General features: G+C 37.9%; 1 protein-coding gene and 1 pseudogene across 1 annotated transcript; both read left to right on the top strand.

Moving 5' to 3' along the window:
- Positions 1 to 15,944: 15,944 nt before the first annotated feature.
- gfra4b (GDNF family receptor alpha 4b) lies at positions 15,945 to 54,578 on the top strand. The gene is made up of 8 exons (XM_067519213.1): positions 15,945 to 16,435; positions 44,974 to 45,249; positions 45,478 to 45,558; positions 47,026 to 47,371; positions 49,725 to 49,834; positions 50,579 to 50,713; positions 52,773 to 52,933; positions 53,898 to 54,578. The coding sequence occupies exons 1-8, from the start codon at positions 16,393 to 16,395 to the stop codon at positions 54,039 to 54,041; spliced, it is 1,296 nt and encodes a 431-aa protein (XP_067375314.1). The 5' UTR covers positions 15,945 to 16,392; the 3' UTR covers positions 54,042 to 54,578.
- A 21,905-nt stretch (positions 54,579 to 76,483) lies between these two features.
- On the top strand, positions 76,484 to 88,782 carry LOC137134548 (solute carrier family 4 member 11-like; annotated as a pseudogene).
- The last annotated feature ends 48,671 nt before the right edge of the window (positions 88,783 to 137,453 follow it).

Below are 137,453 nucleotides of genomic sequence, written 5' to 3'. Positions count from 1 at the left end.
AGGTCAGAACAGAATTGGAAAAACACCATTTGCTTATGCAGCTCCTTCTACATGATACACTCTGCTACAGGAACTAAAACTTCAGGTGTTGGTTCCACACACAGGGCTGCAGAGAGAGAGATCCTGGCCAAAGTAACAAGCAGACCCCTAACCTGTCTCCGCAAATAGGGAGAGCAGAACCTCTCCTTTCCTAAACCATATCTCTTAGAAAACACTGACACTCATGTATAGGCTTAACCAGGTTTCTAATCGTTTTTCTCCAACAGCTGAGTGAAAGGCTGAATGAGAGGGGAGATCATTAACAGGGCGATGCCGCCTCATTTTTTAAACAAAGTGCCTCGTAAAGATCTAAAATAAGCAGATTTTTTGACATTTACACTGTTCCCTTTGTGGACGAGCTATGTGTGTCTCCACTTTATTGTACCTGACGGCTGCAGCCTCTCTGTGTGGAGTGGTGTCCTCCAGTTTCCCCCCACAGTTCAAAGACATGCATGTTAGGTTAATTGTTGACTGTGAATTGCCAGTAGGTGAAAATGTGGGTGTGAATGCCTGTATATGTCTCTGTGTTGGCCCTGAGACAGACTGGATGCCTGTCCAGGGTGAATGAACCCTGTCTCTTGCTCCAGCCTATGGCAACCCTGAACAGGATACATGGTTAAAGATAATCAATGGATGGAATTTTTTATTTAAACACAGTGTGCAAAAGAGGCTTAGTTTTGGTTACAGACACCATGAATCTGGTTTAAAGTGACACCAAACAAGAGCAGCCAAACCAGAACACAGAATAATGATGTGTACAGCGTTAATTCTGGATAATGTGCTTTGCAGTGAATGTACTCTGAGCATTTATCCATGTCTGTGTGTAGGATTAGCTCTCTGATTTGGTGGGGGCACGGCCTGAGCCAGGACCCCTGTAGATCCAGGCAGCTTCCCACTAAAGATCTTGTGGCTGACTTTGCACAAGATTTTGTTAAGGACTTCTCTGTCTTGCCAAAATATTGATAGGGACATGTCCCTTCCGCCCATATGCAAAAGTACGCCCTCAAATTACTTCCATGACTGTAAATAAACAAACCATGAAGCTTTACACATAAGACAATCAAAGTACAGTAGTTTCCCATGTTGGGACTGGACACAGTCCTATGATATCAGGCTGGGGATAATCTGATTATTTAAGCTACAAGTGCGTGATTGTCGATAAGATGAATACTGTGGTCAGGGGCGTCAGGCCGATGGCTGACCACTTTACATACCAAACCCCTCTCAAAAAACAGTTGACAAAATGTAATTCATAAATAAATGTGTCACAAAATAATTCTTGCTTTACTAGATTAAAATTGGGACTCTTACTTGCTTTTAATGTACCCTTTGCCACAGTGAATTGTAGTTTTTGAGCGCAACAGATGATGGCTATGTAAAATCATCAAACACCACTTAATTCAAAGTTGAACTGCCTCTGATCAGCTTTTCTGAAAGCAAAAACACATTTCAGGGTTAACCAACCCAAAAGTTCAAAGTTGGGTTTAGAGCTTGTGTAACATACGTTATGAAACAGGCTCCAGGGTAACAGCAGTCAGTCATTTATGATCCTGTTATCAAATTATGGTAACGTTCAGTCCTGTGAATCACAGTTGATCTAAAAATGCAGCTTTTCGTCAATATTGAGGAGCTTCCCTTTTAAAAGCTATTGATTTTGTCAGTTAGCAATAACAGTGATTTACTATTGTCGGTCCACTTTGAAAAATTGCACAGACATTAGCTTATACTTGTATTGAATGAATATATGAGTTCATTCAGTAATGATGAATATGTGATTTACAGTACAGGCAGATATTTATGTGAATTAATAAATGTGTATACTCTCTTTTTGTCCACAAGTACATACACACACCCTCTCTCACACACAGGAACCACTGAATTATGGATGCAGAAACAGGAAATTCCTCCCTTCACCCTCTGTCACTCAGACCCCGACCTTGCACTAAATCAATTAGCAGTGCTGCAGGCAATCAGTGGACCTCCCTGGAGACTCTATGAATGTACTCTTAATTCACGAGGGGCCTCTCTCCACAGTCCCTACATGACGGGTGGCCACCGCTCCTGTTCATAGAAACACGAGAGTCGTTTTACGCCGTGCAAATCAAAGAGTGTCAGGGTGGGACTGTTTTGTTGCCTCCACTTGTTAGCATCCTGTGTTTTCCATAAAGGATCTTCTCTTTTGTACGGTCAGGAGCGGTGTGTTCCACTCAGTGGCCACAATCCTTTTTTCTCACCTTGTCTTTTGTAATTTGTCCTCTCTGCCTTAAGGTGGCTTTTTTCTTTTATAACACTGCTTCAGGCTAAGTGTCAGTATAAAAAAGAATTAGAGTTTAGAAAATTATTAGAAATGTTTTAATTATCAATGCTGAGAAAATGACATGAGTAATTAATGAGTATTTGACAAGCAATTCATCATCTGAGTCAGTAATAAGGAAAATGCCAATGTCAGAACCTATGGATGAGCCAACATTAAACAAATAGTTAAATACCTGAAAAATGTATGAAATAAAAATAAATCTTAAAAGATTCAATAATTTTTTAAAGCAAAGTCAGTTTTATGAAATGTAATAAAATCCTGCTTTTTATGGCAGTTTATTTTTACAATGCTAAAAGTCCTGATTACCTCTTAATTCATATTAATCTTCATAAATGTTATCTTCATTGTCACAGCATGGTTAATGTGGAAGTAATCTCACAAAGATTAAATTAAAGATCAAGGATCTAGTAACTTTCTAATAGTGAAAAAGCCATTCAGGTCAAAAGTGCAACATCAAAATTTTTTCCCAAATGTTTTTAAATTTCAATAAAATAAATGAATAAACACAATTTTCAAATTGGAACACAATTAAAATTATTGCTAATAAATTCTCTGTCTATAAAATAAGTGAGACTAGTGGACTTTAGCTCTAATGGTAACTTTTAAACCTTCTTTCAAAATAGTATAGAGCTGTTTATTTTTTCAATTTTTGTCATTTTGCCATGCAAAATAATTATTATTATAATTAACTGCATTTTTCAAAAAATGCAGTCATGACACAAGACCACACACTATTTTTGGTCTGTCTCTTATTAAGATCAAGTCTCCATCAATTACATTTCGGTGGGGAAAGTATGTGAATTATTGGCTATAACCACACATTAGTTCTGCCAATGTCACATACTGCAGGCTTATCTGCAAATCTTTTGTGCGCTGCATCAAACTTCATCCCGGATTGTCTTGGTGTTTCCGGTTGGAGAACCTGACACTTACTCCAGCTTCCAGCCATTCAGTGTTTATCAGCAGGATCAATGCAGCATCTGTGTCTTTCTCGCCACAAGGCTCTGTGGGATATAATCCTCCTCCAGCCAAGCAGATTCTGAATCTTCCCATTCACTCTTGCTCCCCAGAGGACACAAGGGCACCGTTCCCATGGATCTGAATAGCTATGCATTTGTGCATGTGTTGCAGGACAGTTGTACATTAATATATGTTAATTTGCATGGTTCTGATTGCCTTGTCTCATGATAAAAAGTTGACACATTTCCTGAAATACTGTATTTTTACCAAAGTATAAAAATAGATCTAAGCTCAAATCAAACAAAATGATGTTTTCTCCAATGAACTGTGACTTTACACTGATTTATTTTTTCATAACTCTTTGCCTAAAATCAATGTGAATCTGAGATGAGACGAGCCCCAGGGGATTGCACACTTCACAAGGAAGTGCAAAAGGCCTAAATCTAGGGAAACTTGATATTTAATAAAACTTTTTTTTCAGTTTCAGTCAATCAGTTTATTACTCCAAGCAAGCTACTGACCACACAGAACTGAATAACACACTGTGGTAAAAGTCTAATTATTGATTTTTAAAGAAGTTAAATAATGTTTTGCTTTTAATTAATCTATATAAAGTAGTAGTAATTTGTCAGCTACCTAATTAAATAGTGATTACAGTTTTGTATTTTACTTGTGAACTGGCTTTTCTGCAGCATCGATTTTTTACAGGTCAAACAGCTGCAGTTTATAAGGCGACACAAGATTATGTGCTTATTTTTTAAAAATGGATTACAGTTACAACCCTCTGAAATTGTCTTTAGCTTCACTGGACATCACTATTCTTTTGATATACTTGCCCCACAGTATAATAAGGGCCTGACCTCCAGAACACCAAGACACAGCTAAAACGTTTTGTTACTCCAGAACCCCTTGTATTCATATGACCATTTAGAAGTGATGTTTTAATTCTGACTGGTTACTACTAATAATATTAACTTCCAATCAGCTCCATTGTGCAGATAAAATGGGCTAAAGTATGACTGGTTCCAGCCTGGTTCCAGTTTGTGTTGATGGATGTCAGATATATTCATATACTGTGGAGTGAACATTCTAACCTTAAGCTCAGGATGAAGATGACAGCTCATTATCAATTCTGTTAAACTCAGCTAAAAATATAGTTGAACATGACATTTTTTTGTAATAAGGTGAATTATACTGCACCAAAAATGTAATGTTTCTGCTCTTTAAAGAAGTGAAAATTCATAATGTCCTCATCCACATCTACTGTATGTGCACGAATCATAGTAAAATAAAAAGTGAAAGCTTAAATAACCTGATCTTTACACTCTAACTAAAGAATGTTGAGCAGTTAGTCCACGAGGACTCATTAAAGACAAAGGAGAAAAATACCTTTAAATGTCTCGTCTTTGCTAAAAGACAAAGTAAAGTGTGTTATATTGCAGGGATTTCCGGCTTAACTGTGAAGTGTGAACACTGTGAGATCTGGGGACATGTAGTTATTTATTAAAGCAGGAGGGGTTGACACCCTCTGCAGATTGCCTTATTATTTATAATGCTCACTGCATGTTATGTGAGAGGTTTTACAATGACAGCTTATGAGAGCACTGCTGTGCAGAAAGTTAACTTAAAATCATGGCACACTTCTCTTGTGGCATTCATTGACAGGTAATTTATTTAAAAGCTTTTTTTAGTTTTAGAGTTTTTAAGGTGGTGTAAGAAAATTATACGGCAGGTGCAGTAAATGTTATGCCTCTGGTGAATTTTACAATTAGATGATACTGCTAAAGGATTTTTTCTTAATACATAATACCTTTAAATTCCTCTAAAACCATATGGATTTCACAAAACTAATGATAAAGGTATAAATGTCTCAATACCTTTAAAACTAGGTACTGTCATTAAATATAATACAGACTAAAGAAATATTGTTTCTTAGTTATGCCCCCATAGACCGTTTGAACAAAATCATATAGAAATGTATGCTAGAAGAAAGCTGTTTTGGTGACACAAGTCAGATGACCCACAACACAATCAATGGGTAAAATGAAGCCTAAGCCCAACCAACCAGCACCCTTTTAATCCATCTTTTTCACTTTTTACAGTGAAAATTTGTGTTACACCAGCCACCATTTTGGTGCAATTGTAAGTAACAACATGTGTCATTTTGGTGCCTACAATTTCAACAGACACCTGCCTCCCAACATGGGGCACTATTGAAACAAACAGCAGTGTCACTCATATGATAGGGCAGGGACAAATAGACAGAGTTATGATATAGAGTTGACAGACTTGGTAATATTGTAGTGCAATTTTAAAACTCCGCTTTAACTGATCGCTACATCCCTTCCCCCAAAACAGATGCTCATAGCCTAACTGGCATGGCACATCTGTCAAGTTTGGGATTCCGCACATTACGACGTGCTTGGATAAAGGTCATTAGTAAAACCAATACTCAGTTTCTAAAGGCTGGTGTTTACACACACACACACACACACAAAACAGCAAAGGATTGCATGAACTACAAAGGAAATCAGTCTTACAATTTACTAAAGTTGGCATGTCTACTTCTTATCTGCAGTTGTAAGCCAACATATTATTAGCTACATTATATTGAATTACAGGTTAAGCTAGAAAAAGTAGTTCTTCTTTAAAGACTTTTCTCATGGAAAACTGAAACGTGCTGGCTGAAAATACCAGTAATAAAGCATAAATCTGACCTTTTTATTGGCTTTTCGAAGAAACACATTTGTTTTTCTAAACTAAAATCCAAATTCAAAATCCAAAGAACAATCACACTGATCTTTGTTATATATCCACACACAGTACTTATATACAAGGTCTAACCATATGTAATATGCAATACAACTCTTATACTGGAGCCAAACAAAATATTTGTGCCAAGACAATGAACCAGCATAAGAAACGACAGACAGAGGTTATGCTCATCTAAAAACTAAACATGCAGTGCAAACTTTCATTTTCTTTTTGTACTATTTAACATCCTGAAGCAACACAGCTACACCTCCTGAGAGGCTACCAGTAACTTTGAAGGTGAAATGTTGGATGTTAGATGCTACTCAGTGCATGAGTTTACAATAGGAATCAGTCAACAATCCTTAGACTTGAATACAACTTTTACCATTACACATATTTGTATTGCTTCTATTGCACAATATATACTTCACCGATGACAGAATCTTCAAGCCTATATAAACAGGACAATAAATGAATTACAACCACATTATGGATATCTTTGTCTCCAGTTGGAGGAAAGAAACAGTGCCCAAACCTGTAGCCTCTGTGCTCTGAAAGCATTATATTTGTGTCCACATCAAACTGACACCACTACAACCTACACAAGAATCATGTCATACAGTATGGGGATAATCTTTTGATGAAAGAAACAAAACTAGGACCATACATCTTGTGACATGGTTAATTGGAAATTTGCAGTGAGATTCTAAGCAGGATCATGATCAAATAAGAGTACGTAAATATAATTATATATGTATACAATTCGAATTGTTATAAGAAATCAGCCTTTCTAAGTGCTGTTCTCTTTACCGGGATATGACATTAATTAGATTGGGATATATTTTGGTCATTTTACACAGCCTTATCTTATACACGCAACATCATCAGTCAAGGTTGCTGAATTTTTCTTTTCTACATCACTTCACAGTAACATATCGTGTAATGTGTTCGGCCATAGAACACAGGTGTAAAAGGATGCTGCATGTTTCTAATTTGGCCAAAATATTAAAAACAAAACCCTTTTCAATGGGCTCAGATTTAAGATAAAATCAGTAAGAGTTTTGGTTTCAGCCAGCAAAGTCAATACTGTTAAAAAACAATAGTTTCAATTGTTTCAAAAATAAGCAGAGATATTAGACACATAGATGAAGATGCTGAGGCTTTTATACATTTAAACCTAAAAACAAGAAGGAGCAGTTGTCTGGTTGGTGCTTAGAAATACAGTGATCAGATAAATCATGAGGTATCCTTCTGTCATTACCTTGAGTTATAATTCATGAGGTACTAGGATACATGGCGCACAACATGGAGTTTATCAGACTATTCTACAATGTAATATTCAAAGAAACCTCAGGCCAGTATAAGCAATGCATGGAACTGTGAAAACCCTATAGATCTGAATACTGCATGAGTTGAAGAATCACATCGTTTTGCCTCAAGGCCAAACGAGTGGGTCACTACCTAACACGGCTAACATACATCATACATATGGTGGAAAATACAGAAAATTAACGATCATATGGAGACTATAAAACTCAGCATCTCAGTACTTTTAACACACATTAATTCCTTTCACAACTCCTCCTCAACTCCCAACAAGCACATGCTAAATTCCCTCTTAATAGGAACGAGCAAGAAGCATTATCATACTAACAGGGGAAATAAAAAAGACAAAGACAACTTGCAAACAGCTGTGTGAATTTTCACAGACACCTTCTTATACACTGCCAGCAGCTAATTTCATCAATATCTACTTGGATGGAAGTGGGGCTCATTACAAACTGCACATTCATTTTCGTGGTGAAGACAGACACCCTGACTTCAACCACTCACTCTGCAGCCTATTAAATAAAGACACAAGGTAAATTGCTACTTCAGCTTGTTTGAGGAGAAATGAAAGTGGTGCCGACTTCAAAGCGTTTGAGATGGAATACATTATGGAAATCATGTGAAATGCCCCATGAAAACAATAACATTTGTGTCTGTGTGTGTATGAGAGAGAGAGAGAAAAGAAATGTGTGCACTTTTGCATTTTAGTATATTCATCTATGTATGCTTGTGTATTGACAATCAAGAAAAAAAAAAAAAGAAAATGGAAATGCAGATGAAAACAGAACTACAAAATGAGAAAATATTTTTCTATTAGAACTAACACTGCTGCTGAGCTGTTTGCATTACAAACAGTATGGAACACAGTAGTGGTTCCCCTTTTGGCCTTTGCCCTCACCAGATTTGTCTTCTAATTTAGCTAATTGTGTGCTTTCTCAAGGGGCTCACACGACCCACATGGACAACATCAGTGGAGGGGTGTCCAGGTCAGGTCAGTGGTAAAACCCAGTTCATAACAAAAACATGCGCCTGAAATGAACCCCATCTCTCACTGTCACCAGCTATACATTATTAAAACTGCACGTTGACTGCAAATCACTTTTTGTGGAGCTGGCCTTTTCATAACAACACAGAATTATGTTACGTTCTCAAGCCGTCCATCTCCCAGAACAGAAACCCTTTTATCTTAACGTTAGTCTTGTGTTTTACCTAAAACACCCACATTTCAATCTTTTCTTACTTCATGTGTTATGTGAAAAAAAAAATGATTTACACAAAGTTTGAGAAAGTAGTAGTTCAGTTATAACATCTTAGTGCACTGTATAGGTTCATTCCTGCTGGGGTCCTGACTGTGCTGTCAGCCAAATGCTCAGCTACACTATATGACAGTAGAGGAAGTTAAACCAACATTTGGTTGGTGGTGGTCTATTTCTGAGTTCACAAAACGTCCACACAAGACGTGAGAGTGTTGGACCAACACTCTCACACAAGTTTCACTGCCCCATCTTGTTTGAGTCATGCTGCCCTCTGCTTCTGCTTTCATTCCAAGATTCGATATGCAAAAGCCTGCCATGCTGTTGCTCCTATATAACTCTGTGTTTAGTGATGAAGGTGAAAGAAAATGCAGGGCAGGTCCTGTGCATCAATATGCTGTATATAATGCACAGCTTGCCCAGAGTGGACCTGCTATCAATTTGTTGTGATGAGTCATAATTATCAGTTGAGAAAAATACTGCTCTCTTGTTGACCCTGTCTGTTCCATAAAATTTAATTTCCAATTTAACTAAACTGCAAATGCAATTACAGTTTTCTAAGGCAAAGTAACCCCTGGTCTGATTATGCTTTTATGTAGCATTTTATTTGAATGAATGAAACACTACATTTATTAACAGAAAAAGAGTGACGTATACATAGATGGACGGCAGGCAGGCGTACAAATAGAACGATGGTCACACCAGATCTCGATTAACTCTAGAGTCCTAGGTGTGGTAGATTTAAGGAACAAAAAAGGTTAAGGGTGATTAGAAAGATTGTGGTTTTGTTTAAAAATTAATAAACATGTGTCTGAAGTCACTATTAACATCAGCAAAATAAATATTTTGATAATGTGTCCACAAAAACTGGATCTTACACTAAAAAGAAATAGGGCAGTCTGTGAGCTTTGCAGTCTGTAAAGCTGATATGTTCAGGATCAATTTGCGACTTGTTATTTTTGTTAATTAACAACATTTTTCTTTTATGTCAATAGAAAACGTAATCTTGTTCCAAGTTTAGTCCATTCATCACAGAGGCACAACTACTAGTTGTACAGAAACAGACTTTTTAGGAGATTACTGGGACTGAGGGTTCTCTGTCTGTATTTGGGTTCAGCATATTTTAGATCAAGACCAATTATCTGCAGGTATAAGCAGGTAAAACGTTCCTTGCGTCCCTCATAGATATAGGACCTGATCTATAAAGACTTCTACTCATCACTTCTAGCATAAATGATCTTCAGCAACTGCACAGCAAGTAGAGATGTTAGAGGTCTGAACCCATGACCAATGACAGAACTAACTGGCTGTGTTTGTGATAATGGCCAAGCAATGCCTGCTTCAACACACAACATTAGCCAAAGCAACATGCCGATTAACCCAAGCATATTTTTAGCCACCAACCAAGTACTTCGTTGAGGCTATAATGGACTGCAGCCTGTTTGTGATGTGATATAATTTTGGAGAGGACATGAGCATCAAACCAAGATGAATCCATCTCTTTTTATTTAGAGGAGAGATGTGTACTACAAACAGCCTGACGTCTAAACATCTTTGATGAATATACTGCAGCAACCAGACTTACTAACAACTAAAGCATTGACTGGTAGGGGCAAAAAGGGAAGTCTGTGACAAGTAGATCTCAGAGAGATCTCTCACAGAGAGACACTCTAAACTTTTGCGCAGACAAAAGAAAATGAAATGGCAGAAATGGCAGTGCACAGCAGCTCACAACATAGCTGCCGAGATCCCCTCTCGTTTCTAAACACCTGGAGAATGAAGGACACGTATTGCTAGAAGTACCGCAAATATACTGAGAGCTCAAAGAGAACAAAGCAATTTCCTTAATTTATTAGCTTTAGACAAACTCTTTCACATGACAGGAGAAAATTGCATTTCAAATCCATGTTATCAAATACACAAATTAGTGTATTATAAGCTGCATATTTTGTAGTTTGCGTGTCAGACTTTGTGCTCAGTAAAAGAATTATCATAATATCAGCATTCAAAATACCAAATACTAAAAGTTGAGAATAATTTAACGTTGGGCAGAATGTGCTTCAAACTAGTCTTCAGTAGCAGTTTCACTTCCCACGAACATCTGCTCTGCGTTTCTAGAAGTGGTGAACAGCATTAATTCACATGAAAATGTCAGAGATTAAGGCCGAATAGCCATTTAAAAACACACATGCACACTTGCACTCACCCACACATATTTTGGTGTTTGCACTCGCATTGGAAAAGATCCCACAAGATGAGTTTTGGATCTTAAAACACAGAGCTGTTGACCCAGGTGCCATGTGATTATTTGTGGCTACCAGGACTGTCAGGAAATCATTGATAGATGTACTTGGATAACCTTATCACCCCTTAAACCTACCACTGAGATGGATTGCAGTTTCTGACAAAAAAAAAAGTTTACATCTGAAATTAATATCCGTCATAGGCAGCTGTAAGTTAATTGTATTGCTTTCTGATTCTCTACTAATGTTTAATTGAATGAGTTATAGTGGCTTGGAGTGAATAAAAGGAAAGATGTTTTAAAAATGTAAATAATGAAGCCAGTCGATAGGGGATGCATATGTCTTGTAATCAGCTGTTACAGAAGGGATGACTAAAAAGAAAACACATTTCCCCACTGTGCCTCACAGTTAGAAAAGTATTATGGTCATCTTTTCAGCACTTACTGTTTGATTAATTCAGCATTGCCCGGCTCTCTTCCACTTCATGTGTATGTCATTGCATACACGTATGTGTGTGTGTGTCGGTGTGTGTCTGCTTGTGTGGTCCAAATTAGGTTTAACACACATCTAAGGCGTCCACAGAAATGCAACACAACCTTCCACACAGTATGCATGAGACACACCATCTGTTGTAGTGAGAGGTAACAGAGTCGCCGTCTGTGCGAATGCTCGCCGTGCAGTCTGGCACAATTTGAGCACTGCTCTATTTGGCATGGCACTGGCTGTAAAACACCCTTCTTAGATCGCTGTGACTGCATGCACCCAAACTTTGCAACATCTTTGACAAACAACAGTCGCTCTTGGTCACACAGCGGAGACGACATGGTAAATTTTCCACAGACAATATTGGCTGGCCGGCAAGAATTAAAGCTTTATGAATCCTCTTTAAGCTTCTTCAAATATTCAAGAATGAGACAATGACACTTCTGGTTCAGAAAAGAAATTCTTGCAAGTTGTTTAAAGTCTTTTCCACACTGACCCAGTGAGCTCCTTGAGAGAAGAGAAAGAGGAAAAGGACGTGTCCCCAGGGTTTAAACAGAACAACCACCACTCTGTTCGTAATCAAGCAGAGGCATGGCGTCAGTATCCTGGGACCACAATATGTGTATAGCCTCCTTCATCATGTTTGGAAAAGTAGAATGAAGTGCTGAAACACATGTCATTAGACTCATTATTTCTCACTGTAACATGGACTCTTCTACACCTCAAACCCACCTTTCATTTGCAGTAGCAAAGCAATGTATCAACTTGTATCTGTCTGCCATCCAACATAGATGTATGAAATAAGATGAAATGGACAACAGATACAATCGGTAAGATGACATGATTTCCTGGTATTATTTCTAACTGCAGCTTCCATTTCCCTTCTCTAGATGTCAGATGATTGACAATAGCTAGTAACAAAATATACAGGATAATATATGATTTCTCAACTCAAGTAACAGCAAGGCTTTATTTATACTGTGGAGGATTATCCATTCAGGCAAAGGTCTGTCACTGTGAAGCTTGTTTACAATACAACAGAAAAAAATGATTGGCAGCCTGCGGTTTTGGAAAGAAAGACAGATAACTTATGCTACTAAGTAAATAAAACATTAAGACAAGGGCCATGTAATAAAAAATAATAAAAAAAATAAAAAGAAAAAAACTCATTTTGTGTGAAAAAACAAAACTAATGATGTTTGAATAAATGTAAGATAAATTTGATACATGAAACACGTGAATTGTTTAATTGTCTGGCACAGTAATGGACACAAATTTCTACACTGCCTGCGGACATCAACAGAGAGTCTGTCCCAGTCCTCAGAGATTTCTGATTTTATGCCATGATCACAAAAGGTTGACAAAGGTGTAGAAGGTAAGGAACTGGCCATGACTGTGACACCTGAAAAGAGGACATTCAGTGTTAAAGACAAAGGGGCACCTGTGTCTCCACTACTAAACAACTGCTGTAATAAACAAGCCTGGTGCTAACGGAACAATAAGTTTGAGCATTTTCCTTAAGAGATTAACATTAAAGAGACTGTGGCGCTTTTTTGGAATAGTTTATGCTCTTGCAAATGACATTAATAGATGTGGATGGTGCAAAAGAGCTAATATTGTTTTGCCTTTTTTTAACAATGAACTGCATAGTGTACAACCAGTGTAGTGAATTTGTGTGTTTCAGTTCAATGAAGCTGAATTTGATGAAAAATAATTGCATATACATTCATCCCGATATTTTGTGTCAAGATCTGTGTATTCGACTAAAATAAATACATTGACACAAAATATAACATTTTCAATGCTGGCGTGACTGAGCCTTTATATATCTTTAGTTTAACTAAAATAAATCAGTTATAATGCTGAAAGGCGAACTGAAATACTTTTCTGGTAACTGTTACAAGCTGTCTGTGTGTTGTCTAATCATATTCAGTTTCATTGTCATCACCATTTTTCTGATTTGCTTACCCCAGAGTGCATTAGTATACCACCTGCAGCAACAAGTCAAAATGACTGCTTTCAATAAAAAAAGGCCCGTCAGTATTGAGCTTTTGATGAACCCAAATAAATCACAGCCTGGCTCCACCCCTCTTCAACCTGACTGAAGTCTAATTAGAGAAAATAAATGAAAACACCTGTGTGGCCGTGCCAATGGCTCATAGCAGCTTTAGCAAAACCAACAACAAAACAAAAAATGTTTCTACTATGCATAAAATGGGACACTCTGCTTTGAATCTGAGGGAAATGAGGCCACTATGCTTTAGTTCATCATCCTGCTATTAGAAGCCTGCCTTAGGCAGTGATGGGAGCTGTTAAACTGTTAAACAAATATTTACAAAGCCCTTCTTCATCACCCAGTTCTGGCACTTTGAAGGAGAAATGATTATGGGTACAATAACTAATCTGTCATTAATTTTGTGTCCATGCTGCTCTGGCCCTCAAAGATAGGAAATCAATGTACTTTTGCCTAAGGGGAAAAGTGAGAGCTGCCCATCTCTCATATTTAAACAGCACCTACTCTACATATTGAAAGCTTTTCAGAGATCTAGGCACCTATTTCGAGTAACTTAGCAATTTTAAGACAGAAAAAAAACAAGTAGAGGAAAGAGGACACTGACTTTGGAGAACAAGTTAAACTTCTACTAAAGAAATTGCAGCTGAGGTGATTCAGATCACACAATGTGGCTGTTTGGTAATTCCAGGCTATGCACTGGTAGAGAGCCAAAGACTTTGGTATTTGAGAAGAAAATAGACACTTTCTCTGTCATTTTTGTTAAACCATTCACAAGGCTTTTATATAAAACTTAATGCTGAATTACAAATTCAGAGGCACATTGCAAATATGTACCTTACCAAAAGATCCCTGTGGCACTGACTCATTCTTTAAAGATTCATTAAGCAAAATCAGAGCTCCCCACATTTAGGTACTCCAGATCCCAACAGAGATAGTTAATGTATTGCTCCAAATATTCTCATTGCAAGCTTGTTAGGGAGTTAAAATTATAATCATCAAAACGTAAAGACATTTAGTCGTTCTAATGTGAGGCCTCAGGAAAAAAAGGAGTTCTATGGCTCTGAAAAGCTTGAATTGATGTTGACAGTTTGTGTAAGTCCAGTCAAAAGCTGTATAGCAGCCATGAATGGCAGTGAAGATAACAACAGCAGGCTAAAATAGCTCTTTAGAGGTCTTCATTCTGTCTTCGGTACGCAAGTGGATGATCCTTTTGGACCCTGGGTTGCTTTAAAGACACTGGCACAGATGCACAAAAACACACACACAAACACAAATACAGTAAAGCACAGACACTGAGTCTGGCTGATCCAACATGCTGACCCTTTGTTATCTGCTCCTCACCAGCTTTGTTTGCATGGATCATCTGGAAACTCCATTTGTTGTTGCCGTTTTGGAGACATACTAAAAGGGTGAGTCAACAAACTCCAAATGCACATCCTGGCCCACTGATGTCCTCTTCGAACAAAAAGAGCTTCTGAACCATAAAATGAACAGATGGTGAGAAAGTTGAATTCTTAACACTAAAGAATCAATAACTGTCTGTTTCAAAACAGTGAGCAGCTCAGAAAATTGAGCTTTGCAGCTCTGGAAGTCGGCAGTGACCAAGAACTGGATCCACCTCTCAGTGGGGGCCAAATGGTTTTTGATTTTTTTTTTTTTTTTGGAACAAAAAGGAAAGCTTTGATATAAACAAATAAATTGTACTTTTTACTCAACATGTATTTGGAAACTTTGGCCAGACTGCCCACAGTTTACTAATCCTTTTACCTCCACCTAAAACTGACTTCTTCAGAGTGTGTGTTTATTTTAATTTAGAAGGAATTGGCGCACTGTCTACACAAGTTCAGACTATGCTGAAAAGCCTTGTGTTAATGGAAATATTTGTTTAGTTTTCTTGAAGAATTGAAAGACCTCTGTCAATATAGAATCAACACTTATGGAGAGGATATAGGCTGAACATGGTTTTGACAACTCTCAGTTTTGGCCTTGTAAAACATTTGATCATGACTGACGTATGTCACAAAATGATAGTTTGAAATGGAGGCACAGAAAATGATTTATAAAACCTTGCAAGATATTTTGGGATTCAGAATCACACCTGCCTCAAAACAAGGTTTACGACACAACCATTAAGTTCAAACTGCCAACTCGCTTTTGTTTTTAAGCCCTTCCTCCCATTTTCATATGTTACTACACACTATATTATATACAGTAGGCAAACTGAATGGCCTAGGTCACACCTTGAGCTGAATAAATGGGAAAAGGCTTATCAAAATGGCTATGAATATCAGATATGGTGAGAAGTAAACGGGTATCAATTCTAAAGATAAGTTAAAATGACAGGGAAGATACAAAAAATAACGAGTATCAGAAAATGGTATAGAATACTATAAATTAGGTTTACCATCATGATGAACTACTACAGACAATGACTCCTCATAACACTACAATACCTTTTTTTTTTTGCTACAGATTGAACCTAATGTCACGCTTTATTACCGCTACAGAAGCCCAGACCATGTAACCAGGCAGTCCTCTCTTGCACAAACAGTTTTCACTCGCTCCCTCCCTCTTGGCTGTGCTTCTTCCCGGCAGCACTCAGCATCTCTCCAGCAGCGGACTCAAGGTCTTGCACGACCACCTCGACGTGCAACAGAAGGGTCTCTCTCTCACGCACACAAACACACACACACACACACAATATCGGACTATAGAGCGCACAGGACAACTTTCACTCACATTATTACGCATGGCTCCCTGTTTGCGCAAATACGCGACATTAACAACAAGAAGAAACTGATGGGATTCTAAGAACAGAATAAAAGAGCAACAAGCTAAAAAGGCGATTTGGGGATTTTTTCTTCCTCCCCAAGAGAATATTCTCCTCTTGCGGACAATGATCTCTCCATGCATAACTGGATGTCCTCTTCGCGCAGTGTAATTAAACAGCTGTAGGTGTAGGTCCGACGCGTTAATCTGATTTCTAAAAATCACACGGCGATGAATCTGTGGGGAGTTTACCTGTTCCATCTCATAACTTTGGGTAAGTAACATTATGTATTTGTCATTTCTTGATTGACTTTAGTAAATGTTGAACATATCTGTCATCAGGTGAAAAAAACCCGACTTGCTTGGGTTTTGATCAAAACAATAAGATCATTTTAATCAAACGTGAGTTTGCTGTTTCTCCTGTGCCTTTGATGACATATGTTTCAAATGATGATATAAACTTCCATTGTTGTACAATTGGATGTATTAATAACTCAATTCCATGCGTGCCCATCTCGGATCATCTTGTACAGCACCGTGTGGCGAATGATGTAAAAGAGCTTTACGCAAACGCGCACATTCTTGAATGTGTCTGAGCGTACATGTGCATCCGGGGGGTTTTGTGTGCGTGTGCATATAAAAACAAAATGTTTTCCTACACGAATAGCGTGTGTTTATTATGTGTGTGTGTGTGTGTGTGTGTGTGTGTGTGTGTGTGTGTGTGTGTGTGTGTGTGTGTGTTTAGCTTCCCATTATTCTCATGAGAGTAATGTATTTTATGAATGTGTGCATCATACAATATTTAGTAGCACAAAGTAATGTTCTTGTAACATCCACACAGAAGCACCTCACCCATTTCGCAAGTTTATGCATTTAAACTTGTATACTAGCTTTTTTGTTTATTCTAGTGAGCCCTCCAAAACTGACCCACCATAGCAGTACATTAGTCATTGTAGGTAGTGACACTCAGCTACCTGCTCTCCATGTAATTGAATGAAGCAAGTCTATTGATTTTTCTAGGAACAATCCACAGTTTTGAGGGAGGTGAGCAGTGTGCTTTTGGTTCTGTGTTTCTTTGTCACTACACATATTTGTGTCAATCTCATTGCTGCTGTCACAAACTAATAAACTCACTGATTACCATGAGCATTCTCATTTTAATTGGCACCAGCCTTCCTGCTTAACAAAGGGAGGAAGGTGCATTATATCACACTCCCTTTATTCATTATTAATGCCCTCTTAAGACATAGCTCAGGAGATGAATGAAAGGTGACACGAGTAAGGATTGCTGAATGGAAAAGATTTTGTTTTCTGAATCCGCTTATCTCTCTGTGCTGACCTTTTATGACACATTTATTTAACATAAAAAACCTGCACATTCATATGTATACTGTATTAATCAACATCAATTTCCCATTGGTTGAATTTTGTTCTAAACGTCTCTAAGTTTGATGCTGATTTGAAGTCTTTTTAGCCATCTGCCAGAATTGGGCTAATTACCCGGGACCAAATGGCAAAATGTCATAATCTCCAGGCTGTTCAGATGACTCAATCCATTTATGTGGCATTCTGGGCAGTTCCTGGGACCTTCAAGACTTATATGAACAGAAAATTGAGCACACACATTATCCTACTAACTGCTCCAGATACCTGCAAGCCAACACAGAGAAATTTAAAATAACTACAATTTTGCAGATAGAGCTCTTAAAGCAAACATAAAGAGCACTATTTCTCAGCTGGGAACAGGGGCCATTAGAGGCTGGCATTGTTGGATTACTTCCTGGCTCCTGGCTTTTCCTGGCTTCCTGGCTCTAACACCAAACCCTTAAGCAGTTTGCCACATTCAGTCCAGGCAAACAGGTCCCAAATAAGACATTGCTCTAGCAGAGGGTCAATTCACATGTTCAGAAGAGTTGTGAAATTCAAACCAAATCACTCTTTTCTCCAGTGTTATAAAAAATAAAAATGAATCTCAGGCAAGTAGTTAACTGTCCAAGCTTTGATCTTATCTGGCTGACAAATGTGCAGAGGAGCTCGCTTTGACACATTCACAAAGAGACTGGGGATGATATAGAATTAAGCACAATTGTGCAGTGCAAGTCTTTTTTTTTTAAGTTAGATAAGCACTTCCCTGCAGTATTAACTCAAAATGGCAAAAGGTGCACTGTGGTCACATCACGGCCATTTCATATCAAAGTGCAAATCCCAGCTGTAGCACAAGGTGATGGCATTTCATAGACTTTACATAAACTGAAAGTGTAAGAAGTGATCTCGAGTGGCATTCAAACTGCTAATGGGTGCAGTGAAAAACACTAGCAGCTAACAATTATATGCAAATTGGTCATGACTCTAATAAATTATTCCTGTTCATTTTATTTTTTCCCCCCTTCATAGCTTTTTCGTTAATCTTAAGACTTTTTAATGTATAAGATAAACTATAATGTCCCTCCTCCACCAGAGCTGCTTTTTAACTGCAACAGTGACCATCTTCAGCCTATGATCATGCTATATTTTTTGATATAATAGTTTTGACATTGTGGGATATGACCTGTAACTTTAATGGAGACAGATAAGTACTGCCAAGCATGCTATTACCTAGCATATTGGTTGGCCTCTTGTAAGGGGTTTGTCATGAATCTCATTTGAAGCAGTTAGTGCTCATGGTGAATGGACAACCCATCACACATTAATGCTTTCTTCAAAGATAGGTCAGTTCTTTAATCCCAGGAAAATGGTGAGAGGAGATAATGTTGGAAGTTTCACCTAGACGTTAATACCACTTTAGCACAGAAACCCAGTGTGTGACAGAATAATACATCCATGAGATTTAGATGTATTTGAAGCTTTTATATCTGGGTATTTATCCCTGTCAAACTGCAATCATAAACGTTTAGCTCCATGCATATCAGAGTAAACTACAACATTATACAGCACCTCGTATGACTAAATGGTAAATAGTCGCTTATATAGCACTTTTATCCAAGGCGCTTTACAATGTTGATTCCCATTCACCCATTCACCCACACACTCACACACCGATGGCGGTGACTGCCATGCAAGGTGCTCACCTGACCCACCAGGAGCAACTTGGGGTTCAGTGTCTTGCCCAATGACACTTCGACATGTAGCCGGAAGCAGGGATCGAACCACTGACCCTGTGGTTCAACTGAGCTACAGCCACCCACCCAGGATGACTATACAGGATGTTAAGTTTCAGTTGCAAAGGAGGTGTTGAAATGATTGTACTAAAGGTTCAACATGGTGGTACAGTATTGGTTTGCGTCCCTGGTCGGCAGCTGCCTTTCTGTGTGGAGTTTACATGATCTCTCCGTGGTTGTGTGGGTTTCCTCCCACAGTCCAAAGACATGCATGTTAGGTTAATCGGTCACTCTAAATTGCCCTTAGGTGTTTGTGTATGTCTCTCTGTTGGCCCTGAGATATTACACTGGCGACCTGTCTAGGGTGTACCGTGCCCTTTTGCTCAGTGGCAGCTGTGATACTCTCCAGACAGCTATGAGCCTAAACAGGATAAGAAGTTCAAGATAGTGGATAGATAGATGGTTCAACAAGGTTGCCATAAACTAAAAATTGTGGCAACTTTAAGGCATTTAAAAATATATATTTTGTCACGTATTATTGCATCAGCTAAATATCTACAGATACTTGTAAGTATTCTTATTACAAGAACAGTGACATTTATGTCTGAAAGAGATTGAAACCATGGTTTCATGGCCACTTTTGTATTATATGCCTATTGGTTTACAAATGCATTCTAATATAGGAATTGATCACTGTTCTTATTATTTGGTTTTAATTGTAGCTTCAAATACAACCTCGTCATTGGAGACGTGTCTGACTTGTTCTGCATTTAAATAAAAAAATCAATTAGAACTGAGTCTGATTATAAAGGTAAATTAAGTTTTTAGTGGGTAATTTCTAATAGTTCAGTTGAACACTAAAAACAAAAACAAAAAATGTAGAGCAGTGAGTGATGGAATCTAGATCAAAGATTCCAAAAGTTTTTTTTCATTCCAAAATACAGAAAGACATACGGTGGACTGAATTGCCATTATTACAGATCCATGGTGCAACAGTAGGGTGATATGACCTTACTTTGACTCATGGATGAAGGGATGAGAATAATTAACACTTGTGCCAGATGCAATAAAATTCTTTCCAGGAATTCCTGGCATATTGTGTTCAAAAGAATAGTATGGATGAACATGAAATCTGTGACCACTAAAATCCAACCAGTTCATTTTTGAGTGTAAGTGGACGGTCGTGTCAAATTTGCAGAGATTCACACGAAGCATTTCTAGAGAATGGGACGAACAGACAACCTGAAAACATAATGCCTCTGGCTATGGCTGTTGCCTGCAAGGAGGCATAACAAGATGATAGAATAATAGAATGAGATCAAATACGATAAAAACAAGATTTATAGGCACTACCAGTCAAACTGACAGATATAGAGAATGAACTTTCTAGCTACTATCAGTTGCCAGTTCACATCAGTGAAGATAAACTGTTTCAACAAAATTTAACATTATAAACTTCATGAAAGTAGAATCTATTTCAGGACTGTATTATTGTTTTTGTTGGGAACACAAAGTGATATTTGAGAGTAAAAATTCAGTTTCAATCAGTTTTTAGTTTAGATAAGGATTCTGCAGTTTGTGGTAATACTGTGCTTCTCTATTTCCTTCCATTAACTGCACTCATTTTACAAAAGTTTTGTAGAGATTCATTATTACAAAACTCAGTGATCACAGACAGTCAACTACATACAGACATGGATATTGTCACACATAATGATAACAACACATTGTATAAACAATCCTTAATATTTATTAGTAAAGATGGGACTAGGATACAGAAATTGGGCGTTTATATTGGATAGATGAAAATTGTCTTTGTAGACAAACTCAGACATCTAAATGTCCTCAAATATGTTTGTAATTTCTGTAACAACAAATTTCAACTAACATACTGTACAAGGAGATATTTATTCATCTACAGATATATTTGCCCAGCTGACTAATTACCGGGTTATTCTTGAGTTTGGGTGTCGGTGTAAAATGGGTTTAAAATGTGAGCCTCATGAATAGTTCTCACGTGAGTTTATCTAATGTGGTGAAGGCATAGGTAGGGAAACAGAATATATATACTATAAAATTTGGCATTAATAAAAGCTGCAGTCGTAACCTAATGCTTGTGTCCTAATGGTTCCTTTAGGTTTTAAAATGTCTGATTATTAGACCTCAAGACTCAGTCATGCATCACTTGAGGACCCTAGTCTATACAAAGTAAAACCCTTTAAAGGATATGAGTTTTCCATACAAACCCCATCAATACATTTGAGTAACATTCACTTGCCGGCAGAGCTGGGGGTTAAAAGCTTTACAGACAGAATGGCTGTTACACTTTTCCTGTGAGCTGCCTGTTTTCTCCAGTCACTATCAGACCCTTAAAAATGCCTTTGTATTTAATTATTGAGGTTTTAAAATCTGCTGTTGAGCTGGCACATTTCCATTTATCAGATGTCAGTCAGTCTGATCGCGTTGACCTTTAATGGTGACATTATTCAATTTCTCACATATTTATCTGCCTACAATATTAAACTATAATAACTTCAAACAGTGCATGAAGTTTGAGAGTAAAAGCTGCTCACAGCTGAAAAGTTTAGAGCAAGCAGTGATACTGACAGGGTCTGCTGGGGGAGGGTTAAAGACAAAGAAATACCATTGATACTTGTGATGTATGTGGGCGAAAAAGAAATTAGTCTGAATCTAAAGACCTAATCCATTATTGTGGTGTAGTGTGCCTCCAGTTATATCAATGCCAAGTCATTTCTGAATGTGTTTACACTTTGAGATTTATGTGGCTCTAGGCATTCTGTTAGAGGAAAATGACCAACAGCAAATAATGAGGAGAAGCAGCGTATAATTCCTGCCAATCTAACATTTACATTCATGTCACAAAAAGGCGTAAGTGGCTTAGTTTGCAAATAAAACTGGACCGACCTATAACAGATGACTGAAAGAGCAAAAATGTTTTGTTGTAATGATCAACCCAGCTACACAGGTCATCTCTTCAGTGCCTTTCTCCTCTTTCCTCTCATCGTTTGGATCTGCCAGCCCAGAACTTTATTGGTTTGGTTCACCATCACCACTCTCATCCGCATAGTTTCCATACACAGCAAAACAGTAGCTGTTTTAACCAAAGAAACACACAGAAACACAAGGAGAACAAAATGTGAATACATATCGAACTACATGATAAACCTAATGTTTTGACAGTAGGTGATGAGAGAACAAAAAAGCATTGCTTTAGGGGCAGTTATGAAGACCCTAGTTTGTCTAATTCTACAGAAACAACTACCTCCTTGTTTTTTGTTTAAATCTAGGTGACTGTGTTATGTTTGCTATAATTGCTACACTTTTCCCCATGTAGGTTTCCCCAACCTACAGGGTCGAATTTTTAAAGGAAGACAGTCTCAACGTTCTCTTTTCTTTCAGTTTTTCTGCTAGGTTTCGAAAACTGTGAAACGTATTCGCTCATTTGGGGCAAAGAGTTTTCTCTGTTATATTAAGTCAGGATCATGTATCAGTAGCCATCGACAAAGCTTTTGGCAAGAAAACCCCACTGTGGTTGAAGTTGGAAGAACAATCTAGTTCATGGTTGAATGCTGTGTGCTTTTGGAGAAAAACTTTGCGGTTGCAAATCAATCTTCCCAACAGTACATTTTGTTTCATTTGATTTAAATGTTTTCTACAAACTGCTGAGCAGGCAGTAAAGTTTCCCCTCAATCTGCTATCTTGAAATATTGGATAAAATGTTCTGAATGTAGTGCAAGAAAGCATGCTGAATACCAACAGGGAAAGAAGATGTTTCCAGATGAAATCAATTAATCATTTAGTGAGGACACATGCAACAAAATATATTCTGAGTAATGGCAGTATTTGATTTAACCCAGCCCCCTTCTATTTTCATTTGGATGTCAAAACATTATTGTCTTTGGGAGTTGTGTATGACACCTCAGCTCTATTTTTCTGCTAAATGTGGGAAGATGCCCTCTATTACTACGGTAGGCAATAGCTAAGAAGAAAGGGATTTAGCTTTCTGTACAACTGTCATTCATGTGAAAGGAAAAAAGGGATGCTGAAATATTCACAAAATGGGTTCCCTTCATTTTGCATAACATCTCTATTAAAAACTGCTGCTGAACTCCAAGTTTAGGTTTAGAAGGTGAAAAAGATACAGTACTCACATAAGTAGGGCTCCTGATCAGCAGCATCTCTCAAACTCCATTAGAAATGTTAGGAAATTCAGAAAATGGCTCAGAGGTTATAGACAGTGTGGCCTCGAAGGGCCAAACAGAGGCTCATTAACACAGAGCCTGCCGTTGGTAATGCAGAGAGAAAGACTGTTCCAGATGAGTAGGCACAGCCCCATTGTGACACAGTTTCAAATGGAGGACTTCAGTTCCTCTTTCTGACTTCTTGGTGCATTTCTGGGACACTGTTAAATCTATTTGGGGTGAGTAACGTTTCAAGAAGATAGATGGAAGCAAATCATGGGAGAGTACATGCCACAAAGGTCCAAGGACATATTTTCTTCTTCTTTCCTCCACTTAGCTGAATTTGAAATTAGTATTTTAACTTTCATAATAAGGTCAGTAAATGGGTATAAGATTAGTCAAATTTTTACATTCATAGAACACAGACTCAAACGCCAGTTGCAAAAAGGTGGAGACAACCTCAGTTTTCAAGACTTGGTGAGATTTAGAGATATTTAATTCTCCTAATGCAATTAAGAGAGGAGAAGGTTTTTTTGTGTGTGTAAATGACGGTGCTCTTTTACAGAGATAATAACATTCAGACAATTTTGAACTTCATTAGTATAGTATGTCTTCTGTTTCATCTTTGACTTGCTGGCATTAATAACAAGAGTGGAGACTGAAGTGACTTTTTGAGGGACACGGCATCCTGGGTCCTGTTATTTCCCTCTGAGTAGAAGTAAAAGCTGCTGATGTGGTGAAGATCTACCGTGTCATACTGTGGTCAGCTGTTTGGGTATCCTTGTAAAATATGCTACAACAGTGCCATTAATTGCAGCTTAAATAAAGTATGTTCAAAGTAGGTTTAAAAGTATTTGAAACCTACGAAAATATCTGCATCTTAGGATTTTGTATAGTTTCTCTAACCTAACCTTGTCGTTTATGAACCAACCTCGGAGTCCTAAAGGAAGCTTAGACAATTGTTCCTTGCAAATGATGGATGCAGCCGCTTCATATGATTGTGGACCCAAAACAGGTCTTATAACAGAAATATGCTGTGAAATATCCACTATATGCTGTGTTATTACTGTTATTTAATTAAAATAATTGCAGGCCCAAACTTAGTATAGTATTGAATTACTGTATCATTGTTTGTTTACATGCACAAGAAAGTGAATTACACTGCAGTTAAGCAGGCAAATTGAAGAGTTCCTTATCAGCATTCCCAGACTAGACCATATACCAACTGAGCTTTGGCACCAAACAGTTTTTCACTGAAATTAATTTGACATCTTTTATGCCCAGGAGGAGCTCTTCTGTTAATCAAATCAGTGAAATCAGTTTGTGGTTTTATTTTAGCTGCAATAAAAAGGAATGACTGGAAATGTCTGTTTACATGATATAAACTGGATTATGGAAATATTAAATACAGGAAATACCATAAAGGCAACAAGACCTATAAGTACTGTAAGCCTCTCATACATTTGTACTACATCCCCATTATGCTGTAATTGTTGGTGTAAAACCTTTCAGGAGAAGAACCACTATCCTATCACAGTGGAATTAATATTCCAGCCTTCTTAACTGTATCTAAACCACATGATTTGAAACAGACTCCTGAAACAAATGCATCCGAAACTGTACAACACATATTCTGTGTTGTACAGAATAAACATACCCTGCAATATCATAGTATTAAACAAAAAAAACAACAACAACAACAAAAAAGAAAATTCAGTTATAATAAAATTATACTAATTACCAAAGGGGGTCTTGGTAGAAAGAACAAATGTGTACTGAACTATGGTAAGGAAAATGTGCCAAAATGTTGCAGATTGTTTTTAGTAAAATTAAGTAAATTTTTACAGTTCATTAAAAAGTCAACCAACAATTGTGGCAGTAAATGTTTAGTGATAAAGGCATATTTTTCAAAGATCTTTCATTAATTCTGAAAGGAGCAATATTTCTCTCAGAGCTTCATCAAGCTCGTCATTGATGATTCCACCACATACACTCTTGGTTTATTGTTCCTGACAGTATGCTCATTTAGCATTTGCCAACACAGTCAGCTGTGCAGACACTGCATCATGCATTTTTGCTTCTAGTTTGTCATATACATGATCAAAAAATACATTGGGAATTTCCCCACTGTCCGACAATCCTGTTGGTACCACTAAATGGTTTTAATGTTGTGGTGGAAAGGGTCGGAATGGGGAATCCAACTGCTCTGTGGCACACTGATGTGCTGGGTGTTCTGACAGCTGTCAATCATGGCCAGCATCAAATTTCTACCATGGTTACCCATGTCCACCACATTAAAACCACCATTATGGTTGATTGGAGTGTCTCACTGTCCTTTTGTCCATTTATGTTTCTAATATGAAGCCAAACTGCACTAGGATAAAAATCCTAGTCATGTTCTTTGTGGACTTTGGATGCTCTCTTTTTACTGTACCATTTCTTTCCACAATCCAAAAACTGAACAAGTGAACTGGAAATAAAAATCCCACCCCCCAGGAGACATGTCTCTACCATAATTATCAATCCTATGATACCTAGTGATCTAGTTCATGCTGAAACATGCTCTAGCCCTCTATGATCCTACCTCAAGCTAAGGCTAAGTGCATATGACAATGCATGGGTGGATGAATGAATGAATAATTGACCAGCATGCCACAAAAGATTGACAAAAAAATTAGAGTAACTGCTGAGCAAAATTGATCTTGATTGATACATATTTAGTGAAGTTCTCCACCCTTCTAAGAACAACCTAAAAGTATTATGTGTGTGCTTTCGCTAAATCAAGTCTGAAAAGAAACAGATCAGACATCCATGTAAACATACATGGAAATACGCCAACAAGAGGCTTGCAGCAGACATACTGTATTGTAGAGCTGTACAGATCCATTGCTTAAGCTGTCTTTAGCCTGCCTTCCTCTCACCCATCCATAGAACTGGGCTAATTAGTTGACCATTTTATTTTTCAAACAACAGAACATCTTGAAAAAAATGTCTTTGTATCATATGACAGTCAAGTGAATATCTGAATTTTAGACTGGTCACCATTGCAACTACCAAAAACAATCATTAGTTGCAGCCCTAAAATTATAACCACAAACAACAACCTAAACTGTAATATCTTAATCCCAATGCCCTACCATGGAAGTCAGTATTGTTATAACTCGCACATCTGCAGATATCAAAGTTTTTATGATGGAAACCTTGATTTTTTTCAGCTGGTAATTGTGAGTGTGATGAATGCAATTTTTTAAATTTAACACCCAAATATAACAAAAATCCCTTTGTATTCACAATAATGCCTCTTGTTTTAGGCATCTTATTCATTTGATCAGTGAAAAAGATTCGGAGCATTGATTGAGCGTCAGTGTGGAAATTTATTACACATACATATTCTGTACATTTTGTTCCACCAACCATCCCGCTGAGGTAATTAGTCACCTTACGTACTGTATAACCTTGTGATGAGGAGATTACAGAGGGTGAACTACTCGATTCTTCCAGTGTTCTAGGAAAGGAAACACACTATTACCAAAGCAGTAGACAGGAACTGGCTGGAGGGCACCTATCTGTGTAAGCTGCAGTGGATTTACAACATCTGCTCCATGTAGGAGAGGATGCCACCCCATTTCACCATTACTTGATTAATTACTTCAGACAAAGAGAATGATGCAAACTGCAAATTGTATGCATAGGAGCCCCCCCTCTCACGTTGAGCTCAAGGATACATTATTAAATTTTAAGATGTGAGAATTCTTTGGTTGTGCTTGGAAATCTAAGTGAGCATGTTCTCCACTCAACTTCTTGACACAGCAGTAGATCTGGCTTGTTAATGGGTGATGAGATGTTGGCTTTTTTTCTGGAGGGCTTGACTCTGTCACTACCGTGTAGATCCAGATCCCTTCTGTCTGCATGCCTTGTTAGGCCCTAAGTAATTGGATCAAGAGGATGCCACTAAGTGTTTGACACCACTCTGTGAGTGAGAACTCTGAAACTGGAATCTCATTCCCATGGATACGTCCCTGGAGAAGAATGACTACATATTAGGTCCATTGACTCTCTGCCACTTCACTTTCTGGGGGATTCAGTATTGCTGCTGTGATAAGATGTTGGAAGTCTCTGCTGTGAGAAAGCTTGCTCTGTGGTACTGTGTCATTTTAAATATATTTCCTAAATGGTTGCTATGACAGAACAACTTGTAAACATGTAAAATACCCACTCAAATAAATAAGAACTGACATTTAAAAAGGTAGAAAGTGGACTATGATGATTGCAGATGACATTGTGTTTCTTAGCGAGAGCAGGGAGCAGGTGGAGGAAAATCTAGAGAGGTGGAGGTAGAGGAATGAAGGTTAGTCAAAGCAAGACAGAATACATGTGTGTCAATGAGAGGGACCCAGGTGGAACGGTGAGGTTACAGGGAGCAGAGGTGAAGAAGGTGCAGGACTTTAAGTATTTAGGGTCAACGGTTCAGAGCAACGGTGAGTGTGGAAAAGAGGTGAAGAGGCGAGTGCAGGCAGGTTGGAACGGGTGGAGAAAAGTGTCAGGTGTGTTGTGTGATAAAAGAATATCAGCGAGAATGAAAGGAAAGGTGTTCAAGACGGTGGTGAGACAAGTGATGTTGTTCGGCTTACAGACAGTGGCACTGAAGAAAAGACAGGAGGCAGAGCTGGAGGTAGCAGAGCTTAAGATGTTGAGGTTCTCTTTGGGAGTGACGAGGATGGACAGGATCAGGATCATTCCTGATCCTGATCTGGGCTCTCTTAACATAAGGGACAGCTCATGTTCAGAGAGCCCAGAGAGGCCAGATTGAGGTGGTTTGGACATGTTCAGAGGAGAGACTTTGAATATAATCGGTAGAAGGATGCTGAGGTTGGAGCTGTCAGGCAGGAGGTCTAGAGGAAGACCAAAGAGGAGATTTATGGATATAGTGTGAGGCATAAAGCTAGTTGGTTTGAGAAAACAGGATGCAGAAGACAGGTTTAAATGGAGGCACATAATTCGCTGTGACCACTGAAAGGGAACAGCTGAAAGGAAAAGAAGAAGATTTTAAAAGATTTACGTGAAATGGAGGCTTTTTTTTTATAAGAATCCATATTTTTGCAATAACCAGTGCCAGATGGAGCTAGTGGAACACAAAGTGTGGGAACAAGGAGCAGTTTGAGAGGTAACAAGTGTGTTTAATTCCAAGGTGTAGGGATGACTGACAAAAAGTTAATGACTTCAGCCACAGCCACATTTATCTGCATTTAATCAAAACCACAATCCTTTCTTACATTTAACAAAACCTGCTGTCTAGTGTGACAGGTCTGTACTATGTACACCCACCATCCATCAGCCACCAACTCCACTACCATTAATAAATGCTTCATTCATTAAAGAAAAAATAATAACATAGTACATGATCTTATTTTCTAAGAGGTTGATAATTCTGTTTGTCAGTGTCAACACAAAACTAATGATTAGTAAAGCTTTAAATATATATTGTTTCATTATTTATACTTATCCAATTACAAGAAGCACTTGACACTAATGATAACTTCTGTGATATAATTAGCAAAATAATAAATCCTTTTAATTTGGATGTAATCTATACAATAAATAGCATTTTTAGAGTGTGATTTAATAACAATGAGCCGTATTACAGAACATCTAAACATTCTGTCTGATGGTCTAAGAATCCAGAGGTTGAACAATTTGAGGCTCAACTGTTGAGAAAATTTTAAATTAAAGTTATTATAAAAAGTCTGAGGTTGTGATCTTATGCGAGGAGGTTTACTTTGGCCAAATGACCTTCTCATTAGTGGTGAAAAAAAAACACTAGCAGAAGGTAGAGAAGCCGAGAAGTCTCAGCTCCAAGTTTTCTGCAGCATTGTTATTGCTTTTGGGAATTTGATCCATTGCCCCACAGTTTTCATGGTCTGCATCGTGATTAGACACAGTTTGAGATCTCGTACAGCGTCACAGTCCCACAAAGGTGGAAGCTTTTGAGCCAGGTTGCAAGGTGAAGGGTGGAGGAAGAGGGCATCTGTTTTGAACAACAAGCTGCTGCCTAAGATTACCAGTCTCAGTAATTTTTGGCCCCCTGAACCTGGAAGGAACACCCTCTTGGGTTTACAGAAACAACATAGGGGGCTGTTGTGTGAAACAAAAGGTCATGTAAAAGCTGATGTTGCTTTTTTCAAGTCATTAAAAAGGCCACAACTTTTTTAAGACCAGTCTTAGAAAACAAAGGTTGTTTCAGGATGAATATCCATCGTAGGTGTCTCTTGAAAGCTGTTTGAAAGGTTATGCAGAAAGACAAGACAAGACAAGATTAAGTACTGAACTTCTTGGGCTAATTGCAATCAGAAGCATTGCCTCAGTACATATGCATGTCGTTTGGTAAAACTAATTTGGATATATTATTTTATGGTATTTGCTGTAATGAAATTATAGCAGAGTAACCTTTTGGGAAATGACACCAATGAAGTCAGCTTGACATTTGAAAGTTTGAATTTAGAAAAACTCCTAATTACCATTCTCAGGTCAGATTTTATGTGCTTCCTATGAATAATTTGTGGTCACATTGTCACGGTTTTCCGTCCTACTTATATATATTTAGTTACAGTCCAGCATCCCAATTATTTAATAATATTAATGTGGCTATAGACATTTATTTTTAAATGGAATTAACAGCGTGGAATCCTTGAACTGGCTGTTGGGAAGTGACACACATGGCATTCAGTATGAGCTAGCCTTCACAGTCTTGGTATTCAGGGACAAAGGAAAGTAAGGAAAGCAAGCTATGTGATTATCATACAAATAGTAATGTAGTACATACTAAAACTGAGCTATTCAACCTGCTGTTGCCCCACATGCTTTGGCAATAGAAATGTACAGTATTATACTGACAAAGAGTAAAACATCCATCCTGATTTCACCTTCTTTGCCACTGATTTTCTTTTTCCTTTGCCCTTTTCTTGGGGATGCATATCTCCGGCAAGTCTGAGTGCACCTAAATAAAATTCTGAGGATTACTTTCTATGCAAGTCAGCATATGAGGCATGGATTTTTAAGCTGACCGTCAGATTTAAGTCTAAGGCAGAGCAAAATCCTAAACATAACAGATGATTTGAGCATGCACCACAACTGCAATTTTCAAAGCTACTCACTTTCACTTTTGTCTGGTCCGAATCCCCAACAAGACCTTTGGTCAATTTGATCAGAAAGACACGCCGTTAGACTAAAGGTTGGGACAGCATGGTTTTAACCACAAAAAGGGCAATATTCTATGTTAGTATCATCCTAAAAATCTCACAATGTATTGACATTTAATTTGTTGGCAAATTATAAAATTTTTAAGCCATTTGATTGTCAAATAATGTTAGGTTTCTTACTGCTTCCTATTTAGCTTAAAAATACTTTTAAAAAGTAAAATTGTTAGAAAAATTACTAGAAAAACATTTATGACAGAGGCTCACTGTCACTTCTAAGCATAATGTTGCCCTGAAAAATACTAATATTCTGACGTGGCCTCGTTAGGTTTAGTCCTACTAGAATCAGATCCTACTCCACGTGGGATTTAAAAAAGTGAAGAGTTTTTAACCGTAGAAGTATCTTGGTATCTTGAAATTTCACAGAATTAATATATGTTGTAATGGTGTACTTTTTCTTGTCAGTAGGTTGGCCAAGAGTATATTTCACACAATGTCTTGCTAAAACAAGAAAATAATACAGTCTACCACTGAACCACCAGGCCCCCTACCATTGAGAAGCAGTAGGCTGTAGTGTAACAAATCTACAGTATAACCTAACTAATATTCATAAACTAAGAGTAATGTATGTTGGAGGAGAGTATGTTTTCTGTGGACTTTTACTCCGAAAACGGCAAGAACCGGACATGCAATTGTATGTGTGTTGTGTTGCAGCTTCCTAGTCAAAAGGGTGGACAAATTAGTTCTTGAGATCTTAAGTGCTCAGAAGCTGCCAAAAATCACATGCAGAAAACAGAGAAAGCAGAGTGGAAAATGAGAGCACAGATGAGTGACTGCATGCTCTTAAATGCTGACTTGCAAACTGAATAGTCCTCAAAATTTGGTCTGTGCTTTCTCAAATGTTTGGCATTGAAAAGTTTCCGTATTCTCTCAACAATTGTTGCTTACTGCCCTAAAATCAGTAGCTTTTTAACCGATTCATGTGAGACAGCTGTGACAAGCTAAACTCTGGTTATTTCTATTATCAAAGAGGGTCAGAGACTGTTCAGTCTTAACTAAGCAGAAGCCAGCTGGTTCTGAAAGTATGTTCACACTCCTTTACAACCTAGAAACACAGACTGAGCTTTGTTTTATAAGTCCTTTTTCTTCCACCAGTGTGGCATGGTAAATGGCTCTAAAGACTTCAATTCCCATGAGCCTCAGCAGCGGTTTCTATAAAGAAAAAGCCATTTGGAGCTGAGACCTAGATATGTAGTTAATTCTAAATTCTTCTTTGATGCAACTGGAAACAAAACTTTGTCACCATGATTCCAAACTGGTTACAAAAACTGACCCAGCATCTGAACCTGAAATTATTTGCACTATGTTGCACACTTTTTAGTTGTTTTAGTTTTTACTTAATGTCAGCAACACATGTGATGCACATTGTGTTTTTGTACAAAGGTGTGTGCTTTTGAAGGAACTAGCTATTTTTCTAAAACAGTAGCTTCAATCAGGAGAGTTTCATGTCCATTTGAGCTGTAAAGTGCTCCAACTGTGAGTCAGCTAACTTGTCTATGGAGAATATGAATGAGAGTTTTACTTCTGGATCCAGGGGAACTCAAAATAGCTGCTCCTGCGTCGCTCTATTCAGATAGACGCTGACGCCTGAAGCAGTCTGAAAGGGAATATAAGAAAGCAGGAGAGAAACTGCAGAAAAAAAGAACGCCACTGCAAAACACATCAGTCCGTGCTGATGTGATAATATGGTGATGAGTAGATATGTGTTACAGAGGTTTACTTCCAGTTTTCCAGTTCCAGTTTTTCCAGGTTTACTTCTGTTTCTGCAAAGCCGCTTTCTGATAATTTAATTCAGAGCAGCTTTGGCAAGCCATAAACGCATTAAGCTCTACAGTGAAATCAATCTGAAAGTGTTGGTTTTAGTCCATTATGATAACAACAATTTGAACTAAAAAAGGCCTAAGATAAAAGCAACTGGCATGATGTTGAAATTACAGCACACATCGTGTACATGTCATGGGTAGGTTTAGTGCAGGGCTTGTCATATACATTTTGACACTAGAAATGGACAGCTTGTCAGTCTGACTCTGAACAGTTTTAGATTTGTTATCATTACCTTTACAGAAACATGATGAATATGCTTAATGAAGCCAGTTATTCAATTATAATTTAGCCTCACTCATGTTACCCAGCCAGCTATAATCCAGGCAGTCTGTTTAACTCAAGTAACTATGAATTTCAGAGCTGAAATTAATTAGGACATTGTTATGGTTTAGTGCCAGTGGAAGTTAAATTGAAGTGACTGAAAAAGAAAACTGTAATCATTTTATGCACAGAATTGCTTTTGTTCTACAAATTGTGTCAGAAATGCCTAATGGGTTTTTTGGTCTGAATAATGGATAACCGTTTCTGTGAGACTCAGTGTTTCTCTCAGTGAATAAAGGATAAAGCTGTAAAAGTTATAATTAGAAAAAACAATGTTCACCTAAAAGATCTGAAGAGAAATAAACAGTGTACATATCCTTGAATTTTAAACACTAAACTAAATAAGAGTTATCAAAGAGATGATAGCAAAATTATCTGGAAAGGTGTGACCCATAGTGTGCACAAAAAATTATAAAAAACTACCAGATTGAATAGCCCTGAATCGAAGCTTCTCAACAACTATGCAAAGCCACATGTTACGTTATGAATCACTCCTGAGATATGCTAATGAAGAAAAAAAAATGTTGAGGCTTTACTCTCATTCCACGTTATGTGTATCCCTGGACTGAGTGTAAATTTCATTTATCACTAACAGTGTTGTAAGAATGACTGACAGCTCTGGAGATGACAAATAGGTGCCCAGGTTTAAGATCCTGGGGAATGACATTCATACATCCTTTAGAATCACACTCTGAGGTCCCAATATAACAAACTGCTGTGTTTCAACACAAAAAAGAACTAGTTAAAGAAGGTTTTAGAAGACATTGCATCTTTAGTGGCTTAGGTAAGAAGTTGCATGGGTCTAACATAAGCCTGTGTTGACCGAGGGCTTATGTTACTCTTGTTACTCTCTAGGCCACGCCTTTTGTTTCCCTGACCCCTTTGTCATCTTTTATTTGAGGCCTTAAAACAGTGAATCACAATGAAGAAACTGTGTAACGGAGCTACTGCAGATCACTGTTGTAGTCCCACATGTCCCCCATGATTGACAGAGTCCTCTGCTCTGCAGTCCACCATAATACATTATCTAGTAAGAATGACCCACATTTCATTGGCTCCAGATGAATTAAAATTTCCCTACACTGAGACTATTTTACTAAGTGTTTTGAGTGGGCATGTGTATAAAGACACCAATTAAAGATAATGGAAGCCTTAAAATGCGCTGTAGATTTAAAGCAGTTGTCCTTAATAAAACGCCATGCAACGTATTCATATAATGTGTAACTAAAACAGACTAGGCTGTTGTTTAACATATAGTGTGCATCTGGACACTTAAAAGTGAAATACACCGCACAAACCCGTGGATTTATTACCTTGATACACAACAGGCTATGGAAATTGCCACAATGTAACTCTTTTGCAATGGAGGCAAGTCAAAGCAATCAGCTGAACAGCCCTATCTCAAGATTCATGTGCGAGCTCAATGCGGCTGCTCCTGCTGCATTACAACACAACAGACGGGTCTCAAGGACTGGAGGCATGCTGGGAGTCTGTGCAACACAGAAGACTGCTGTTAAAGAGTCATCAGTAGAAGTGCCCATCAATCATTGTACTGGAATGTGTGGACCCTCCCCCATCATGCAATGACTCTTGAGTGACAGCCACAGCTGGCAGATATTATGGCCTTGCCACAACATCAGTCTTGACATCGGGGTTAACACTTAATCAATGCGGTGGAGGCAGTACTGACTTCTACAGGGTAATATTTGTATTTTAAAAAAGTTGGTTCTTACTGTGACTCTGAGGTTTCAAGTTTAGTATTTGATACAAATTGTCCAAAACAACTGCTAGTTAAATGTTCTCTATATCACTTCAATCTACCCAGTGACTGTCCAGCTATTTCTACATACAGCAGTAACCAAACGTCACTTCCAAAGCCAAGCAGCTTTTCCTTAAATTACCCCTTGGCTCATGGGAATATTGTTTGGTAAAACCTACAAGTGAATAAACAACATTACACTGATTTTAAAAAACATCAGCTCAGTGTTGAGAAAGGCCACATCACTACAGTCCACCAAAGGAGCTACACAGGAGCACATAAACTGAGGGGGGAAAAAAAACTCCCCTTAAGTAACACACTATAAGTAGGGGGGCAGCTATGAGTCATTTGTTTTGTTGATAGATTCTTGTATGAAGAATAAAGGAGCAGTTTAGATGCTTAAGAGTCAGGTCTAACAAGAAAATCACTCAGTTGGCAACTGTACTCTTGCAAAAGATCGACTGGAAAAACAAGGATAGTGTGTGTCTTTACCCAGTATCTAAAAAACGGCTGGTATCAGTGGTGGGGCTTTGTTCAGATCTCATTTGTCCAGCAGGTCCTTCTTCTGTTATGCTTGGGGCTGCCTCCTGTTTGTGGGGTTCCTTAGGGTTCTGTTATGTGCACTTTTTCTTTACAATTTTATAGATACAGAAAAATCGACACAACTGTTAAGCAGATTATATACAACTGTGTTGTAAAACCTGCTGCCACTGATGTGTCCTATAACGCCCTGCCTTGCTGAATTGAAAAACTGGATGTCTAATTATTTTCTGGTTTAATGACTTCAAATCAGACGTAATGATAATTAAACCTTCTGCCATTTGCTTCTGCAGCATCCAGAGTCTCTTGTCCAAGATCAGATCATTTTCACTTTCACCTGCAGATCTAGATAAGGTCATCCATGCTTTTATCCTCTTCACACTAGACTAATGCAACACCCTCTACTCTGGTTTAAGCAGGTAAAACAATCAAAGACAACAACGTTAAATAAAATGCTGCTGTCAGGCTTTTAACACGCTGGAAGGGAGGTGACCAAATCACACCAAGCACTGCTATGCTTCACTGATTACCTGTGAGCTTTACAATTGATTTTTGGATCTTACTATGTTTTTAAAGCCTTCTTTGGTCAGGCTCCTGCTTAGATCTGTGATATGCTAACTACCTGAGCCTGATCCTCTGGCACTAATGGTTACAAAGTTTGACTTGTTAGTAAAGGTGATTGGGCCTTTGCTGTTGAACTTCTCAGCTGTAGCATTCACCACCTGATAATCCTTCTTAAAACTCACTTTAATTGCATAGCCTTTCCTAGCAGATGTATTTATTGTCCGTTTAATCATTTCTTTTCTTTGCTCTTCATTTCATTATTTTTATTTACCTCAGTTACTGTCAAGCACCAACGGAGGTTTGAAGGATATAACATCACATTATTAATGTTAATATTAAACAAGTATGACTGGCAACCATCTTGCAGTGTGACAGACACTGAAAAAATAAAGATCACTTTTTGAACTGCTCTGCACTCGATATTCAACGGTAGCAGTCATAATTTCTGTGCCCCGGTTGGCCGGCTTGAGTCCTGTTTAGTGCTGCAGACAGCCAGCATTTTCACACAGAGGAAAACATAATGTGTCACGCTCTCACCCTCTGCTAGCAAAGGACGATATGCTGATAAGTTAATTGCAACCATTACATATCAATCGCCGATAGTCATAATGTCACAACTTCCAAAAGAAGATAAAGCAGGCTTTGTTGTGTGACATTGAGGATGAACTTGACAAGCCTTCACACCAAAATACAAATTGGCGCGCACACACACAGAACTTCACTATGTCTTGCCCCTTAATTCACAGGGAAAATGAATTAAATTGAACTTTTCATATTCGGTCTGATGCCAAGTGCTCTGCATATCAAAAGAAAACCTTTCAGAATTTCCTTTCTCATTAACAGTAACAAGTTACATGTCCTCTTTCCATATGAATGTTAGATGCTGTCTGGTTGGTTGTGACAGGAATAGTCTCTACAGTAAATCAGTGAGATATGTAGAAGTACTGTAACTAAAAAGTGACTTTCAGAGTAATAAATCCTTAGAAATCTCCAATAATAATAATAATAATAATAATAATAATAATATCTTTTGATAAAAACCAAAACCAACTTATTTGTAGGAGTTTTTTTTTTTAATTTCACCGGCAAATAAATCATCCTGTTGGCATGTTGATGAACTGTAGCACACCACCTGCATATTAAGCTAGCATTTTAGGTTATAATATAATAGAACAATAAAAGTGCTGCCTTTGTGCTATTTTAGTAAGGTGGTTTTGCCATTATAAAGCCGGACTTGACATATCTATTAGATATTAAATAATAAGTTCACAGAAAATTAATTATTTTTTGCAAACATTGTGGTTCCACAGTCCAAAAATGTATTTTTGATTGTTTCCTTTCTCTACTATGATATTAAATTAAATACCTTTGGGTTTCTGGACTGGAAAGAATATTTCACAATTTTCTGACATGTGAGCTAAAGAAATACATTAATTAAGGAATAATCTAAGAGACCTTTGTTTGTATGTTTGTTACCCCTTGGTTTCCATGTTTCTGCTTTGTATTCTTTGTATCCAGGTTTTATTGTGCTCTCTTCAGCTGGGAGAAACAATTGTTTGCTGTCAGTATTGAAGATCTGCTACTTGTTAGCCTTAACAAAATGAATGCGACAGTATCTCATCGCTGATCGAAGTAGCAAATTCTCTGACACTAATTAAACATCGCCAATGGAGTGAGCCTTTTCCAGAGTCCTTTTTTTGTAAGGCTCAATAGGAACAAAACAGGCTGTGGATTTATAGTTGTGTTTGTGTCAGCAGGTGGGTGGCGTTGGGCTGGATTTGAATGTTGGCACTTGGCCCAGGGCTTTAAGATTACTCCAGCCTCCCAGTATATAAGCTTCAGGTGGTTCAGAAAGCCTTTAGAAACCACATGAGGAGGAACAGTTAAGGCTTTTGCCGAACAAACACATCAGTGGACTTTGTCGCTTCTGTTTCGCTGAGTAACAATAATATAAAAGGTAAACAATAGAGTGATAGTCATGCCAACTTCAAGATTTTATCAAGTTCGGTTCAATTTCAGTACAATGTTTGTTGTTTGGGGGGGTATCTGTCAGTGAAAAAAGGTTTTTCAGGGACTCCTAGGCAGTGCAAAGAGTGGAGATGCATTAAAAATCTTTTTCTTGACAGGCTTATATAGTCGGACCTGGTACAACTTCACTGGGTCATTTTCAGGGCTCAAACAGTAAAGTTAGATTGTTCACACATGGTGTCTGTATTGTTAGCACTCTGGAAATCATAATGATGTAAAACAAACATTGATATTATATTAATAAGCTTTAATACATATCCACTCCTTTCTTTTACTAGAAGTTATTGAAGATTTTCTTTACTGTGAGACATTCAGGAACACCTTAGTCCTCCTTGGATTAATTGTAAAATGTGACACACTAAGCTGATGTTTTTTTCCCATAAGAACTGGTTTGGCATGAGCTGTCCATTTTGATGTTTCTTGATGAGTTGGGTTTGGACCATGCACATGTAAATATACAGCAGTAATCCAATGGGCAGAAAGACTGAGACAACACAATTCCATCCATATGAACAATGATTACACGTTGTTGTGGCTACTTACAGCACAGATAGTGTTGTTAATTCATCACATGCACCTGTAAGCCAGCTGACAGTCATCATTAAATATTATCATCACATATCAGAAAGATAATGATGGTATTTCAATGATGATGAGTTTACAACACTCATGTCAAAACTAATTTTTTGAAAATGCTGTTAATATCTGATTAATTAAAAACAATAAAGTTTATAAATATGCCTTTTTTAATTACATAATGAAGGTGAAACAACCTAAAAGAATAATGTTGTAGTAGATTCTGTATCAGTTTATTTTCCATTTCAACTTTTTTTAAATGGGCCTGCTCTGCAGTACTGTACATTCTTCTTTTGTTTAGCCACGTAAGCAGCATCGCTCTGTGACTAGAGATGCTGGTCAGTTAGTCTATCATTTTGGTCTGGATTCAAATATCTTAAGAACTATTGGAAAATGTTTATACCGAAGTTTATAAAACTAGTTGGTTTATGAAACTGAATGACCAGGTCAATTCACATGTTCTGCAAAATATTGCAACATGTACTTATTTGAGTGGCACTTCATTTACTACAGAGCATCATGGTTACCACATGATGCATCCTACTGACTGTACATCTAGTCCCTACAAAGATATATGGAATTCACATTACAGATAGTCAGAATTGAATTGTAGAAAATTTGTTTTCCAACTCTACCCAAGGGGACATTCTGACTAGTCACAATGTAATTACAGTTATCTTAAATTATAATTCTGACTAGTTAAAATGTAGTTGCAGATATCTTAAATTACATTTTTGACCAGTTACAAATAAATTGTAGGTATCGGAAATTTGAATTCTGTTGCTCCAGTAAATCCTAAAACAGGGCAATGACAACAGGGACGTCATTTCTGATATCCACAAAGGAATTGTGACTAGTTGAAATGTAATTGTAGACATCTTAAAAGTTCATTCTTACTCAGAATGCAGTTATACAGTAAATATCTTTATTATAAATATGACCTGTCACACTGTAATTTTGACTAGTCAAAATGCAGTTGTTGATATCTGAAATGTAAGTATTGATATTCAACCGAAAACTGTTAAACGCTTGCCATAGCTGAATACTGTAGGCATGTCCCAGTACCGATACCTGTATCAGGTCAAATACTGCCCTAGTGTATCAGATTTTGCACCTGGTACTTCTTCATGTTAACATCATGTTAGTTGAGTGGGTAGGTGGAGATGTCAGCGGTTTGAAGGTATTTCAAGCTAAGTAATGATGACAAACGTAAAATTGACTGCAAGCTGTGCTGTGCTAAAGATGTATATAGAGCAGCAATATCTATTCAAAGTCTCAGTTTAGCACTCATTGGTACTCAGTGTCGGCAAGTATTCAAATGTAAGTACATGTACTCAGTGTGGGGAAAGAGTGGTAAAGTGGACATCCCTACTGATTGCCATAAAATGACCTATCGCTCCTTTGAGTACCAAACTCCTCAGCCGACCGGCCTTATTGTACACAGATGCTTGTATACAAGGAATAAAACTGGATCTCAAAAGGATAACAACCAAAAACACAGACATCCAGACTGAAGCTGTTACAAGTCAGCTTGTACTCCAAAGAGCTAAAAAACTTCAATGCTAGACTTCTGCAACTGTGCCAGTAAAGCCTTACAGCATTCCCCCCTTGGATCAAACTGACATGGGTGCTCACTCGAAGCAGCGATTTGAGTCACGAACGACAATCACCATCTTCAGCGCATTCAGATATAATCTTTTGTTTACAATTCGCTCCCATCACACAGCAGCAGCCATTGCATTATGGGATCAATTTGTATGTGTTTTCCCCAAACTGCATAGCAGGAATGTGAAATCTAAAACTAAAAGGTGGAAAACAGTCTGAAAAAAAGAAAAAGCAGGAAAGAGCAAAATGCCCATGTTTTAAAAGAAAACACTTTTTTGTTATGCTTACGATGTAAGCATATGCACAATAATTATGAGAAGAGGCTGAGAGAGTGAAGGCCAAGACATTGGGTGCATTACTGATTAAATATACATAAGGCAGACACAGGCTACAGTTTATTTGAGGGATGGACTCTGTAGCAATACTTGGTACTGGCTCGGAGACTAGTATGTACTGTATATTTGTTATCTACTTAATTTTCCTCATACAGTGTTTGTGTCCTTGTTTGGAGATACAAAACAGCAGTGTCAGTTCAGGTTTGGCTGCTTAGACAAGACTGTCCTTTACTTGGACAGAAAGAATCAAAAGAAGATGGTGGTCATGGTTATCTACTAAAATAAGTGGTTTCTAATTGGAACGTGAAGGCGTTTTAAAGACATCCAATAGTCACTTAGAGGAGCCCAGTTTTTCAGTGATTTAACTGTCATCATGTTGCTCTCAATCAAATTTGCAGATTCATACCTATTATTAAACAAGGGCAATGTGAATATCGTATGTGTGTTTATGCAAGTTTGCGTTCTTGCAAGAATATATATAAAATAAATGCTGAAGTATCATTGTGTGTCAGCACATAAAGTGGTTAAAATCAGCTCCCCCTCCAGTGACCATTATCTTTATTAATTACTGTAAATGCTTTACCACATGATCATAATAAGTATTGTATAAAGTACATTTTTTCTTAATGGAGTACTTTTAGTTCTGTACTTCAGGTAAACTGCAGATAAACTATTTAGTACTTTTACCTAAGGAAAACACACAGGTCAACTTTTACATGAATACTAAGTCTGTGTACTTCTACCACCTCTTCACACAGTGTATAATATTTTGCTGTGTGTGGGGCCATGCAGCTGCAGACTGCTCAGACTGGCCATGCTGACCCTAGTCTTCCACGACTTTAAGACTACCATATAAACAAAAGCACAAAATCCTTGTAGATTATGTACTTTTGAAGTAGTTTGTGTGTAGTCTTAGTGTTTCTGTACAATAAATGACAGAAAAATAACCACTGTCCGATGGTTTCATGGTGCTACTTCTTTCAGTTGTACTGGTCAGCCCTTCATCAGCACAGCTCTGTTATAGTTTCTTGATATTTTCCTGACTAGTTTCATCAAAATAGTACAGTAAATACTAGATGCTGGTTTCTGACAGAAAAATAAAATATTAAAATAAATAAAATAAAGCTCTGGACTGGAGGCATAATTTTCTTAGTAATATGTAAAAAAAAAAAAAGTTGCTGTTGGAAAAGAAGCTAGAAATGCTGTACCTTACATACAGTAAGTCACCTAGTGTATTCTGCTGACCATGTGAGTGTTTCTCTTTTCCAAAATTCAGCTAAATTGCTGTGCTTTTCCATGTCTTCATTTGTTTGATGTCCAACATGAAATAAGAGTGAAGCTGACATTGCTCTATTTTGAATGTAAATGGGCATTTTGCCGTCTCTTTTGCCAAATTCAATCTACTCTGCTTTGATGTCTCAAATTGCTAGTTTTGTTCCATAAAAGCAAATAATGTATCAGACAGCAACAATTTATAACACAAAAAAAACAGGCTACATGTTTGCAAAGAGGATTCACACTTATGCCAATACCCTCAATTTTCATCTCCTACACATGACTGCTGATAAAAGAAGCTATGTAATGTATACAGGGAACATAGGGACATACATTATTTCACAATTTGACGAACCTCAAGTTTCTCTCAAAGGCGAAGGTGCTAAACTTAAAAAGCTTTATGTAACCAGCAGTAGGTCAAAAACGGACCACATTTAATATTTATTTGGATTTGATCAAAGTGTGCTACTTCTAACTCTTTACATTTTAACGACACTGCAAGATTTTCTTGATACAGACTGGTGGTCCTCAATTGGATGCTTGCAAGTTCTGAAATTAACTTGATGAGATCCTTTACAGGGAATATCTTCTGAAAATACAGAAACGTTTAGTTCACATAACATTGTGCAGTGGTGTTACAGAGTGGAGCAATTCTATGGATAAGCTTGGAGATGTGGAGCTTTCATCCATGTGAAGATGAACAACTCGTTGCCAACATGTATGCGATATCAACTTAAAAGGTGGCCAAGTGGTTTCCGTTTCCCCCAAATTGCAAATGTAACCCATTATGGCAGATCTAAAACCAAAGTCAGATACTTTTTAAATTGACTGAAGAAGTTTGAAAGAGAAAAGTTAATGCTATTTGGAAATATTTGGACGATTAAATTGGGTTTCTATGTGGAACTGGCTGCCAAGAACAACATGGACAAGAATAACTGTAAATGATGTCTAAGTGTTCAGTATGCTGAACCAGCTAACAACCTAAAATGGATTGTATTATGTTTCTTAATACCCTTTGTTATACAGCCATCAGTGGTGTTAGACAACACCACTTAAGGCTGCTCCCATCAAAGGAAAGCTGCTAGCTTTAATTCAACTATTAAAGATCATTTAAAACTCTTAAGAGCACTGAAAAAAAACGTGATACTCATTAAGTGCACCAAGACACATCTGCCTCCATAGCCTCAGTGCTTTGTAGGTATGGCAAAGTGAGGGTAAATGTTCCAGCTGACTTCATTAAGTTTCATTTTCCATTTTATCTCTCCTGAAGTGGACCATTAAGTCGGTGCACAAGGGTAACTGATCAGCTAATCTGCCTGTGATTTATGTGGCAGGGAAACTGAGGACTTAACTGAGCCTCAGAACACATTGATTACTGACATGGTTAATTGGCTAAACCCACTGGTACATTGAGACAGGCTTATTGGAAATGTCAAATCAAGAGGCTCATTTGCATTCATGATGTATGATGTCTATTCCAGCTTCTGCCCAGGCAGCACAAACTGACACACATAGCTATAGAGGAAGGCCCTGGGATCTCGGCCTTGAATTTGCAACTGACCATATGGCCTCTCAGGACACTGGCGCTGGTTGGAACTTTTCCCCCTAGCCTCCACGTGTCTACTCTTGAAACACTAAGGTGATGTGCTGAAAAGGGGATAAGAGCTTAGATAACTCATGATGTGAGTGAGACTCAATACAATGGCGGGCTTTGCTTTGAAAGCAAATGTTATTGATGGAACATTCTTGACACAGTAGAAAATATGTTGTAGTATTACATGCTTGTTTCCTTCCTAACTGTTTTGGAGATCAAAACTATGGCTCAGACTATTTAGCCCCAGAATTACTTACAGTGTAGGCCAATAAAAGCAGCGTGAAATTGAAAAATGTTGATTCAAGCAGATGTGATAAGGGACATTAAAAGAAACAACAGAGATATGAATTTACAGTGTTTGAATAATAGAATCTCCTTGGCTTAATGCCACTCATGCTTAGAAATACGTTTTTAGAATAATGAGAGAAATATGTACAAGAATCCAAAGTCTTGTTAAACATATCAAATGGTGCATAGTTTTCAAATTAAACAGATAAGGTAAAAACATTAAGTTTTATTTCTACAAGTTTTTTTTAAGTGTAATAAAAAAGGTGAACAAGCATTAAGAGAACTGTTTTAAAATAGTCATGGCCCTATTGTAATTAACCCGGGCAGGGTTCTGTGTTTAATGTGGCTTTTGAACTTTAGGCCAAAAACTTCTCCAATTAAAATGTTTTATTGCTAAATGGGGTGCCACAGTTACAGCTATGTTAAAACTCCCACCTCACAGCTCCAGGGTCATGAGTTAGGATCTGCCAGTCTGCTGTGGCTGTTCTATGTGCAGTTTGCAAGTTTTTCTGAGCCTGTGTGGGTGCAATAATCTGATATACTAAGAACTCTTACCGCTGGATATTACTGTACTGCCACTTTACCAACTGATTGTAGTAGAATTAGTTTTTATTCATATATGTAACCTCCAAAATTACTTTATGGTTTTGATCATCAAATTTTCTGTCTTTAAAATTATAAAAATAAAAAATACAAATTGCCAGACACACCACTGCAGTGGGTGGTGCCTTTCTTTGTAGTGAAAAGGGTATTTCTCCCCACCTGTGCTGTCACTTTGCTGCAACATGAAGACACAAACACACACACACAAAAAGCCAGAAAGCAGCGCTTTCTGTCACAATTTAGTTAAAATCTGTAAGCCAGGCTTCAAAAAAAACAGTCAGACGTGGAGTAGAAATCAGGTTCCTCTGCTGCGGTATGTACATATACGTGGATTTCCAGTTACAAGATTAGTTACTTGCATGTAAACACAGTCAATGCAGAAACAGTTTGCGTTTCAAGCTTGCCATGTTTACACAAACGGACGGTGGACAGGACAAATTATCGCTTTGGTTTATCTTCTTTAAAGGGTGTTTTCTTACACTAGTTTTATTGGCTTGTTAATTGCTGAGCTTATATTGCACATACAGAGAGACAGATACACGTTGTCATTCACCTCAGCTGGGCTCTGTCTCTCCTCCTCCCTGAGCCCCACCTTTGTCCACACATGGCCCTATGTACGCCTGCTGCTCCATTTCACCATATTGAAGGTACATGATGCATTGCAACTTTTGAAGCAACTGAGAAATGTGAAGCATATTAGCTACATCTATTAAATGTCAATGGCTGGAATGAAAGGAGTCTACAACAGAATCTCCCATCTGCATTTTCAATTTTCTGAATGACACAACGCATACACAGTGGATTTAACTTGATGCGCAATAAAATAAGCTTATAACTCATATGTTATAACCCATATTGTCTGCTGGCATCCTGACATGACTTTTTAGCTTGTGCCTCCTCCCATCTTAAATCCCCTTATCTTTGTGCTCCGATTTCTTCTCTAACAGCTCTGTTAGAAGTTATACTGGCAGGCAGAGACTGCTTGGTGGCTGGTGACTCGTGCTCAAGTGATGAGACTTGTAGTCCAAGACTGCGGACCTTGCGTCAGTGTGTGGCAGGCAACGGCAGCATGAAACTAGGCCCCGGTGCCAGGAGCCAGTGTGCCAACGCAGTGTCTGCCCTACTGTCCAGCCCTTTGCATGGCTGCCAGTGTAAACGAGGCATGAAGAAGGAGAAAAACTGCCTGAGCATCTACTGGAGCCTTCATCAGTCTATCATTCATGGTCAGTGGTTAACGAGGAAAACAAATTCTGTAACATCTATATACAGCTACTTTTTAACAGTGGTTTTAAATCATAGTTATCCTAGCAAATTAATGAGGCAGACAATTAAAAATGTGTACAATTATTGATTGAGTCTGGTAGTGCGCCACAGTAACAAAATGAAAATGAGAGTATCTATGTTTCATACATGTGAACGGATGTGTTACTTTATTCACTGAAATGTTTTAGGACTCAACCTGGTGGAGAGTTATCCCTATGAGACAGTGCAACGGGATTACGACTATGTCCGCTTGGCCTCTATTACAGCTGGCAAGTTTACAGACTTTTATTAACTTTCACATTGTTTCATATTCATCAAACCTACTTTGAAGAGGTTTTATACTTGCAAAAATGCATGACTTTTCTGAAATTTTCCTGTAAGAATGCAAAAGGCAAATAGAAGTCCCTTATGTTTTTGAGACACTTGCACAAGTAATGCTCTTCATCTTAACACAACTTGAGCATCTAAAATTCTATCTTTGTTTCTATGTTGGTAAATGACAACCTCATTCATATCATACTAAACTAAAATAATATAATCCATGAGCCACTAAATACTAAGGTAATTTTTCATTATCCTGACTTAAAATTAAGGGAAGCATCAAATATGGCCTTGTACTCATATAGCCCCAGTCTGCTGTAACAATGCAATGCCATTTTATTATTTGAACAAGCAGATTGCACAGCAGATTACATCTTGTGAATAGAACAATACATAGAATAATGCAAATATTGTATTAAATGGTAAGAATGTAAACTAGATTTTTTGACTGGGCCAAAATTTAGCAAGAATCAGTTACTTAAAAATGGCCTTGCTGAAGCTGATAGAGTTAGAGCCACGTGTAGGCAACCCAAAGATGAAAAGTGATGACTCATCCCAGAAGGAAACAGCTCAGAGAAACAGTAAAGAGGAGTTAAGCTCCTCTTTTTCCAGGCAACAATTGTCCAAGTACATTCGCAAGTTGCCACAAAAAGTTTTAGAGTTCACCATCACACAAAGCATATGCTTTTATTAATTTAAAACTGCTTCATTCACTGATCCAAAAAAAAAAAAGATAAAAAAATGATCAAAGACTGATAATAGAAGCCAGACCACCACATGTTTAAGTAAACTTTTATGGCCCATTCTAATCTGATATGATGAAACCAAATTGATGGTTTTAGCATCTGTACTATTTAATAGAATACATGACTGACTGATTACAGTAAACCTAAATTAACAAAATGAAAAAAATCTCTATAGGAACATGTTTTTTCTATCTGACAGCTGTCTGACAGGATATCCATAACATCAGCATACCATCAGAGTTTTAATTAATAGGATGGAAATGTGGAGCACAGGCCTGATTCTTGTGTTGATATAATAATGGAAAACATTTTTACCAATTTAAAAAGGATTAATAACAATAAGATAGGGGTGCTTAATTTGTCCAACCGTATACTTTTATTTGTGCCAATTTGTACAAAAGTACAACTGAGTAATTTCTTAATGCCCATTTTACCATTCCAGTCCCCAGGACTTGAGTCTCCACTGTTTATTTACAGACATTTCCATCTTGAAGGTGGACTTTAATTCTTTGCTGCATTCTGGAATTGTAGCAAGATGAGATTACATCTCAGCATGTTGTATAAATAAACTGAGTACATGCTCTTATTGAAATAAACAAAACCGTGTTCTTCTACTGCTGTTGTTTTTCCACTATCTATGCTCATCTGTGACCTTCCTGCCATTCACAGACTCTGATGCTGGCATGACAACTGTGAATCGCTGCCTGGATGCAGCCAAGGCCTGCAATGTTGACGATTTGTGCCAGAAGCTTCGCACAGAATATGTCTCAGCTTGTATCAAACCCACTGCCAAGTCCGGCCTGTGCAACCGGCCCAAATGCAATAAGGCTCTGCGCAGGTTCTTTGACCGCGTTCCTGCCGACTACACACACGAGTTGCTCTTCTGCCCCTGTACGGACACGGCGTGTGCAGAGCGTCGAAGGCAGACAATTGTCCCCAGCTGTTCTTACGAAAGTTTGGAAAAACCTGACTGCATCACACAGATAAGGATCTGCAGCGCTGACTATGTTTGCAGGTTAGAACAGAGCTAAATGGAAACTTTATTGGATTCTCTTTGTTTCAGTATCAGTCAAACCTCATGTCTATAAACATATTAAAGGCATTTCTCATATTGCTATAAGATGATCACATTTCCCAAGTTACTTGTATTCAAATCTTTTCTCAAGATATCCCAAACCATCAAAGCTAATCTTTCATTATCCCTCTTTTATTTAAGTATTCCTTGGAAATAGATTGCAGACTCACTGTACATATTTGGGCCAGTGCTGCTCAATATTACGGCTCTTCAAAACCAAATAAACAGCCATTCATTTAACAAAATGGCCCACTGTTTTAGCCTAAAGCTTTCCACCACCATTGGTTAGAACACCCCAGAGAGCCAGTTGGAATAACACATTAAATATTTAGCACAGATAAAGAGCCAGATGGATCAGAGTTATCGCTCATTGCTATCTCTAGTCATGGCCATTATTTTTCACAGCCCCATTACACTCAGAGGGCTTTACTAATGATCCCAGGTCTGGGGATGAAATATATTACTCTTTCTATCACTTTCACATTACAGCCCAATGCTTTCAGTCTTCACCACAGCCAACGATATTTCTTTATGTCAGGCAAACTCTTAATTAAAAGACCAGGTTATAGTAGAAAGAATGCATAAAAACCAACCAGGAAACTTTTCACATTAAACAATGCTAGGGTGGTACCGAATATTTAATTAAGATATTCATTCATTCCGATTTCAGTTTTGGTGTTCTGATATCCGTTGTTTATTTTTTATTTTTAATTAGCTTTTAGCATTTCTGAAAGACATAACCTACACTCTATACCCTCACAAACGCATTTCAAGCAGAGCATCAGCTTCCGACAGGGAGAGAAAATTGGTAAACGGTGTTGATTTACTTATGAAAAACCCGCGCACCAAGGCAGATGACACGTCCACGTACAATGAAAAATAAATATCCATCCCAACACATCCCACATCGTCATCTGTTTGATTAGCTTACCAGTGGGCATTTGTCACATAACAGTCATTGAACATTAATTGTTGATTGGAAGGTCATTCCTGTTGCCGGCTTACTTTTCCATTAGAGATAAAGCTACCCATCTATTGTTTTTTATTTTTATTTTTTTTTGGTAATACAGAAGCCTCACGTTTGCCTGTTCTTGGATAGTGACCTCCAAAAGTTTTGGATTGGTCCTGCTAATTAATTTGATTATGTTGCACACTACAACAACATTTGGGTTTAGGATGGATTTAAAGTTTTTAATTTCAGCTTTGTTTGAACTTGGACTTACATCTAGATAAATTACACAATATAGAAAATAACTTTTGTATCAGATGACCCACATTTTAAGTAAGCATAAATAATAAAAATAAACGAACGAATGAATGAACAAATCGGTATGCATCTCATGGATTCCTCTGTAAATCTGCAGACAACCTTTTTCTCTACACCTTGGAATATTTTCTGCTGTTACCATCATGAGTTGTATCATCAATAACGATTAGTAAGTCTGTTCCAGGAGCAGCCATGCAGACCCATGACACTACCTCCATTCTTTAAAGATGAACTTTTTGGTTTGGTTCATGAGCAGATCATATCTTCTTCCACTCTTTGGCCTTTTCATCACTTTGGAAGAAGTTAATCTATGTCTCAGCAGTCCATAAACCTTTGTTGCAGAACGTCTGTTGCTTTTCTCTGTCGCTAGCTACAGTTGATCTGATTCTAAATAAAGACCGGGATTTGCATCCTGTTGTATGGTCTATGGTATTTCTGTCCCTGAGACTTTCTTTAAGTGGTAGGCTGAGATACTTTCACCCCTGCTCTGTGGAGGTTATTAATGTCACTGACAGCTTTCACAGTGCTTACTTGGCTGACCCATGCGGTGCATGTTGCTCAGTATACTGGTGATTTATTTTCCGGGACGGGCTGGTATTGGCTATGCCCAATACTTTTCTAATATTCACGATAGATTGCTCCTCTTAAGTGACAGCTTTCTTCATGTTGATTTATCCTTTTTAACAAAAAATGCAATGTTTTGAAACCTAAGGCTACAACCAAGATCATTCACCTATAGCTCTTAAAGCATTTACGAAAAACAATCAATTTCACAGGACACACCTGTATAATAAGAAACACCTCAATTTACTTAAGTCGTGTTATAAAAAGGTGTTGTGTTTTTTTTTGTTTTTTTTTTAAATAAATACCATCAGTTTTTAAAAATCCTAAACTTGGGTCTCATACTCATCTTAAACCCAATGTCCTCAATGTACAGCAAAAAAATAATTCAATGTCCTTGCTATTCTAATTCTTTTAGAAGGGACATTATATGTTTATACTAACAAGTGCCCGTTGCTTCTGTAGGTCTCGTTTGGCACAATTTCAGTATGACTGTGAACCCTCTGAGGGGTCTCCCAGCGGCTGCAAACAAGGGAACTATGGAGCGTGCCTCCTCGCCTACACAGGGCTGATCGGTAGGTAGACAACTTAAACATAAAACACAAAGCAAACACAAATAAAGGAGAAAGAAAAGTGAAATTTAAAGATGCTTAAAGAAGGTAAAAATCTGTGCATTGACAAATAAGCTGGAATGAGTGAAAGGTAGCTGGAGGGAAAATTAATAAATGCATAACAGGTCGGCAGTGACTGGGAGAATAAAACGAAGACTTTTCTAAATCAAAACATGGGCTAAGTTACAAATGCATAAAAATCTCTCATTACAGCAAAACAAAACGTCTTTATACAGTGTGAGATGTATATAATTGATTTTATAACAGTAAAAAAAAAAAAAAAAAAAACATCTCTCTCTTTCTCTCAAATTGGAGAGAGGTGCTACACTTATGCATCTTAAGAGCCTCAAACACACACTTGGCATTTTCATTCCTGTCTTCTATTTATTAAAGCACTCTAAATCCCAGCTCCACTATGTGAAAAAAATAACTACTGAAAAAGAAAAAGAAAAAGAAAAAAAAAAAGCACAATGTCGGTGACCTAAAAGAGAAAATTTGTGTGTTTGGGCGTATCTGTCATGTGACTTAGTGCATAGCCACTCTAAGCAGCAATACTTGAATTATATTATCCCTAAACATCAGGTCAGGATACAGAAAATGCACTAACTATTATTGTTTTAGAAAATAAATCACTGTGTACACAGTGAAACAACTTAAAGGAAAATGAATATTTAATACTGATTAAGTCATGATGTGGTCTCTCTGCAGGAAGTACTATAACTCCCAACTATGTTGACAATTCCACGTCCAGCGTAGCCCCATGGTGCTCCTGCTCAGCCAGTGGGAACCAGAGAGAGGAGTGCAATTACTTCCTGGGATCCTTTACAGACAACATCTGTCTCAGTGAGTGTCACTTAATCCTCAATGTTCTGGAATGTAGGGACTGGTTTTTGGGCTAGAATTTGTGTTTCTATTAAAAAGGTAATTATTTATGATACAGAGGTAGAGAATTTGAATTCAGGCAAAAAGCTAATATACGTTTGTATACATCTTTTCTCCCCCATAGGTTACATTTGGTTATAACCCATTTACATTTATGACTGAGTGCCTACAAAAGAAAACCAGGCCAAGAGGAGTAAGATGAGATCATATGTTTCAAATTACTATTAAGACCATTTCTATTCAGCTTCATAGACACAAATTGCATTACCAGGGTAAAATGACGAACAGTTTGTTTATTGTACTTATTTATTAGTTGACAGTTTTCTTATTAGTTGAAAGTATGCAGCGCACTTAGTTACTCATTTACCCATTTCAACATTCAATACAAGTTGTATGTGTGTCATACACGTTTAAAGTAACAGTTCAGCATTTTGGGAAATATATTTATGTGCCGTTGAAAATTTTGCTTTACAGCATGATCCGAGTAGATGAAAAGTGTGATTACTTTGCCATAATCGCAATTAACTATGGACATTCTGTGATTGATCGCAAGTAAAAAATTGTATCGACTGAGATCCCTAATCGTTACAATCCACTGTTGGTTCAGCCAGAAAAATGTAAATTTGAAATTACAAAAACAGAGTTACCTAATGAGAGTAATTCACATTGAAAACCTGCAACACGGTACACTTAAACAGTCTTGAAGAGAAGCAAAGTACATAAGCTGTATAATAGAAGTAGGAGACAGCGCTGTCGACATTAACTGAGACAGCTGTCTCCCAGCATGCTCAGATAGCAGCAGAGCAAGGTGTATTTAAATCAGAGATCCTGTGTTCTTTGTAGAATTAACAGTACACTCTCCCAGTTCTCTCCCATTTACTCTCTCACTTTATCTCCTCTTGGTTTTAATCACCCACTTCATGCCGTTTCCTTGGTAATTCTGCCTGGGTGTTCAGACAGTCACTTCTTAGTGAATTATAAGTAAGATGGAACCGTGATTGTTAGGTAATTGTATATTTATTAAATCTCCTCCAAATTCCCAATAAACTTTTTCCTTTGATGATAGAAAAACCTTGAGAGCTTGATAACTTTTTTGTTGCTAGGGGTCAGCACCTATCAAAAGTGGCTTATGGAAAGACAACTGGTGAATTAGTAACAGGGTCAAGGTCATCAAAGGCTCATTAAGCAAAGGGTAGTGGGTGTCCAGTCTTATTCCACAGAGCTACAGTAGCACAAGTAGAAAAACTGACTGTTGGCTGTGGTCGTCAGAAAACGCAGTGCATCACAGCTTGCTGCCTGCAGGTCTTTGTATTTGCAGACAGGTCAGAGTGTCCATGCTGACCGCTCTGCATATACAATGACCCACTGCCTACAGGTCTTTGTATATGTTGACTGGTCTGAGTGCCCATGCTGACCCCTGTCAAAAAAGCTCAGTATTAGGGGGTTTAATGTTGTGGCTGATCTGTGTATACAGTAAAGGAAACAATAGCTTGAAGTCCCACATGAATGTCTTGAAAGTTATAATGTCTTCTGTTGTTCCGACATGTTTTCCCATGCTAATCTCATCCTAACATCTTTTCTCAATTTTTCTTATGAGCCCTGCTCTGGGGTGTGACAAACTAATGATCATTATTATTGACTCGTGATAAGTGTATACTTATCACTGAACATGTACAGACCATGAGAATCTTTGCTTGGTGTTTTTTGTGAGGTGAATCTTTAGGCAGTCTTTTCTCGGCCCGCTGCCTAGAAAAGATACAGAGGGAGGTCTCAGAGTTGTTTGGCCAGTGCAAATGGTCTATGAGTTAATGAGGTCGATGTGGAGAGGCAGGTGCAGTTTAGATACTTGAAGAGAATACTGATTATTTTCTATTTTCTATTTCTTCTTCTCTTCTCTGCTAACCAAGTCTAAAGTCGCTGTGGTGCAGCAGAATTTACAATTCAGAACGAAAGGTATCTGCCATCATTGATTAAGATACAAGACTAATAACACTTTTTTTGCTGTCGTCTCGCGTTTCAGGGAATGCTCTTGTGACATTTGGACGGGAATCAGGCCAGCAGCTGACTCCGAGCCAGTCCAGTACACTCAGCCCCAGCAGCAGAGAAAATAGGAGTAATACTTTTCCTCCAGAAACCATAGAAACTATGAGGAACATTCTAAATACAATCATGCCAACACAGGTGTGTACCGTTCTCAACATGACTGGTGTTTTTTTGTTCCCAGCTTCACACAGTCACATACATCCAGCAGCGAACAATTTCTAACACCACAGAAAAACACTGTTAAAAAGTAAAAAGAAACGTAGTGTTTTTTTTTTTTAAATATGAATGACACTACAATGTGTGTGGAAATTCTGTGATAAGAGGATTTTCAAATCATCTTTGTTTGTGAAAGAATGAGGCAGTGAAAATTGATGCAGCCTGTGTGACGTCTTCACCCAATTATTCTCAGTGCTGCTGGTTGAATCTATAAGGGCAGTATTGATGTCTTAAGCATTAGACTTTCAAAATCTTCAAACAGCTTTAATTTATGTAGTTTTTCGCTCCAAAATCTCAAATATTCTAGGCAACTATAAACTTTAGGGTGCATATGAGGTCACACTAAAACAATACCAGCCAGATAACCGTATGTTTGATGAGCATCACAATGGCCTAACAAAAAGACTAGATTGTCCAATTTTTCTTTTTTGCTTCAGTTACTGTTTGTGCAGTAGTTGCACAACTTCTCTGGTAATGTTGGCACAGTTGTGCACAGAGCACAGTTCCATACACATCTGCAACACAGTCAATTAAATATGAATGACATTTTCTTTCATTTCAGGAAAAGTAAGAATTTGATTGTAGTCGGCATATAAATCAGAAGCATTTTTCCAAATTAACTGCAAGTTAGTCCATAACTATGTAAAGGTCGTCTATGTCCATGTTAAAAGCTGTGAAAAATAGAAAGCATTGATTTTTTAAGATGCAGCGTTTAGTCATTCATGTTTCAATATAAAACAATATTTAATTTTTATAGAATCGGACAATGATTTTCTCAGGCAATGGAATAAACAAAAATAAATAAAATACTAATACATAATTATACATTTATATACATTTATTAAACAAAATATGGCCACAAATGGGTCTCTCCGTTTTCTCCCAGGTCCTGGGAAATGAGCTACTTGTGGACCAATCGACTATGCCATCCATCAGTGTCCCAAACTCTGCTTCACCTTCCATCACAATGCCTCAAACTGCCTTCAGCCTTCTGCTGCTGTTTCTTCATATGCTCAACAGTGGACACTAAAGACTGAAGGAGTGGGCTGAGGACCCTCCTAGTGCAGTGCAGATGGGAAGAACCAGTGCAGTTCAGAGGAAAATGGACCATGTGGAATTACTCCTCCCTCTAAATATGTACAGCGATTCTGTTTTTCTATTTTTGTGTCTAAGTGGTCCAGTTGCCCCTGCCAGCGTTCTCACTCAGAGCTTGGGACACTTCTGCAGATCAAGTGGACTCAATGCGATATGATCAAGTTGAGCCAAAAAGTACCGCTTTTGTGGACTTACCCAGCTCTCAGCTACTCAACTGTAACCATTTTCAAGAATTAATTAATTATGAATAGATAATGCAGATATGTATGATACAAAGAGAAGAAATACGGCTGTAACTGAAATTTTGCATTATCAGATTAGGCTGGTATTGGAAGTGGTGTAAAGGAAAATGGTTTTAACAGTGTAAAGGAAATAGTGTAAAGAGAAAGCCAGTGAACTTTGTGTCTGCTCTGTACTCCACAGGAGTGGGGGGTTTTAATAGCGCTTTCTTCAAGTGAAAGAAAAAGAAAAACGATTATTATCATTGTCAATATAGGAATAGTGTAGCAACAGAAAGACAACAAATCTAAACTTTGCTCAAACATCCTGGACAAAGCCCTGATTCTAAAATGTCAAGCAGTACTAAAGAGATGTGGCAAACCAGAGTAAACAAGACAGAACAGAATCTAAAATTCATTCCTCAGTCACAACTTTTGGCATTTCGTAAACCATCTCACAGTGCTATTTGTCATTGCGTAAGCTATAGAAGCTGTTCACAGGAAACACAAGTGTTTGGTCTTTTATCAATAAAGAAAAGTTCTTGGAATTAAATGCTAAGATAAAGCAATTGTGCTTTACCTGTAGCTCCATTACTACTCGTCCGTTTGCATAATACCCTTTCATTTCCTATTGTGTATGTCAACATTGCTATAGCGTTTTTGTGCAGGAGAAGTGAATAGTTTGACTCACTATAGTGAGTGTCACCAATAGCATTGAAAAGCCTGTTTGAGATTAGACCGTTATGAATGATTCAGTATTTTGTGTTCTTGGAATAAAAAGGAATTCTGCACAGGGCCACAGGTGCTGCAAATTAAAGTTTGCAGACCATTTGCAGATTAGATTTTTTTTTCCTTTTAGAAAACCGAATTACTTCTAAGGACACAGAAGCAACCAAAATGAATACTTGTTTACCTAAACTTTCACTCATACAACTTCCCAGAGTACTCAGAAATGCATTATTTGAAGATTTTAGTAAAATTTCACCAGCTGCTTAACTGTATTTTCCTGGATCTTAAATAAAGATAAACAGAAATCCTAAACAAAGGATTGTACTGTATATGTAAAATTTTTATTAATTTTATTACTTGACACCTTGCTGGCAGCTCAAACACACACAGACCTAAGAGCAGGGGACAAAGAACTGAAATGAATGAAGTTTTTATAGAAGCTGTCATAAAAAATAGGAGTTATTTGTGCAGTAACAGTGAAGTCCAAAGGCCAATTCACATAAAGCAGAATCTGTCACTTGCGGGTCTGACAGAGCAGACGGAACTGCATTTTATCAAACATATACTGTAATGCTGAACACTAACAAAGACAACCAAAGCCTTAACAATTCACACATAAAAGGCACTTCTACAAAGTACCACTGATTTCTAGTCTTTGAGTGTCTGGAAGTGACACACACCTGATGACTGAACAAAGGGGGCAACACACTTAACAACAAAGATGGACACAGCTCCAAATCCTGTAAGAGCAGAAAAATTCTCACACGCTCATGTGCCAAAACAATTTGACTTTTTACCTTAACAATTTGTGCTTAAAAGTAAAGATTAAAAAAGGTGAGGGCAGCACAGACTATAGAGGCTACAGAGGAAACTAGGGTAAAATAATTTTATAAATCGACGCTATGTTTTAGAGAAGTTGTAGGTACGGTAGGTCGCCCTCAATTGTGATGTCACTTTCTGCCCCAACCCTCCCATTTTATCCTGCTCGGGACCAGCATCAAGCTTGGCAGGGCCACACCTGGTAGGGTGGGATGTGAACCCGCAGCCTTCTGCATCCCAACCAAATTCTCTAACACTGATCCAATACTCCCCCCTTAAGCATAATCTTGAAAGATAGCGGTTTAAAAGCTGTTGCAAACATTTTAGCATTGTCTGTATTTGATCTGGCTCCGAGTGTCAGTGTGAGCTTTCTGGTCATACTTCCCTTGTCTTCCGCAGGTAACAGGTAGATGGGTAAATCAATAAATAAAGTAGATGTAAAAAATATTTTTTGCTGAACCCACATGAGAACTAGAGTTTGTCCAGTAATTTTCAATTGTCAGCCAGCAGTTGGTGCGACCACGGTCTCTGTCCTGCTGACCGACTGACACACTGACTGAGGAAGCTGATTGAGTGAAACATTGCTTCTGTAGCGCTTTCGCAATGGTCAAATCCCAATAAGTAGCTGAGCTTGCTGGCAGTCGCCCACAACCCTTCACCGTTTATGTTTAGTTTAATTTGTTGGAAAATGAACATTACATTACTAAAATTACTACAGTTCACATAATTAACCACTGATTGTGACACAGATCTTGTAAAGTTGACACAAATGGTGCTTTCAAGGAGAAAGTCTAAAAAAACCAATGAAAATTTTCAACAACTGCACTTTAAATTCTAATCTGAAATACAGCATCATGTTGAATGTTAGCTTGCTAACATTTCATACTTTAGTAAAATGTAAAGCTGAGATTGATGTCAGTGTCTGTTTTTGCATGTATTTGATTCTAATGGTATTGAACAAAAATATTACTTTGCAATGACGATGTTAGATAAGTTACAGAATGACAAGTTTTACAATCTAAACTCAAGGGTACTCAAAGGTACTACTGCTTTAATTAAAAAACAATTATGCCAGTGTTCATCAAACTGTACTTTCCTAGTGGTCGCGTTCTGTGTTAGACTAATGTTTTCCTTTGGTGATATACAGAAGGTTGTCTGTTGTCTGAAAATTTATTGATGGATTAAATATTTTTTAGTTATTAAAAAAATGCATTACTTTCCTAGTTGCCACACATACCAAACAATAATAATCAGATAAAATGTAACACATGTAACATTATTAGGGAGGATTCACTTTATTACTGCTTGATTATGTTTTAATACATAATAGCTAATTTCTAAGAAAGGTGAAGTCTTGCGTATAATTAGGATAATGGCACTAAACCAAAAATATTTTATTTGTAACAAGCAAAGGTTTGTTACTTCACCTCTAAAGCTACTATGCTGCAATATTTGCAACTGAAGTATTAAGTAAATCAATACGCTTATGTCCCTTTCATGCAATCACTGCTTTGGTCCTGAAGAGACTCCTTACTCCGCATAAAGAAAGGCTGGGAATTGGATCTACCTTTCTATAAAAAGCAAGTCAAGAATGTGACACTATGTTTGCAGTGTGCAGATAATACACAATGGGCAGTGACACTTGAAATCCACCAGAGCAGTAACTTCTAAAATACTGCAGAACAGGGAATAACTGTGCTCATTACACTACAAGTGTAGATGAGAAACTGATCGCAGTGATGAATGAGAATGCTCAGAATATGATCTGCTCAGCTGATTTATACCAGACTCATCATTCCATGAGTGATGCATTTTCATTTGCAGTGTGCAGCGTTACGGAAAAAACAAACCGAGTTTAAAATAAATTGTCTCATGGGTCATCAAAGAAAAGAGATTATCAAACTGGAGGTTTGCTCCCAAAAAACTGTGTCACTGCAATAACAACCATAATGTGCATGAAGATATAAAAATTCCTCCAAAGAAAACGTAAAGAAGCAAATGAAAATGCAAACAAGATAATTTCGATCTAATGTTTGATGAAGTAAAATTCAACTTCTATGTATGCATAGCATTTCCATTTTTCTATTACCAATGTAGTCACTACATCGTTGGAAATAATTATGGGTGATTACACCTGAATCTCCTAAATATTATATTTTACCCCAAAATCTTTTTGCCAAATACATTTTGGAGGAACTATATACTTTTTATATACTTTTCAACTGATCATTTATGCAAATATCTAATTACTTAATAACTAATCATATGGCAGGAAATCAATGGATCTGAGCATGTAGACATGGTGAAGGCTATCTGCGGGGCTTTAAACCGATTAAGCAGATTTACTGGGATTTTCACACACATACACACACAACCATCTCTAAGGTTTACAGACAATAGTCTGATAAAGACAAATATCCGAGTGGCAGTTCTCTGAGCAAACCTGGTTGATCCCAGATGTCACAGTAGAATAGCCAGACTGGTTTGAGCTGACAGAAAGACAAAAGTAAGTCAAATAACCACTAATTACAACCAATTAATTCAGACACGTATTTCTGAAAGCACAACATGTCGAACCTTAAAGCAGATGAGCTATAGCAGCAGAAGACCACACATCTATGGGCTCACCAAAATTGGGCTTTAGAAGATCAGAAAATGTTTGCCTTGTCTGATGAGCCTTGATTTGTAACATTCAGATGATAGGGTCACAATTTGGCATAAACAACAATGAAAGCATCCTCCTCCATCAATGCGTCAGATTGGTGGTGGTGGGGGATATTTTCTTGCAAATACACTTGCGCTGTAGTCAGTGTTGTGTTTTTCCCTTTTTCCAGAAAAGAAAAGACATGATCTTTCCCTAACGTTACCAAGCGTTAACAGTTTCCTTTTTACACATACTGTAATGCAATTGCTCATGACTTTATTGTCACAAGCATTTATCGCAGGGAATTGATTTTAAGTACAATAATAGCAGCCATTATAGATACTATAACTTGCAGTACAAAAAATGAATTACAAGCTCAAACCTGGAAATCAGCATATGCAAGTGATAATGAATTTACAGGCCTATTTACAAACTGTCATCTTCCAAACCAACAACTGCACATATTTATACATATAACATAAATGCATGTCCTAAACATCCATTTACTGATCAGTAGAGCACGGCTTTTTCCCGAACTCTAAATACACTGCCTTCAGAAAGTATTCAGACACCTTTATATTTTGCAAACTTTGTAATTTTATTTTAAATAAAATAAATTTACATTTCTGTCTACACACTGCAAGCCATAATTATAGCCACTATTAAATACCTGTCATACAAGAATATTACTGGCTGAAACAACTGTATACAGTATAATTAGCTGACACATCCACTATATTGTCTATGACTAAAGGATCATGCGATAGTCCATCAGGCATATACTTGTAAACCCATGTACACACAGGATTAATTCATGGTGTGACGCTAGTATAATCCCATTGCGAGGTGTAGAATATTAAAACATTTATGACAACATCCTGTGCTGGCTTTGATGGGCTTCTCTGAACTCTAGTTTCAGTTTTAATTTGATTTTGTGTGTAGATTTGTCCATGACCTAAAACTAATACAGTTCTGGAGCAAAAATGGCTCACTGGTTATTTAGGTTATCAGCATGAGATGAAGGAACTGCAGGTAAAATATCCTGAAAAACAAAAAGTAAGAAATATGATGTTATCCAGCCCTACTTTCTTTGCTTCATTGTCTCTGGATATGCCTTGTTATGGGAGTACACTTGGATTTATTCACTCCCGTCGCCCTAGGCCCTCCATCCACCACAGTTCCTACCCACTAGTGCCTCCGATTCCAACACTAATCAATAGCAACAATCAAATGTTACTCTGGGGTGCGGAAACCTCTTGCCATTTACCGCTGCATCATTTTACCTGCAATATATCAACACGCTTTCACCACCCCTATTTTAAGGCTCCATGCGGTTCCTGCGTTTTATCCATGTCTTGTGTCTGCAAGGAAGAATTGAAATTGATTCCTCCCACTAATTCTCGTAAACACTGCAACAAAATACAACCAGGGTTTCTGACATATGTCAAGTTAATTTCCCCACTGCTTTCCTCACAAACATAATAACTTGTTAGTGGCACTGACAGCATTTCACTCCCAATGATAAGTGTGATTAAAACTCACTGCAACTACAACAAAACCTAGTCAAAGCTCACTTTCAGAATACAGTATGAGCTGTAAAAAAAGTATGTTAGTTGTGTGTTAGTTTTAATTGTTTTTAAGAAGAGTTTCATGCCATACACAACTGTTAACACACGATGATTAAAAAAAAAAAAATCAGTTATGAGACACCTATCTGCTTCAAGATATGCATAAGTAATGGTTCCAATGGCAGACAAATTGCACATGGCAAACAAGAACAAATAAATATGAATAGCAGTCTTCACTATAATAACCAACAGTTGCAGCAGAAAATAAAAATTGTAAAGATTCAAAGTCCTGTCTGTATGATATGCTTCTTTCTTGGTATCTATAATCCCAAAAAGGGAGATTGTTTACTCAGTATGATTTTTAATCAGTAAGTCAGTAAAAATAATCTGTCTAAAGGGCAACATTGTGTTTTCCTTGAAAAAGTTGAATCACACTCCTGTCCAGACATTAGAGAGGCAAATCTTATACCACGTCTTTATTACAATGCAGTGTGATATATGTAATCCTTTCTTCTTCAAACAAATTACATCCTGGCTTATATGTGAAAGGAAGGAAACATGCTTTGTATGTTTTTTGTGAAGAATACTTCTCTTGAGATGTCATTGTGTTTAAATCTATTTTTAGAATCTTTGCATCAATTTTTAATTTCCTCTCTGTACATTGATGGATTGATGTATTTGTTGATGTGCTAGTAGCAAATATGTGATGAACACAACTATGTTTTTCAGTGTCTCCATAGGTTGAAAAGTCTTACAAAAAGTCTTTTTTTTATTTTTTACAGATCCACTGTTCCAGATGTACGTTTCACGATGTTCACATTTGTCTGCTCAAATCTGTTTCTACATAACCCTTGTTTCTTCATGCGTACGTGTGTGAAGCATGTAGGCGTATGACTGCAGACATCTGTTATTGTGCCTGAAATCTGTGTGTGTGTGTCTGCATATATGTGTCTTTGTGTGAGTTTGGATGAATGCACATGCACAAAGTTTACTTTTCTTGTTTCTCAACCTACCGTTTGTTTCTTGAGAGAAAAAGACACATAGGTCCATATGTTTTCAATTTACATGTGCATGGGGACATGCAAATTAAACATACACTATGTAAATTCTTTTTCACAGTTGCAAGCAGCTGCAGGAACCAGGACGGTGTCAGAGGGGGAACAGCTGAATAGTAATGATTGTCCACTATTCACCAACCCTTTACTGGCCTTTACCCCTGTGGGCCCCAACTGAGGTTTTATAGAAGGTCACTAGATTGCTTGAGTCTCTCTTTGGAGGCTATTTTCTGAGTAAATACCCTCATTGAGAGGCACTTACTGCTACATTATTTCATGGTGAGCTGGTTGACAATTTGTATAAGGGGCAATGAATCACAGTAACATGCAGAGCAAATGTACTTTCACATACTAGAATAAAAATGTGGCAATATTCCATCTCAGTGTACCTAGGACCACATCCAATCACAGGCCTAAAAATAATTATCACTTTTTTATAAAAATGTTTTGTACCACTTGGGGGCATCACACCAACCTGCAAGCTTTCAAACTGCTATACAGTACTTGACAATTTAAACAGCTGCCTACATATCCAATTGATATTGAACAGCATTAGCAATACAGCTGCAAATACCACATAAGAATTTTAATTAATCTGTTTAATTTGTGTCTGAGACCCCATTGAAAATAAGACAATCTCAAGGGCTTTATCCTGACACATAATAATTAATTCCTACATAAAATAGCAAAAAAGAAAAACATACAAATTTGTTAAATTGGTAAGCTGGTAATATTACAGTATGCTACCAACTGTTGAATATCCAAAATGTTGTCTTTATTATCATAGATGACTCTAATGTGAATTATTTATGTATTGTTAATTTTATGCACAACACATTATTGTTACAGATACAAGTCAAATATAAAGACTGGAAGTAAAAGATGTCAGTTGGAGTGAAATAAATAATTACATATCTGAAAAACAAAACAAATACACATATGACTTCATTAGTTTTGGTAAAAATAACAAAAAACAAAAATAAAAACCCACACAGAAAGAATTAAGTTAAAACAATCTTAAAGTCTTAGAGTTGAACCAAACTGAACAGTCAAGGTGAAGCCCCCTGTCGAAATGCTTGAAGTAATAAGAAAAAATTTTTAATACAAAAAATATTAATTAGAGAAGCAAGTGTAGTTGCCATGTGCATACTATTAATGGTGCAACGATTTTTCGAAATCCACAGTTTAGTTCAGACTTGATTGTGGAGCCAGGTTTTCGTTCATATCACCTAAATTTGTTTTTGTAAAAGTTTCGGGTGAAAAGAAGAAAAAACAAAGAAAAAAGTCTGTGTGATATTAAATCATGTTACAACACTGTAGAGAACACTACAGAATACCCCCCAACTCCTTGTTTTCAAGCGCTCCCTCACTTTTGATTTTCCCCTCAAAACCAGGTCATAATGCCTATTGGCTGAAATTCCTCCCAGTGTAGGGCAACAACCCTTTAAGCCCCCTATTTGTCATCAGAGGCAAATGGGGAGTCTTGACTTAAGGAGTCCTTAAGTCAGTAAAACCACACACTGTAAAAAAGCTCTGTAACACTGTTCCAATTAACACATGCCAACGTAACTGCTTACAATCACAATATCCTAACATTAGCAGCAGCAGTTAACAAGCTTACCTCCTATGCTTTATTATGCTCCTATTAGTTCTCTATGGTAACTGGCTTATTAACATTAGGTTAACTGATACTAGAAAGTTGACACTGAACATTAAAAGATGAATGTTCAACGTTAAAATTGCAATCGTCTTAAAAGTATCAAGAAAAATGAATATCCAATGTCATTTCCTGCTTTTGAAGAATGTAGAGATGTGAGAGATATGACTTCTTCATAACTGCCTAAAACTAACACGAGGTGTAAGGCAGCTTGTCTATAATATTTTGATGGAAGATTATAATACAGAAGCTGAGTACCTCTACTGCAGACTAGCTTGAGTACCTCTACTGCAGACAAGCATCTAAAAAATATCAGGTGGTAGCTGTATTCACAATGACCTCAACAGCTTCTTCTGCCATACAATGAATACAAAATATTGCCATTTTTATCTGAATGTGCAACAAAGCTTGAGTCTCTCTAATATTTTACATTGTTTCCACTAGAGGAGCAGCAGGTACCCATCCCTCTCTCGCCTTATAGCATGAAATCTATACCCCTGATTGTGTGATATTACAGTACATGGACAAACTACTGATAAGACAGCTGGCAGCTTTGCACGTCTCACCCCTTTTGACATTTCAAAAATGCCATTCCCAATCATTCCTTGGCTTAAATCATGTCCCACCACCATGAAGTCACTGCCGCCCAATAATCTTTATGGCACAACTGTTTTACATGGGGGTATTATTGTGCAAGAACTTTATTTCAAATATGTATTTAAAAATTTATTTATATATATATATATATATATATATATATATATATATATATATATATATATATACACACACACACACACACACACATACATTTGGCTCTGACAAAATAATAAAATCAATGGTCAAATAGTAGCTGATAATTTAAATAACCCAGAAGTCATCATTTTATTTAAATGAAGTATAAATTAAGATAAGGAGAATTTGGGGCATTCATTTTGCATTAAATATCATTAAATTGTTACAACTACTTTCACACACAGTGGATTATAGTAAGTGCTGCACAGTATGTGTGTGTGTGCTAGTGACCTCAAGTACAGAAATCTTCAGTCCAAAATATCAGGAACTCAGCAACCTTCTACTGAGTTGCACCATACAAAACAGCTTGTTTGATTATATACCTGTATTCACACTGACTATGCTTGTACTCACGCTTTCAATGAGTACAGCATCCTTTTTAGAATGAACCATCCTCATTTTACACTAGTAACCTTGCAGTTAGGTCCAAGAAAAACAAAACACACTGGAGCTAAGTATAGGCAAAGATAGACAATTAAAAATTTGTTGAAATGATGTATTTACATATCTAATAGGGAAAATGTAGAAAACCCATATAAATAGAAAGTTTGAAGCGCAATAATTAAATAAAACTATTCACCCATGGCTATTTCTATTCCCTGGGGATTTAATTGGTGGGTATGTTTTCAGTTTGAAAGAAATCTGAAGCAACAGAAGCCTCTGGTGCAATTAAGTGTGTGACCCGACGATAAAAAACCTGACTCTTTCCACTCAATGGCTGTTCAGTGGCAAAGTGTAGACTGCTTAGCTAATACCCATTAAAACCCATTATTCTTTATTGTGCAAAGGGAATAGTATGTAATTATTCAGCCAACTTGGACATTACACAGCTAAACTTGTTGAAACACACATTACACACCATACTGCCAGATGTTTATGCACAACATGCCACAGCTGCACATATACAGTAGAAGCATTCAAATTTGCTGAAAAATACTCCCAAGCCTTAACCTTGGATAAATTTGCTGACATTAATCTTTCAGAGCATTTCTGGTCTACTGCTAAATGAGATATTCTGAAGGCAACAGGCTGGTGGGTTGAGTGCATGGAGATGTCAGTTCACATCCACCTCTGATAGCAGCTATGCCCTCACTCAGTCACTGTAGTAAAGCCGTTCAGACTAGACCAAGCAGCAATTTGCCCTGAAGAAAAGACTTCATGGGCAAAGATAGGGTCTAGAGCTTGCCATGTTGTGTTTCTGCCTCTGCCTTTCCTGCAGACATCCACCAACTGCTGAACAACTTTTACCACCGCTTTAGTCCCAGATGTAAGTCAAGCCAACACCTGCCCATTAGAAGCATATCACCTGAGTCAGTCAGCCTTCATAAAGCCAAGTTCTTATCCTTGTGCCCAAAGCCATAATCAGCTTTAATTTCCAAACATGTTGTTCTGTTCACTGTAAAGTATTTTCCTAACAATGTTGGATTCCAAACATGGGTAAAAACACAAATATACATTAATATTAGGGCTGCAGATGATCTGCTGGTTATTAATCAGACTTATTGCAACCTCTTCTTTTGTCCAAGCAACAGTCTAAAGAACATGATTTTAAATGTTTGACATATGACAGATCCTCATATCCGAGGTGCTGCAACCACAGAACATTTTGCATTTTTACTTACAAATTACTGAATCATCTATTTGAATAGAAAACAGTTGCATGCACTATTACGATTGAATTGATTCACCAATATTTCAGCTCTAATCGAGATCATACCTTTAAGAACTGTTAATATGTTTTTAGGTGAATTCTCATCTTATTTTAATACTAAAAGCTAAAGCACACTTAGGTTAAGTGGATATGTACAGTAAGATATGAAAACCAGTGTGAAGGGAGCCATTAGTAATCAAAACACAAAGCATGGCAATCAGCAGACAACCTGAGAAAAAAAAAAACACTTTCTAGTTATTGTGTGTTTACAAAATGCTCAGTAGCACTTCAGACCACAGCCACTTCATCAGCATTACAGCAAAAACGAATTTGCATATCTCATATTTATTATTCACTTCAAACATAACTTATCCCCACTGCTTATATGAAAAATGAATATGACAAAGTACACAAGACATTTCTAGTTATTTCTAGGTAGCTATCCTCAGTAACCGGCTGTCTGAGAGACTGAGCTGAATTTATGCTGCCCCCTAATGCTTTGGATGAGCAATGCACCGCTTCCACGGAATTCATAACATAAATGATCCATCTCACTTTCCAATTACTGTTTTCAAAGCATGCTCAATAGTGTTGCTGTCATTTAAAAAAATAAACTAATGCTCTTAGCACAGTGAAAGTAATACTGTGTCTTTACCACAGACATTTTCTTTCATTTCTGCAGTAATTTAGGCTTTCTGCAGCCATGGCAACCACAGGTAACATATACTGAGCGTCTGCACAGGTGCTCAAACATACTTAGGAAGAAATGTCAAGTTTCATACAGACCAAGGAGGAATGGTGTTAGGAAATGGCAAATGCAAATGTCATAATACGTACTTTAGCATTCAGCAGACTGCTAACAATGAAAGGAAGCAGATTGCTTCTTTTTTGGGTAAAATGTGCAAGTAAGAGTTGGCTTACAATATCTTGTACCCAGAGTTCAAAGTCTGATTAGTTTATACATTTGTTGGCCAATCAAAAGACATTTTCCAAAAGTTTAATAATTTATTAAACCATTTCTCATTTAGGTCTATTTTCAAGCATAAATGACAATCATTTTCTGGTTTCAGCCTCTGAAATTCGATAACATGCACCTTATCTTAGTCTAATACTGTAACAGTATTTAAATTGGGTTCAAATTCTGATGACATTACCTTAAAGTTTTGGATTGGGACAATTAATCAAGACAAAGTAAGTTAAGGAAAAATATAATCGTAATTTAGCATTTAATTCAGGTATATAATTAGATACCACTACTCTTTGTTAAGTAAAATTGTGCCTTGCTTTCAGAAAAGTTGAAAACGGCCTCAAAATAAAGCAAAAAAAAAAAAAACGAAAAAAGAAAAAAATAGAGAAGCTGATGTGTTTTCACAGTATTTTACAAACAGAATGCGGTTTTACTATTGGTGGCAGCAACTTGTTTTTAGCTTTTAGGTGCCAATGGACAGAGTCAGCCAAACTATCTTGATCCTAGTTCGTTCAAGTGTCACCTTATTACCTTGTCACCTCAGGCCCACTCAACCAAAAAATCTGTCACCTTCTTGTATCATTATGCCAACATTTAAGTGGAGCTCATAGTTCATGTCTCAGACTAACTGGGGTCTATCGTCCAGTTTGACCACTGAAGACAGAACAGTAACATGGACGTGTGTTGTTACACCAACCAGCTAGTAGAATCCTTAACATAATTATAAAACATTCAGTAGAAAACAATTCAAGTTCACAGAAACATGCCCCAAACTTTAGACACATTCCAGGCTGCAGTTTTTAAATTCCGCTTAGCACCTTACTGAGCTTTTAAAAAGGTATTAATCTTTTCTCAGCTCCTGCATTTTAAAGACCTGTTTTGTCTATAATCTTTGTCCAATATTAGTAGAGACAGATTTACTGCATGGTGTTATAAACGGCATTAATAGCAGGACGGTTGTTTGGAGTTTGGAGTATTGTCATATTTAGTTATTTTCAGGGGAAAATATTTATTAATTTGAAACAGTGGTCTTACCTTACAAGGGCACCAACCTTTCGTGATGAAGAACTCAGTCACCAGATCTATACAGTGAAGTCAGTGGCACGATGTCTGACGTGTCCACTTAATAAATCCACCATGTTCCAATGACGAAAGCAGTAACCAAAAAAAAAAAAAAAGCCCTCTCGATTCCGGAAGTAGCAACGCAACAAGTCATTAAAATGAGAATAAGTTTGCCTCCAGAATTAACTTTGAGGTTATTGTCGGAACTGACGCTAATTAGTGGCTACTTCCTTCAAAACTCCCGCCACGTCTGCTCCAGTTGCTCCGTGGTGGCCAGCAGTTAGCCAGGCTAACTTATCCAGTGCTAATTTAATTGGCTCCGCTCTAGGTAACAAAACTTACTGCCGTCTTTAGACGCTGGCTCATCATGGGTATGGACGTCCAAGCCGGCACATCCGACATCCGTTTGTCCTCGACGAAGAGGCAAACTTAACCGCAGTATCACGAGTATTGTTTGCTCGCCAGGATAAACGCGGCTAACATATTTGGTGCTAATAAAAGTTTGCTAACTGATGAACATTTATCACAAAGCTACTGGGGGACAGGGAACTATACCAAAACAATTTGGCGATAATGCAGGTCGATAACGGATATGTTTAAAGTACAAGGAATGTGTGTTAAGAAAATGCAATTTACTTCCTTTAAATCCCATCAACACCTGTTCGAAATCCAAGATAACGCGGGATTTCTTTATTTTTTTCCCTACTAGAACTTTATTAAAACAATGAGGGACATTAAGCAAGAGGAAATTAAATACGAGAGCCGTTCAAAGCTGTAGGAAATAAACAATACAAGGTAAAAGAAATTTTAAATTAAATGCCGACAGTTGAATTGCATACAGCTGTTTACATTACATTTACATTACGTCATTAAAGGAAAGGGAATTTAAAAAGTGTCCAAATAATGATCACTTATTCCACAGTGTTTGAGTTTTAAAAAAGTATGTGTCTTTACTCCAGTTTTGTTCTGTAGGCTTACTATTAAAATGAATTTTACTTTATATGGCCATTTATAAATAGTTGAATTTTATATATATATATATATATATATATATATATATATATATATATATATATATATATATATATATATATATATATATATATTTCTAGACAAAAGAATTATATATATTATTCCAAAATATTGTGGTATACATAGAGTGACAAAAATATTTGATTATCAATTAAAATATTAATTAGTCTTTCAACGTATAGGTGCATAATTTCTTCCTTTCTTAGCCCCGGGTGGCATGACTGAATGTTCTCAGTGTTGCCACTAGTGGCTTAAAGCAATATATCAAGTACAGTAACCCAGGTCTCTGGAGGGGCTGTTTGTTTTCTAATCTTTCACTTGCTTGGTCAACCAAGATTACCACCATTATAGATGTAATAACCCCCACCCCCATCCCCTGAGATATTTTAATTAATTGGCAGTGCTTCTAGGTGAGCTCCAATGTGAATAATGGCTTCAGCTCAGAAAATCTGTCCCCTTTTCACGTAATCCCTGGAATGTTCACCAGAAAATGATCCCTAGCCAATTTTATTATTGTTGCTCCTATTGCTGTCAGACATTTGAGTAATCTGTAATGCGGACTAGGTCATGAACATCTCAAGGGCAATACAATAATATGTTGTGAAAGACTTCTCTAGCACCATTTTAATAAGTTGCCCTTTTTTAAATTAGTAAATTTAAGAAGCAGCTCAGGAGGTTAATACTAAGTGTTAGTTGACTCTGTTGGCACTCAGTGAAATCTGTTTTCCAACACAGCAAGGCGAGAAGAAGAAACACTGCTGGGGGACAAAGTGAGAATCAGGTAAAAAGAGCGATAATTGGAAGAAAAGTCACTCTAAAATAACTTCTTACACATGCTAATGTGGCACAAGAAAGATAAGCGGCTCACCTGGGTGGGAGGCCTACACGTAAAGTGACAGATTGCACACAAAGGTAGAGAGTTGTTATAATAGACAGTATATGGTAGAACCATCCATGTGAGAGGATGCAACACATCCACTGCAACTGCAAAAATAATAATAACATTTTTAATTTGAACTAACTAAATCCAATATTGGATATTTTACATTGTCATAAATAATATCTAATAGAAGTGATCCCACATCACCTACTGTGTTAATAACAAAGCTTTCTATTAGTAGATTATGCTGCATATATGAATCATCCTTTAAAATGCTTCCTACGTATGTTTTCATTTCAGTGTTATACCACATAAGTTCTTTAAAAGCTGCTCATCATTCTATTTTAACTGGAAGATGGTTCACCGTTTTTCACTTTTGTGTTCTTAGTTAGTATGAAGTTGTGTACAACTAGAATCTAAAGCTTGCACTAAAATAAAATATAGCCTTTGTTAAATGTTGTCAGATAAGCACTTGCCATGTCACTTTTGTTCAGTACTCACCCCCTTGACTCCCCAGTATTGAGTTATGACCTTCTGCTGGGCACAGATGTCGAGGGTTCCCCTAAACCAGTTAATAAAGACATAATAATATAACAAATATTATCAAACATTCAAAAATAATTCACAACTTTACACACAAATTTCAGTACTTTGTCTCTGCAGCATATAACATACTATAACTCGCTAATTATGTTAATTGTTAACATATCCTCACTATGGTATTACAAAGCATTGGTTTAAACTACATTCCCCACAGAAACATGAGTGTGTTTGCAGTTTAGTTGTATAGGAACAAATTTTTTAGGAGACATGGTTGAGTGTAAATGGAACTTAGCCCTTCATGCAAAGACTTATGCCTTTAGACACATACAATAAATAAGTTGTATGCCTGGTATATACATTATACCAGAGATCCTGATTTTATTTGCCCCTGATAAAGGCACAGGCTGAAATCTTGGGCCTTGATTTCATATTATGTTGCTCAAATAAATATTAATTATTAGTTCTAGAAGTGCCAATACCAGCACAAGTTGATGGGGTTGAGGTGCTTTTTCAATTAGAACATTAAACAAAGAAGTACAACTTGGACTGCACAGTGAGAAATGTTTCACTTTTTGTTCTCCTTCCCTAGGAGAGTCACACTTACGAAGCTGTAATAGCTGAGATACCTTTGAGGTTAAACAAGATATAAAATACAGTCTGTGATTACTAAATCCTTACACTCATGCTGCTTTTGATCCACAGACTGGGCTGCCATCTTGTGTCAGACATGGGAACCTCACCTGTACTTTCAAAATTTTTTTTTTTGCTTTAGGCCAGAAAGCATCTTAAAGCTGCAAGCTCAACCAGTGTCCCAATTATTCCATCCTTATCATCAACATTAATATTTCCTATATGGAGCGTCATTTATTTTATTTCCTTTCACCCACCCATCAAAACTAGCTGCCCTGTATGACATAAAACTTTACCGAGCACCAAGGTGATCCCTGTAACTCCCTTTCATGTTGTTTAACACAGCCTTTAAAGTTTTACAAGGCTTGTAATGAGTAGAAAAATAACAAGGAGGTATAAGGTTGGTGCTTGATAGAATAACAAATTCAATGAAAGGAACCTACAGGGAGAAAGTGAAAAGCTTACAGAAGGACTGTTTGTTTTGGATGCAAAATGATTTCCCTGCAGAAAGTCACATACTCACACAGAGGTTGCTTTCTTATTCTTCTGTATTGTTGCTTATATTAATATTCCACGCTGGCAACAAAATTTGTCTCGCAAATTGTCAGATAAAAACATTGCATTACAATTCCTCCTACATGCATGCCAGTCAAAGGAAATAAGTGGAGTTTATTGCTTCAGGCTAAACTGAGTTTTCCTCTGGAGCCAAACTCAATGAAACACATCACACTCTCTGTAAACAAGTGATAGTCGTGTCACATTGCCTCCTTCACTTAAAGTTTTATTCACTCAAATAAACTCCTACCAGAATTTTCAGGACAGCCACTCAATCTGTTGTTTGTTACTCCTATTTCCTGCAGTATATATGTGTGTGTGAGACACATTTTCATAATGCCTCCTTTACATATTTAGTTTTTTGTTTAAGTTTAGCAGTTTTATTTTTTGATTTAGTTGTTCTTATGGTACCTACCTTTTAAAAAATGATTAATAATATTATTAATATTTAGTTTTCATTTAATGTACTGAAAGAAAGATGAAGAAAGAAAATTGTAAACAATATTTTCCTTCTCAGCCATTGGAATTATTTATGTGATATTTATATTATGCTTGTAGTACCATGACGTCTTGTGGAGCAATTATTTTTCTCTATCTGTGAGCCCCCATCAGGGGCAATATATACATACCCATATGATTCCACTAACTGGGATTTGGTGACAACAATGGAAAGTTTTTACCAAGGAAGGAAGAATAAGAACAAGAAGACTAATTGTAAGCAAACTTTTAAATTCTCCGCAAAACTGTCTTCAAAGCAATATAAAAGCAATTGCTTTTATTTGGAACACAATCGTTTATTCAGAGTTTACACACACAGTGCATTGTGGTGAGAAACTGTCAATGAAGACTCCACAGTTTAGTGGTTTATGTGGTGCCAGTAAGGAAGCATTTTGTTTTTTACACAGTGCATACTGTTTAAGGTACCTTGTGCTCACTTGTGTTATTAAAAAAGTAGGTTCAGGATACCGTGGTACAGTGGTAAGTAGTCATTTTTGCACTCTTTTTGTGTTGCAGATTTAATTTGTAATGGATGAAACTAGTATCTAATCAAAATAAACAATAACAGATTGGCCTTAGCTCAAGAGAAAGAGCAGGATGTCAACCAAACACAGGGTCCAACATTTGGTTACTTTGGCCTTAATAGTAAGTTGATGTTGGTAAAAGCCTATGACAAATGATTAAATATAAGTGTTTATTAAAATTTATAAACTAAAATCTCTTAGTAACAAAATGATTCAGACCATTTGCTGTGACACTGATGTGCCACATATTGTGCCCAGGTGGACGTGTGGCAAATTGAACTGCGTGAACATGTTTTAGTAAATGTGTTCCTAAGGTCCCACAGTGCATATGAACATTGTCAGGAGAAAAGTAAACAAAAAGTTTGAGCAACTCTTTGTTGGCCTCTGGTAATAGATTGGGTCAATGGTGTAAAATAATATATCTGAGCATTGGCAGGAGTACAAAGTCCTCAACAAATATGAAATTAAGAAGGCTTGAGTTCCAGAGTTTGGCCATCTGGCGATGAGTATTTTCTGCCCTTTAACCCATTTACTCTAAGATTACATAAAAAAGAGTCAGATGTACAGATATAAAAAAATAGTAAAACATAGGAAAGCAACAGCATGCAAAATGGACACGTAACTAACTACTTATTACTGAACTATAATAAGTTAATTGCATTATGTATAGGCACAAGGACCCAGCAGAAACAAACATCCACCCCACTAGGTCCTCTTTTTCTGCCCTCCCTCTTCCTCCTTGAAATGTGTTAGTGGAAGAGGTGCAGGGAGCAAGTGTGTATATAGGTGTGTGCATGCGAGATACTGAGAGCAGACCAGTAGTAAGTGCAGGGTGTTTGGGAACAAAGAAAATGATGATGGGTTGACCTTTGGAAAGCAACCCCCCCCCACCAAAAAACATGAAGAACATGGAAGCAAAAAAGGTCCTCCATTTTGTGCCATCTGCTAAGTTTTCCCGGGGTGGACTGGGGTGAGAAGGTCTTTGATGGCTCAGCCTGAGTGTTTCAGACACTTGGAGAAATCCTATAGCTGTAGGAGTAAATGAGTCCTGATAGAATCTTGAAAATATTGTAAAAAAAAAAAGTATTATAATTTCATTTATATTTGTTATTTCACTTTTTGGGGTGATATTTAAATGATTATATCTTTAAATTAATGTTATTAATATAACAGCACAACTATCTTTATTGGCAGTAAAGCCAGAAGTTAAAAGAAAAAGAAAAAAATTAGTTCATTATTTACAATACAGCAATAAATGGTACTGTCATAGAACGTTTTTAGCATCTGTTGTAATGTTGTTGTAGTACCAATGTGATGGATTTGTTGAATTGATTTAGTATCATAAAAAGGAAAATCTTAATTGTTTGTCGACTGTTTGACTGAAGATGAAGATTTTTTTCTTACACTTTCTTCTCAAATAGTTGACAACATCACTTGCAAATCACTACAGCAATACAACACCAATGGCACTGGTTATCCAGTATTTCTTATCTCTTTAGTAATATATCTTTTTGAAGTTGATGATTTCATCCCAATTCAGTCAATACAATTAAAACATTAAATATTGGTTAGAATTTATATAAAAGCTGTACCAAACCAACAGCATCCCAGCGCTCTACAGATTAGATTTTATCAGCCTTAATGTAATAATCAAGAAACCTCTGTCTCTCAAATGATTGCAACCATATTTCGCATAAACTGCTTTAGTGTAGTAAAAGTAACACTTGTGACTGAGACCACTTTTGGTCCAGTAGTCGACTGCACAGTGGAGGATAAACAGACACCTCAAAGACTGTCATCAGTCTTTTTTGGGGGGATAAATAAATGTGTGCAAAGTTCCTTGACAGCCATGTGCATCCACCATGCTCAAATTAACTCTTGAGAAGGCAAAGCAGGAAGTGATATATCTTACAGTGTTGAAATGCAGGCAGTTTAAAAGAAAATCCACAGTGACATTATCTGTATGGATGGTTTCACCTTGGACAGATTAGCAAAGTTTTCAGCTTTGTAGAACGACACACTTGTTTCTAGAGACATAACATTAATTCTTCAGTTTGCTCTTGCTCAAGGACATTTGCTACCCTCAGATAGCAGGTTGGAAGGGATTATTAGAACATGTCGTAGGATTTAAGTCAGACTTGTTTATCTAGTGAGACAGAGGAATTACAGACATCAAACCACTTGCATGACAGTTCAGTATTTTGTTTCACAGATTTAAAGAACTAAACAAAAATAACATTTTACAGGAAGAAAAGAAAAATATTGATATAATAAATATTAAACTTACAGTCTATTTGGAATACAGTACATGAAAAATACAAATTTACACAGAGACACAGGACTACAGCTTTATCACACTACACATTATTTCTAAAGATGAAACATCACATATACAACGTAGCTACCCACTTAAATAAATAAATAAACGTAATTATATTTATTTATATATATTTTATACATATATTTTAAAAAACTTACTGAAACCTGTTCTTACTGGTTCACAAATGGTGTCAAGGGTCAGAAAACAGACACCGTAGAAAAGCCATGGCTTGACTTACACTCCTGTCTGTGACATTGCCACCAGACAAGGGGAAATCAGCTTGTCTGCCAACAGGAAACCCACAGGCATGAGTCACCTTAACCCACGGGCCTGCAGAAAGACTGAAATTGTTATGTCTAATAAATTTCTGCAGCAGTCACTACCGACTGAACAGTGAATGTAGAGAATACAATTAGGTGAAAGTTCAAACACTGACCGGGCTGTCAGCTGTTACTTTTGAAGCACACTTTTGTATTTTTTCACGTCACACATATTCCACCTGTGGAAATACTGAGAAAAGTGTGTTGTACTACGTCTTTGTGTTCTTTACACAAGTAAAGTAAACAATAAGACTTCATGAGACAAGTCAGTCAGGCAGACTGTGTGCTCATCCTTGACACACCCGGTGCTGGTACAGCTTGTTGCATAAGCTGTAGGGCACCCCGTCGGAGTGCAGGAGGCCTGGGAATGTTCTGTCTAATCTGCTTTGAGCAATAACCTTGCTCAGGAGATCCTGGAGCCAAACTTTGCTTCAGGGAAGGAAAAGCTCATTTGTAGAGTTGGAGCAGCATTTATCAGATACACCGTGGCTCAGTGGTAGAGCATTGGTCTGGGATGCAAAAGGCCACCTGCACCTGTGGCCCCATCCAGCATCCAAGGGAAACCTTGTTGCCGGTCCTGAGTTCTTATAATCAACATGCAATACGTTTCACTGAGGCGACCCCTGAAGAGACAAGCCTAAAGCTGTTGATTTTGACTGCCAATACAACAGAAAAAGTAATGACACTGTTTGCCATTTCCTGGTTTTCTGCATAAATTGGTCGGGAAAGGAGATCTAATGTTCACCAAAACAACAAACACCATATTTCTAAGCTGTTAAACTCCAGCAGTCATGCTCTTTTATGTCTTGTTAAACACACTCATTAAATACAATGTGTTGGTGGAATAAGTAATGGCAACAGTGTTTTAATAACTGGTTGAACCACCTTTGGCAGCACTAACCTCAAGCAAGCACTTTCTGTAGCTAGAGATTAGACCTGCACAATGTTCAGGAGGAACATTGTTCTTTACAGAGCTAGTTCAGCTCAACCATATACTTAGAACGTCTGGTATGAATGGCCCTCTTGAGGTCATTCCACAGCATCTGTATTGGGTTGAGGTCAGGGCTCTGACTTGGATACTACAAAAGTTGGATTTCATGGCCTCTGACATTAAGGTTAATTCATTTCAATTCCGTTCAATTCAGCCTTTTTAATATAGCACCAATTTACAGCGTAGTCATCTGAAGGCACTTAACATAATAACAATGAATATGTAGAGGAAACCCAACAAGCCCTAGGCGACGGTGGAGAGGATAAACCTACTTTAAATGAAGAAACCTCCAGCAGAACCAAGCTCAGGGTGGGCGGCATCTGCCTTGACCAATTGTCATTTACTGAATTCAGAAGCTTAGTGTTGCCATTGCGAATGGCAAATGAATTGCAAATTGTGAAAAGTGCGAGTTTTTCCTTCCATTACATTCTCATTACTTTGTCTTTGTCTTTTTATAGGACATAGATGTTTTGAGACTCATAAATGAGACTGAATTAGTCTTCTGCACTGAGTAAACAAAGCGTCTTCTCCCAAAGGCTTGAAAGGCCCATTATCTATAAAGTATCCAGTAAAGCCATCTGAACTTCAGTCCAGGCTGGACCTTAGCCCATTTCCCTTTTTCTCTGTCTAATTATTGTCTTTTTTGTAACTTTGTAAGCACGGTGACTCATGATATTTCTGTGCTCATCCATTTATAACAAGCCAGGTTTAACTTTTGCACCAGTAACAGAGTGAAGGATCTTTCAATGTGAAACCCAGTAGTTAATTTTCACAACAGCCTGAACCAGCCTGAATTCTTGCCAAAGTCAATTTGTGACCAGTTAGTCCCGGTTATTTGGACATCAAGGAGACGTCAAGAGCTGCTGAAGCCTGCCTACGCTTCTTTGGTGTCAGGAGGAGAGAGCTCGGCCTACTCTGCATGACCCGCTGCCTGCTGTGGTTGATGAAGGCCGTGTCCAGTGTGGAAATCCCTGAAGACATCTGGGCATTTCGGTACCACTTCTAGTTCTGAAAACCTTGAGAGATCTTGGCAACTCCGGTGCCCATTATTGGGGATAAAGACATCACTGATAATGTGCATGTATCCTATGTGATGCTCCAGTGGAAAGCCTATTAATAATATTAAAAGTCATAATACTACAGTTTAAATATCTCATCTAGCGTGAGAATGCCTTGGGATTCGCTAAGAGTAGCTGGGGAGAACACTGGAGAGTAGACAGCGCTGGATATGGGTATTGTGTGCAATAACTAACCAGCCCGTCCCACACAACAAATTCCTGTCTGCTTAAAATTATGTTCGAATAAAACTAGTATAAAATAAAACTGTGCAAATGTGATTACGTTTTTGTAACAAATATCACAACTTTATATTTGCATTACATGAAGAAAAGTTACTGTGTCCTCTGTGTTGTTTGTGTGAAAAGAAATATGGGTGTTTGTGTTGTCGATGTGTTTCTCAGCACGAGGGAAAGCTTCCCTGATTACATGCTTGCACTGGGAGGTCCAAGAATGGCTTCTCCGCAGAGGCCTTCTCTTATATGTACTTGGTATGATCCGCTTTGCAAACATAGAGAACACTATTCAGAGATAATACACATGTGCATTTATTGCAGCAGTTATTCATACTAATGCCAAAGCTTCTCACTGCTCACTGATGACCCATTTCACATGCTGGTGAGCACAGCTGCTCCCTTTGCTGTGTGTTGAGAGGTTAATTAATGGGTAAATAACAAGGCAAATGATCTCTGAGTCAATGATGGGAAGGGGGAATAATCATAGCTTAAAGCTTTGCTCATGAATGGTTAAGGTTAATTCTCTAAATCTGAGGATGTTCCTTCTATGCTCATAAAACTTGCAATCGAGATGCCATATTTATCTTGCAATGAAGGAATTTACGAGGGGCCGCTGATGTTATATTGCAGCATGTCTGGTTTAAGCAGGATTTTTATTAAGTCTTTCCTGCTCCCTCTTGCTGTGCTTGTCAACAGATGGCAGAGTGGTGGGAGGGCGAGATAAATTGTCTCTTATTGGAGACACTGTTAATGTGGCTAGAAACACATCCTAACCTTGATACAAAGAACAGTTTTATCTCAGTGTGGTGTTTTGCAATGAGGCAGCAAACTAAATCTATGAAACAAGTTTTATTATTACAGGTTATTTTATGAGATTCATTACGTTTTAAAGTGAATTTTAATAAAGCGGCGCAGGTAAAAAATATTCTGACACAGAAATTGGAATTGGATATTCTACTGATGATTTATGCTTTATCCACAGCGCTGCAGGATGGAGAGCAGGAGGATTGTGGGTTACATCTATGACAAATCCACATCAGTGTCTCAGGTCTGTGTGTGCTACATGTGTTAACTGTAATATATTAGACCTAAACATGTTTAATATGTGGAATACAGATGAGTAAGAGAGAAGGAAACAATAATTTGCATTCTCTCCAAATAGGAAGTCATGTGTGCGAGCTCTGATTTGCTGAGTGAAGATACCTGAGACAAAGTTTCTGTTCACAAACTGGCAGCAAGTGTACCCTCTTATCTTTGACTATCTTAATAATAGTTCAAAACTGATGTTAATGACTGTGATTACTATAGAAGTGCAGAGGAGTAACAAGGAGTGGGGATAAAGGGAAGAGATAAAACAGTGTGTAAAACAAAAAGTCGTTATTGTGTTTGCAGATCCTGAAGGCCCTGGGATTGGGCTACTAAGTACAACAAGAAAAGTAAGACTTTAATGTGATATCATAACAACATTTTCTTTTTATCATTAAATACAAAGCCCAGCGAAGGCAATTCTATCATTTTCTTAAAACTGCTCCTTCTCTTCTGTAATTTTCAAGACGTCGTCTCACAATGAATCACATATTCCTTGCTCATGACTTTTACTAGTATGTGAAGCCAGTGAACTTCCAGGAAGAAATGCGTGCCCACAGGGACCTGGAAAGCTTTCTGGCCCAAGCGAATATCCTTTTGGATGAGAAAGCTGCCACTCTGGATGAGGTCCTACGGTGAATGTTAACTCATGTAGTAGAGGATGTCACGGGATCCGTGACGTGGACGAGGTCATGAACTCCCTATTCACAGACGCAGGAGGGAAGGAGTTTAATGGTCAGGAGAACATAATAGGTGCACTCGGAAGAAGGTTTATGCGTTTTTTGGCTGTTCACTGGATTGTTTTTATGCTCCCACAGTTCACCTCCTGTCTGAGACCATTCAGGGTGTGACTGCCAATTCCACAGGCATTCGTTATCAGCAGTCTTGGCTTTGTATTCTGTGAGTTCATCTGCAATAATGTTTATGTGATAAGGTGATATTTTGACCAGTTCTTTCAGCCTCCACTTCAGTAGGTGATGATTTCCCTCTTGACCGTTGCTGAGCTGATTTGACTGAACAAAAGGGCAACTCACAAAAACTCATTGGAAAAGTAAATACAGAAAAGAACAATGCGACAGAATAATTAATGCACCAATTCCAAGTACATACTTTTTCAATCAATCCAGCTCTAATGTGAGAAGTCTGCAGCAGTTTCATGTCTGTGTTGCCCGACTGGAGAAAGCACAGAACTGGGGGCATTAACTGCTGTGAGGCCCGCTATGTCATTCTCATCCTTGCCCCTCCTAGGACGGTAAGGACCTGTTAGTTCTTAAATTTACACTGTTTGGTTTTTGTGCAATCTGGTGAAACACTTGGCTGAAACAATTATTTTTAATTTGTCAATCAATTAATTTCACACTTCATTTAAAACAAACAAAGCCAGAAAGTCTATGATGATGACATGTATATCTTTGGATCTTGGGCTGCTATATTGATGAAACCTGTAATGTGACTGGTAATTTATGATAAACAATTTACTGCTATTTTCTGAGATTTTTAGAAAAGTACCCCTTACCTTTGTTAGGGGCGGCACAGGCTCAGTTGGCAGAGTAGCTGCTACCGACCATACGGCTGGAGGTGCACGCCCTGCTCTTCCCGACTAAATGTCGAAGTGTCCCTGAATCCCCAACAGCCCATCCCCAGCCACACATTGCTGGTCCCAAGCCCAGTAGAAATTGGGGAGGGTTGCGTCAGGAAGGGCATCTGGCATAAAAAATCAAAATGCCAAATCAACATGTGGACAAATGATCTGCTGTGACCCTGAGCTCACGGGATAAGCTGATAGGACAAAAAAACAAAAAAAAACTAAACCCCTTACCTTTATTACCTGTGTCCTTATGCTTTCTGTAACACAAAGCAAAATGTCAACAAATGTAAAACAAATCTAAACTGTGAGAATAAGTAGAAGGAAAAAAATTGTTAAACAATTTTTTTTTTTATAAAAATAGACACTGAAAAAATGCTTCTAAACAGACAGAACACACAGAATTTTTGTTTAAACCTTCCTATTATTCTTTTTCAGAAAAGCACCAAGACAGCCATTGAACTCTGAATATTTCCTTCAGACAGAAACTTCTGGAGACCAAGACCCAGGAGGAGTTCAAACAGGAGCTGGTCCACCGGCCGCAGCAGCTCTCTGTAGTCAACAAGAAGCCACTTGTGGAGGAATTAGAGGACTCAGATCAACGTAGAGGCAAACCACTGAAGGTACGAAAGGAGGATATGTAGAGTGTAATCAGTGCAGTGGCCATATGAGTGACATGGGTTAAGTGCAGTTTCTATATACAGTATAAGAACGGTAGAGATGCCAACATACACCCGTACAGAAACACAACCCCAGCTAATGAAGCAAACTCCCTTTTAAAATCAACATAAACGTTCTCTCCTGACTGTTGGCCATCTCCTCATGTAGTTTTTCCACTCCATCCAGCCACATAAAGAAACGATGCAGTGAAGTAGTTGAAGCAGATTTGCTGATTATTCTCTTTCCACACACACACACTACTTGTCCTGGCCCCAGGAATGAAAAACACCTGGGCAACAGGCTGAGAAAACTGCCAAGTCTGCCATGAAGCTTGGCAGCAGAATGTGTGCAGCACCATGTAATAAGTATTTCATTAAGTCCGGTGTTTAAAGGGAGAGAAAATGTGTGTTTAGCAGGAGGTTGGAGAATGGGAACAACTAAACACTGCCTAGGGAGAAATCACCAATTTGGGTTATAAATAACTGAAGTTAACAACAGGTTGTGACTACACCTGATGTTCTGTTCGGCTTTAGAACAGTTTTTAAATGTAGTTTTGTAGCTACTATACTAATATGTTTTGAATCCAGAGAGTTTAACAAAGAAACACCACTGACTCTGTGTGGAGAAAAAAAAAGAACACCAGTCATATCAATGGGAACACTGCATCAACACAGTGGGGGTCTGGAGTCTTTACCTCAGTAAAAAAGGCCACACTTGCAGTTGCAGGTGCACACCCCTTGTAGATTGCCTTTGACGTTTTTCTGCACTTTATATCTTGACTGTCAACACAAGGATAAAATCATTTCACGATATCTTTTCAGAGAACATTCCCAAACCAATCTTTTCTAAACACACTTCCACCTCCATCAATTCCCAAGGAGGATGCACAGTATTTCTGCTATTTCTGTGAGAATGGGGACCAGAAAGCACAGTGTAGCCTTTTGTAAATGACCAATTTAGATATGATGGTCTGTTTGACACATTGAAATAAGTTTGGTGCACTTTCAAACAAACATGGCTTATAATGAAAATGCTGCATTGTGATAAGATTGGCTCTATTATCACAGGTGGAGCTGTCTAACAATCACTCTGCTGTTCTGCCAGTTGCTTAGTGGCTGTTGCTTCTGCTCTAGTGCTCATCATGATTGTCTCTTAGCATTTTATGCAAATTTCTTTATGGTCCTCATAGAGGACTCAGAGTTACAATATGTGATTGAGTACTGTTTTCTATAGTCCTTCACACTTGCTGAAGCATCCATTGTCTTTCTGTTCACAGTGCAAAGATTTCTTCAAAGCTGGGAAAGGTGTTTATGATGACCTCCGTCCCAGACTCCCCCTCTACCCGTCAGACTTCACAGGCAGTATTAACAATATCTTGCAATATCTTGTGGATGTGGTACTACTACAAAATCGCGAACTTTCCTCTTTCAAGTCTCACACCTAAAAGATTAGAATTCAAAGTTTCGCTGCTTTGGCTCTTCTTATGGGCTTGGTTGTTATATCTTTAATAACCCTTTGAATAATCCATCAAGGAGTAACTGGGAAGGACCGCTTTCTGCTGAAGTACACCACCACTGCTATTTTCCTCTACATTGCCATTCTGCTGCCTGCTATTGCATTTGGCTTATTGAATGATGAAAACACAAGAGGAGAGATAGGTATGAACCTCTATTGTCTTGATCTGCAGTTTTACTTTATATTCATGAATAGTTTATGAGACAAAAGGCCCACACTCCTCCTGTATAGGACCCAAAGAATGACAGACACACAAAACACCAAAAAGTGATGACCATTAAACCAGCATATCGCCAGCAAACACATTTAGGTTACACCTTTTTTTTTAGAGTTTAGGTCTATACATAAACATTAGGGAGGAGCTACGTGTTTCGCCCGCCACTTACAAGGTATAGCCCTGTCCTCATATTGCAGGCGGCACTGAGAGCAACTTTAATTAGGCTGTCACATTGTTTTAAGTTATGTATTGTCTTATATTATACTAGAAACTGGGGAGGGTTGCATCAGGAAGGGCATGCGGCGTAAAAACTGTACTATTTATTACATTTTTTGGTCATGCATCTCCACACATTATCTCTCTTTACGATAATTTTGTGCCTCTTAAAACGAGCACTTTGACTTTCTTGTAAGAACGTTTGTATTAAGAATCACACCACACAGGGGCCCAGTGGCCACTGAGTTGCCGGGTCAGTGGCTGTTAGGTCTAATTAATAATCCATCTATGATCTTTTTCAAATAGTAATACAAAAGTATCTGAGAATAATTTATAATATAATGAGTTATAAATTGTTGTTTTTTTGTTGTTTGGCAGATGTTCAGAAGACCATTGTTGGTCAGAGCATCGGTGGAGTGATCTACGCTCTTTTTGCTGGTTCCCCACTGGTTATTCCATTGAGAACTGCACCACTACCCGTGTTTATAAGTGGTGTGTAATGCTACTAACTAAAAAAGAATGGATGTCACATTTGATAATATGCTATTTATCTGGTATATCACATACTTTACCATACATCAGTTGCCAGAAGAACATAATTAAAAGTACTACATGCACATAAAAGTACTGACACTCTTCATCATGCAGCATTAAACAAACAAATGGAGATCGTTCGTCAGGTCACTCAGTGTTTCTGATGCTGCCTGAGAAAGAACATTAAAAACATTTGGAATAATCTTGAACCAAATGTTTCTGTTTAATCTTAAAAGGATCACTTGCAGAGACAAACCCACAGATAAATACGACTTAACTCTGCTCATTTCCAGTCCTTGTTGGAAACATTTTGCTTGTTTGTTTTTGTTTTATGCTACTGTATATTGACAGTATAATTCTCTTCTCTTTCTGCTCGTCAAGATAATTTCCAGCCACAGCAGGCAACATTTTACAGCCACATTCTGCACTACCTACTCAGCACGAACTGTTTGATAGCTGGGAGGTAGATACCAGAATTACATTCATCACGTCTCCAGTAACTCAACCTTAAAAGCATGATAATGCTGACATGTTATCTATGTTTTGAATTCACCAGGGTGTGGTGTAATTTTAATTTCTTTTCTTCTGGAATTGGATACAGTTTCTTTGTTAAGAATTAGTAAAGGGTTTTCTCCTTTTCCTGCTTCTCATAAATGTATAATATTTACTGTAAACATCAATAGACAATTCAAAATCCATATACTGATGTATCCATAACAATAAATTATAAAACAATATGGCTGCAGATTTACCATGAAACAATTTTGATTATAGTTTAACTATGGTATTATTAATATGAGAATAGGACATGTGTCTGTGTCTGCCATCACAGTAATCAGGGGCATCTGCGATGACTACGACCTTGACTTTGATGCTTTCTATGCCTGCATCGGTTTATGGAACAGTTTATTCCTCATCCTCGGCAGCGTATTCAATGTCAGCCTGCTGATGAAACTCTTCAAACGTTGAATATATAACACAACTCTCAAACAACGTTTGGTACAATGACCCATGACAGCAAGAAGCTTCATACTTGTAATATATATAATTTAACATTGAATCGTGTGGCCATGCACTGAGCTGAGGTCAATGATAAGAAAAGACACATCTGTTATGTTATCTTTTTTCAGCCATAATCAATAATATTGTTTAATGTACATTCTTGCTATCTCGACCATCATTTTTCCTTGAATGGATTGTTACGTCTGTGTCTCCATAAAAAACACAGTTGTGATAAAACATGAATGATGCCTGCATGCTCCTTTCATTTCCATTATCTTTCAGGTCGACAGAAGAAGTCATTGCATTGTTCATCTCCATAGCATTTGTTGGGGATGCAGTGAAAGGCACCATCAAACGTGAGTCAAGCCAAGGTCAGACTACATTAAACATGTTTTGAATGCTTCTGCAGTGAACCTATCTAGCTGAACTGCGGGGGAATTTCTAAACATCCTGCGTATTGTTATAGGTAATGTAGCCCGGCAAATATCCGTATCCATCATGGCGTCTTTAGAGGAAAGGCAAGCATGAAATCAAAACAAGACCCCCTGAGTGTTGTTTTATAATTTTAATATAGTGTATCTTTTCATGTTGCTTCTGTTTATATCTTTCTCACGGGGGTTTTGTCAGAATACAGGGCTTATGGTGGATTCTTTACAGTTTTTTTTCTCTCAGTTTTAAGCCGCAGGCTTTTCTCTGCTAAACTATAGCAAGCTGTGCAGAGTTTGTGATACAGTGCCATGTGCCAGTGTCGTGTGAAATGGACACGCTGTAAATGCCTTGTGATAAGCTCCTGTAAATCACATTCAATGTCTCACTTTTTCAGCACTTCTACCATGGGGCCACACTGGTGACCACAAACAGCACACTGGTGCTTCAATAGATTAATGAGATTCTGGAAAAGACAAAGAACATGACAGTGGGAACACAGGGGCATATAAATGAGACCGTGTCACTGTTGGGACATGCTGAAGGACACATGTCAGCCATGTCAGTCCTGCCTGAGTCTTTGGTGTTGTGCACAAGAGAATGACCTATCCTCTGTCTGCTGCTCATGTTGGGGACATTGTGGCTGGGTTACACCCTCTACCTCGTCAAGAGAAGGCACTATGCTCAAATATTATGTGGCTACGTTACATAAATTAGATAATTTTACGCCTTCTTACTAGTATTAGGAAGTTAAAAGTTAATTAAAGTGTGAAAAAATCAAACTTACTGTTTTTGACTGAACTTCAAAACAGTAGGTAAATTTAACTTTTGAAACAACATTTGAAACAATAAAATTACTACATCAGTTGGAGGCACACATTAACTACTTAACTCGGTGGAAACTATAAGCAGTGCCCAAGCACCCAGAGCCTTGTGCATGTGTGTGCAATTTGGACCCAGCGCCTCCCTGACCCTATGCAATTGAAAAGCTAAGTCCATTAGCATTTTTTATGTCCAGCTGGTGCTGGAGCACTTCCTGCTTGCATTCGATCTGAGAATCGGGGGCACTGTGCTGGTCACAGCAGAGAGAGCGATAGAGAGAGATAAAGAAAAAAAGAGAGAGGTAACAGTAAGTAATAGTAATAGTTCAGACACATATTTCTGTTAATCTAATGCGATACATGCAATATAATTAGATGAGTTTCCCCTCAGCAGCCTAAATCATTTAAATTCTGCTTAAATACTGATGGAGGTCATTTTACTGCTAGTAGTCAGATCCTTTTCCTCAAGTACAAATTTGATTGCAGGACTTTTTAGTACTGTCCTTGAATGTTATGCTTATTTCAGTACATCTACTTTAGAATAAAACTGAATACTTGATCCACTGGTGAGTATAAGCATGACATATCGTGACATATTTCATCCCTGCTTCATATCGAGTCATGTATAACTTACATGAAAGTAAGAGAAGCTGAAAAGGTAGGAAAACTCTTATCCCAAGAGCCAGGCAGAAGGTTGCAACACATATGCAATGATTTTCACTCCTCTTCACTCATACCATTCTTATACGTGAATTAGATAAATGTGACTTTGACATTGTGAATTCCCATGTCTGTCTCCTGGGATGTCATTGTTCTTTCCCAAGTGGCAATAAGAGAGTGACTTTTGTAAATACTGTAGTAAAATAGTAGAATTTATTACATCAGAGCTGAAGGAGTTGAAGAAATGCTCAAGTCTGCGTTTTTTGTTTTCTTTCAGCCCATATCTGAATGACAAAATCAGAGAGGTGGTGTCTGACTGTGCCTTCCCTGTCTCCGTGGCGATATTCTCCTTCATTGGCTCCTACCTTTTCCTTGACATACAGCGTGAGTACAGATCTCTCAGATAAAAGAAGTGATAGAAGAGTACTCTTGAGACTTAAAGTCACAACCTTGGCAGAGAACGCATTCATGTCTCCCACGATGGTGGGAAAAAGGAGAATATTTGTTTCCAGTGAGCTTTTTAACCCAGTGTGAGCTCTAATTCAGTGTGGGTCAGAGATGATGTTGCATAAGAAACAAAGAGTACTAGCAGCAAGTTCTGTTCAGGCAATCCTTTTATCACTATAAGTCTTATGTTAACTTATTTGTAATGTGCTAAAGCTGTATTTGACTTGTTCATATTCTATTTTTATAAATCTAATGCTCCTATTAGTTCCCGTGTTTAGTGTCCACGATGGCCCGATCTTCAAGTTCTGTTTGAAAAGCTGACAGAAATGAACACACTAAGCGCAGTCGGGCTGGGATTTCTCCTTGCGTTGCTCATCTTTATTGACCAGAACATTGTCATCTCACTTAAACATGTACCTGAACACAAGTAAGACCCAAAAGTTTAAGGGTCAAACAATGGCAAAAAAGTTGACACTAATTGTTTTGACCTTGCACCAAATTTTATGAAAATGATTTATTTGGACTTTGAGCAACTCCTACAGCATTTATTCCTATTACACACATGTCTAAAATGTTCAGTTTAGTCTGGAAACATCCAGTTGTAGCATTGATATACTGCTGCAGCCGTTTATTGACAAACCACTTGAAACCCGTATGTGTGAATGTCCGCTCCAGGTTGCTAAAAGGCACAGCGTTCCACTGGGACTTAATGCTGACTGGCTTCATCAACATCCTCATGTCCTGTCTGGGGTTGCCATGGATGCACGCTGCCTTCCCTCACTCCTTCCTACATGCCCGTCAGCTGGCCAAAGTGGAACAGCACGTAGAGAATGGACACCTCTACACGACGTGAGTAAAGTTAAAACAAGGACACAAACTGAGCAGTGCTTCCAAAGGCATCCACATCGTGACTGACTGAACACTCCAGCTTGTTTAAACTCTTTCCCCCTCGGTTTAAAGGCTTTAGTGCCAGTTCAAATGAGTGAAATTTGTGAGACATTTGCTGCCTTAGTTCCAAAGTATATTCTATAAATATTCACTGAAAATGTTTTGAGTTTGAAAGACCTTCTTGGCTGTGGAAACAGTAGTAAATAAAAAACCCTTAATATGAGGCCCCCTTACTGGATGGTTCTGGGGATTTCAATCATGTCACACAATCCTAATGAATACATAAATAACCATCAGCTGAATGAGCTGTTAAGGTAAAAACAAATGTCTTTGTTTTGACCAGTTTGGAAACCTCCAGAAGCAACACTGTGATACCCACATGGACTGAAGTGTTTGGATGTGTTTGTTTATTGAATTTCTTCCATCGCAATAGTCTAATACTTTATTGTAAAAACTGAATTGGTTTTATGTTTTTATATGTTGTTGTTTATATGCCGTAATGTTTGCAGTTTTGTTTGTTTGCATACATTTTAAAATATGTATTTGGCTGAAGAAAAATCCAAAATGCATAAAGATATTTAAAATTAGGATTTTTAACATGAATTATTTTGTCTGAAAGGCTAAAACAACAAGATATAAAGGGATTAAAAAGAAAAGAAAAGGGTACTGTTCACAGTACCTTTCACACTTGGGAAACACTGGAAACCTTCACTGTTTTGGCTCCTGAAACTAATTCACATGTTATCAGTCCACACAAATCACATTGTGCAATCACTACCAAGTAGACACTGTTTCACTTTGGGGGTCATAACCCTGTTCTCTTGTTGTACCATTAGGACATGTTTTCTAGTTTTACTTTGTGTCCAAAAGTATTGTCAGTGTGAAGGAGATACGTCTCACCTTGGTGGTGGCCAGCATCCTGATCGGACTGTCTGCCTTCATGCTGCCCGTTCCTCTGCAGTGGATCCCCAAGCCCATCCTCTACGGCCTCTTCCTTTACATCGCAGCCACGTCGCTTGATGGGAACCAGATGGTAGACCGCATGGCCCTGCTGCTTAAGGAACAGGTGAGGCTGTGGTTTGATCAATTGCTTTGTTTGTTAATTGTCAGTATATCTGTTTGTCTCAGTTTGTGTCTTTGTGCTTGATTTAACATCACAGAGTGGAAGCCGCAAATTGGTAGTTGAGTAATCTAACTTTGCAAAATTTATTATGAAGCAAAATGTAACCTAAAGCAGCTTTTTAATCATGTTGTATTCCCAACCTGAGCTGCAGATGATCCAGCTGATCATTGTGTGTGTGTTTGGGATGCATCCTCTGCCCTACATAAAGATGGTCTTCCCCCTTCTAATGATCCTACTTGTTCCTGTCAGGAAAGATTGCGCAGGCCATTAGGAGGCACAGTGGGACCAGCATAGACATTAATGTCAGGTTGTTGTACATTGACATGTACACTATAGACTTCTACTCCAATTTATTCAGGACGACTGTATAACTCAAGAGATTTGGTCACTTGTTAATAGGAAAGATAAATATTTCCCCTGCTATATCTAATTGTTTATGTTGCTTTGTGGTTTAAACTCATGGTTTATTGTTTGGAGAATATATTATTTAGCTACTGTTTTTTGATGTAAATAATACATGCGAATGGATCATTTGTCATCTGTTTGTGTTTTATCTCAGGACCAGTCTACTCCCCAGAGTGATCAATGCCCAATATCTGGACATCATGGATGCTCAGCACACGTAGTAAAAACAAGAAACATCAGAAAAGATCAATGTATTGCAATAAAAGGGAAACAGACTCAGCACTCAATGATTTTTTTATCGCAACTTAATGAAATGAAGTTGCTTTTAGCTTCTCTGTAGCTGACTTTAATATGTCATAATATTTTTGCATCTTCATTGCATTTAACAGTATAGCCCTGAAGGGACACACACACACACACACACACACACACACACACACACACACACACACACACACACACACACACACACACACACACACACACACACACACACACACATACAGTAACTGACAGATGAACATGTTAATGTCTTAATATTTGTATATTTAAAGCCATGTTCATTAGTTCATTTAATTTAGGCATCATGTTGTTTAATAGAGAGCTGTCTGGTCTGTGTCCTACCTGAATTCAAAGTGTGACACTGATGAGGTGATCAAGGGTGTTTCAATTGCACTGTAATTTCATCACCATAGAATCATCCATTAATCATTGAACTAAGTCCAAAGGAATTTTGTCATAGTTTAAAACATGCAAAGTGCAGTGTCACCTCATGCTGCTGATGTTTGAATCAACACTGAAGCCTAGTATGATAAGATTCTTGAGATGAAAAAATCTGGTGTGGTGTCTCATTTGGAGCAGACAAATAAAATGATGAAGTACGTTATTATAAAGATAATTGGTTCTGTGAATTAAAGTGCTGATATTTAATCAAACTGTTGTGAAACAAATAAAACTATTTACCGGAAGTAAATGGAAATTTGTCATTACAGTGCACCAATCTAATGTTAGCTCCCAAAGCAAAACACAGCCCCAGTTGTTGATACAGTATGTGAGAGGACGTTGGGGCCCCCTCTGAAATACCATCACACACAGCGTCAGCACAATGCCATCGTGTATTAAGCCGAGAAGGGCCGACAGTGTTACAGCTATGAGGGGTTCCAATAGATGGCAGTAGAAGCTCAATGTAATGTGGCTTGGACAATGGTAGAAAAGTATTTAGAGTCATATCATTCTGCAGAAGAAACTAAGATGATGGATTGTAGAAGATTACACAGAAATCATAAAAGAACGGCACCAAAGTCACCACCTATAGATGTCTCATCAGGTTAATGTTTCACTTGTTATTTATGAAAAACCTGTTTTGTAAGCCAACAAGCGACACAATGCTCTAATTTAAGATAATTTAAGATTTTTTTTTCCACTATTAACATATCAATTGTGTCATTATGAGTCTGAAGTGAGTGGCTCGAATGTTTTAGCAGGGGAAAAGTTTATTTGAATCCACTGACAAAATTAAGCTCCTGTGTGCCTCAATAAAGAGGGAACACAATTATCATCTGTAGCTGAAAGTATGACCAGAAATGCAGCAGAAAAAAAATAATTAGTTGTATTTCACATTCAATAATTTGGAAATAAATACTGTAGTGCAAAAAAAAGTCTCTTTGTCTGCCTTTGTACAATGATCCAGGGCTGGGAGCTTTGAATGTCTTCTGAGACCAATATGTGTTCTTTTCTGATTCATGATAATAGACAAATTACTGGTATGATCACATTCAAATGACCAAATTAGAAACACATTTTGACAGCAATGGCAAAACCACATCTATCCTTTCATTTTAACATTTGCAGGATTTTTGGTTCCCATTACTCTTCTGCTGTTCATTGTCCATTTGAGGACTAACAGTGCAATTACGTGACACCAAATCAGAGCATAATTCAACACTGAGAGATTTAAATAAATGGACTGCACTGCATCACTGCATATGTCTCAGGTGCACATTTAGTAGCTTTCACACAATTTAATTTACATGATTGTACTAATTCAAGAATACCATTGAAAGCCGACCTTGATGACCTTCCTGCGTAGCCTTTTTGTCCAGGCCAGCCAGAACTCTGGGCCAACTGTAGGCACAAGTATTAAAATGCAGCCAAGTTCATGACTCTGCTGAGACTGGTTCTCGGAAGGGACTTTTAATTGAATCCCATGAGTTATGAAAGATAGGGAGAGGGGAAGAGAGTGAGAGATGACAGAGATTATGTGACAGTCACCATAGAGATACTGCCAATTAATTTTCCATCACAAAACCACTGTATATTTAGCTCTCTGCCACCTACACAGAACACCCCTTCATGATCTGAGATGTGTAGTGAATAATTTCAGCTCTTGTCTGGGCAGGTAGAACATAGCCTCTCCAGTAGTTCCATGCCTTTTCCTCATTTCTAGACTTTGTACTGATGTGTCCATGGTTTCAAAACATTTTCATACATTGAAATAAAACTATTTACTCACTAAATGTATGTAACGTAACAAAGGTCAAAGCAATTTTTTTACAAAGGAAAAAAGTTGAATGGTGCGATGGCTTTACCACATTTTCAAATACAATATTGGGCATCCAAAATTACCAGCAAAATCCAGTGGCGAGGTAACACAGACCCCTCAGAAACTCCTGCCTGGCTGAAACTGAGTCGAGTTTCTGTGGGAATACATCACTTGTAGCTCTCTTGAGTCCACCAATACCCCTACATATCCCTCCATCCTGCCAGAACCCCGTAGTTTAACACTCCCTGACGAGCTGTTCCCAGTTCAGAAGAAACTACAGAATTATTCCAACAGCTGTCTACGTTCCAGCCAACCCATTTGTTTGTACCCTCTTGATGACATTTTCACATCATGTGAACAACTTAGACACAAATACAAACTACTTTGCAATTTACAAGGCACATAACAAATCAGTATATACAGTTCTTCTCCTGAGCAACAAAGACATCTCTTGATTTAAGTCTAGAGATCAAGTCAAAAGTAAAGTGAATTATATAACACAGCTGTATGTGAGACGATACAATCTTCCCTTTCCCAATCCCCGTCCTCTTTTAGGCCTCTTTGGTGTTGTAACACTACAGAACGTTGAACTGAACAAAACATGGGATGTCAGTGTCTATTCTACTCTTTTAGCAATGTGTCTTATTCTTACACATTGAAAAATGCCCGCCCACCCTCTTTTTGGGTGTTGGATGTGTGAGGACATTTACTCTTTTAAAATTGAAAAAGATCAGATATATATTACAAGGATCCACAGACAGATTTTTCACGATATGGGAACCATTTCTATCTTATGCACATAAACTAACTTTACCTTTTATGACTGAAGATTGATCATCACACTTTGCCCATAGCCCCTGTACCGGTTTGTCATTAACTGATAAACAGTAATGTACAACAGGCAATGGAGCTGTCACAAGGGGTAACGCATAATATATATTCTTTTTCATAGTAACACTATAATATCTCCTATGTTTAGGATTATTATTACTATATGGTATTATAACTGTTACTTTATGCAGTGCCGTTCATTAAGGCTTTCTGGACAAACTGAACTTACATCTCAACTATTTTCTGGGTTCATGCTAACCACCTCTGGGGGGGAGACAATGTGTTTCTGTTAGAAAATAACTTTTTGTCACGACACTCATAAGTCAGAAATGCTAAAGTCTCCCTGCCCGAGGAAGCTACAAAGCACTAAAATCTGGAGCTGAGTCCATGTCATGAGTAATAACAGCTCCTTTGAAAGAGCTTAGGTGGCTTGTAGTAGAGTTTGTGCTGGAAGATGTGCAAACAGTATCAGTGGTGTTTTGAGAAACTTATTAGTCAGATTGGGACCATGTGATATTCTATCCAAGCATGAAATGCTTAGGTTTTAGTACCTAGCTGCCCAGATGTGGCCTTTCCTATGCTAAGGCAGGTTTTGGCATTAATGTGTCCTACTAATGTGGCCTTTGATAGTAGGACACATTAATGTACAAATAATCTGTGTGAGAAATTTGTAGGTGATATTTATCAAGTATATTGTCAACTGTCAACATAATTTTACTTTACATTAGACCAAGTGATAGTTTAAGCAAAGTAACTAATTTTAATGTGAAAGTAATATTGTAACTTTGTAACGTATTAATTTTAGTGAACGATATATATGTAATTACTTCCTCACCACTGAGTCATTTAACCTGATGATGTGATGTGAAACACGGCCATGAGGTATCCGAAAATTTTCTGTAACTGTAAGGGTTTGCTAGAAGCTAGATGACATTCATCCTCAACAAATTACTAAAATCGAACCAACTTACTGGAACTAAAACTACTGCTAAATGGGAGAAATGAGTCAATGAAATATATAAACTGAAACTGATGAAACCACTGGTGAAACTAACTAAAATTAACTGAAAATCTAAATTAAAAAAGGTTAAACTTTTTTGACTTTGCTGCAGAGTTTCCTTGTTCTCTAGACATGTAGTGAGCCCGGTCTGCTGCTGTGTGAAGGTGCAGTGCTCCGGGCAGAGAAGACCAAATGCAGACACGTCACACAGGCAAGATGCCACACAAAACTACTTTCACACGCAAATTAACACAAGAATATCCTCACACCTCCCCTGTTCACACCTCTGCTCTTCATTTTCATTATGCTCACATATTCTCACACCTTCACTTAAACCCAACGAATAGGCCAAAAATCAAGACAATACAAGCTACAGTGCATGACAGGATTTATCTGGCTCACACCACGCGAGTGGGCTGAGGAGAACCAGAAAGGCTATGGTGACAGTAGAGACAGAAATCCACTGTACGAGCTGCTGTAGACAACCCACAGTGTCTTGCATTAATAACTAGATTGTTCAAGCCCTGTGCTGATGTCAGGATGCATTAAGGTCCATCATGGAGATAGGACTGGTGTGACATTACAGACAATGGAGCTGTGTGTGGAGTCGGTAGATAAGCAGAGAGGATTGGGCTTGTTGTTGGGGAGTCCAGCCAGCAGTATTGACAAAACTCTGTGGGCTGCTTGATGTGCAGAGTCAGTGTTGAAACAAGAGATACACAGGCAAACAGCTGCACACAGACTTTAACAAAAAGTCAGACACACCCACACTCATGTACAAAGCACGCCAAATGCACGAAAACAACTTCCCATGTACACAGACATCTCACACACACATTTAACCAGCAGTTTGATTGTTGCTGCAGAGTGGTAGATTGAAAGGAAAGTATATGCATATTTTACTCTCATGTTTCTATGGTTTGAAGTTTGAGCCTGGAGTTGCTTAGCTTAGCATAAACAGGAAAAAGAGGCAAACTCAAGTAAAAACTCATATAAAATCTCAAGTTTGGGAGATGGAGGCTGTCCTCAAAAACCTTCAATGTTTCTGTAGCTTGTTACTGAAGAGTCATCATTGCTCTTAATATGTGTGCAGCTCTGCATTGGTCAGTGCTTCAGACTTTAACGGCTCTCAGTAGTGTCTGTCTTTATTGTCACCAAAAGGCAATTGGTCACGCACAATAGAATACAACATCCAACATTTAAGCAGAAAAGTTTAAACCTATCTCCCCATGTCCATACTAAGTTGTTATTCAGCAATTTAGTGGAATCAATTAACATATTTTTTACTTAAATTAATATTTTGAAGTTGACTCAAAATATTAGCACTTTACAGCTTGCTAGTAATATGGTAATAACAAAGTAATAAGGAAGCAGGTACTAAATTGTCATAATAACCTGTGTGTGTGTGTGTGTGTGTGTGTGTGTGGGGGATTTCTGTAATGATGATGTAATGGGGTTATTATGTTGATAACCATAAAGTATTATTATGCTAATTACTGAAGTAATAAGAATCACAAATTAAAAATGCTAAATTTAACAAATCTCTGTTTCCACTTAATTTCCTGGTAATATATCTGAATTGATAAAGACGGACAACATGGCAGCTCCCCAGAGGTGAAGCAATCATAAGCCACAGAAGTTATTTTATAATATAAAAAATTGATGTTTCTTGGAATTATTGACTGCTGTGACTTCTGTGCTACAGAAGCAGAGAAAAGAAAGGAACATGTGAAAGAAAAGCTAATTCAGCCAATACATGTGACCTATACAACAACTGAGGCTTAGGATGGCTTCACTTTTTCAAGAAAGTAGGTAGAAAGGCGGAGTTGTGCATGTTACAGTTTTTATTGATAGTTATGTAATAGAAACTACCCACCGGCTGTGTTTCCAGGCAATTGCTTTAGCTCCTGGTCTTTATTTTCCACATTGTTACATAAGTTTTTGGCCTATTATATAGATATAACAATTGATTAGTAATTACCAACCTAATTACAATGACATTACATTGGTTTTTTTTTATCAATATAACCCTCTTACTACATAAATATATTAATATTACCTCTCTTGTTTTTACAAGGTATTAGCCTCACTATTGATGTTATCATCTAGCTATTACCCCTTTATTATCTTGTTATGTTGCAACATTATCCCACTATTACCCTGGTACTACCAAACTGTAAAATCGCAAAATTCTAGTTCGAATTAACAGAAATTAAAAACTCAAGTTGTTTTGACTTAGTAGTTAAATGAATACATTTCTAAGAGTTCACTCCACTTAATAACTTAAAAAAGCACATTGGTTCACCAGAATGCATTATTTGTAGTTTAAAGAAATAGTTCAAGTTGGAAACTTCTTTTTGTCTATAACACATGTTGAATGAATGGTTATTGGTTGTTTATTTTCAGAATTGGTGCTGGATTTAGTCCCTGCTCCTATGACCTTTGTACAATGTCTTACAAACTAACAAAATTAAAGTAAACCCTAACTCTACAGCATGAACCTACTGTATACCAATTCTACACATAGTAAGAAACCACTGAATATTATTACCGACATCAGCAGCAACCAGAATCTTGCAGATCAACACTTCGGCAAAATTACTGTAGTGTATCAGCTGGATGTTCGTCATGTAGGCGGCATTCAGATGTGAGAGAATGAGTGGCAGGAGATAATGAGAGCACATTTAAAAATCAAGAGCAGTCTTGGAGAACTGATGATGACAAAGCTCAGCTCTGCTATAAACCTGAAATCTGCTCAAACATGTTGCCTTGTTGAGAGAAATCAGGCTGACTATCAGTCTAAACAGGCAGAGGCAGGCAGCAGCAGACAGAAACACAACATGAATATATTTATCAAGAAGTTGTGCAAGTGGGATGTGTGATAAAATTAGAACGCGATAACAGCAACAGGACAGAAACAAAGGTGCACTAATGCAACAACGAGAAACTTGCTGTACATAAAGGTTCTCAAGAAGGTAAGAGGGGAGGCTGTCTAAAAGGTCGAGACCACAGGGATGGTCAGCAGTGCTTCTTCCTGCATCTATAAACCTGTCCTCCTGTTACTCTCACTACCTCTACATCCTAGGTGTTAAAACGCCAATAAACAGCCACATCAGGTTGTTTCTGCATTTACCTCTGTCCACATTAAAATGTCTATAGTGAGACAGGTACTTAGTAGGTGTGGTAGACTGACAGCCAAGCCAGCCTCAGAAAACAAACAAAAGAAGAAATGGTATAGTATTTCCAGTTGCAACACATGCAGAGTGTGGATTGAGCAGACGAGGATTTAAATGACTTTGTCACTGAACAAGCAGAGAATATTAAAAGGAAACAAACACACTACACTACATCCAACTGCTTGTAAAATGAGTTTAACACAGGGCTACTGCCACCCCCAATATAAGAGTGTTTCTATCAGAGCTCTGTTTTCCCCATATTCACTACAATGTCAAACCAGCAGTCTTAGATTTACAAACTCCAAAAGGTTGGTTTGGAAAAGCTCTGGTTTAGAGGGGGGAAACCACGGTCTCAGTCTAAATAGGGATATTGCAGATTTACCCAATTTAACATTTTTATTCAGTGTCTTAGTGGAGATATTTCACTTCTCAACCAAAATGGGGAGAAACTGGCTGGTATTGAAACTCCATGAAGTAATAAATCGGTAAAACTTTGAGTTTGAGGTGCCGAGGTCACAGTTGGGTCGTTGTCCCATGTGACCGTCATGTGACCTCAATGACCCTCAAACGACGTAATATTTGGGATTCCCCACCAGAAGAAATGTTTGAGGCATAAGACAAAATGTCCCTAACCTCAAGCTAGTTCAGTTGCCACTAATTAGCACCTTTGGGATGCCCACGACTTGAATCTCCACAGATCCTCTAGTCCATTTACAGACTTCCTCAACTTCTCACATCAGGTTGAATCTCAGTTTGACCGTGTGATGGAGAGCTGCAGTCTGTTTATCTGTTTATGTAACAAAAATATCTATAAAAATACACAGATACAATATGATACGATGCAAAGAATTGATACGAATCACTTAGTTTAATGAACCTATTATCAAATTAGAAAACCACACATAGACACATATATATACATACACAGCCTGTAAGTACAGTTTGTTGTACAGGTTTACACTGATTGATTGTGTGTTCACCCACCTTTGCTTAGATGAATAAGGCAAAAAAAAAAGTCTGACAGTAACTGATGGCTCTTCAGGCTGGTTTGTGTGCCAGGAGTCTAAAATGGCAAACAGCAGGCCCATATGTCAGCCCTACAGGGAGATTTAATCTATGTCACTATGTCTAGAGTGTGTGTTACCTTGGTGTCCAAATGCTGCCGGTAGGAACAGATGTACTTGATGCTGGCTCCAAATGGGTGGATGTGCAGGAAGGTTGACTTGATCCCTGGGGTTGAACAAACATGCAGACATGTTAATTAAAGTGTCAAACCGCAAAGAAGTACAGTCTTTAAAGTTTTCATCACCTGTCAGACATGACTTTAAAAGTGCAACTCGCATACTCGAGAAATCAGTTTGTATTATTCATCCTCCTCTTCCCTGACTGGAAAACAAGCGAGGATACATCAAGTGGCTTTTCTCACACTCACAACACTGTTGAGTGCCTCTTATATATTGTGGCTACAGATTAGTGGGAGTGTTTAATCATGACTTTGATGCTACTGTCTCTCGTCAAAGCCATGTGCTACTGAAACTCTCCACAAGCACAGCCAAATCATCTGCTTTTAACTCTGACGGAGCTAAGAGAGAGAGAAATACTCCACCTCGGCTTGTTGAGGCCTAGGAAAAGAAGAAAAACTTTTGCAGCCGAGTGATGGATAATGATCTCAATGGGTGTGTGCGTCTGCAGGGTTGAAGTTCAGATTGTCACACTCAACAACAAGAACTTACAAGGTAGCTCCTGGTTTTTTATAGCTCGTGTCTCAATAAAACCCAAGCTTAACATTTATTTGCTTCATGCTTTACTGTTCTCACTTTAAGACAGAGATAAATATAAAACAACAGTCAGTTTCTATGACTGCAAAAGATGGTGATGGCCGACTGATGACCTTAGTTTAATTAAATAGAATTACTGCATCATGGTTATCAGTCTGTGAAGAGCTGTTTGGTTGCAGTTTACATACATTTCTGTCCAGACTGATATTCTTATCAGTTCATCCATAAGTCCAAGTAAACTTTTGTGCCACGTGTTTTGAAATTACCTCCAGGGGTTTCTGAGATATAGTGTTGACAATGGGAAGATAGTGGGACAAACACAAAGTCACAGTTACCTTTTACCTTTAAACCACCAAAATGTAATCAGTTTATTCTTAATGCCTTCTGCCACAGCTATTGCTGGTGCACGGGGATAAAATCAGATATTGTTGTTGAAGTTGTGAACGGTGAGGAAAACTGAAGCACAGACTGCATTAAAGGGCGACTTTAATCATTTTCAACTTGCTTTCTATGGCTTTAGTTTAGCTTAGTATAAGGTGTAAATGTACAATAATGCATTGAAACTTCCCACTGACTTCACTGTATTAGAATATTTCTTCATCATTAGGTGTTCAGATGGTGTTTCAAATGGATTTTGATTGAATTAACTGCTCCTTTAATAAGTCAGATCTAAACGTCAATGACAGAATAATGGCTGATTGTACAAACATAAGACACAAGTTGGACTGAACCACTGTTTTACTTTAATTCTGTCTAACACGTGATTCGAATGGTGTTTACAGAAGCATAACTATTTCATACTTATTGAAAACTCTGTAAAAAGCCTTCATTGCTCAACAATACAAACTCAGACTGTTTGATCTGTTAGACTTCTCCTTACTTTTCTCGTAGGGAACAGTTCAAAGATTATGCAACGCATTCATCTATATTCACAATGTAGAAGGAGAGAAAAGGCAAAGAGACTCAACCCTTTGTTTTCTGATGAAACATCTTTCCTTCAGGAACTGAGTGTCCCTTTTTTCCTGTCGTGCTCACTCAACTCAGCATCAAGCCAGATGTCAAGAAGAGTGATTCTGACACATAAAGGTGCAAGAATCTTTAACTGGGGTGCGTGTCTGCCTCAGTAAACTGCTCGAGTGGGCAAGAATGCAGAACAAGCACCATTGACTGCCTAACTACCTGTAAACCAATCATAGTCACTTTGGTACGAGACAGTGGACGGTGGATTTTCTCGTGCTTGGAGGAGAGTAGAATTTGACTGAAATGGACAGACACTGAAAATCATTTCAGTCATTTGGTAAACTCCTGCATTATGTGGATATCTTTTTCACTCTGCAACAAGATGCCACATCTTGTTTGTTCAATGCTTTGAGCCAATGGATGTCCCTGGCAGTTAACATGAAAACGCATTTTGCTTCAGAAACAAGCTACAAAAATAGGACAAGGTTTCATTTACTTTTATTAATTATGTAGCTTATTATACACATATCATATAGCTGTCAGCTACATCTGCCATTATCATAAAGTCACATTGTATTATGTAATGTAATGAGTAAAGTGGGCTATTTCTCTTTTCATATCTGTCTTCTACCTCTCTAATGACTACGTAATTATGCACAGTTATTACCTCAAACAGACTACAACAAATCCGGAATGATGGTAGAGGTGGCATTGGGAGTACATGTAGTGGTTATGCTATACAAGGGATGAATATTACCAAAATGGCACAATTTATTACCACATAATATAATCCAACTCAGTGACTGTGTTGGTACTTCCTTTGTGAATATAATGTCTTTATTCTGAAAGGTGCTGTAGATATTTTGCACATCTTCTGTTAGGGGGCAAAGAATAGCTTAATTTACATTATTATAACAAACTTTTTTGTTGAAGCCAATCGAACACAATTGTCTGCAGTGGTTAAAATTTGTGCTCTATTTTAACATACTGTAAACACAGCTCAAGCTCAGCTCAAGTAAAATTTTAAGGAAAAACTAATGTCAACAGCTACAGTAATGTAATGGTAATGAGCACCACCATCATATCCAAAACAAAACCCAAAAAACTGCACCGCAAGTCTTGGAAAGCAACTATAAGAAGGTTAACATGCTAATGACTTGGTGAGGCTGCCTAATGGTTTTGATGCCAGTGAGGTAAGGTTTTCATAACCACAATGCCAACATGCAAACAAATAGTCTTATTTAGGTGCTTGGTTTTAAACCAAAATATTAAAGACGTTGAATTTTTGACATATTGCTAAAGAAAATTTAGGGAATGAATTAAATTCTTCTTTAGGCATTGTGGATATATAATCCAATTTTATGATAATCCATCTGATAGTCCCAATAAGATGTTTCAGTCTAGACCGTTATTGTGGTGGGCAGTGTTCAGCAATGGGAAAATGTGTTGCTGGCCCTGATCGACACAGACTGCATTGCATGTTGCTGCGTGTGGTGCATAGCTGCAGACTGGTCTGACTGGCCGTGCTAAGTTCTGTCTATATTACAGCTGATTGGTGTATGTGTTTGACTAAAGTCAGCTTACGCGATCCCAAGTCTTAATGGTCAGGTCGAAAAAATGCAGGTTGGGTCTGGTACTAAGCTCTGCAGTTCCAGGATGGGTTTGGAAAATTGGATCCGTGTAGGCCTCTGCCTTGGACTTCTCCGCTGACACAGATGGCCACAATGTACAATGAACATAAGCACAAATTCCCCAGGTGGTTTGTCTCCTGTTGTGTGATGTTCTCCGAGATACCACAGCTTCAGCTTAACCATGAAAAGTAATCCTCTAATAATATGAAAACCTGCTCTACAGTTTATAATATATCTTTTGACAAAACCATTGTGGGAAATTAGACGGGGAGAGAAGCTCAAATTGCAAAACAGTTGACAGCTGACCAAAAACTGCGATGGGCCAGATTAATTAGGTGATTAATTAGCTACAAGACCCTGCTCAACTAGTCTTTTGGATTGACTCCATAAGGCTGACGAAAATACTGTAGCTGGTTATAAAAGCTTCTGTACTTTATTTAAACTGAACTGCGAAGATGTTCATAGCTTTACTATTGTCATAAAAGTCACTTGGCTTCATCCAACCATTAAACAACTGAACCATTACATTCAGGTTTCCATTGAGGATGTATCCTGTCAGGATATCCTCTTAAGGGTAAACCAACTCAGCTTTTGCAGTACACACTCAATAAAGTTTAAGATAAATGTCTGTGCATGTATGGCGTATAAATAAAATCTGACCTTCCTTCTCCTGACTGACCTTCCTTCTCCTGACTGCAAAACACCACTGATAATGCTGTTGCATCACGAAGACTTACACTATAAAAATACTTAAAATACTGCGCCAAACTGCAGATGTTGCAAAACTGGTGAAGGCCCAACATAGTGGAGAACCTCAGTTAAATATGGATGGTGCTCAATGTCTAAAGAGGGCTCTGGGTACAAAATATGTTAATAAGCAAGAAAGGTGTTTGCAAAAAAACAACAATACCAACAAAAAAACTTTATCCATAAAACCAAGGACAAGGCAGTGAGCAAAGGATTTATGTTAGCAGCTGAAGTTTTGGCAAAGGCAGATAACAAAAAACACAATGCATTGACGCTGATGATAAATCTGTTGTTTACTGTGAGCGTGTGACAGTTTGACACACAGATGTCAGGACAGGGAAAGATTTCCTATGTGGGTGTATGTGGCACAAAAAAATGATCGGAACCAACAACGGCTGCTGTGATAGGTGTCCTCCTTTCTTCAGAGTCTCACCTGGTCTAATCAAGCAACCCTGTTTCGTAATCAGGACACTGTGGCCTTGTCTTTTTTGACAAGTATGTGTTGGAGCATGCACATTCTCTGCATACGTGTCTCTGTATGCTGCAGCACAAGTCCTTCATTTTCTAACCCACTTGGGTCTGGCTGATTTATTCAGTGACGAGAACGGTCCCTGTGATGATTGGCCAGTAATGATATGTCATGTCATTGAAAGAGTTAAGGGAGGAGAGCAGTAGAGAGGACAGGAGAGAAGGGGAAATGAGCAAAAAAGGGGGAAGACAAACATTTAGTCTAGGGGAGTGAGGGCTCAGTTCTTTCCCTCTTATGCCGACTTGATTGGCTCTCTGTTCGCTCCCTCTGTCATCTCACTTTAATGTCTTAAGCTAGAGTCAATTAGAAAAATGAGAGGAAACGTCAATGAGAAACAAGTCACCCACTAATGCAATCAGACACACCAAAACTCCAAACCCCTCTCTGACTCTCTGGTACACACACACACACACACACACACACACACACAAGTTTTGGGAGACAAAGTGACAGAAATAAAAGTCAAAGAGTTTATGCTGCATCGCAAAGAAAAGCTGCGGCAAATAATGGCTCCTCTGCTCTGCGGTGCTGTGTGTAAGTCACTCATATATGAAATCAAAGTTAAATTCACACAAGGATTAATAATCCAATAAATATCTTCTAAATGCATCTGAATAGCAATAGAAAAATCTGAATTTGAGCCTAGGTTGAGCCTAGGATGCAGAGATCCAGATCCAGTCCTACACGCCTCTCTGCAGTGTCCTTACAACCGTCACCCCCCCACAACTCCCACATACCTATAGAGACTGTGTCTGTTCCCCGACCTAAATTACATAAAGTAAATATGACAACAAGAGGAGTTAATCATAATAACCTAATAAAAGTTAAGACTACTCCTCTTACAGAACAAAACCCCAAAACTATTAAATGTGGATTATTAAATATCAGATCTCTCTCTTCTAAATCTCTGTTAGTAAATGACTTAATAAGCGATCATCAATTCGATTTATTTTGTCTCACTGAAACTTGGTTGCAGCAGGAAGAATATGTCAGTCTAAATGAGTCAACCCCCCCAAGTCATATTAATTATCATGTTCCTAGAAGCACAGGCCGAGGTGGAGGAGTTGCAGCAATCTTCCATTGTAGCTTATCAATAAACCCTAGACCTAAACATAGTTATAACTCATTTGAGAGCCTTACTCTTAGCCTTTCACACCCAAACTGGAAAACTCAAAAACCACTATTATTTGTTATCGTGTACCGTCCTCCAGTCCCTTATTCAGAGTTTTTGATTGAATTTTCTGATTTTCTAGCTGATTTAGTGCTTAGTACAGATAAAGTCATTATAGTGGGTGACTTTAACATTCATGTAGATGCTGACAGTAACTGCCTGAGCACTGCGTTTAATTCATTATTAGATTCAATTGGTTTTTCCCAAAATGTAAATAAACCCACTCACTGTTTTAGTCACACGTTAGACCTTGTCCTTACGTATGGAATTGAAACGGATAATTTAACCATATTTCCTCACAACTCTCTTCTGTCTGACCATTTTTTAATAACATTTGAATTTACAATAACGGACTATATAGCAGTTAGGGAAAAATTCCACTATAGCAGATGCTTAAGTGAAAAAGCTGTCAACAAATTTAAAGAAATTATTTCTTCATCATTTGCTTCACCATATGTTAATACAATGGGAAGTAGTCTCCTTAATGTTACTCCTGCACAAGTAGATTATCTTGTTGACAATTCTGCAGCCTCACTACGTACAATACTCGATAGTGTTGCCCCTCTAAAAAAGAAGGCAGTAAATCAGCAGAGGCGATCTCCATGGTATAGTTCACAAACACGCAACTTAAAACAGGAAACACGAAAGTTAGAAAGGAAGTGGCGTTCCAGAAAGTTAGAAGAATCTCATTTAGCCTGGAAAAATAGTTTAAAAACGTACAAAAAAGCTCTCAGTGATGCCAGAACAGCATATTATTCATCATTAATAGAAGAAAACAAGAACAACCCCCGGTTTCTGTTCAGCACTGTAGCCAGGCTGACTAAGAGCCATAGTTCTGTTGAGCCTACTATTCCCTTAACTTTGAGCAGCAATGACTTCATGACCTTCTTTATGAATAAAATTGTAGCTATTAGAGAAAGTATTCACCAGATCCTCCCCCCAAAAATTACAGATAGATCTTCATGTACAGCAGTGCTAGAATCATGGATAAGGCCCCACTCCCTGTTAGACTGCTTTTTACCCATAGATCTCTCTGAGCTAACTTCAATTATTACCTCATCTAAACCAACAACCTGTCTGCTAGACCCTATTCCAACTAAGCTGCTCAAGGAAGCTTTACCCTTAATAGATACGTTCATATTAGATATCATCAATCTATCTTTAGAAACAGGCTATGTACCACAGGCCTATAAGGTAGCTGTAATTAAACCATTACTTAAAAAACCCTGTCTTGACCCAGGTGTTTTAGCCAATTACAGACCAATATCTAATCTCCCCTTTATTTCTAAAATAATTGAAAAAGTAGTCGCAAAACAATTATGTGATCACCTTCATAGGAATAATTTGTATGAAGAGTTTCAGTCAGGATTTAGAGTTCATCATAGTACAGAAACAGCACTGGTAAAAGTCACCAACGATCTTCTCATGGCCTCAGATAATGGACTCATCTCTATACTTGTTCTGTTAGATCTTAGTGCCGCATTTGATACCATTGATCATAACATTTTATTACAGAGACTGGAACATGAAATTGGAATTACAGGAACTGCACTAGGTTGGTTTAAATCCTATCTGTCTGATAGATTTCAATTTGTTCATGTTAATGATGAATCCTCCATGCACACAAAGGTTAGCTATGGAGTTCCACAAGGCTCTGTGTTAGGACCAATACTTTTTACTTTATATATGTCTCCTTTAGGCAACATTATTAGAAAACACTCCATAAATTTCCACTGTTATGCTGATGATACCCAGCTATATTTATCTATGGAACCAGATGAAAATAATCAGTTAATAAAGCTTCAAGCATGCCTACAAGACATCAAGGCCTGGATGTCCCACAATTTTTTACTTTTAAACTCAGACAAAACTGAAGTCATAGTATTTGGGCCCAAAAATATCAGAGATATGATGTCCAACCATATTGTTACCCTAGATGGCATAAGTCTGGCCTCCAGTACTACTGCAAGGAACCTTGGAGTTATTTTTGATCAGGATCTGTCCTTTAAGTCACATATAAAACAAATCTCTAGAACAGCCTTCTTCCACCTACGGAACATTGCCAAAATTAGGAGCATACTGTCTCAAAGTGATGCCGAAAAACTGGTCCATGCATTTGTTACTTCTAGGTTGGACTACTGTAATTCCCTACTTTCAGGATGCCCCAGTAACTCCCTAAAGAGCCTGCAATTAATCCAAAATGCTGCAGCAAGAGTGCTGACTGGAACTAGCAAGAGAGATCATATTTCACCTTCACTAGCTTCTCTCCATTGGCTTCCCATTAAATTTAGAATAGAATTTAAAACCCTGCTTCTTACATATAAAGCTCTGAATGGTCAGGCTCCATCATATATAGAAGACCTCATAGCACCATATCATCCCAGTAGACCACTTCGCTCTCAGAATGCAGGCCTACTTGTGGTTCCCAGAATTTCCAAAAGTAGAATGGGAGGTAGAGCCTTTAGCTATCAAGCTCCTCTCTTGTGGAACCAGCTCCCAGTTCAGATTCGGGAAGCAGACACCCTCTCTACTTTTAAGTCTAAGCTTAAAACCTTCCTCTTTAATAAAGCATATAGTTAGTTATAGTTATGCTGCCATAGGCTTAGACTGCTGGGGGACCCACCCCCCAATGCACTGAGCTCCTTTCCTCCTCTTGACCATCTCTCCTCTCCTCTCACCCCGCAATTCTCACCACTGTATGTCATTAACTCTGTGTGTTCTCTCCCGTAGTTGTCTTTGTCCTCCTCTGTCCCCCTCTCTCTGTCCCTTTCTGCAGGTGTCCCCCGGCTTTGGAGCTGTGTGTCTTCCAGCGTGCAGCTACTGGTCCTACCAATCTGCCCGATGTTTTGTTGTTGCTTTTTGTTGCTCTGTTCTTTTCTCTCTCCCCTTTCCACTCACCCCAACCGGTCGAGGCAGATGGCCGTCCACCCTGAGCCTGGTTCTGCTGGAGGTTTCTTCCGTTAAAGGGAGTTTTTCCTCTCCACTGTTGCCTATGGCTTGCTCCAGGGGGAATTGTTGGGTTCTCTTTATATATCTTTATAATCTTGACTTTATTCTGTAAAGTGCCCTGAGATGACTTTGTTGTGAATTGGCGCTATATAAATAAAGTTGAATTGAAAAGTTGAATTGAATAGAAATGTGATGGTAAGACACACACCCACAACGCCCTAGTTAAACGGATTAAAGTAGCTCCTCCTTCATGGGAGTACTGATATGACAGGTGTATGATTAAAGGCAACATCCACTCTAAATATTTAACTCTACTGTCAGGAGCTCATGCCCCACAACACGTGGTGGTGTGAGTCTTAGAGCATGTATGTTTTGACTGCATGTACCTACTCAATGTAACTTAAATGACAACTAAAACATAATTCAAAAGAATTCAAAGTAATCTGAAAGTGACAATTCCACCTAAAAAGGTTACAAGTGTAATGACACTGGTACCAACTCCACAAAAATTACATGCCTGTGAGTTTCTACCAGGTCTTTCGTGTAACTCATATTCTACTGGTTGTGACTTTTTAGTTGTATTCAGGTACAGTCCAAAATAGTTGGAAAAGGCAAAGTCATTGGTTTTTGCTGTAGACTGGAGATATTTGGGTTTAAGATTAAATGAACATGAAATGAGAGGCCAGAATGTCAACTTTCTTTTCACAACATTTACACCAAAGGACAAGATTGCACCTTTTGCATAAGATCATCCAACTTTGACCTAACAACGATTTTACAAAACGGACCAGTTTTAGCCTCGTCAGGTATTTATCAAGGTTAAAATAAAATTCTGTTTCGGATGGGTGAATATGAGGGTAAGATAATGAATGTTGTTCACAAAACTGCTCGTCTTCATCTGAATACCTGAAGCTTGTTCATTTGTTAAGAAACAAACCTACAAGTAAAGCTCTACTTGAACCACACGCCTTGTTGGAAGCACAGCAATGGTGAAGTGTTTGCTGTGGACAAATGTACTGGTTTTGATGTACTGTATGTGGAAGCTGTGTGGTGGCTGCTGCAGCAGCAGTGCAACATGGTGAAGCACTGGGGGGGCGGGAGGGGGTTATGTACTGTACATGTGTAGTAATGTGTCTTCTTTGGTGCTTCTTCTCAGGTGCATGTCATCTCTGCTGTGGAAGGATGGGGGTGGTGGAGGTACTGTGGCTCAACGAGCTCCAGATGGAGCACAACCTATTCTTGTTTCTCTCTGTTGACCAACTCATGTTGATACTTGTCTCATTGACAAAAGGCTCCCAGAAAGCTACACTTCAACACCTGAGCCACTTTTTTTCTTTTGATCGTTCCCTTCTCCTGTGCACACCTCTCACTCAGGTTACTTTTAGTTTTTTTTACATTGTCTTGCTTAGTCTTGGACACACAAGAAGAAACAATGCCACTGCATCATATAAACAGTAAAATGGATTTATTATCTAAATAATGATCTGTATACAAAACTTTTACCAGCCATACACTATCCTGATAAGCTGGTGAAGGGACCTGTTTAACAATGTGAGCTCTTGGGTGGGAATCAGGGAAAGAATATATAAAAAAAGATGCTGCATATAAAAACTCTGACAGCTTCTTTAATCCAGGCAGAGGATGGTGGCTTTTTTCTGTAGTGACATAAACTTCTTGTTGCTGTATTCCTGCCTCACAGTACAGTCCAGAAATAGCTGGTTATACTGGATACTGTCATTTCCTTAACTTCACCTGAGGTCAGTGTCCTCACTGAGGTCCAGGTGATGAAATATTGCTGGTCCTGTAGCTACAGCTCTGCTTGCAGAGATAATCCTCCTGAGGACAGAGAGAGAGATGAATATGGAAGAAGTAAGGAGAAACCCTCACCAGCAGAACAGTGGAACAATAGAAATACTAATGATTAATTTTATTGGGCTGTAGATATTTACTTAAAGGTTTTTAGACAAATTAAAAATCCACATAAACCCAAGAAAATATGCTTTAATTATTCTTTTAGTAATGGAAGCGTCTTTCTCTTCACAGATTATGAATTTGTTCAATTGTATTTCTGTCTTTTGTGTTAGAACTGCTGATCTGTTGTTCGCTGAAAAGGAGATTCTGTAGCTTGGACTACTGGTTAATTGGAATTAATTATTTGTGAATTGACCAATTAAAATTTGTATTTATGTTGTGTTAAAATACATAGATCATTCAGGGAAAGTACCAATAAAACAACCTACAAGCAGAAATCGGGAACATGCCTTATAAATCATTAACATCGAAACACTGCTTACAAGAAGAAGAAACTGAAAAAATGCAGAATAGCTCAAGTCACCTATTCTCCACCAGCTATGATTCGGAGAGGTAAAACTGTGGATAACCGAGGGGCTGTACTTGTGGGGTCATGCTGTTTAAGTTGAGACTGGTGAGAAAATAAATTATTTAATTTGATTTACATTGCAAAACACAGCACAGTGAGTTTTTTTTTCCAGTGTAAAACAAATTAGTATTACTTTCCATCACACTGCAGCAAAAGTGAAACCTGTTTCACCTATTTCCCCTGATGACACGGTGCTGGACGGTTCTGGACATTGTTAATTCCTACGTGGCTCAAGTGGATCTAAACATGGTGAGTGTGCAGAGTGGAATAAAAATACTGACTGCGACAAGCTGAAAGAAGACAAAGAGAACAAGCTCCACCTGGCCTGCTTTTTGTTCCCAGATGAGTGAGAAACTGCTCCTCAGTTGTTCTATTGAAACGTATTGTGTAGTATAATTCCTACTGAAGCTGCAGTCGTCTTTATCACCCACCCTGGACTGGATATGAGCTTACAGGACCTTGTTGTTAGAAACAGGAGCTGCACAAGAAAGACGATAAGATGTTTAAAAACTCAGTCTATTGTGGCTGTCAGTGAGGTTGATCCCTGAACAACAGCTGGTGTGTCTTGAATTCTTGTAGATATTAAAGGTTGTTGGAGCGCAGGGTCCACCAGCTCACAGCAGACCAACCTGTGCAGCTCTATGGATCCAAAGGACGACTTGAGAGCTGAAAGCCAGCAACCAGAGTCATCAGGCACCACTTGACAGAACCATTTTAGTATTAGCATTATCCAATTACATAGCTGATTGAACCTGGAGCTCATTCTCATGTCAGCCGTCTTCCCCGTCCCCATGCAGAGCCACAGTAGACCAGCAAGAAATGGAAACTTAAGAGGTGGTGGAAGTTGGAATAAGATCTTTGTTGTGTTTCAATAGATGACCTGAAATTAAATTATATGCTTAGTTTTTTAAAAAGCCCTGGATTTCACTTGTTCTTAGTTTGCAAGTCCAGTTGAAAACATTTGCTTTTGTCTGCATTAAAATTGAGGGACAGTGTTCACACAGCACACAGCAACAAACTGCTTCACATGCACACTCTCTGTGTTTGAGATGCTCAGTATAACCATTGTTACACTATGAGGAGCCTCATTAGAGCTGTTCATCATTTATGTCCTTCACTCAAGGGCACCTTGACGATCGCTGCTGAACAAAGGACTTCAGCGACTCTTTGTTTCCCATTCAACACTTTCAGAAGTGGCCCGGAGATAATCAGTAACCTTCTGCTTTGACTTGTCTAAAATCCTCCCTCTTACTCACCCTTCAGCACAACAATCACTAAATCTAAAACGTGGCAGTGATGCTACTGAAAGCACCTGGGATGATATTCCCTCGCATCAGAACTTTGTACTGTAAAATAATGTGGTCTAAAAGTTTCACGCTGCATTGCTGCATCTGAAACTGTACACAGAACACAAATAAACAAGTAAATACATTTAATTAAGTTTAAATAAATAAATAGATAGAATGGATCAAATATAATTCTCAACCATGAAAATATCACTTACTCAAATTTAGAATTATTAAGATTTATGTAATGAGATCTCTATATACTAGTTTTCATTATTAATGGAAGCATTTCCAAACACATTCAAATGGTTATTTTTCATTTATTTCCAGTTTGTTGTGTGGATTGTGGAATCTCTATTATGTAAGGAGGAATCTATGTATGAATTCACTTCATGTCAGACAATGGAGACGCGGTCTGTGGTCAGATGACTCCATGTTTCAGCTTGTTTTGGGGAAATAAACGGACATCAGGTTCTCTATGCCAAAGATCAGTAGTACGGCATTGGTGAGTTACATATGTTCAAAATTACCTTTGTGGCTAAGATGTATTTTGTGAATCTAAAGAAATACAAAATGTGAGGTGCATCATGAAGAGGAGAATCAGATAATGGTGACTAAGGGCAGCTGATGTCTAGTATCCAGTATGAGCAAATATTCCACTTGCAAAACTGCAACACCTTGCATCCTCAGTTCCCAAACGATTATAGAGTGTTAATAAAATGGAAAAGTGATGTAACACAGTGGAAACATGCCTCTGTCCCAACTTCTTTTGAGTGCATTGCAGGCATCAAACTCTTCAAATTTGCATATTTACATTGTTAAGTGGGTCAGACAAGAAAACAAAAAAATAAATACATAAAATCTTTTCTTTGAACTTTGCTCAGATAACAGGGTCACATTAAAGGATTGTGCATGTTGAATTAGATAACATACTGTTTTAGGAAGTTCAAAATAACTTTTTTATATTTATAAAGTCGGATTTAATACCTTGATTACTTATTCAATATAAAACGTTTTGGGTAAACTTCCATCTTTAATTTACTGTGCTTGGTTGATGTGGGGACAAATCATTGGACACCACTTTAAATGCACCAGAATCTCCACTAAAATGCGAGCAGTGGCGTGTTGGATCATTTTCCCAATATGCGATATTTGTCATGCACTGAAACTCATTATGAAGTAATTTCTTTCTAACTAGATTGCAAATGAGGCCATTTTTTTAATTTCATACTGTATTTCCATTTAAACTCACAAACAGTTTTTCTTTGCCTTCAAATGTGTGTGTTTGTTGTGTGTGTGTGTGTGTGTGTGTGTGTGCAGGTTGTGCACCTCTACCTTGAGGTTCTTCAGCACTAAAGCGCTACTGCCCGCTCCTTCCATTCCCACCTGATTGTCAGCAGTTGCTAAGAATAAAGAAGTGAGTGATTATCTTCTAATGTTCATGTTTCACCCGTCTGTATTTTCTTTTCAGCTGTTTCTACAGAGGCAGAATATGTTCAACTGATGAAAGGTTTCAACAGTAAGGCCTTGAACGTTACTGCAACAAATCAAAAAGAAAGACTGCTATTGGGAAAAGGCTAAATAAAGGCTCCCACACTGCTTTGTTGTATGCTAAACAATTCATCAGTTACAGCGGTGCTATGCAGTGAGCATCAAGTAAGGTGAGGATTGAGCAATAGTATGAAGACAAAGATTCAGGTCAGTAAAGCACATCTGCACATTTCTCTGCATATCTGGGACCTTATTCACACTGAGTATGATAATGTCTTTTCTGGACAGGCTAGATAATGAATGATACAATTACACTGTAATATATTTTTTTTCATTGTGCATTCATATGGTGTGTGTTTGGCCTGAATTATGTATCATTTTTAACATGTCATTTGCAAAGAAGGTGTGTAGATATTGCATGTAGCAAATATCACAATCTAACAATCATATCAGGCAATATGAGGGTGGACCAGTGAGAGACAGGCTGTGCTCATCATTCCAAAATAACCAGAATTAAAATAGCGAAAGGAAAGCAAGGCATGTTTGATTATTTACAAGCACAATTCATACACTGAGGCAAATGAATACCTCGCTGACAGTGTCAATGAAAACTGAACATTATTACCTTTCTAAAGAATTTATAGCTGAGCTGTAGTACTAGGTTGTATTCATTTTTCCAGTCAACCTAATAAGCCTTAGCCCTTCGATTTCTGAGCTACAGCTTGATCAAACTGAAGACAACAGCTGGCTTTAGTCTTTACTTCCCGAAAACAAAAATACACAGAAATGAAAATAAAATATACATACAACTACAAATATAGACAAAGGCTTGTTAACAGGATGACTAAGTGGAAACCTGAAACTGAAAATTGGCCAGAGGTGATCAGTTTTGAATTTACACTTGATGAAAACAAGGGCTCTATTTGAAAATCTTATCAGGTAAAAGAATAACTGAACAATGAGATGTCACTGTTGATTGCACTGCCTGAATCACAGATAGGTGTAAATGTAATCCGAAGGGCAGGTATTTGTATGAGCATGAGTGATTTAAAAACAAAGGCTGATGTCTGATAGTGTCGATTCTGCCTAAGTGCATCCAATTTCTAATCATGGCGCAGACAGAAAACAGGAAATAATGACTACGCAACACTTTCACTATTTAAATGCAGCATAAGATTAACAGGTTTCCTCTACAATCACTATAGAGGAAATTTCACAAGTGTAATACCTGGTTATAGTTATCAGGAACAGTAATCTGCATAACATTGCATTGAACAAAGCCACAGCTATGAGAAAAAACAATTCCATGTTAAAAATGTTGTAAAATGGTAAAATGAATCCAACAAATATTTAAATTGAAATAAAATTCACAATGCACTGTATTTAGTAGCACTTTACAGCTTGGTAACAGATAAAATAGTGGGGTTATATTTTGGAAACTGACCTGATGCTGCAGTCAGCATAATACATAAAATATCAGAAGAAAGACCTCTTTCACTTAAATCAGAGTGATAATATCTTAAAAGGTATAACATTTAGGTCGAAAAGGTTTATGACCTTCACAGGGACCGTGACTTAATGTGGCTTCAGTTCTGAAGAGCTGCCATGTCGTCTGTCTTTACCAATACACATATTACCGTGAATAAAAGTAAAAACAGGTAGTTTTGCATTTTACAGCTCTCTTAGCCATTAACGAGAGCTGTAAAATGCAAAACTACCTACACAAAAAACTACCGTGAGTGTTTTCAGCTAATAGTTTCCTCATTGTTACCCATTTATTTTTAGCCTCGTCGTAACTGGATACATGTACTGCTTACACCAAGCTATTACCTGGTAGTTACCATGACAATACTTGGTAGGTTTTATACTGGACATATTACCTCTATTACCGCGTTATTACTAAAATATTACCTCCTATTATGTTAATATTGAGAAATTCCCCCTTACCTTAATGAAAGCATATGTTTGAATGTATCACCTAAAAGTCATGTAGATTAAATGTTAGAAAAGTAACAGATGCTATTTAACACATTAACAAAAATACTTTAACCCCAAAATGGAAGATTCCTTTAGTTTGTCTGCAAGACTTGGTGCTAAATCGAGTATTAGAAAAAGAAAAAAACAAAGTGGAGACTGAATAGTGTCACAGTGATAAACAAAAGATTGTTGCTTGCAGCCCCCTGATGTAAATGTGTATGTGGGAATCTGCTGCACTAGAAAAACAACAGATGTTCTCAGCAAAGCTTTCACGGGTAAATACAATCTAAAAAATGTGAACTGTTTTAGGATTAACATTTAGCATTACTGAGCTGACGGAAAAATAACATGGCTTAAGTTGTGTTTCTTCACATTAAAATTCGTTTTTTTCCTCTCTCCGTTAATACATGAGAACCGGAATATACGGTGTGTGTTCAACTTGTCATTACACAGTAGTTAACCACAGTGACATCTGCTGTATATTTTGTCACATGTGAAAGAGGCTCTGGAAAAGAGACATTAAGTTTATTGGGTGTAACTAGAGAAGTTCTAGGGAAAAAGCTGAAATAAAGAGACTATAAATGTTTCAAGGTGAACATCAATCCTCCCCTACAGATCACTAAAGTAGTGTCACAAAGGTTCAGATGGGATACATTTATTTATAATAATAGAACAACTGATTCCACTCTGGGGGAGAGAAGCAAAGTGTTCAAATTGTCAACTAATGTTTTCATGAAAGCAATTAAAATGCACTTTGTCAAATGAGATGGAAGTGGAGAAAAGCTCCAGTGTCTTGACAATACAAGATCTCTTTGCTTAGGGAAAAGTAACTGCAAGCTGGGGCTATTTGACAACACAGCAGGTGATCGGAAAAGTGGATTGTAGCCTGAGGAAATCTTTCCCTTTTTCAAGTGAATTGCTAAATGTTCCTAGGGATATTATTCTATTAAATATGTCCTAAAGCTGTAGCTTTCAATGTTGGTCTCTAGGACCAAACGATGCTGCTTTTTTCCCCCCATTTTCGCCACTTAAAAAGGTATAATTTCTGTCTAAATGCCAGACACTGTAGTTCAATAGAAAAACACAAATTGATTCACATCAACACATGCCTGCAGCAACCAAACATTAGTTCACATTGTACATCTCTGTCGAACCAGTGTTACTGTAAGTAGATACTGCAAAGAATTCAGTATTAAAAGCACAACACACAATTTTCTTCAGATTTGTCTACAGTAAAGAAAGTGACGTAATGTAAATGCATGAATAACTCGTATTTTGTATTTGTCTCTTAGAAAGTTTATAACAAACCACATGTGATATGTGATATGTGCCCATATTTGGCATTTTAGCTTGAAAATGACCTGAAAATGACTTATCAAAAGATTGTTGTTACTGGGGAGTCGACTGGCTAATTTAACATTAAGTGACACCATGATTAACCCCACTTTCTCATTTCAGTTACCGAGCTTTAGAACCTACACATGTTGTGGATAATGTGGGTTTAGTAACATCTTAACTCCTGAACTATCAGGAAACATATTTACAACCTTTAAGTCTCTAGAGTCACTGTCCACCCACATGGGTATTTTCACTTAATCTACCTGATTACAGCTTTTAGGGCTTAGGACTGTGTGGGCAAACTGTGCATGGTTTATGTCTTGTTTGGTTTCCTGCATCTCTTATCACCCTAATTGGTATGTGACCTTTGGTAACCTCTGCTCTGCATCAACTTGAGCAGAGGCCTAATCAGGCAGAATCAGTGAAAGCACCTGTTTTCCTTGGAAGTGTGTCAAACCTGGAGGGCAGCATGAGCACTAATGATCCACCCTACTTGCCCGTAAGGCTTCTGGAACAAAAAACACACAGTGAAGGGAAACATTGAGGGGCAAATTGTTAAAAGTTTAATCCACCTCTCACAAGTCTTTTCCTTAGAGTCTGACCCCAGTGCGACCACAATCCTGACCCCTGAAATCTCAGAGATCCAATTTAACAATCCTTAAACTTCCCTGTAAAGAGAGCACGTTCCAATCTAGACACTTTAAGACTAATCTGATTTAAACCTTACCTGTAAAAATCCCCAACAGGAAATACTGGAAAACTTTCCAATCTACATAACAGAAAGGTTCAGGAGGTCTAACAGCTACCTTCATACTTCAGATGCTGCGCTCTGATAAATGTGACAACATGTTTATGCGCCGAATGTTAGGGAAACTGTGCCCTAAGCTTGTTTCTGTACATTCGGGGAAATTTGCAGTGTCACAACCTTGGAGATTATCTGTAATTTCTCAGATCAGTGAAGTACAGCTGATCTGTGATTGAATCACAGATTATTACCTGCTGTAATAATCCGAGGCTGCAATGATTTACACTAAAATGTCTCTTCATTTCCTAAGAGTTTACAGTATCACATACGCTGCAAGAATGTGAAGACTGAAGCTTATTTAACAGCAATGAAAGCAAGGGCAAGGTTTTTTTTTTTTTTATCAAAGAAGCTTCTGTGAGGCTTTAGTTTTGCTTTTATTAGTTTTTCTGATAAGTGTAAAAGTCTGATTTAGGGAGAAGAATTTCACCTGCTTCTGGTTAAATGCAAGTTGCTTCAAGGCTGCGTTGGATCCATGCAACCTTGATCGTCTAGTGATCACTCATCAACAAAATTTGCAGAACAGTCAATACTGCAATGGCTTCAAGTGGATTTTGCTGCATTTTTGTGACCCTAAGTGGCTATAAATGGCCTTCTAGAGTCTTTTTGTAGGATATTTAGAGGTTGTGTCTGTATTGACTCTATTTGGATAGTAACATATCTATTTCATGTTTCCTAAACTTCCTCTATACGTCAGAAAACTCAAACCATTTAGTGATCTAAGTCTGAATTTGTGGATACTTGATGAGATGAGTTTGCAAATAATTAGGGCTTTCATTAAAGGATGGTACTAACGGAAGATGCTTGCTTAATTTCTGCATTGTGCAGTATTACTAAAGGCAGCTGACAGTCAGTAAGGAAGCCAAAAAGTATTTTGAGTTTTTTTGTGTGTTATTAATATGAAAATATTCATCACACCATTCGATCAACCGATCAATTTTACTTTATTTTAAATATTTTGTCAAAATCTCCCACATTTGTTCTGATTCGAGAAGAAAGGAGGCCATTTACCTTTAGTATCTGTGGTCTATTAGTGAGAATTGAAATCTACCAGTTGGTTTGGACTGAAGTCTAACTGAATACTGTCAGAGTAAATTAGGCTGAATTGTATTAAATATTGAGGGACAATCCTGAAAACAGCTCTAGCATATGTTTCAGACAGATGTCTTGAAATGAGAGGGCGATCACTGCATCCTTTGCGCTATGACTTTGAAAGGCATATTCCATACATTGTGTTGCTTTTTAAAATGCTAAAGCATTATTTTCTCTAATGATTTCATAATTACAGATTTAACACGTCCATAATCATTATATTCTCGAGGACGTTGCGTTTCTTGATAATGCTTAATGTGATCTGTGTTCCATTTTAATGGAATATTATTAGTATCAACAGAGACTAACAGACAGGAACCAATTCTGGGGCAAAACATTTTAAAAGAGTAGAACTGCATTATTCAGGGCCTGGGGCCTTCCATGAGTCAGTACAGTGGAAGATCTTCTTGTCTTGTCAACAGTAATCCTGTCTGCACTAGTGGGAGTAACAGTCCTAAGTAGAACAGCGGATTTCTCCAAGCTGCCGCAAGTATCAAGGAGAGAGGAAAAAACTGTTTAAACCATTTGCAAATATAACGTCATTGTCAGTCACAGAGAGTTGTTAGTGGATTCAATCTTTATTGTGTCCCAGAGTTTTTTAGATTTATTGTCCTTAAAAGTTTCGCCCAGATGCTGCCCATGAGCTTATTTGGCCTCCTTGAGTTTTCTCCTCACACCCTTTAATCATTTACATACATTTCTAAACCAAATGCAGAGTATGACAGTCTTCAACAGTGATGTTTCCATGCACACACTGAAATACAATCCCTTTTGAAAAATGGCAAAAGTGCCTTTTATCTCAAAATAGGCTTTTGACTTCAATAGTATTCTTTTTTCTTATTAACTTTCCTGAAGAAATTGAATTCAGTTTGACCTCAGTGCAAGTGAAAGCAGAACAAAGCTGATTTACTGATTTTGAAGTCCACAGCTAATATATTAATAACTCTGATTTTTCAGTCCACCTACAGATAGAGGTGTGAAGGCCTAATATGGTGCCAAGACAATATAATATCCTACAACAATCAACTCTTTAGGCCAAAAAATGTGAGGATAGGCAATGAAATGTATGCTTAAGATGCAAATGGCCAGTGTTCAGTTATTAAAATTAATAATTGACACTCAATAAATGTCCAACAGAGCATTCACCTGTGTGACAACTACCTATGACATAATGATAATGTCTGCTTCAGGTAATCGTGTAATATCTATAATAAGATGCAGGTTGGAGTGACCTTACCCTCTAACTGAAAGGAAATTAAATTAACCATAGTTGCTGAATTTAAACACTTCAGGAACAGACAGACCACTTGTGACTGTGAACAGTCCTGGACTCTGTCACGTCCAGAGCTACATAAAAAGGTTTATTATTACTTTGGCCAAAGTCCGAGCTTCCCAGCGGCTGTTTCAATCAAATCATCTGTTTGGTGTACACACAGTCTTATCACTTGTTCATCCGATTTAATGGCTTGACGGTGGCTTGCCTTCCAAATGTTGCACCAGCACCGTTTCGTTGGAAATTAAGTTTAGTTTTCGACAGTAATTATGTTTTGAAAGAAAAAAATAATGCTGATTGGGTTTTTTGCCAAAATGTTAGCTGTGGCTTCTTTGGTAGAGTGGTCTTCCCTAACGCGAAGCCCCAACGCGGCTGGGCATAGGGATATCCCCAGCCGCGGAGTGCCAGTCCCAAGCCTGGTAGAAATTGCCGAGGGTTGTTTCAAGAAGGGCATCTAGTGTAAAAACTGTCAAATCGATCTTGAACTCCCAGGATAAGATAAAAGGACAAAAAATAAATAAATAAAAAATCAGTTTGTAGTGAACTTAGCATGATTTATTTCTCTTATGGTTATGTTTGCACAAAGTTCACAAAATATTGCGAATCCACTCTTTCCATAAGTTTAACCAAAGTGCGGTTGTTGCTTAATCACAGACTGAGACTGACGTCAGACTCTGGTGTCATATTCCTGTGTTTTGTACACGTACTGTCAAATTATATCTTTACTGAGTTGCAAAGGTAATTACATTGTGTGTATGTTTACATATTGGCTCATATAAGTAACAGTTTTTAACATCATGGGAAAGCAATGTGTTATAGTTTAGATTTATTAAGGATTTAGGATAGCTAAAAAAAAAAAGAAAAGTCTAATTCTGTGCAGCTCTGCAATAAAACAACAGGACTGATTCCTCTGGCTGCATTACCTCTTATTACTGTAAATATTTTTAACATGAGTCTGCTGTTGCAATGACAGAAAAGTCAGAGCCATCCAACAATAAATCTAATATTTCATCCAGAATGGTGCCAAGAAGCAGCATCACAGATGATGATGAAACAGTGACATAGATGTAACAATATCCAGGCTTTTGTTCAGTTTCATTCTTATTTATCATGTGAATTGCATTAGGATGTCATAGCAATATGTTTCAAATACACTTAGAAAAATATTCTTTCATAATGTCACATATTTTGGTGTGTTGAGAAATACTTTGCAATGAATTTTTTATTTCTTCTAAAGCAGCAGATTACAATACTGACTGGAAACGTATAACCCAACCTTGTGTGTTTGTGTGTGTGTGTGTGTGTGTGTGTGTGTGTGTGTTTTCTCTCACCAGTATTCAGTGAGGCAACAGAGCAGCGAGCATATAATTGATTATCAAGTCTTATTAACTTGGTGCCCAAGGAAGGCCAACAGTTTTGCCACATTCTGTCCAATTTCTGCTGTCAGTTGGCCAAAATGTCCCCAGTGAGCCGTGTTATCAGCAGTAACAAACATGCCCGGATATTCATGCAGGCAAACACAAACACGCGAGAAAAATGGCTTATTCTGCCATTAATCTGTACGCTGTGACAGGAAACCCTCAGCCATAACTTTCTTTTTCTTTAGTCAATTTTTATTTTTATAGAGCTTCTCAAGATGCAGTAAAGATAATGGACTCTATGCAACCAGATACATCATTTATGTAGTCCACCAAATGAAAACCAACATGAGATGATGATATAACAAGCTTCACCAATAACAGTGTTATTCTATATTTAATTTATAGTTTTTTTTTGTTGTCGTGTGCCACATTTATCAGCACAGAGATTCACTGTGGTAATAATAACAAAGCTTCTCCTAATATGAACCTTAAAGGGCACACATTTCCTTCAGAAGACAGATTTCTAAAGATTAGCTCCATTTCCTGTTCTGCACAGCTTATTTATCTCACATTGTGCGTCTGGTTTCTAATATCAGATTACAGGTTCTAATGCATGCCCAGTTCTTCGTGTGTGTGTGTGTGTGTAACTTAGAATTAATTGAATAGATGTGTACCAGTGTGTGGTTAGCAGCTTCTAAACAAAAAATATTATCACACTTAAAAATAGGATAACGTTGTTCAAAATTATTTAAAAAAGGTATAATTTGCACTTCGATATGTGTGTTGCGAAATGTTTAAATGCTTTCTTTAGGATTGTACAAAGTAACACAACTAAATCATCAGTGGTGTAGTCAATTGGTTTTGCAACCCAGGCAACAACATGTTATCTTTAAATACACATCTGGCTTAAAAGACACCATCCCACACACACACACACACACACACACTTGAGCTACCAAGGAGAGAAAAATAGGAACACCTGTTTGTTTGCTTGCTCACAAGCCGCTTGAGATGTCAGACTGTTTTCATGTCTCTCCTCCACACTACTTTCAGACATCAATGTCTACATTGTTTATGCTTTGAGTGTATGAATATTTTTAGGCCAAACAACTTGTCACTGAACAACAGATACAAGGTAAAAGCAGGTGTTCTACTTACAAAGAATCTGCAACACTTTGCACAGATTTCATATTTAGCATATTTACACAGCATACAAAGAGAGAGTTCACAAATAATCATTTACATTGCTCACAACTATGTTATCATCTGTTAAAAACCTTTATTAAACTCAATTATACTTCTTATTAATGCTTAGTATCTTTCTGTATTTATTTAGTCTCATTTTTTTCTAATCCCAACATTAACTTCCTCATTATAAATCATACACCTTTTCCCTTTTACTGTGAAGGAATTTTGGGGTCTGATCTAGAGAGACAGGCACCTTTCTAATTAAATTGCAGCTACTCACACTCTGGATAATCATTTTATGGCAACACATTAGGATATAGATACTGTATATCAAAGTACATACTGTAAATGATGCTCTCAAGTAGATCAATGTCAGTCACTAATCTTCCAGATAGGTGCCAAAGCATTTGTCTAATCCAATTGTTCAGAACCATCTAAACAATAAGCTAAAGGCGATTACATTTGGCTGCGTCCAAGAAAGGATGTAAACTGACCTTATGGCACGATAAGGAGGATTAAATAATTTCCTGTAATGTAAAGGAATTATTTGATCTTTCTTTCTGGACACTGTCAGAGCGATGCAGTTTGTCCTGCTATTATTGCCTGATACACACACACACACACACACACACACACACACACACACACACAGTGTGAAACTTAAGGATGACGGACAGTGGGATTAAAACAGACTATTGAGCATGTTAAAGAAGTAAACATCAAAGAGTAAAGTCATCTTTTAAGAATCTAACATGTTAAAGTTAACAACACAGAGAATCCCTGAACTGCTGTGACTAAAACGTCAGAAATGAACATCTATACATTTGCTTTGCTCAAACATCTCTTAGTTTGTCCACTTACTTTTCCTGTGCCATGTCAAAAGGGAGTGGAAAATGTCTGAGAAGGCATTTCTTATTTTCATTTATTCACAGTAGTTCCACTGAGAGGCCACCTCTCTTTTGCAGCTACACTGCGATCGGACTCACACGTTCACGTCTGTAAGTTGCTCAGTTCAGCCAAAGGTGGCCACTGAACAGGAGGGGGGCAGGTGATGCTTTTTCTTTCGTTCTGACTTGATTAATCCCGCAGGTCTGGTTTCAGCACAAAGACACGTGAACCTTTGCCTGCAAAGATGATTTCCATAAAAGTGGCTTATAGCAATTTTATTTAAAAACAAATTTTAATGTGATTTTTAAGACCAGCAGCAAACATCAAGTATAAAACGTGATGCGATGGAGTTATAGCTGTACTGGGATCTGTCTGTTGTTCAGACGCTGAGGCAGTTTGTCTCATTACTTTTCCAGTTCTTATTTTTATCTCCTATCTTGAAATAGGAGATAGAAACAACACCCAGTACGGTTGAGACAGAATTCGGCAGATAATTTACACTTACAGCACACTTACTTGAACACAAAAAAGGCGGTAACTAAACATCTGGATGTGAGCAAACTCTCACCCTGTGAGCTCCAACCACTGATACAAAGGCTACTGTCGTTACAGCGCCGAGTTAGCAACACTGTGCAGCTGCATGGAGCTCTGCCTAACAGCTAATCAATACTTCTGAGTTCAAGTGTAAAGGGTGATTAATGTATGAACACTCTAAGGTGGACAGCTCCAAGCAGTGGTTATGAAAATATGTTAATGTCATAGATCTATTTATGGAAAGTTATTAGCATTTTTATAGTTCTGCAGGGAATAGAGCAGAATGAACACTGTTCTCTTTTGATACTGTACATGAATATTCACAAAGAAATAGGCCTCATTGACATTCAGCTGAGAAAATGCTTCAGAAACATGCTGTGACTAATCTGGATATGCAGTGATATAGCACATTATACACATTGTTACTGCAAACATTAGGAGACTTCCAACAGATCAACACTTGCCAATCAGATCTACGTTTACAGCGAATCTCTACTAAAACTACTCCATCAGACTCTGTGGCATTTATCTCAAAGTCAATAATTAAAAAAGCAAAACCTGTCAGTTTCTAAAGGTGTTATCTAATAGATAACCTTGATTTTCTGTTCAAACAAAACATGCATTTTCCTCTTTTTTTGTCCACAGGCAAAGAGGCACAACCCAAACCATAGTTAAAAGTTGCTCTGCTGTTACTTTTTGTGATTTATGTGTAGCAACATGTGTCAACAGATGCTTTGCAGCTGTAAATGAAGCACTGTTTTGGTATTTTTATGGACAATATTGCTGAATCCAGCTTCTGACTTCAGAAGTACAAATAAATAAACAGAATTAAAAAAATATTATAATCATAAAAGAACCATTTTATTTGGCTGCTCTGCACTTCCGTAACAGTGTATAGCATTGATCAAAGTTTAAAGTTTTTTTTTTGACAACATAGATGAAAAATTAAGTAAGCAAGAATTTACCAACCTATCTAAGGATTTTCATTATTAAATGGCTATATTGAAACATTTGTTTTGCTAAAATATATATATAACTTTCATCAACTGTCCAAAGGTTTTCTGTGTTGTATGTTTTTTAAAACACACATTTTCCTGATACATTGTAAACATACATTTTCCTTTTTTTCTTTTTTTTTAACTCAAATTGTTTTAATGCTTTAATCTGTATTTGCCCCTTTTAAATTAGGTTTTAAACAGAAACAATTTTGTATCTGTGCAATTCAAATAAATCATTTTACTCCCAGTACAATCAACTTCCTTTCTTTGAAATTCCTTAGGGTTAATTTTTTTCCTTTAGCTTTTTAAAAACTTTGAGAAAAGTTTTCACTTTTTTAATTCACTGCAAAAGGTTATAAACATTTCCACAGAGAAAGAAATAATACTATAATAAAAAGTCTTGATCAAATCACTGGTATTAGAAAAGGAGAATAATTTAAAAAAAAAGTCTGTCCAACTAGACCACACACATTCCTATGAACTCACCTAGAAAAAATGAATAATCCTATAGAAAAATACATCAATTTTAGCCTGTCACATTTTGTATTAAGGTGGGCTCAGATGCAATCACGGAGAGAAGGAGGGTGACAGCCCTAGTAGACTTTATTTTAAGCACAAGGAAGAAGAAAGAAACAAAACAAAATCGCACCAAGGAATAGAACTGATACAGACTAGAGAGCAAACTTAACAGAAGACAGAAAGTCCACATATTGTTAAAATAAGGGAGTTAAACAAGGTCAGAGCAGATATACTAAGAATCTACAGATAAAGGCAGAAATACAACTAACTATGGGGGGTAAGTGAAGAAGTAAGTAAACCAGCGTAACTGGGTGTGAGCTGACTGGACTAGAGACCCAAAATAACTTGAACAAGGATACACATACATATATATATATATATATATATTCACAAGAAGTGGGAACTGGTAACTGGGATCAGTGATTCTAGATAAACTGAAGAAGGATACTCACACAGGAAAAAAGAGTAGAGAAAACTAAATAAGAACATGGATACCAACACCTAAACTAGGAAATAAACTTAAACCAGAAGTGGCAAACAAAATGATCTGAGTAACAATATGAACCTATGAACACCAGAAGGTGTATACAACACAAACGGGGTAGTAAACAAAAAAAAAAAAACAGCAAGCACTAACCGGATGCTAGGAAAACAAAGTACACAGCCAAGACACAGTGGGAAAACTGAGAAACTAAACATGTGGGTATCAGACGGAGAGTCCACACGGTCTGCATACAAACGAACAAAAACCTGAAGCAGGAATAAACAATTAATTGAACCGTGATGGAACATGGAGCAAAATAGGGAACAAAACCTCAGACCAAACACATCAGGTAACAGTCACTGAAACAGAATCAGGCAGAATCATGTAATGGGCACACAGCAGGGAGGAACAAGAATCCAGCAGGAGACTGTGGGGAGAGCTGGGTATAAATAGGCAGAGGAACAGGTGAAAAGTTGATTGACTAGTGAAGCTGACGGAATGAACTGGAATAGGATGTTTGGAAAGGGGCCAAAAAATAAAAGTCCAGAACAGAAATGAAGAATTATGGAAATCCATATCATGACAGACTCTCCAGGTCCCTGTGCTTAGCTTTGCGGAAAGGGTCTCGTGGCCTTTGTTTGAAAGCAGCATGGAGGACAGACAATCTGCAGAGTGATGAAGAAGGGATGTGTGATTGTGGGGAAACAAAGTGGGCAGAATCAAAAGAGACGAGCAGTGAAGTCAGTTCTGGAAAATGGTGTTTTTGAACATAGTTCATACATCATAGTAATGACCTATTAAAATGATGTCATGAAAGCCGACATCAAACAGTTAAAATAATGTCCCTGGAGAACGAAGACCACCAAGAACCTTCAGGTGGGTCTACACAAACGGAATCAGTAGAGATTATTTAATCCAACCTAAGCTTAACGTGCATTATCAGTTACTGGCTTGTTTTTTGACTACTTCATGACTTATTCATGATTTATTACCATTTCTCACAGGTGGATTGGTCTCAGTGTCAGTGAGTCCACCTACTACGTACATTATAGACCAAGCTGAACTGCTGATATGATCATCATAGACTTCTTGAAACTAACATGCCTTTCTCAAAACCCTCTGCTCCCTCAGGCACATGAGTATCCAGACTATGGGCCTGTCTCTCCCTGTTCTTCTCTCACAGAAGTGTGTTTGTGTAGTTTGTCTTTTTGGTGAAGAGGAGCTCATGTGTTTCTCTGTGAGCAGCACCTTCTGATCATGCTCTGTAACTTGGATTGTCAACAATTATAATCTGTTAAATAAGTGTTTAATGCACATCATTTATTACATAATTATTACTTTGCTCTTCCTGAGGTTTTTTTCTTGTCCCATGAAAAATGTATTTAATGGATTTGTTCCTTTTACGGTTTGATGGTCTAAAAACATTCCGTGTTGTGTGCTGTAGAGATTGTAAAGCACTTTACTTTCTTACCAAAATGTCTTCTTGATGCCTAGGGAACTGTGTGCAGTATTCTTTGGTTTCTTTAATATGTAAATGACATTATATAATTTGTAGAAGAGTGAGATTTTAATGCCAGGAGGAAGGTAGGAAGCAGCATGTTTCATCGCGATTTGCTTCTTCCATGTTACCCTTTAAACTATTAGCCTTCATACACAAATATCAATACTCTGGTCTGCAGTTTTTTGCACAGTTATAATTACTGGAAACATGGAAATAGTTGTTTTCTCATAAGATGCTGCTAACAGGACCGATTACACAGTCTCCATTGCTTTGTAAATGTAATTAGAGCTACAGATGAGCAGTGCCTTCACTTTATGTCTTTATGTTTAAATAAACCATACTCTGATTGAGCTTATGAAGGTATACCATCTGACTTTGTGAATAAAAAAAGATAAGCAAAAAGAGAGAACATTATTGTTAAAAAAAATGCCTCAAAAACTACAAGTACACAAAAAGTAGTAAATATAATTAATTACTTCCACCAAAGGAAAAAATGTGAATGAAAGAAACAACTTCTCAGCTATAAAGTTCATAAAAAATATATGAGATGCTGTAAATCAAAACTTCATTATTTCATAGCTTCATCAAGAAAATCCAACTCATATATTGCTGTATTTACTCATTTTCCAGCACAAACATGCTTCATTAGAAACCCCTGCCACAAAGCAGTGAGACTAAAAGAAAATTAACATTCGTTTTACCGTCATCAAAATCTAACATCAAATACCAACACATACACAGTTGCCTGCGCAGGGCAGTGAGCATTAATTTTAGATTCCTTGTGTTTAAATGTGTGAGTAAAATTACAAATATAGAAATTTCGAAATATCGAAACCTTTATGCCCCAGTTATATGGTATATGAAAAAGCATACTTATTAATTTGAATTGTTTAATTAATATTTCATAAACCTTATTATATTAATTTGTCTAAGTACAGCTCAATCAGTTGGTGAGTACAAGTCTAAATGACACAGCTTCCTTCCTGTACATTGGACAACATTGGACCTAATACACAACAAGTCAATGAATAAGTATGGATAGAGAACTCGAGCTCAGGTAAACCGTCCATAGTACAAATCAGAATTTTCTTAACAAATTGTAAGAAGCCAGTGAACAGCCAGGGGTTGAAGTGGCTGAAACATTGGCAGAAAAAACAAATTCAACCGCAACGATTTGAACAAATTGCAGATGCTCGGTGTTTTTGTTCCAAAACTCGGTGCAGGCTTCAGTCAAAAGGAACTGTACATGCAAAACCCAATACTGAGTACTATCCCCTTGAAAGTAGAAAGATGGCGGGTTACTCAAACAACATAGAAAAACGATGCTGCAACAGGGCATTTTTCTGCTCCTCTCTGGAAGTACTGAGGGGTGAAATAGTCCCTCTAGCGAGAATGAAGCACCCAGGAGATCCCCCTCCCCATCTTTTTGATGGAAAGCACTCATGCTTAGCACAACATGTCAGAAACTAACTGTGGTTAGGTCCAAGGCACAGGCCATCTTAGTATCAAAACTCTTAGTCAGGCTTTTCATTTCCCCGCTAAAAAGGGCCAAAACCTGACTGGTTAGCACACCGAGGTGCAAAATGGCCAGTCAGCACATGGGGGAACGCCTCAGCAGGTCTGAGGCAGCCTGATGTGGCACCACTCTATAGAACTCCTGTGTTTGCTAGGGACAGGAAATAATGCCAATCAATATAAAATGTTGGAAATCCAACAAAAATATCTCTCAAGGGTGTTTTTGTTCTGAACATGTACATGTTTTGACATATCTGCGACAGGTAGACACACCATCAACATCAGTGCACTGTTTTAAAATGGTTTTCCTCTCCTGATAACTTAACTTAATATGTTAGTGACACATCGTAAATAATAAGAAAACTAAGACCGTGAAAATGTACTTTTTTCTTTTCAGTTCAAAATTTCTTCATAATGGGGGACTAACTGACGCTCTGTGTCCCGTTTAGAGCATATTTACATAAAGTTGAGCCATTGTCGACTTTCTCCTGTTGAATCTGCAGTGCTTTGTGTGCAGACACCCAGCAGCCAGAAGCTGGCTTTTCACTGACGATGAATGGGTGGCTGTCGCTGGGCCAGGTTTTTTTCTGTATGTGTGAATGCCTGATTAGGAAGAGTGAGGAACATTTACATAAATCTTCTCTGCAGCAAAGGGCCGAAACCCCTTGACAGAGTATAAATGTGTAATTCAATCACACTACAGTGCGCAACTCCGGATTTCCACTGGATGCAGCTGAAGAGCAGATCCTGGAGGCAGTAAACACAATTCAAAGATTATTAAAGATGGGCATGCTCAAAACAAACTAGCTGATGCAAAAACATCTGAAGGCATCTGAAGGAGTCCCCTGCTGTTTCTACTGTTGAAAATACAGATAGGAAATCCTGCAAAACTTTGAAGCTGTCAGTGACCACATACATTTACTGACTAATTCAATCCAAAATGTCCAGAGTGTTTCATTGACGGTAACCCTATTCAAGGTGACAGATAAGAACGTGTCCTTGGATGGCAGCAAAGCTCTGACAAAAGCGCAGCCTGGTAAATATGGATGTGTCTTTTGTTCCCAGGTGCGGCCCTGTGAAAACCGTCTCATGGAAGTCCGATCTCAGTGTTGACATTTGAATGGGTGGAACTACTGCGAGAGGAAGACAAACTCATGAATAGAAATAAGTGTTTGTATGGATTATTGTGGTGGATGTGGATGGCCATTAATGAGAGGGAAACAGACAGAAAGGCCGTAGTGAGTGAGGATGACCGACAGAGAGATGCACTGGGATGAGCAAAGAAAGATGTTGAATGAAATACAATAGAATGTGCTTTAAGTTTATTTTCTTCTTCCATGTACCTCACAAAAAGTCCAATTTTATTTTCCATTAATGCAAAATGTGCCTTGCTTTTTTGTATGTGAATGAGAGGAAAATGAAGATATTTATATATAAAAATTTGGTATTTAAATTTCAGTATGGTTGGAGCACAACATTTATGTCACGGTATTCCTCTCCACGGATTTGAACATTTGATATGCCCTTTATAGAACGGCGACCCGTGATGGAGCGGCAGACTGCGGCAGAGTGTCGTGGGAATTACTGTGGCAGAGCGTGGTCAATTGCAGTGTAGCACCAAGTGAATGGTAAATTCTGCAGGATGCAGCGATGTTCTCTGGAGGCTGCGATATAGCTTAAATTGTTTGCCGACTACATGTAAGTGTGATTGAGACTGACACACTCAAAGAGCCCACATCCTCGTTCAACCTGTAGATTCTCTGGTAATTTCCTTCTCCCATGACTGGAGTCAAGGAGCCAGAACCAATTTTCTGCGTGGACACAATTTGCCACCTCGGGGCCTTGTAAGATTTTGCTCAAGCCTTCGGCACGGGTCAAGTGGGAACAAAAGTAGCGGGATTTCTGGATCTAAGTAGATACAATGTCAGCAGATGCAGTGGGACTGAATATCGCAAGAAATCCCACCCTTTTGAATACATGTATGAATGCACTTATTTCACAACATGCAGAACTCAAGACACAATCATTTCTGAGTGTACTTGACTTGACACTTGTCCTGCATTTCCCCTTTTACAAAAGCATCTACTGTGGAGCAAAGAACAACAGCTGCATTTCTGAAATCAGTTACACTTTTATGTTGTCCCCACGTGGCACAGCCTGATCACAGTCAGTTTCAAAGCCTTGTTCATTAATGTTAAGTATGTCACCAGTATTTCCTTGTTGATTATTTCAGGTTTTCAGTGTTAATGTGCTGCTGTTGCCCAATAAGGTCTTTTCTGTGTTTTCTTGGCCTTAAAATAAAGACATATTTTAACCAGTGTGACTCCCGGTGCTCACAGCTCAGTCAACAGCCAGGTTCCTGCCAATAAACACAGCTGTAATCCTGTTAACGAAATTTAAAAACTTCATTTTATACCAATTATTGCTTTCTTGATTGGTTAGATTTAGTAAAAGGATGTGTTACTGTGTTACGTTGGGTTTATTTACAATATATCTCTTTTCTATCCTTTCCTCTCTATATTTGTGCATTACTATATCAAATAATAAGGAATAACTTTGTAGGCTTGTTACATAGGGTTTGTTTTAATTAAAGTGGAAATTTATGATGATCTTTTAGCTGATGTGTACTGCACATCGTTGTTTAAGTTGGTGCTGATAATGTCATCTGAATCATTAATTTGTAAATGTGTGTGGAACCATCTGAATCGACAGAAAAAATATTAGTTCACTTATCCCACCCAAGTAAAAAACCTAATACGAGAGAGTGCATTCTGAATTTTCTCCCGCATCAGCCAGTGAATAGGGCTGTTAGACGACTGAATCGTGGAATAAAAGTTGCAGACGTTACAGATGGTGACTTCACCTTGTTTTATTCAGGTCAAGAATACTCAAACTGCTTCAGGATGCTTATTGTCACTGAGTGAAGCTGAGGAGACGTAAAGAATGGAGGGGTCAGAGTCAGTACCCACACTCTAAAATAAAAAGAAAATTTCCCTTAGAAGTAATCTACAGGGAAAAAAGGGCGTCTACACAAGGACCAGTAAAAGTGCTGCCTTTACAAACTCTCAGTCGTTTGACAAAAATATAGAGTCAATGTGGAAAGTAAAACCGAGTAAAGAACACAGAGAAATAAGGTATAAATCGATTCCGCTGAAGTAGAATAGCAGAACGGTCAAATTTTGTCTCGCCAAACGGCGATGGAAGCAGCTGGGGTCACAAGGAGCAAGGAAAAGCTGTCTCTGCAAATTTACACTGGAACCATTTGATGGCTGGGGAGATGCAGGAATAACACGTCCAAAATCAAACAAAATGAAGAGGATATTTCACAATGTATCCACAGTAAAAAGGATTTTATAAAATGAGGTGACTAGAAAAAATTAACATTTGAACTTTGTCAAATCCAAGTGCTGTATTTATATAAAGCTGAAATTAAATCGAATTAATGTTTGTGTGTTGTTTTCCTGTCTGTACATGTTGGCTTAGCAGCATCTATTCATTTGTTGGGTCGTCTGCAGGTCATAAGCACCAGATTCTGCGAAGAGAAAATAAGGACGGGAAGACGACGAGATGAAAATAACTTGAAGAGCTTACTGTTGGGGAGGGAAAGAACAGGACAGATTAAATAAACGATTGAGGAGAAATATTATCATATCTATATGCTGAAAATGAGAGAGCAGGAGGTTAAATATGCTGAATAGTTCCAGATAAAATCAACCAGCTCCCATTTTTCCTATAAATATCTTTGGCAAACAACACTTGCCAAATGTCTCCGGAAAAGGTGAGCGCTGTGTTGTACAGCAGCTGTTTACAAAGCACACGTTGTTTAGCAGTTCTCCTGCTTTGTCTGCTGAATAATCAGATGATGCCAGGAGACTTTATTGATTCCTATTGTTGTTATTCTGCTGCGGTTGTCCTCCCTCGCTGCACTGCTTACAAGTCAGAGGAGCATACAAGGGAATATGCTCTCTCACACAGACATCAGTACACAACACACACTCACATTAACCGGTGGTGCGCATGCATCATGTACATGCATACAAACATCACTTGGTGTCTTTACAAAACGAGCAGCTGGGGAGGTCTTATATTTATTTGAGCCAGGTCCTGCAGATGCTCTTAATTTCTCTCGGTTATTTATAACCACATATGCGCACATGCACACACACACACAACCACACACACACACACACACACACACGGGAACACACACACACACACACACACACACACACACACACACACACACACACAACCACACACACCCTCAAAGTGGGGTCCATCAGATGGCTTGCATGAATGATGATCTATCACAGCTACAGATATTGAATCCGGTGATAGCCCATAGATCCCTGAGGTGTTCCTGTCTGTTTATGGGCAGACTCAGATATCATAATACATGCCCCCTGCAGCGGCATTATTAAAAGACAATCTGGAGGAATATTTACAGCATTTAATCACTAAAAATGGCCAGAGGCCAGAGAGATTTGGATTCTCATTTAATGGAGCTTCAGCTCAGGCTGAACCTGAACATCATGCACAGCCAAAAATAATAATTTATTACCTTGCGTCGTCAACAATGAATAGAGCGTTAGCAAACATCATCTCTGTGTTTCTCTGCATTTTTATCCTATCCTTTTATCCATAAGTCAAATCTTTTCTGACAAAGAACAGATGGCGAAGCTACTTTTAACCTGAAGAAAATGAGCCAGAACATAACAAATTTACTAGACAAAAAGATACTATTTTGCTGCAAAGTGTTACAGTGTGACAGCTCTGCAAACAGGTACAATAAAAGAGCATTACATGCTGTAAATCTGTGAAACATCTCACTAAATGGTGCTGCATTTAAGCTCAAACACGGTTTACTCGTGAAATGATCCACTATCATTTCTCAGTTCTCTTCTAAAACACAGTAGGTGTGAACTGAACAATCTAATAATAAGTTTGTCCAATCACTGGTAAATGGGTGAAGTTTAGTAACAAAGTGACTTTCCTCCACAACTCTGACCGTGAGCAGCAATTAATGGCAGCTAAAAGAGTTATAGGAATATAAAAGTGCAATTTATCTATAAAAAACAGATTGAATGCATCTTTGTGCCATTTATGGTAAGTGCCTTCCTAGCTTAGAGAGAAGGGTAAGGACAGAAATGTTATTGTGGATCAACAGGGGATCTCAGGCCACAGATGTTTAATTGTATTAAGAATCCACATACTTTGCCTCAACAAAATATCCTGGTATCCAAGAGGCCTCTGCTGCCTGCCTTCTCCTTATATGTGCTCTGAGCAGAACTATACTCAAATCCACTTACTGTAGACCAGTTTTAATATTTGAAATTATAGTAGAGTCAATAAAAATAAGTATCAAGTCACTGAATTCTCGGTAGGAAGCAGAAGTACAAGACAGTGCAGACTCTAAGGGACACTTGGTGAAACCTCAAGGGTGTTTGGATTACCGTCACCGGTGGCTCAAAATTAATTTATCAACTTGAATTTATTTTCATCCTCGCAAGCACTTGCACCAGGTTACATTTTCAACTTGTTAGGACTAAAGTTATTTAAATTAGAGCTAAAACGATTAGCCAGAAATAAGAGAGTGAGAACAAAATGTCATCGTGGGAGCAAAAGTAGTGACATGATTTATTGAAAGAGCAGGATGAGTTAGAAGGAGCATTACACTAAACCGCTCTCGGTACGTTTTCAGTCAGCTACGGTTAATGCAACATACAGACACAGATACACACCGACGAACTCATTCTTCCATATAAGAAGGAACAACCTTATCTACACGCCCATTTTGTCCTCACTTTGTCCCCTGTTACTGCAGCTACTCCAGGTGAACAGAGCTTTTTACACCACATTTACAAGAAGGTGTGACACTAATTACAGCGATAGCCCTGTATGACCCCACTGCCTCCCACCTGACACACTAAGCTTATTCCAACATGAGTTTGGAGGTGTGAAGTGCAATCATACTTGTTTTGTCAATTGATTGGACTGAGTGCTATGTGCTGGGATGTTTACTGAGTCCAGGAAACAAACCCAGAGAGCCCCGGGCCAGCCTTTCCTACAAACCTAAAAGAATGCACACTGTCATCAGGGGAAGGTGGAAGGAGGAAAAAGGACAAGAGTGTTAGTCATGGGCTGTTTCTTGAGTCTGCTCTTCCTGCTCAAAGCTCTTGGTTTGCTTCAATATTGCATAAGGAGGGTCCTCAGTGTGCTGAGGCTGCAGGGCTGTGTACCGGTTGTGCATGTGTGTGTTTTGCAAAAAGAAACAAAAACCATAGTGTGTGAAAAGTTTATTTATGAGTAGGCTGCACAGGTCTGTCATGTGGCTAATATAAGGACCTAGTGTTACTGTAGGGAGCAGGCAGATGAAACCGCACAGACACACCAACGCATGCACACACATTAAATAATGCAGAGCGTATTATTGCAGCGGCTGGTGTTTTAAATGAGCTTTGTGAAGAGGGAATATATAGCCTGCAATTCACACAGAGAGAGTTAATGCATCTGTGCAGGCGCTGCTGCTGAGCGGAGATAAAATAAAAAAATCATAAGCTAGGGTCACATGACAAGCAGCAGGGCCTCGTCTTCTGAAAGAGCACACAAAGTAACACCTCATTTGTTGAAGGTATTCAAATGAGAAAAAAATTCTCTGTTGTTAACCTGTTAAACATTTCATGGTACGGCAATATCCACTGACATTATATGTTGTAAATTGTTTCCAGTGCAATATAACTATGATTCTAAAGGCATGAAGATAAGATGATGAGTATACGTAAGAGTTTACTGGTAATATTACATTACTGGCTCATTTGTTAAACGGATTTACTCTGATATAATTGTGTGTTCAGACTGAAAGCTGAGCACACTGCACATACTATAAAGCCAACACAAAGCGGAAGCACACAGATGCCGCTGTGTAGGCTCTAGAAATGGCAAATTGATGCAAAGGTACCTCGTGGAAGCTAAAAATGTTTCAGCTTGAGAGAAACATGTGCATTCATCTTCTGCCTGCATGCCTCCTTCAGGAACAAAAAGAAGAAGGAGGGGAGTGCGGAGAAAAATAACACCAAGAGCTGGAGTTCTTGTTAAGTTTAGAGTCTGAGTTGTCACACACAGTGATCTGCGTAATATGCAGACAGATCTATTTATTTTTCTATGGAAGTCTCACTTGGTTGCTATGCAGTGCACTCTCTCTCTTCAAAAACACTGAGTTCACACTTTTTTGTGTGTTAGGAACATAGGTATGGAGCCTGTGTGAGGGCTTCCGGAGCATCAATGCAACACGCTTACCTTGGCACATGGAGACAACAGCAACCGTGATTAGTCAGCTCAGGTTTGTTTTCAGGATTTTCTAACCAGCTGAGTTGGCTGAAAGTGAAGATGTAAAGAAAGACTTGACCGTCTTTACCTCAGCCACACATATAATCTCTACTGTGAACGTTCCGGACACCATGATTTGTGCTTTAAGTATGTAAACACATGGCAGTCGTCTCCAATTGAATTTAATTTGAGTTTGCCTTGATGTAATTCGAATAAGCACTTACTTTCCAGCCCTACTGCAACCATGTCTGTTCTCACATTCTCACTAATCCTTTACGATGGAGAAGCTTCGTCCATCTACATAACAGAGGATTTGCGCACAAAGTGCAGAGCAAAGTGTTATGGGACCATTTAGCGCATGAGGTAACACTGGACAAAAAAGACACAACTGCAGCACACACAGCAAAATATGTATAAAATAAATATCATAAACGTTGCAATAATGACGAGAGTCTATTAAATCTAACTGCATGACCTGCACAACTCTCTGCAATGTGTGTCCCACGTTGAAATGATCTTTAGTGCAGCAGCTCCATCTTCCATCTAATTTCCACCTATCAGCACATCCATCCTTTACAGTATCAACTGTATTTGTCCATCTGTCAAATGGTCCCAAGCGAATATGTGAGGCTGGGGAATTGTGGAGCTGAATGATAGATAGCAGCCCTTTCATTTCCATCAGAGTAAAGGTTAACAGCTCATCATTCTTCAGTGGCCAAGATCCAGAGACAGCACTGGTACTGGAGGACTGACAATGCAAGTGGCCTCAGCAAATTCAATATTGTCAATGTGCGGAAGACAGCAGGCTGTGATCCCCTGACCTTTTAGCATAATGTAAAGCAATACATACCAACAACAAGGTTAGAGGTTTATATCGCAATAGGGGAAAAAAGAGAGCTTTATATATAAGGGTGTACATGGGTGTTAAAGTGAAGATGCCTCAGCTATCGGGTATAAACAAAGGCTTTATTACAGGGTGAATGTGTTTCTCATTGTTGTGTCAAAAATGCCACAGATGAATAAAAAAAAGTCAAAAAACATGAGAGTGGGTTTTCACACAGTTCTATGAAGATAAACAAGAGTTATTAAAATAGGTTTACAATGAGATTCTCAGAGCATTTCTACTGTACAAATAAAAACCAGTAATGAAAACAATTCCTACTGTATAAGACCATGGTGGAAATATGGAAGGAGAAGTGCTACCATTGAACGATATGATTCAATCCTTTTACTCTTACAGAAATAATTACGTCTTCCCCAGCATGGAAATCAATGACCCTATCTTGTCAATCCCCACAGCATGAAGGACGTTAAAGACTGAACAATGATAAACGTTGACTGATCTAATCTCAGACTGCTCAGTGGATGATGTGAGTGACTGGTTTAGTCCACAGACAGGGACCTGGGAAAGTGATGGATGCTAACTGAACTGGGCCTAAGCACCATTTTATAACCTGGAAAAGATGAAATGAAGCTCAACTAGAATTCAGTGTTATGATTTCTAGCTAATAGTCAAAGGCATTTTTCATCAGTTAGTGCAGAAAGTGTTTTGAGATAAAGTTTTGACTTTGAGGCTGAAGATATCAAATGAAACATGTTTTCTAAAAAGACCTTTACTGTTTCTGTTCCAACAGTTGCCGGATTTATTGGGTTGATTAAGTGTGAGAGTGTGAGAGCAAAGCAAACCAAAGAGATTTTATGATGCCCTATTTTGGTTTTACTGAAAGCATGAATAGCTGTTATTACTTCTATGTGCTGATCCTTTCGACTAGGCACCAAGATTCATGTTGAGATCCAGATCCACATTGAATCTCAGTCCACTAGACTAATTTTATAGACCACAGTATTTGGTGTGCTACCCTACATTACCTCTCACCTAATAATGCTCATAATTAATTCAACTCAACTAAATTATACATAGCACCAAATCACTAATAACATAACCTCAAGAAACTTTATGGAGTAAGTACAAGGTGATACAGAATTATAAAGAAGAACCAAACAAATCAATTATTTCACACCAAAGAAATGAGGTGTAGTAAAAAGCTACATTACCTGCTGCGAATAACTCAAGCTTGACTCATCCATGCTAGATATGAGTAAATGTGATCACAAAACAAATCAGAACTACTGCAAAAAGGACAACTCTCCATGGGTCAGACTTTCTGCTTTTTCTGTTTCTCAGTTGGAAATAGCTATTACAGATATCAATCAGCTCAACTCTTACGCGGTGGTCCTCAAAATATACAGGTAGTGACATCTGCTGACAAAGTGGACCCAGCAGCTACGTTTAAATGACCTCAAGCAGAGCTGATGTGTAGGATTTATTCACGTTCACTCCGAGCAGCTGAAATCACTCTCCCATGCCCATAAAAGCTTAAATCTCACAACTTTACAATCAATCATATCCTAAATTAGAAACAAACAAACAACAAAAATGCAGTGTGCTTTTCATTCATTACTCGTGACATTTTAAATTATGGGCCCAAGTGGAGCTAATATGCCATCCTGCAGCTTTAGTGTTAGGGAGCCTGTAGCAAAGTTATGGTAAAACAGATCAAAGGTACTTTATGGATTCATCCTCCTTGTGTCAGAGCTCGCTCTAGCAAATGGCCCAAATGCCTTTGTCCCCTGACCTTGGCGATGATGACGGCATTAAAACTGGAACATGCACATACTTACGGCTGCTCTCTCACCCTCATACTCAAATGCAGACACACACACAGACAAACACGCACACACACACACACACACACACACACACCATCAAGAAGAGCACCAAGGCAATGGCTTGTCTGGCTTTACTTTGCAGTCAGCTAAAACATGCTGTGGTTCATTGCACAATTCAGCATTGAAATTACAATTTCTGACAGAGTTCAGCCGATGAGTAAGGAGGATATTATAAAAGGACAACAAGGTAGCAATCTGACTTTTAGCTGACACCCTAACTTCATAAAAGGCTGCATTTGAAAACACTTTCTTCCAGACATACTAGTGATGTGATGGCATTGCCAAACATGTTGAATCCATATGGGGACGGTTTAAAAAATATATGCACGTAGATTGGAATTCTGAAGGGCATCTTTGCTCTTTTACTTGAGGGTAATTACAGCAAGACAAGCCTGACGTCGATGAAAAAGTGTTGGAAAAAGAAGAGCCCGAGGAAACAATGACCATTAAAGACACTCACAGAGTAATTTCCTGGAGCAGCAAATGAAATGTTGGTCTTTGGCATTAAAGAGCCAGAGATGAAAACGGGTTTGTGTCTGTGTGTATGGGACTCATGGACAGAGGAAGTGAAAAGAAGATGGAGAGACCAAGTTTAATCAAGCCTTAGGTTTTTCAGTGTTTAAAGAAGAAGTACTGTAGTTCAAGGCCTGTCTAGGAATGAAAACTGCTGCTCCTGGTCAAGCTGCTTATTGACACTGTGGAGTTTTGCTAAGGAGCAAAAAAGTTTTATTTTATTTATCACACCTGTGATGTTCTTATTGTTAAAAGATGAAGGTATTTAAATTTGAGTTAAGAAAAAGTAGCTCATAAATAAATTGAAAGCCATTCAGTTATTAGTTGATTTTTGAAGCCTGCTTTAAATTTGAGGTTGATGATAATTTGTTTACTTCTCTATGTCATTGTAAACAAAATATGTTTAGCTTTCAGGCTGCAGGTGAAAGAACAATTCATGGAGTAAGTGATACAGAAAATAATTGATGTCTGTCACACAAAAGTGCAAACACCCATGTCAACA

The sequence above is a fragment of the Channa argus genome, chromosome 10 (genome assembly GCF_033026475.1).
Source record: "Channa argus isolate prfri chromosome 10, Channa argus male v1.0, whole genome shotgun sequence".
NCBI lineage: Eukaryota > Metazoa > Chordata > Actinopteri > Anabantiformes > Channidae > Channa > Channa argus.
The sequence above is the reverse complement of the archived record's forward strand: the minus strand, read 5'-3'. Positions and strand labels throughout refer to the sequence as shown.

Bases quoted from the DNA above. Each gene is read 5' to 3' on its own strand.
- gfra4b (XM_067519213.1), top strand. From the start codon at position 16,393: ATGAATCTGTGGGGAGTTTACCTGTTCCATCTCATAACTTTGG. The intron at 50,714-52,772 runs GTGAGTGTCACT...CTCGCGTTTCAG, and splicing joins TACAGACAACATCTGTCTCA to GGAATGCTCTTGTGACATTT. The intron at 52,934-53,897 runs GTGTGTACCGTT...GTTTTCTCCCAG, and splicing joins ATACAATCATGCCAACACAG to GTCCTGGGAAATGAGCTACT.